Below are 131,565 nucleotides of genomic sequence, written 5' to 3'. Positions count from 1 at the left end.
GAAGCAAGGGAGTGAGCGAGGTGGAGGGACTGCGGAAAGGAGTACCGGAGGATGGGGGCAGAGTGGCTGAAGGCCCGCCTGCTAATGGTGGGTCGGGTGAGGTGGGGGACATCAAGTAGGCTAGAGACCGCTGAGTGAAGAGAGCATGCAGGTTGGTAGGGAGCTAGGAGGTCGCAGAGAGAGTGGGGAGAAAGGCCATGGAAGGCTTTGAAAGTGAGGACCAGGATCTTGAACTGTATCCTCTGTGTGATGGGAAGCCAGTGGAATCGGACGAGGATGGGAGTGATAGGGTCGCGGTACCTGGTACGATCGTGTTGACGTTCAACTAAAGAAAGTTAGCTCTCATCCAGACTTGATGTCTGATAGACATTCTGTCAGGACAGCAGTGGCTCTGGAGTCAAGGGTGGAGGCAGAGAGATAGTATTGGGTGTCATCCATATACATGGAGAAGTTGACTGCAAGTCTGCGAATGATGTCACCAAGAGGGAGCATACAGATATTGAAGAGGAGGGGACCAAGTACAGAGCCCTGAGGAACACCACACGGCACAGTGTGGGGGCTAGAGGAGAAGCCGTTTGTGGAGATAGTCATTTGTCACTTTGACCAAAGCTGTTTCTGTGTTGTTAGCGGCACGGAAACTCAGTTGGAGGGGTTCATTAAGGGAGTGGTGGGAGAGGAAGGAGTGATTCCTCATAATTGTTTTGTGTTTACTGAAGTTGACCAATATGTATTTATGATTGCAGAAGATTGAACAAGTAATTTTTTGTTAGTCAGCTGGGTATCTGATACATGCGGAATCCTTTCACTATGCCTAAGTGTGTCCAAACCCCCCAAAAATATGTATACTATCTACAAATGGAAGGATGTGCACTGCTTAATTAAATCTGGAGAGTATTAGGTGAAGATTGGCAAGAGCTAAGGTTTGGGGGACCCAAATTGTGAGTTGGGGATACTGCTGGAGTCTAACCAACTGAAGTCACGTAGCTTGCTATTGACAGCACTGCCTGGCAAGCTTCCCTCTGTGTGTTCAGCTAGGGCAAAACTTGTTTGATGTTTGGCCTGCAGGGTTTAAAGGAATTGAGTGGTAGGAATCCCTTGGAGGACTGTTCCTTCAAGTCTTGCCAACCAGCCAGGCTATCTGGTCTGGCATCATCAGTACTGTTGTGGAGAACTGAAGACCCGCCTGGCTCAGGAACCAGACTACCACATCTGTCGTGCAAAAGGATAGGAACTAATTTGAGATTCACCTGAGATATAGCATGAGGCAGTTGGAATGGTTATAGGAACTCAAAAGATCAATTAAGCATCACTTGTTGGAAATGGTTTATCCATTTTAATTGAAATGCCTAATTTATTTTGATGTCACTCTGAAGAAGCATAAACAGTGTTCCATATATTTAAATGGACACATAACCTTTCACGTGTGCTAATCTGTAAATATCTGCAAGTTACATCGTAAGCTGGTATTTGAATGTAATGAAGCATAATTATATAGACTAAAACCATTTTACGAGTATTTGACCAGCTGGAGAAGTGTTTCCTTAAATTAAATCTACATTGCTATGTTGGCTTAATTTTAAGAAAAAAATCTTAATATGCATGCACTTGTTCTATATTCATTGGACCAGAATCAGGAGTGAGTCACAGTGCCCAAGTTCATTTATATTCATTGAGTTCTCTCATTTTCCAAGTCTGTAGAAGGCTGAGAAAGAGAACAAGGGCACCTGTGTACATTTCACTGTTCCCTCCACCACTTCTCTGGTGTATAAGATAATGAATTATATTTCAGATAGCTGCTCAATATGCATTACTGTTTTACAGAGCTCTTGAACATGGTAATCAAACTGAAAAGTGAAGTTAAACTAAAATGAAATAAAGAGTAGGAAACATCCAATTTTATTTTTTATGTTGATTTCAGTATCGAACTATTCACCTCGCTTTCTTCCCTTCCCCCGCCCCAAACACACACATGGATATTTGCGATCTACCTATTGATGCCTCACCTCCTATTTCCAAACTGAAATGAGAGATAACTGTGCATATCTTTCAAATTTTAGTTCTATGAAATATTGCATCAGTAATTCCCTGCAGTAGTTCAATGGTCTTCTATGTTTCAAATCTTAAAATTCTTTCTTTGTGTTAAGTATCCCTTCCATGCTGTTCCAGAGACCTGTTGGCACAGATTGTTAGTGTGGCAGTGCTTTGTACTATACAGTGATGGGACACTAACTTATTTACCAAAGTATCTTGCAGGATAAGTTCTTAATTTCCAATGTTGGAAGAAAACCCAGTTATCCCGGATTGCTCTTATTTGCCCTGCTATAGAATTGCATTGTTAGGCAAATAACTGTGGAAGTATGATACATGGTGCAAGAAAACACATTAAAGTGAAGAGAACCACATTGTTATAATGCATTATCAGTTATCACTTCTCTGATGTTGGCCACCTATTATTGTGTAGCTTGTGCAACACTGGCACATTTTTAATAAAGAAAGCTTCTTCTAGTACGCTGGTCAAAAGTCCCCCAGATAAAATTGGTCATTCGCTTCCTAGCTGATTGTTGAACATTGCTGTGTGCAAATTGGGTGCTGCAATCACCTAAAAATATAGTAGACTTTACAAATAAATCCTGTGAGGCGCTTTGAGTCGTTGCGGCAATGTGAAAGGTGCCACTGCATGTCAAATGCAAGGATTATTATTATTTCCTGCTAATTATGGAGTTGAATAGGCAGCAACAATTAGTAAATAAGTAACTATCTCCTCGTTTTGCAACTGCAAGTTCCATTGGGCCACAAAAAGCCAAGCCTTTGTGTGGAAAAGCAAAATGCTGCATGTTATGTATTTAACTGTTTGGTAGTTTCAAGGCCACAGAATATAAAACCATGATTTATTTTGATATACAACACCAATAACAAACTACTTTATGTAACGCCTTTCATGTACGAAATCATCTCAAGGTACTTCTCAGAGTTGGAGGGTGATTAGGGTGGGTGGAGGGATTGGACAGAGGTGACTGAAAGTGTAATCAAAGAAAGAGGTTTTTAGAAGTATTTTAAAAGCAGAGGGGGGAGGGTGCAAAGTGGGAGGATTCAGAGAGAGAGAAAGATTGGGGGCAAAGTGGTTGAAAGCTCACCCACCAATGATGGGTATTATTGGTGTGTGGGCTTCTCTGACACTGGCCAGCCGTTGTTGTGTTGTGCTGTGCAGCCTGTTTCTCCAGGTGCAATGTTGGTGCATTTGAAAAAGAAAAACTTTCTTGGTGTCTATTATCCCAAATTATAGCTGAAAGAAGATGACTCAAAGATGTGAACAATGTCCCTAGGTTTAAAACTATAGGAAATTGGAACTTTATGCTCGCCTGCAGCCCAGCCCTGACCATCTGTTCTGTATAACCTTTCTCTTCTAATTCTTTTTATTCTCATCCATCAGCTTTTGCTCTCAGTGTGTGAAGACACAGATTTCTGCCTCATGTCAACTTAATGAAGGTAGACAGCAAAAGGCAGAGTGCTTCTAAATACCAAAAAGCACTTTGCATACTGGATAATGCAACTCAACAAAGATAAATGATGCTTCTCTTCATTTGCATAGCTTGTCTTTTGCTTGTTTTGCCACTCCAGATGTGATTTTCTTTTTCTTTTTTGTGGTTAGAGCTCTCACCTCGCAAGTGAGAGACCTGGATTCGACTCCCAGGCAGGGCGAAACGTTGGGCAAGTTTCCTTACTCCACATGCCTCTGTTTACCTAGCATTAAGTAGGAACCTGGTTGTTAGTCAATTGGTGGATCACTTTTCTGAGGGTAATAATTCCTTCATAATAATAATAATAATTCCCTCTCTCCCCCCTGTTTCAAGTCCCACCTGAAGACTTACAGCCACCTCCCACCACCACCCGGCTCGGAGTCAGGCTCCGCCACTGTTAAGCACTCTGAGACACTATTCTGCATGGAGGGCACTATATAAGTGCAAGTTGCTGTTTTGAAATTGGTCACTCAATCCACGACTGTTTGTGGGACACTAGGCTACCGCGTTTGCCGACAAAATATACAGTCAATTCACTTTACGGTTTATTCTGTGAAGCGCTTCGAGACGTCTCAAAGACATAAGTGTTTCAATGCACATACCAGTCTGACTTTGCTATACATTAATCATTAATAAAGTTATCCCGAATAATAATGTATCTATGAAGAAACAATTTTGTTTTCTTTAGGTTTAAGTTGCTCCATAACTATTTAAAGATTCACTTTGTGTTTTTATTTGTCGTTATAAAAATTGTCCTTCCAGAAATAACCCTTTTAGAAGGATATTCCTGGAAGAAGTTAGTATTATATTTATATTGCACTGTTGATGTACATTGAGAGTCTGGGAGTAGATAAAAGCTCATCTTGAGAAATCATAGCAGAGACTGGGTCAGTTGTAAATAAAAAAACCTACATTTTTGCTAATAGGGCAGGAATTATCATTTGGATGTCATGGCTTTTACACTGTAGGTTCAACATCAATGTTTTTATTGGTTATTCCCACAGTCTTATTGTATGTTCAGGAATCTTGCAAGAGATTGTAGCTTGCCAAAAGCAAGGGAGACCAAGGAGAATAATATTTACTTACTTGTTTCTAACTGCATCCCCAAAATTATCTCAGAGTGTAACATGATTGTATCTTATGTTCATTCTGGAAACGAGTTTATGAGAAAAGGTTGTATTAACGATCAGTTTAATCAAGAGCAAAGCTGGTACTATCAGCATTTAGTATTAGGTATTGACTGGAGGAACATTGAAGGCCAAATTTATATAACTGTGGCACAAGCAATTATAGTTAATATCGTGGAAAATATTGCAGAAATGTGACATTGTCCTGAAACGTGGAGTCCTGTAGCTCAGTGGTTAGAGTACTCGCCTCTCAAGCGAAAGACCTGAGTTCAATTCCCAGCACGGCAAAACCTTGGGCAAGTTTCCTTACTCCACACGCCTGATAATAATCCCTCAAGAAAAAAAAACAATAAATTGGTCACTTCAATCCACGACTGTTTGTGGGACACTGCTGTGTGCAATTGGCTGCATGCAGAGTTTCGCCCACAAATATACAGTCAATTCACTTTACAGTATATTCTGTGACGGGCTTTGAGACGTCTAGATGATGTGATAAGGTGCAACATCAAACGCAAAGATTATTATTGTGCCAGATTTCTATATTAATGTCCTATCATTTTGTGATAATATTGCTACAAACTATGTTAATTAATATAGTTATTTTAGTTGGCAATATCTAATCTACAGGGTGGAGCACTGGCTGAAATTCTGCATGAAAAATGTAATAATTAATTTCACTCCCTCTGCCCCTAAACACTCCACTCCTTTCAAACTCTCCCTGCCTTCATGCCCCAAGATATATCAGTTATCTTGCTCACAAAGGGTGGTCCCAACATACACGCTTGAAATATCTTGACAAGTCTAATCTTAGCAATGTCAACTTTCATCAGAGACAGAAGATATCTGATATATACAATATATTCCAAACTGTTCCTGAAATCACATGTGTGAGATACAACTACTGGTAGTTTTTTTAGTTAATGTTTCTGGAAATCGCATAGCATACATAAATTAAATATAATAACCTATTGATGGAAAAAGTATGGTCATTTGTGACTGGGTCTGGATAGACTCAAAGTTTGGAACCAGATTAAAGATCCAGCACTGATTAGAAGATCACTGGTTAATAGTTTAAGAAAACATAGAGGTTTTGCCAAAAGTAGACTTAATTCAAAGGTTAACTGTACCCAAACTGGTTTGAACAGCTGTTCTGTTATAAAAAAATTCTATAGTCTTATTTTACTTAAGGACTACTTGCCATGAGGTTAATAGGCTAGGAATTTGCCATTGTCATTTTAATTCTGGGAAACATTTTTCAAACAATTTGCACTGGAGCAGCAATTGGCTACTGATTTAAGTCAGAGAGCGATGAACCTTTAATTAATTTCTATCGCCTTATGCAAGAAATCTTGTTTGAAAGGTTAGAGAAATTATTTTTTCTTCCAGTAAATAAAGCCAATGGAAACTATTAGGCAAATATTGTGTCTTTTTGAATAGTATGAGTATCATAATTCGCTGTGAGTTCAGCCAGTCAACAGCAGGAAATCTGTATAACGGCAGAGGAAAAGTTCATCAAAAGATTCCATACAGTCTGTTTTAAGGTAACTGGCTAGAAGAGGGAGTGTGGGAGCATCTCACTGAGTGAGTGGCTGACTGTACTGATGGGGTATCCCACGGGTTCCCAAACTCATACAATTGACCGGAATAATTTGCTTTTTCCTGTGCCACCCCACCTTCCCTCTATCTGCTCTAAGCAATCAGTGTTAGTACCACGTTATCAGAATCAGACTGCCTGATAGTAATTATAACTTCAGATCAGTAAGGGGAGATCATGAACTTGCTCTTATTCCAATTTCTTCTCATTCATTGGAATATTAAAACGCAGAGAGTGTTGGCTTCGTGGGTTTCCTCGTAGCTCCCTTATGGCATGCTGGCTTTGGAGCAAATGCTTTGGTTCTGGTTCCACTGAATAACCATAACATTTGAGAAAAACTTGGATAAATATTTGAAGAGGAGGGATATAAAAACATAAGGTGAAAGAGCAGGGAACTGAGTTTGGAGGAGTTAGCTCCAGTGGAGAAGCTTTAGAATTTGTTTGAGTATGGAATTGTCCTAGTACTAAACGAGCAGTGCAGCTTGAGACATAACCCTATGTGGAATACTCATATATAAGATCGGTTTGGATGTAGAAGACCCTTCACTCATTTATTTTCATCCTTCCAGAATGTCCCCTTAGCATTTTCCCATCACAGCATCAAGCTGCTTTTTTTTAAATCAGTCCAGTGTCCTGGACTGCAACCATCTTTCCTGGCAACCTGTTCCAGTCATTAATTATCTTCTGGGTAAAGGCACACTGTCCTGAAATTGGCCTTTGCAAGTCTAAACCTATGTCCTCTTGTGCTACTGTCTCAGTGAATCCTGAAATATTATTCTTGGTTTACTTATTCAATCCCATTTAATTTTGAACCAGACTGAAATTGATAGTCATGCATCATCACTAATTGGTTGAGATAGACTAATTGGGCACAGAGTGTAGATTGAACTGTAACTTCTCTGATCTGTATAGTTGGACAAACAGAGCCATTGGGAGCTTCATTGTTATTTCTTTCATGAACTTACATGTGACCATCTGCTGGCTGTCCTTTTCAATTTGCTGAGACTAAGCTCCAAGTGACGATACTTAAGTGTTCAGCGTTCTCTCCCATCATCTCGCACCTCTTGTTGAGAGCAGTGGATTGATGAATATTGAAATCTGAGGATCTGAAAATGAGATGTCAATCAAAGGACTTCATTCACATTTAGTGCTTGGCATCTCTGAGCGTAATATGTCAGAAGAGGATTGATTTATTTGGTCATCTCCCTGAAATGCAGTAGCAACATCATTCACAATCTTGTCTAGCAAGTTTTCCCTCTGCCTGTCCACTAGGACCACTTTACCTGTTAGAGCTTTGGCTTGCAGTATTAACAGGAGCTGAGTGGGATAATTCCCTGCCCCCAGTGACCGGTCTGCTCTTCCAAGTCCCAACGACTAACCCTGGTGACAAATAGAACTGAAGTTTTTAAATATGTTACAATTTTGGCAGTGATATTTTGAAGAATTGCCGAATGCAGTGTAAGAGAAGTATTTCCACCGGCATACTTTTTGATTCCTGAATCTGGCACTCAAATTCTCACAGCTGGAGAATCCTCGGCACTTTTCATGTTTAATTGTTTGCATTTCATTCCCCTTCCTGCCATCTTTAGCTGAGCTGTTTTGTGAGGGGGGAAGGGGGTCTCAGAAGTCTCCTTGTTCATGTATCCCTGCAGTCCAATAAATTGAAAAAAGCAATGTGACAGAAGGAGTATCAGCCCCATAGAAACTCAACCTTCATAAAGTCTTGCAGGAACCAGTACGTTTATAGCAATGGTAGTAATTCTCCAAGATGGTTCAGTTAGTTTCTCAGCCGACACAATACAAGGATTACTGAAGACAAAGTAATCCCATTCCCAAATGTCTGCATCTTTTACACGTTCAGCGAATTAAGTCAATGTTTCAAATTTCACAGCAATGCATGAAGGACTGAAGCAAAGGCTTATTCAATGGGGGGAATAATCCTTAAAATTATCATGGATTTAGAATAAAACAAATGATTGAAAACTGTAAATCTGGTAGTTGTTGCAAAGTTGATAGTACTGTTTATTAAAATTGAGCCCAATCCCAATGCAATGAAGGAAGCAGAAAGCAAAAGTCTGAGTTTATAAACCTAAAATCAAACTGAAATACTATAACTACATAGAACCTGCAGCCAAGAAAAAGATAAGTAAATGTTTTAGGTGTGGCCCTTCATCAGAATTGAAGGACTGAGGTCAGAAAAGTTGCTTTAACAGTGTGAGAAAGGAAGCAGGAGAGAAACAAAGTATAACCATTAGGAAGATTATACATTGAAAATCATTAGCTAATTAACCTTTCGATTCATTCTGAAAGGCTTGGTGCATGTTAATGTGCCTGTGTAAAATGACCAAGAAAACATTAGGTAAACATTAAAAAAAATCTGAGTTTTAAGAGACGGAATGGGTTTGAAAATATTGGAATTCTCTGATCAATTTGCATTCTTCAACCATTGCATTCTTTCCCAATCTCAGCCAGTCCACTGCTATCATAACTCCATTCTCCTCACTTACTGATGATTTGCATCTTCTCAGGTTCTACTGCATGTACTTCACTGTCATTGCTAAGAACCATGTAAAATTGGTCATTTTTAATGGATGAAAGAGGGAGGAAGATTCAAGACCAAAAAGGAAAGAATAAAGAATCATAGAAAATGGAACATTATAAGCAGGACTGGTGCCAGCCCATACATTGAAGCTAACTACTCTAATCCCAATACCCTGCTTGTTAATAATAATAATAATAATAATAATAATCCCTCCAAAATAAAAAAAAATAATAAATTGGTCATTTTCAATCTACGACTGTTTGTGGGACATTGCTGTGCGCAATTGGCTGCCGCGTTCGCCCACAAATATACAGTCAATTCACTTTACAGTCTATTCTGTGAAGCGCTTTGGGACGTCCTCCCGACGTGAAAAGCGCTATATCAAATGCAAGGATTATTATTATTATTATTGTTCTCCGTGCCTCTTTGTAGCCTACCTTCTCAAGGAATTTGAAGGAAACCAAGAAAGAATGGAAAAGCAAGAGAAAAGTACTGATTTCAGGAAGACCGCAGTAAGGGAACAAGTCACAAAAAGGCATCTGATGAGATTGAGCATTTCGAATGGGAGAGAAGCACAATCCAGAGTGGGAGGAACTAGATAGAGAAAAATATGCTGGGATCCCCAGTGTGTAACCACAATTCGAAGCCAGTGGGTATTGCACCACCCTTTAGCATAGATATTTTATGTAGAGTGCTTGGAGTTTCTTGCGTTATGAAGCCACTTCCTGGCTTGCTGTCAGCTGAGCAGCTTCTTGCCAATTTTCAGATTTCACTGTTGAAAACTAAGTGCTTACACCAGGTCGTTTTCATGGGAACATAGAGGGTTGAGAGGAGAAACAAAAACAGAGAGCAGGTCAGGCAGCATCTATGGAGAAAGGAAAGTGAGTCAACATTTCAGGTCCATGACCCTTCATCAGAACTGGAGCATGTTGGGAGGGAGAGGTTTATAAGGACAAACTGAGATTGGGAGGCAGGACAAAGAAGGCAAAGAAGCCAAAAAGAAGACAAAGGAGAGAATGTGTTAGTTGATGGGTTAAAGAGGTGATAGTGGCGTAAAACAAAAGTGGGGGGTTGAAACAAAACTGGGGATAAGAGGTGTTAATAGTGCATGAGAGGAGTTGGGTGAGAGGAGTCTACCTGGGTTGAGATTGATTGGTGTTCAAAACGATGAGGGCTTTCGATAAGGCAAAATGGGAGTGTATTTCCTTTGGCTGGTGAAACAATATCCGGAGCAGAGAAAATTAAGATCATTACTGCAAAATAAATAAAGGGAGAGATGCCAAGATTTTTTTTCATGCAGGATTATCAGAAACTGTGGGTGAATCAGAATTCATACTAGCCTTTAAGAGGGCATTAGACATATCTGAACAGGGAAAACCTAAAAAGGTCTAACGAAACAAGAAGGGAATGGGACTAACTATATAGATCTTATTGAGAGAGAGAGAGAGAGAGAGAGAATAAGCACGATGGGTTGAATGATCTTCTTCTGTAATGAAAGATTTGCTGGCCTACAAAATACATATACACAGTTACTACACTTTACAATAAATTCTGTAAAGCACTTTGAAAAACCTACCTGTCATGACAGTTCCTATATTAAGTGCAAGGATTTTTCTGATGATGAACCTAAGCATAGTCCCTTTTTGTGTCAACGCTCCTGATCAATCAGGTTGTAATAATATGGCTTTGACAATCTCAATCAGAATATTAGGACATTTTGCTAGAATGATATTTGCCCTCGTGTTTGGGGACAAATTCCAGTGAGCTTTATACTCATCACTTTGGTAACATTGGCCACTCATGGGATTTCCTATTAGAAATGTGTATAGATGAAGATCTGCGTGTATTGCCTTGTATAGCATCAAACTTTTACCCTATTTAACCTACACAATTCTGCCTGAAAAATACTACAAAGCTTCAAGCTCCCAATGCAATAGAACTTATTGTTTTTAGCAATAACCCAAGATTCAAATTGTTTTTCTTTCAAATTGTGAAAATGTATTTGTTTTGCACAATTTGTTTTCCTTTCCATGTAATCCGTTATACATGCATTAGTCACCAATTAAGATTCTGAAAGTTTCCTTGGAAGCTGTCAGTGCCAATGCAGGAAATGTACTGGAGTGTTACTGGATCCTCCTTTGCACAGCTGTTTGTCGAAATCTAGTGAAATCCGCCCATTAACAGATGTCCGAGTGCAAACGTCAACTCAGCAGGAATTAAAATTAAGGCTGCAAATTGTAGCTGGATTCATCCATTTTATAAACATATTCAGAAACCAGTAACCAAGCATTAGCTGTTACCATCAAACTAAAAAACAAATTCTACTTTCGATACAAGGTAAGTTGACAACAAAGTAAGTTGAGCTATACAATGGAAAGTGAGTTTAAATTATTCGGATGGCCCCCATTATTTAGCCTTTAAAGTATCCCAACTGCGTTCATGACACCCATTTTGGGGTTTAGACTGAACCCTTTCATCTACACCTTCATCACTTCCAGATTTGACTTCTTTAATGCCTCCCTACCTACTTCTTTAGTTCTACTGTAAACAAGTTCGAGCTCATCCAAAACTCAGATGCCCTCATCTACGTGTTTCAGCCTTTCAACAGCTGTGAACACAGCTTCTAACACAGCTTTAGCTGATAGAAAACGTTTTTTTCATAAAATAATGTTGCTCCCATCTTAAGAAAAATAGATATCAGGATGTGACAGAAAGATAAATAATAATAATAATAATCCTTGCATTTGATATAGCGCTTTTCACGTCAGGAGGACGTCCCAAAGCGCTTCACAGAACATACTGTAAAGTGAATTGACTGTATATTTGTGGGCGAACGCGGCAGCCAATTGCGCACAGCAATGTCCCACAAACAGTCGTAGATTGAAAATGACCAATTTATTATTGTTTTTGGTTTTGGAGGGATTATTATTAGGCTCTGTGTGGAGTAAGGAAACTTGCCCAAGGTTTCACCCTGCCTGGAATTGAACTCAGGTCTCTCGCTTGCAAAGTGAGTGCTCTAACCACTGAGCTACAGGACTCCACAGTGAATGAAGGAATTCAAGTTAATACAAAATTTTTTTAAAAAATTATCAGCAATGAAGTAGAAGAAAATAGAAGAAAATATGAATTGTCTTCACCAAAAATTGGGTATTTTGAATTGTTTGTATTGTATTGATTTTAGTGTGTTATTAGTGGTTTCAAACTACCAGTAGCTTTAATATTAGAATATGTTTTCAATAATTTGTCATGAGCTGCAAATTTACAGAACTGATTGCCCTATGGAGCCATTAGTTGTACAGGTGAGTTAGTGACTTGGATTTGCACGTGCTGGTTGTGAAACAAATTTGCTAATAAAAACATACATTTTTGGCACGATAGCAAAAAATTCTCCCAAGGCTTGAGGCATTGCAATCAACTAACTCAGCAGTTTAATGCTCTCACTACATTGGCCATAAGCAACCCCTTTCTTGCAGCATTTCCTATTCCGAGTTCCATTCTGTCCCCTAAGGTACATGAGGCAATCCCACCCTCTCAGCATTATTGGGCGATGTCCAGCTCTACTATAGTGCAATAAAATGCTAATATTTCAACCCATTATCTGAATGTTTCTGATATGTTCTCCACAGTTATCACTAAACCGTGGCTTGCTTTGTGTTGGTTCACCAGTGAGATTCTTTCCGCACAAAAGAGTCATAAAGCAAAAAAATAAACTGACTGCCGTGTTTCACACAAAATACAGTCACTACAATTTACAGTATATTCTGTGAAGCACTTTGAGGCATCTCAACTATGTGATAAGGCGCTATATCAAATGCAAGGATTATTATTATTACTTAAAGTCCCTAAAGTGACCTTTCCAAACAATTAGCTTTCTTTTTAAAAAAATTAGCATGGGCATGTGAGTGCAAACAAAGCCTGTTGAATTTAATTTATCCAACTGCTAGCATAAAGGCTTTACAATAATGGAGATTGCAAACTGCCAGTAATTAATGCAATCTCACCCGACCAAGTGGCTCAGTTGATGGATGTGATACTCATTTGCTGTTGTGATAAACCCACTTCAAAAAGTGTGTTATTGTAAAATACCATTGGACAATACTCCTCTATTTAAAATGTTAAGCAAGTAACATTTAGAGTTGGTCTGAAAACCTTCTGGGTGGTTCCTGTCTCTTTAGCAATCAGCGACTGAATTAGTATCCCAGATGTGGCCTAACATTTCTCAACAAAACTTTAGGATGAATCTAACTATGCAATCCCCATGGTTATTGTTTCTGGGAATCAGAACAGATCTCTGTATTAGTTGATTGTTCCCTGTTGCTTTCGCAATGCACTCAAATTGTGGGAGTTGCCAAGTTTCCTAACAGTGAAATCCATTGTGTGCGGTTGAGTCTAGGTAAGTGGCAATGCATTGACACAAAACTTTGAAACACCAAGTTGTTGGGTTACAGAATGATAAGCAGCAGAAAGTCACCTATATTTTCCAACACAATTGTATCCCAGTTAGAGCCCAGTGTTAGGGCATCAATAAAAATATGCTATCACATTGCCCAAGTATTTTATTTCAGAATGAAGTGGGAAATGATTTCTGATTAACAATTAACTTTCCAGAACTGTTTTTATTGCAGCAATGTGACTATAATACCGTGTCCTATCCTAGATTGAGAATGATCCTATTATTGTCATGTCGCCTTTCGGAGTTCTTCTTGCAACCAAATATTTTAATTTCGGGGGGAGAAATTGATTCAACAAAATGTAAATAATCATGCACACCAGACATGTTTGTTCAGGTTAACTATGCATTTACTTAACAGATTGTTCAATAGGCTCATATTCATTGCTTTAGTTGATATCTTACACAGAACAACAACAACAACAAGATTTCATTTATAGAGCGCCTTTCACGTCAGGGGGACGTCCCAAGGCGCTGGACAGTTGGGTCAGGATCTGAGCAGGGGGGAAATGATCAGGGTGAGGGGAGGGAAGGGAGGGAGGGAGCGAGGAGGGGGTAGAGTAATAACTTGAAGGCCATCATAAAGTAATATCAAGTATGAGTTTCTTATTTATATGCAAGCATGTGCTACAGTAAACCACAAGGTTTGACAAGTAGGTATTTTCAGCTGGCATGTTGGTCTACAAATATATAGTCACTACACTTGACAACAATTGTCTGAGAAGCATTTTGAGACATTTCACCATTGTATCAAATACAAAAATTCTTATCAACTGGAAAATACAACCATTTAGGAATCTTCAAACAAAGTGCCATTTGAAACCATTCTCACTGAGAACAAATAAGCTACATCAAGCAGTGTTGTTTTTTGAAGGTGTGTTAATATACGTATATCTTGGCATTGCATTTTGCTCATTCTATTATGCGTGATCGTTGTAACAACAACTTGATTTATATAGTGTCTTTCACACAGGGTAACGTCCTGTAATTCATGAATTAACTCTGCTTGGTTTATCTCCGTATGAACCTGACTGAGCAATAGCTGTATTTAGAATTGGAAGTATGTGTTGAAACCTTAACCAGCCTGAATGTTTGTTAAGTTTAACATTCATTCTGGCTGTACAGTTTGTCATTCTGCTCACATTACCAATTGCAACCTAACATGTTCTATCTCTGGTACAAATACCATGACATCTGGAATATGATAGACATCACAGAAGCAGGAGCTGGTTCGAGTTTCTCAAACAATTGAACGTTCTTCTTACAGCTCCCTAAAATGCTTCCTAAATTTTCTACCATAGAATTTTCTACCAGTTGCGCAGTGGAGAATACTGTCTGTTTTGTTGCAATGCAGGCAACCTTACTTTTATTACAAAATTGTTTCTATCTGACAGACCCCATCTTGTTTATTAATTGTTTCCATCCTTCCCTTCCCCTGTTCCAACATAACCCTTTTCTCAACATTAAAGCAATAAGTTCTGTCACTTCAAATTATTTACAGTTGCCTTATTTTCATTGGCCTGCTAAAAGTTCATATTTAATGCTTAAAATTACTTGGTTTCCCACTATTTGGCAGTGTTGATGTCTTTCTACGTATCACAAGATGGGTTTGGATGAAGAAGGCCCTTCAGCCCATTTGATCTCATCTTCTAGTAACCCTGCCCTACTGTCCTCCAATCCCAGCATCAAGCTTTGTTTTAATTGAGCAATATCTTGGCATTAATCCTACTTACAAGAAGCTAGGCTCAAATTTCCACTCTATAAGTCCATTTTGTCTTGAAATCTGTGATTGCTGATGAGTTTGAAAGAATTGTGCGAAACTGGCTTCCAAAGAGAGACCGAAAATTTAGCACTTAAAAGCAAGATCTTTTGAAACTTATATTTAAAAAAAAACATTGAAAGAGTGAAGTTAAGATCCTGGCAAAGAGGGTGACATGAGATGCACTATTCTTGAAGGAGTAGCTTTGTGTTTGGCATCAATTATGATTTCACTCAATTATGTTTTTTCCCCCATGAGAGCTTTGCAGCTGTGATCTTCCAAACAAAAATGGTGAAGTTGAACCAGTTAAGTATTTTGACATTTTTGAGACTTTCTGTTTTATAGTGGTTGACTCAGACAACCTCTTCCATCTGAACATCATCAGGGAGGACAATATGGTGTTTGAACGTTCACCTCCTAAGGGTTGAGGATATCTGTCTTTATTTACGAGAACTTTTCTTCATTTAAACTATGGGATTGAGCAAGGCACATAGATTGGATTGCAGAATATGCAGACTTCGTTACCCCAAACCCTGCACCCCATCACTACTGGGAGAGGTTTCACCACTTTGCCTCTGCTCTCTCAAACTCTCTCCCTAAATCCTTTGCCTTGCTTCCTTCTTTTCTACTTTCAGAATTTATCTGAAACCCATCTCTCTCTCTGACTGCACCAATTGTCACGTACCATCTAAACCCTCTTATCTCCCACTCTGTTTCTGTAAAGTGCTTTGAGACGTTCTCCCTGAAGGCACTATATAAATGCCAGCTGCTATTGTTGTTTTCTGTCCTTTAAAAATGCTTCTTGTAATTCACAAAGAATATTTTTTGCATTGAACAAGGCAATTATTGTTAGGGGCAAAATAAAAGAGGTTCATCTCAGGAGAAAACAAATCAACGCCTTCAAAGCATTTTATGATGGTGGTATAGTTTAGGATGAACCGCGGGAAGTAGGATGTTGCTTTTACTTCATACTGTGACTGAATACACCGTCTCTTTGAAGTCATGATCTGCTGGCTCCTACTGGTCCTGGATTAGAGGTTAATACTTCTCAGAGTGTGAATACACAGCTGCCAACATTTATTATTTCAGCCACGGTCGAACAAGGTTCATTCATATAAATCGACAGTTACAGATTGTCAAATAGCCAGGCAGCGATGAATTGGATTCAGCGGTGTGCATCATGCTTATCTGTGGCAATATGACCCAAATACAATCGATCGCTGACTCCAGAGCTGCCAATTGGCCTACAAAATGCACACAATCACATCACTTTACAATATATCCTATGAAATGCTTTGAAATGTCTCGCTGATCTGATAAGTGCTATATCAAATGCTATTTCATCTTATTATTGTTGTTGTTAGAACATTTTCAGGCATAATGCATTATTTGCCAATTTGTGCTACTATATAGTGGGCAGAGCTTGTGCAAGAGTGACTGCATGTTGGCTACAAAATCTGTGGGCTATAATACAACTCAGTCACGTCCAGTTAGAACCTATGGTTCGTTCTTACTCTTTGATCTAAGACTGAAATCAACAATTTCTCAAATTTCTGACACTGTGAAATGCAAAGAAAATGGAATAAGTCTAGACGCAGGGGGTGTCATTCTTCGGAGGAGACATTAAACCAACATTTTTTTTCTGCCTGTTCAAGTGGTGGATGTTAATGCTCTCATGAATCTATTCAAATTGAGAAGGAAGTTTATTTTGGTGCCCTGATTAATTACCCAGATACAAATTAGTTATTCACTTCATGACTGTTTTTAGGATTGTCACTCAATTCATATTGCCTGCCCCATTCGACTACTAGTACACAGTCACTATATTTTACAGTAAAATATGTGAAACCCTTTTCAGACAATGATGACGAGCACTTATATACAGAGTCTTGGAGCACTTAGACGTTTTGACGATGTGATAAATGTCAAATACAATGATTATTTTCAGTAGAATTTCTCCCTCATAAAGTGCTCATTTCTAACTTTCTACGTTTATGTATAATACAATGCGTAATACATTTCAAATGTACATTTATATAGTGCCTTTCACATCAGAAGAATGGCCCAATGTCCTTGACAGTCCTGCTTGGTATATGTGCCAATCAAGTACAATTTGGAGTCCTGTAGCTCAGTGGTTAGAGCACTCGCTTTACAAGCGAGACCTGGGTTTGATTCCCAGTAGGGTGAAACCTTGGGCAAGTTTTCGTAATCCACATGCCTGAAGATAATCCCTCAAGAAAAATCCCACTTTTTTTTTTCCCCACGAACACTGCTGTGCACAATTGGCTGCCGCATTTCGCCCACAAATATACAGTCAATTTACTTTACCGTCTATTCTGTGAAGCGCTTTGAGACGTCTAGAAGATGTGTAAAGCGCTGTATCAAATGTAAGGATTATTATTATTAAATTATTAATGTATCAATGATGAGAGATGAACATGGAAAATATTTGTAATATTATGTCCCAGCAGTGTGCAGATTCTGTGTGTTTGACCCATGTAAAAAAATGTTTGGAATGAAAGTCCAACAATTATTTTAGTCTACATCTACTCAAATTAATGCCATAAATCTACAAAATGTTAATCCCTTGCCTCCAGCAATTTGGATCTGCCAAAACCACAACATTTTAACCCATCTCTGACTAACTCATATTTTGGACCATAAGTTCAGTAATGACCCTGGCTGAATTTATTTTTCACATAAAATTAGCCATTCACTTCTCGGAAGTTTATGGAACATTGCTATGTGCAAATTGGAGGCTTCGTTTTGCCTACACATACACAGTCAATAAACATAACAGTGAATCCTGTGAAATGCTTTGGAATGTCTTCCCGACATGAAAGGGTGCTATATAAAATGTTACCATTATTATTACAATCTTGTGGAAAATAATTTGCTTATAAGAGTGATGCTGCATGTGATTAACGCAAGAAACTGTAGCTGAGAAAAGAATATTATTTAGATTCATTCCATTTGCTCCGTCCATTCGCAAAAATCTCTGCTTGCTTTTAACCCTTTCTGGATTCTTAACCGTATTTGTTCTTACTCGCTACAACATTATCCTGCACCATAAATTTCTCAAGCTATTGAAGGATGATTTGAAAGCAGTATTAACAGTCTCACGCATCTTTTCCCACCTTTTGTGCATAAATTAATATCTTTCCCTCTTGCTTAGCTTTTCCTCTTCAGATTCTTGAACTCGTGACCTCCGCAGCAGACTTCATTTCAAAGATCTACTGACCTAAGAGCATGAGAAATATGGAATATAACTTTCACAGGCCTTGTAAACCTTACTAGGAACTTCATCTCCTTTTCCTCCTCAAGAGACTTCACCATAAACGCCCACAGATCGCAGAAGGGAATAACACTACCATTCTCAAACCATCTTCATCTCTACATCACTTGCACCATGGCCTTCCTTTGTTTTTTTGATCAGCATATCCGCATGCAGAAACCCATCACCATGCTTAAGAACATCCAGACCAAACTGAGAATTCTCTGCATCCCACCTAAACATGGAAACTCCAGAGATAGATTGCTGTAATGGAATGCACACTCTCTCTCTGGAGGGAAGCATCCTGCTTACGTAATTCCGGAAAGTATCCACATTGGCAAGAGTCAAGGCTTGGGGATTCCAGAGTGTGCGTTGGGGTACTGCTGCAGTCTAATCAGCTAAAACCGCATAGCTTTGACGAACATCCTGGATCCCCTCTACTCCAGCAGTTCACAGGGATAGAGGAGACCCCAGGAATATCCTTGGTGTTATTAACTCCTTGGAGATTTAGACACTGACCAGTACAAGATAGCAGTGAAGGCCGGCATCCTGAGGGGTCACTATTCCAGGAACTAATTTGACCTCTGCCCACAACAATTGTTAACAGAAACCTGAGTCAACCAGGAGAAGTCAGTGTCACTACGTGAAGCTGTCATTGCACAGTCTGTTTGTGGTGGACAAAGCTTTACGAAGTGTAGCTTTGTTAGGAAGTGACTCTTAGTTTCAGTGATTTCATGGTATCACAATTTTACTGTAAGATATACGTGTGTCAGCCTGGCTCAGCGGTTTGAGTTGATGTGCCAATGCAGTGCTGGGTGTGTTGCATTGTCGAGGATGCCGTTCTTTGGATGAGAAGTTAAACTGAAGTTCTGTCTGCCAGTTCAGGTGCATGTTAGCAATTCATAGCACTATTCAAAAAAAAAGGGAGTTTTTCCCAGTGTCGTGGCAACATAAAAGTGGTCACACTGTGCAGAGACTGGCTGCTGTGTTTCTCCCACGAAATACACAGTCAAACCATTTAACAGTACTGTATATCATTTTAAGCACTTTGAATTGTCTCAATTATATGATAAAGTACCATATCAAATTTAAGGATTATTATTATAATATAAAATTGACTGTCGTGTTCACCTATCAAGTGTCACTACGCTTCACAGTAGAAATCCTGTGATACATTTTGAAATGTGACTGTGGTTATCAAATACGTGGATTATTATTATGGCAACAAAAGCTGATTATGCCTTTCACCTGCATCAACGCACTTTACAACAAGGGCTGTGGACAGCAACGAGGAGTAGAAACCTTGAGTGATTTTATTTACCTTCCAAACTCACTGCATGACCAATTCTAGTGTCATTGCTGAGCACTGATAGATTGAGATCAGTTAACTCAGCACTCACCAGGTCCGAGCCTAGAAACATCTCGACTGTAAGGCCCAAGACTGCACCAGGACGGCAGGTCGGGATGGGTGGTAGGGGCTGGGGTGACTTTACTCTCTAGGTCATCTACGAGAGTTTAAATGAATATTCTTCCAAGTGATGTGCAACTTAACTTTTGGTCCAGGCTGAACACAGACAGAAGCTGTGCATTCCATTGCAGTCTGATCCATTCCCCAGGAGTCCAACGGCACTTAACATAAGTGATGAATGTTCATTGTCGCTATGCCAATCCAGTTGATTTTATGGAAGGCTGGACCAAGTATATCAAATTGTGTTAATGATCATGTAAACCGTTAAATTTGTTAAAGAAATGATTAGAAGGAACCCTGTTTAGTTAATTATTATGCACAGCTTATTATTGAATAAATAATAACTGAACTGCATGAAAGCATACTTTTCACAATAGGTGGCATAACAAAAGGATGAAACAGGGAAAGTGCAATGAACACAGATGTCTTGTACAACATTCAGCTGTTTCCAATGTATTTGAATTTGGCTCTGTCTGCCCTTACCCCTTTTCCAAATAGATGTTACACTAAAATTTGGAAAGAAATCAAACTATTAACTTGTTCCAGCAGAAACTGAAAATTAAATCTCAGAGGATTTCCCCTTCTCTGTTTAACTCGATGAGTAAACATTGTAATATTCTAAGGATCTCAAATTGAGGCACAATTTTCAGGGGAAAGAAACGAGGATACACATTGCCAGCTGTACTTCTATTTAAAGCATTATCACTGGACACAAGATTGCTATTTGACCTGGAGATTGTGCTGAAAGGAGAAGGAATACGTTTTGACTTGATGTTAGAACATTAAGAATCACTCGCCCTTTGATTTGCAAGGAGAGGCTTGTGTCTAATAGCAGACATGGATAGCTTTGTGCACACAGGGACTTTCCTCCTACTTGTAATAACGCAGGCGTCATTAACAAGGGCACAAAATGGTAAGTGTTATTTTAGATTATTTTGCTCTCCGGCATTGTCTTTCAATAAATAGATAGCAGTTGAGTTAAATCTGGGATAAAATCCAGGAATTTATCCTTGATCTTGCAAAGCAAACATCTTTTTAACTGCAGCGTAAGATCGATTTTCTTTAAAGTGAGAGGATTTCTACACTAGTGAAGCCTCAGCTGATAGCTCTAGATTTTTGAACAATTTCAAGAAGTACAGTGTTGCTTGACTATTTCTTGGGATGTAATACAGATTGTATAGGCAGTTAAAGTATACAAAATGCTTTATTTTTAAGAGAAAGTTAGGCAATGTCTGACTTAGAACTAATGTGATCTGTATCATATTTCTATTTGCTCGTAGACTATTGGGGTGTGATATGATACAGTCTTATCCTAGTCAGGACTTATCAACAGCCATCACCACACTTCACTGTTAAAGTTAAACTAGTGCCAAATGATATGAAGTAATGGACATTTTTATTTTGTATATATTGTTTGTAATTATTTGTTTTTCTTTATCACAAATCGATTGACTTCGCCTTCTGATTCAAAACACAGGCTAAATGTGTTCTGATGTCCAAATCCCTGAATGTCCAGCACCTTGGGACGTCCTCCTGACATGAAAGGCGCTATACAAATGTAATTTGTTGTGCCCGAGATGATCTGGGAGGAGTGAATATTCACTTCTCTCTCCTTTTCAATGATTGGAGGAGTGAACCTCTGCTGAACATTATTTTTCTGAAGGGTGATTTGAAAAAGAGAGTGTTTGTACACTGAACACTGATCACATTACTTATTGAAGGTTATTGAATACTGCTTTCTAGAGTGTAAAGTGTAAAATGCTACAATAATGACAGGTGCAAATAGCAATTTCTGCTCTTAATCGGAAGTGTCACATTAACAAATGGCTTTTCAAGTTACATTTATCACATTATTGAACACAGAGGGTTTGGGGAAAGAGCAGAGTAGTAATAGTAATAATTAATAATCTTACATTTGATATAGTGTCTTTCATATCCGGATGTGTCATTTATATGCACCTAACATATACCATTGAGAGTTCAAAATGGAAATGTATCCATTGTTTTATATCTGTGGATTTCAGTTCTCTTGTACATTTGTTTTCTAGATTTCACCTGCATATTTGATGGAGTGATAAAAAGTAACGGAGAGAGTTGGAATACAAATGATTGCCAAATCTGTGTTTGCGATAATGGATTGACTCTCTGTGATATCCTAACTTCTTGTCCAACTCCAGATCCTGAAAATCCCACTTCTGTACCTGTAAGAATCTTTTGGTTAGCTTCCACTTGAACATGTTTCAGTCGCCAAAATCAATTTCTTATCATTAACAGAATTGACTGGCTCTCTAAAGAATAACATAAGACTGTTTTTATGGTAATAAGTTTCAATTGAATAATACATTGTGGCTTGAGCATTATAAAATGTAATTGAAGAAAATGTTAGGTTATACACAAGTTTTATTAAAAAGCTCTCAAACCTATCTTCAGGTGAAGGATATTAAAAAGTCTCTTTTATTTACGAATGTTTTAGTTCCAGAGGCAATTTTTTTTAATGAATTATATCCTGTTCTTTTATGAACTCTTTACCCAAATTAACCCCAGTAAGCTGCTCTTGAAGGCTTTGTTATTCATCTGAAGGCATGAGAACCTTTTTTTCTTTAGTTAGTCAGCCCACCAGCAGCGGGCTGGCTTTCAGCCATTCTGCCCCGCTTTCTGAAATTACAGTCTTTCCCCTCATTCAAGGTTGGTCTCAAGACTTGTCTCTTTGACTCCACTTTTGGTCATCTTTTACCTTCCCACATTGGGTGGCCAGCATTTTCAGACTTCCTCCTTAAGTGAAAGGTGCTATACGAACTATATTTGTTCTAATTTCGACAAACTCCAGTCTTATCCCAGTACAACCAATGTGTCTGAGAGTTACACTCTCTGGCTGCTATGAAGTAGCCTCTGAATGATGCCTTTATTAGCTTTATTAGCTATTGATTTATTTGGTCATATTAGAGGGGTATGTGGCTCAATCTGGGTTTGACAATGTTTGAATCTCAGGCCTCTGTTCTCTGCTAAGCTCTTCCATTTACTGTGTCTAAGGATCAAACCATCCCATGTTCCCTAGCCCTACACATTGATGGTCCAAAATTCATTTAAATTTGAGGGAATTCATATTGAATTACACTAAATTCATTCACAGGAAATGTTATTGCTCCTATCAAGTTGAGTTCTAGATTATATTGAATACTTTCCCTTTCCAGGTATTCAGTGTCAGCTTCAAGTGCTTACAGGTCTTTATTGCATACTATAATGCAATAACAGTGTTGAGAACTGAGGGTTTCTCCTCATTGTATTGCCTGGCTGTTGGGAGCATCCAGGGTAAGCAGACTAAAGACATGTAAAGATAGGACAGATCTCCTTAGTTTTGACCTTGGCTGGTATAATAATCCTTGTGTTTGATATAGCGTCTTATCACATCTTCGAGATGTCTCAAAGCATTTCACAGAATATTCTATAAAGTAAATTGACTTTATATTTTGTGGGCGAACTATGGCAGCCAATTACACACAGCAGTGGCCCACAAATAGTCGTGGATTGAGTCACCAAATTATTTTTTTTAAATTGAAGGAATTATTACCCCCGGAAAAATGATCTGCCAATCAACTAACAACCGGGTTGGTTCCTACTTACTGCTAGGTATACAGGGGCGTGTGGAGTAAGGAATCTTGCCGAACATTTCGCCCTGCTGGAAATCAAACCCAAGTCTCTCGTTTGCGAGGCGAGTGCTCTAACCACTGAGCTACAGGTCTCCATATACCCACTCAATCCTCCTCGAGTACCCCCACTCCCCTAACTTTTGAGGCTGTGTTATTCCCTAGCCTGGATCCTGAGTTCCATCTTCCTGAGGATCTCTCAAATTGAGAAAACTTTGTTGAGGACCAAAGTTCACATAGTGTAGTACACCATCAGATTTGAAAAAGTGAAACAGCCAAAACGGCATATTCAGGAAATTTCAGTAAGCTGATGACAAGCTCAAGTTTAAAAACCTGTAGCAAACGTATTGTTGATAAGAGTAGTAGATGTGTTTAACAGCCCTCCATATTTAAAAATGTTTAATGGTAATGTAGTTAACATTTAACATTGATATTTACCAATGTCCATCAATAAAAGTCGTATTTTACACTGCATCTTATCCTAGTCACAATTCTGTTTCTTTACGATCTCTCGATTAGAACAATGCCTTTTAATTCATCTCTGGTTATTCTCTCTGTTCAGCTTTTACTAAAATGTGTATCTATTTTATTGCAGAACGATAATGAAAAACAAGGATCCAAAGGAGACCCAGTAAGTCTGAAACTTCTAACAATGTATTTTAATATAAATTTTGTAAAGGTAAAACGCTGGTGTTTTGTCATTGACACTGCTTGAAAAGAGAACAAACTTTATCCCGGTGTCCAAGCCAATATCCCTCCAGAAGAAAACAGAGAATAGGGATAAACAGGTCCTTCTCAGATTGGCAGGATGTAACTAGTGGAGTGCCACAAGGATCAGTGCTTGGGCCTCAATTATTTACAGTCTATATCAATGATTTAGATGAGGAAATAGAACTTAACATATCTAAATTCGCGGACGATACGAAGATAGGTGGGAGAGTAAGCTGTGAGGATGACACACGAAGAATGCAAAAGGAAATAGACAGGCTAGGTGAGTGGGCAAGAAGGTAGCAGATGGAGTATAATGTGGGGAAGTACAAAGTTATTCACCTAGGTAGTAAAAATAGAAAAACGGATTATTTTCTAGCGGGGGAAGAGACTAGGTAGTGTTAGTGTTCAAAGGGATTTGAGTGTCCTTGCACATCAATCACAAAAAGGTAGTATGCAGGTACAGCAAGTAACTAGGAAGGCTAATGCAATGTTGGCGTTCGTTGCAAAAGGATTAGAGTACAAGAGTAGGGAAGTCTTGCTGCACTTGTATAAGACCTTGGTGAGACCGCACCTAGAATATTGTGTGCAGTTTTGGACATATTTGCCTTAGAGGGGGTGCAGAGTAGATTCACTAGGTTGGTTCCTGGGATGAGGGGGCTGACCTATGAGGATAGGTTGATTAAACTGGCCTATATTCTCTATAATATAGAAGAATTAGAGGTAATCATATAGAAACCTATAAGATTCTTAAGGGTCTTGACAGGGTAGATGCCATGAGACTGCGTTCAGAGGGATTTGAGTGTAGATGCTGTCTCGAACACGTGATAAGGCGCTATATCAAGTGCAAATATTATTATTATTTATCTACTTGTAGGTGTATTCTGATTGTTTGACTAAATAAATGGTGCTTCCAATTACTGGCAATCTATCTGCACACCTTTTGAGTTACTAATAAATATTGTTCACATTTTATATACTTTTAGAAACACTTCCTCATTTTTAAAAAAAAATTTCAGAAATATTTTACAGATTTGGTATCACTCTGAATGGCTCATGTCCTGAACCTTATTTTCCACACAGCAAGTTATTCATTTTCATCCTCTCATGGTAGTATAGCGTCCTCTAGTGCATGGAACATGGCAATAAGATTAGTTAGTCCAAGAGAACAGTGCACTTTCTGTCTGTAAATTTTCTCTTGATTAAACATATAATTAAGTATGAAAAGAATTGTCTTGTATTTTTTTAATTAAAAGCCGTGAGCTTTTATTGACTGCTCCTGATGTTGTGTTTGCTGTAATGGTTAATAACAACACTGGACAGTATTCCCTGGCGAGCCCATCTAACTCCTGCCAGGGATTAGAAAATCCGCAAAATAAGTTTGTTATTTCCAATGTTTATGGTGGAAATGGAGATTTATTATGCATAGATTATTATTCTCCTGGGCAGATAATATCTGAAGAAATAAAATGTATATTGGAGACTTTAATAAGGCAATCTGAACCGAACAGGAGGGCAAAACTGCAAATGTGCAGTGACACTTTCCAAAGGAGCTGTGCACCATAAGCACAGTGGAGATCAAGCACTTTCCAGTTTAATTACTCCTTTCAGAACCCTGCCACTATCAGCCAAGGGAGGAACTCCAACTTCACCACACCTCCAGCAGACGGCACTGTTGTTAGTCTCCAAACCATAACCGCTAGAAGAGATAATGTGAGTTCTGGAATAGTGACTGGGGAAGAACTACAAACTACTCAGTTGTTGAAGTATCCGTTCTGTGTGAACTTGAATTAAAGTTCTGTTCCGTGACCCGGAGCTGCTTGTGATCTGTCATACATTGCAAATGACCATATTAGCACAAAGTGATCTCTTGGGCATTGTCCCAAGTGTACCCAGATATCTACCTGTCATTGTGAATCATGTAGAAAAATTCCATGTTAGGAAGAGTGTTAACTCTCAGCTACTAAACAATTGCTCTGGAGTCCTCTGAGACCCCAGCAAACGATGGATTGAAAGTTTGCTGGAGTTGTTGCAGCGTACTGTTTTATGTCTGAGTTCAGCAGGAGTCCTGAGGGAGATGTTAAACATTATTGATGTGGTTTGAATGTGTTTTTTATAGTCTATGAGGCTAGGTAGCTCAATTAAATGAGAAAGAGAACTGGTCCAAGAGTTTATCTGTTCCAAATGAGTATTAACACAGTTAAAGTGCACAAGAAGGTGTTTTTTTAATGGTGGTTTTACGTCTGTTAAACACAAATTGCTCTGGAGAAATGAAATCATTTACTTTAGTTTGTAGTTTACTGACTACAATAGACCAATATATCTGTTTGTCATATGGGAGTATTCAAGTTAATTGCTGTCAAGGATAGTGATTGTGTATTTATACGCAATTGAAGCAGCGAATTTGCACACAGCAGGTCTTACAGATAGGCATGAAGTGAATGACCAATTTATCTGGAGAATGTGTTGGCCAGGACATCTAGGCATAATGCTTATCGAAGATGTGACACCTATGATAATGCAGAGCTTATATAGGATATTAGATATGATATGATAACTGCACTGAACCAAGAATCTTCTGTTTCTTACAATATTGCTATGGGCAACATCTTCCAGTACGTGGAAGAAATGTGAGCGTGAAGCAGCTCAATGGGTTAATTTTGGTAGAAAACTTATTTTGGTAGAAAAAGTTCAAAATCATCGGAACTACATAGATTACTGCAACTTCCAACGATAACAACAACAACTTGCACTTATGTAGCGCCCTCCACTCAGGGTAGTGTTTCAGAGCGCTTGAAACTTACTGAATTGTGAAGAAATTTTGCAACGCTAAGCACACAACAGAGCTTGAGGACAGAGAGGGTAAGTTGTTTGATTGCTCGCGTTTTGAGTTGAGGAAGAGCGAATGAATTGCTTATGGATTCCAACATGTTGAAGAGAAGTTGGGCAGCCTCTGCGAAGAGCAGCATCAATCACAGATCGAGAATGTTGATGAATGACGAAAAGACCTTGGAGGGCTCACAGGTCTTGTAATATAACAGGAATAACCATCCCTCGATGAGATTTGAGCTGTGCATTAAGAACAATAGGGAGAAAAATGACCCTGAAGGGAAAATGGATCACAATAGACTTTAAGAAAAACATTCCATTTGACCTCAACGTTAATGTGACAATTAGAATTTTAATTCATGACGTGTTAGTAGATATGTGGTGGGTGGGAATGAGGAAGAGCACTTGACACTATACTGTGTATATAGGCTGACTCCGGATTGCCGAGTTTAGAAAGAAATCCGCTTGAGGAAACAAATTGGGTAGAAACAGGAAGAAACACACATTGTCTTAAATGTGTAGGATGACTGGCAGGCCTCCCTCCTTATGCCTTGACAATCCCCACACAGCATCAGTCTCCTTCTGAAGAAAAAATAGAGAAAGGTTCTATTTGAGTAGATTTGCTATCAATCACGGACTTCACAAAAAAAAGAGAAAGCGCAACAGTTTGCTGTTAGTTACAATTCACGTTGATGTATCATCGGCTGTTACACCCTTTAATAGTCCTTAAATTCTATCGTTTAATTCATGTTTTGTTACATAGCAGTAAATTTAGAATTTGAATTGTTTAAAGCTTTGGGCCGGCATTAATATTCTTCTGCGTTTATTAAAAAGAACAATATCGCCTAATCCTTTTGCTGCTCTTGTATTTTAGACCTCAATGAGGTCTCAGAATAACAGAGTGGTTAATGGGGATTATTATTATTCACTGCAAATTATTGCACGAGGAGCATAAACTCCTATACTGATTATTACATTCTCAAACTTCGTATATCTCTGCGATTTATGAGGATGAAGAAAATGAAGCATACATTTGATAGACCTGGTCTATTGTGGATGCAATCTTCATTGGCAGGAATCAGTACGATCCAGGTATTAACCTGAAGTGGTTCTGGTGGAATCATTATTGCGGAATACAATGTATCAAACATCATGATGTTCTGTAATCGCAGGCTGGTTATAACTGCTCATCAAATGTCATTTCATGTTATAGGGTCCGCCTGGTCCTCCCGGGAGGGATGGTTCCCCTGGTCCTCCAGGCCCACCTGGCCCACCTGCTGGTGGAAACGATTTGGTAAGTTGACCATTTCACATTGGAAATGACCACGCTCAGGTTCATGTATTTTCAACCTGACCCATGCGGTCAGAGCAGAGTTTGCTGGAAAGGCAATAGTGCAGATCTTTCACCTGAGTAGAGACCCGTAACACTGCTGCCTATTTTGTGCGATCTGTGAAACACTGCCATAAATTCAGTCTTATTGCCGTGGCTTTTCGACAACTTTTGTTACTTGGGTAGCTAACAGGTTTTAGCATTACATCTAACAATGCAGCACAAGTATTTATTACGAATAAGATTTATGAAAGAAATCTCACTAAGAGGCTATAGAAATGCACTCCTGTATTGAGTAAGATCCATGGTTGCTTTCCTTTCAATTTGAAAGAACTCTGTCAATTTATAGTTACATTTAATCTAGGGAATTGCTTTTTAAATGGAATGGTTTGCTGTTTCACTAACGCACTTAAAACCATTTACGTTTTGCTCGAATGGTTCCAGAATGCATTACAAATCCACAATCGCAGTGCACAGATTTATGCTGGGTTCAAGCAGTGCGAGAATGACTGAGACGTTGCAGATTGTACTGTCACCGAGAGGCCACAAGTGGTAATATCTCGAACTGTGCGGATAAAAAAAAACCTCCACACACACACACACAGAAGTATATTAAGGACATTATGCTAAGTAAAATATTATCGTGGCAACTATGAATCGATTACTTTCACTTTAACAGAAGAGATTATGTTGAGACAAAAATGCACAGTAAATGCTAATGAAATATCTTAACCTGTTCAAGAACCAGTGTTGCAATTTTGCTCCTTTATATCACCCGTGTGTCTGAGCAATGTCGTGAATTTCAGGTAATTCAAGCATTTAAAGGCTAAATATTCTTTCTGCAGAATGAATATCCTCATCCATCATTCAATTATGATTCCAACCCAAGATATGGCTACAAAGATTCTGGCTATGGCTATGGCTATGGCTCTATGGCCAGTCACCCCGGGCAACCGGTAAAATGTTATTTTTCCTCTTTTCGTCCCTTTTTTCAGTGTTTGTGTTCAGCTCTAAGTAATTTTTGTTATTTTTGATTTCTGAATTTCCCATTATCTTGTCAAATTATTCAACTTACTTTAGGGCCCTCGTGGACTGAGAGGTTTGTCTGGGCCACCGGGACTAGCTGTAAGTATCGGCTCATGTTTTCTGGTTGCTTTTCTCTCTCTCTCTCTCTCTCTCTCTCTCCAAGGTGGCTGTCAAAGTCAATGAGTGGATCTTGAAGTCTTCTAAAAGCTAAAGACAATAGTGAGAAATATAATGTAACTTGTGCCTATGTACGTAGCCCCTGGATTAAGGAGTCCAAACTCCTTTTATTTTAGAGTTTTTGACCATAGACATTGGAGTTGAGACTTCCATTACATTCACCTTAACTTGAGTTGCGTCCTACCAGCATCGAAATATTCTGCAATACCCAATACATGAGAAAGCTTACAAGACGTGTAGCTCTCTTCAGTATTTTAATGGGGTATTTCACTTGCTTTATGAACTCTGGGATAGCCCTGCCTCCAAGTGGTATCCAAGAGAAAGAAAAGGAGAGAGAACATTACTGAATCTAATTTGTTGGATGCACCATAAAGCAGCAAATCTACTGAGGTTTACAGATAAAAAGGAGAAAGGTGGGATGGTATCCTGGGCCATATATCAAGTAACCAGTGCACTATAACATTAGGAAGATGTGGCATAAGAACATCATGGGAACATGGGTGGAGCAGCAGCTACTTAACACAGGCCTCCACCCTTATGCGAATGGGGGAGGTGCTTGCGTCCAAACACTCTACATCTGTTCAAGAACTGTGCAAGAATGTCAGGAGGAAAGCTTCACTCACTGTTCCACTTTTCCTGCCTGTGAAAATTTCTCTCACCTCAACCACATATAGCTTTGGCCGTAGTACAGTGCAAAGTCCGAGTGAGCTATCATTTACAAGTGCTCTAGGATTCTTCCCTGCGTGAGGGGCACTATATAAATGCAAGTTGTTGTTCTTGTTACTGACCACAGTTACTGGAGCAAACAGTAGGCTTTTGGAAACTCTGAAAACTCTCTTTGATAAGGCAGTATCCAGCTCTTCACATGCCATCAGCAATTGTAAGGTCAAATTTGTGAGACATCAATCTTTTTTTTGCCAATGATTTTGGCAGCTCCCTGCTTTTTGCGCTACTTCATATTATTAAAACCTAAGCACATTTTTACAGAATTTTGCATTGATATGTTAGTTTTCCTAATTTTATGTTAAAACTACTGCTGTTATTAAGGGTATTGTTCAAGTGTTTAAAGTGGGGGGGGAAGGCAAGAACGACAAGTTCTCTTGCACAAACCCATTTTCATTCAACTGAATAAAACCTTTCATGGTTTGACTAATTCAGGGCCCTCGTGGTTACCAAGGCCCAGCTGGTGAGACCGGATCACCTGGTTCCATGGTGAGTACCTTAACGGAGATCTACAGACAATACAACCCAATATTCAAAGGTAACTCAGAGAGCTGTCAGGATGTGGAATGTCCTGCCAAGTAAGACAGTAGAGGCAGAGTCCATTGTGGGTTTCAAAGGGAAGTAGAAGGGCTTATGAAGGATAGAGATTAGAAGTATGGGGATAAAGCAGGACAGGGGAATTAAATGAACAGGTGCAGTTTTGATGAGATGAATGCTCTCCTCCTGTGCTGTAACTTTCTGTGATTCCATTTGAAGAGGCAACTGGAAAATGAGTTATGATAGGACATATATATGAGTAACAGGATTTAACAGTGCCATTGACATTACAATTCTACCTTGGCCACACAATCAAACGTATCTTGTCTTGAGTACAGATTTATTATGGCATACTGGAACAGCATTATATTTTATTTACGTGAGCTTTACTTTTGATCTCGAATTCAATGCTGTTTGCCACCAATGATGATTTTCGGCTAACATTCAAGGCCAAGTTTTTTAATGCACATTATACCCCAAATTCCATCTAATCTTATATTGTGAGACCATTTTGCCTTCAAATTTAAGAAAGAATTGTGGAAATGTTTTGAATCGGTCTTCATTTAGAAGCTAGGTTTTCACATTTCTAATAAAGGTCTGCTTCCACATTTGGACAGAATTTTAGAATATTCCACAATTCTGAGGAATCTTCCATTTTAATAGCAAAATGGTTTTACCAGGTAAGACTGGGTGGATGGATCTACATAGACTTCAGGTTCTGTTCAAGGATTTGTAACCAATCTCCGATTGGCCTGCAGTAACAGAACAAGTCTGACAAACTTATCAACTGGTCACGACCATTTCTGATCAGTAAAGTGGTTAATCTAAGGAAGAAAACGGTGATCTTTATTTGAAACATTGTTTGTTTCAGCTCTTCATTCGTTCTTTACCAGTGCTGTAGCTTGATCACCATTGAGGTACAAACATGGAGCAGATTACCAGGAAGGTCAATGTATTACTAGAAACAATGTACTGTACATGTATGTTTCAGGGTCCTTCTGGTCCCTTGGGCCCTCCTGGAACACAAGGCAAAGATGTAAGTATTGTGTTTGCTCTTAATTTTTAAGATCACTGTTATTTCAGTCTCGTCTGTAACATTAAAGCATTTTGAGTAATTTTGAAGGGTTTATGAAAGCCAATTGTGAATTTGTTATTCAGCATCGTGCTTTGGCTGTTTGATCATCAAAATTTATTTATTTGCGCTGTAAATAATGCATTATTTGTGTACCCGGAAAACTCCAGGTAGAATTAAAAAATGCATTCAGTGATTGATGGTAGGCAAAGCCGCTTAATAATGTGGTAAAACACTTCATCCTGAAAACCTTTCCATTTCTTCTTTAAGTTAATAGTCCAGCATCCGTTGTTCACTCACTTGCCAATTATGACAATAATATTTTATACCTTTTTAAATGGAACTATTTTACTTTGTTTCAAATTAGGGTGCACCCGGCAGAGAAGGGAGAATGGGTGAACGTGGATCTCCGGGACTTCCAGTGAGTGATGTTAAAATGATCAGTCAATCCGATCACTGTACGAACATACATTTCACCGTCTTCTATAAATGTGAAATATTAATGTTACCGTGTTTCATTTTTCAAGGGAAATTCTGGTCAATCAGGAATGCCTGGCAGGCCTGGCATGAAAGGTCACAGAGTAAGTGTCTGTTCAAACTTTTATTACATTATTTAAGACAACATGTTAAAATATGCCACAATTATCTGTTCGATGTTTAACTGCTTTTATATTTATATAAAGGATTATTATAATAACAATAATGAAAATAACTTGTGTTTGATATAATGCTTTATCACGTTGGGAGGATGTTTCACAGCGCCTCCCTGCAACATTCACAGCAATCTCTCATGAGCAGCCACAAAGTGAATAACCAGTATTACCTGAGGGATTGTTGACCAGGATTACTGCAATGGTTATGTGCTTTAAATGTAACTCATATTTCTGACCCAAGACTAATTCCCTGGGTTTCTGATAGGGATTCAATGGACTTGATGGGGCTAAAGGTGTGACTGGGGCTCCCGGTGAAAAGGTAAATGACGTTTTGTTTATGTTGCCAAAAATGCATACATTTCGCATGAAGTCATATTTTGGACCAATGGAGTTACATGTCTGTTATTCTTAAAAAAAGTTATTCTCATTTTAAACAGGGGGAACCTGGTATTCCTGGAAGCAATGGTCAGCCTGGTGCAATGGTAAACAGCTTGTTTTTTATCCTTAATTGCTGCTAAAAACAGAAAGGAAGATTTGTTGGCTTTTTTCTAAATCCTCCACTGCCAAACAAACCCACTGAGCCCTGCTGAATCCCAACACAACTGTAGCTTTGACTGACTCAGAGTGTTGGGACTACAGACACTGGTCAAGGTCTGTGTCTCCTCTTGCATATGATATCTGCATTATATAATGCATAAGGACTAAGAATTGTAGTTTCAAAATGAAGCTATAGAAATAAATTGAACATGTTTCCCCATTAAGTAGATCCCATTTTAAATGGTAAACCTTATTAACACAAATGGTTAATTTGAAAACAAAAAAAGATTAAATTCATTGAAAAATATTTAAAATAGTGGTATCTTTATTAAAATAAACTCTGCTCACCAAAATACAAGCAGTCTATATTAGTATAGAAAAAAATTGTTGTATTTGATATAAGATTTTCATCCCCAAAGTACTTCACAGGATTTTATTGTCAAATGGAGTGACTGTATGTTGTAGACACGTGGCAATTTGCATACAACAATATTTCTCGCACAGCCATGAACTAAATAATCAATTTTATTTAGAGGATTGATAGCCAGTACATCAGGAAAAAAAACCTTGGTTTAACATCTCATTTGAAGGACAGTATCTCTGACAATATCGTGCTCATGCAGCACTGCTTGGAACATCAGTCTAGATTGTGAGCTTAATGTCTTGAGCTCAGGGCTCTTCTCAATGGCTGTAGTTATACCAACTGAGCCAAGCTTATTTAAGGTGTTTTATAGAGAAAGCAGTGTTTTAATTAATTCTCATTCTATGGAAAAGATAAAGATAACCTTGCTCTCAATCACCTGCCCTTTAGGGATCTCGTGGTTTACGTGGTGAGAGAGGATATCCTGGATCTTCTGGCCTGTCTGTAAGTAAGATCACTTTGACATTGAATGTAGTGTGCTCCCTTTATACTAAAATATTGCTTCCAGCCACTGCCACAGACAGCATAGAACAAACCCACATCAATATGAATTAGAAAAGGTGTGATGAAATAAAAGAGGACAAATGAGTGTGATGAGACAGATTATTCCCTCGCATTGCTCTCAAGAATCTATGTTTGAAACCAATCCTAATGAGTTGCAGCCTCATCTCTCTGCTGGCTATAAGAGCAGTAGGTGAAAAAGGGTTGAGTTGTCTCAACTCAATGAATAGATGCAGCCCAGAGTACAAATGACCCACAATTTGGTACAAATCAACTGGAAAAGACAAACTTTGTATAGATTTTCTTAGCATTTCAAACCATCCAGAATTTAATACAGCAGGCTTTTTTGAAGCAGGCTTTCTGTGCATTCTTATAAGAACTACCAATGTTGTCCCAAAGGCATATTTGACAATAGCACTGGGTTTAATACTAAATTAATTAAACAGTATTCATTGTTTATCTCCAATGGTTGCATTTCATTTGGTTTGACTTGATCCTGCATTTCCCAAAGTAACTAATCTTGAAGTATTTGTCTGTTTTGTTCTTTTCAGGGTTCCCGGGGTAGTGATGGTAAACCTGGCAAAGATGGTCAGCGTGTAAGTGAATTTCAAGGCTTGTTCCTACGTGTTGTGCACATGAGCCTATACTTCTGCCTTTATGATTCTGTTATTTATCATTCCTATTTGCTGTATCAAGTTCTTTCTGTTTATTTAGGGACTTGCTGGTTCCCCAGGATCTCCTGGTTTTCCAGGCCGTCAAGGTACTAAGGTAAGGTTGGCACAAAGCAGTTCTGTAATAATGTAATACCACAATATGTTTAAATTTACTAATCTGTGGAAAATCAGTATTCGTTGTTTTTTTTAAAATATTCTTCAGATCAAGGATCATTAATTCCTTTTGTTACACATTGTTTTTATTGCTTTAAACTACAAAGATGGCTGACTTTTGTGTCATAGAGACATCATGAACATCTCTTCCTCTCAGGCAGTGCCTCCGGTTTCCTGGAATATTTGCAGCTGGATTAGGAAATAATATTATATTTCTCTATTATCTTGGAATAGCATTGACTCTTCCTCATCCACTGTATTCTAGTGTCTATCTGATTGAATCCAGAGTGGAGCATGGTTTAATGCAGCACAGTATTAGTCAGAGATATAACATAGAAACTATTTACCTCCAATAGATATAAGTTCACCTTGAAACTATTCTTTGCACATAAATGCCATTTATAACAGTCTTGAGAGAGATATAGTTCCATTAGCAATTCCCCACACGTTTGCGAAATACTTTTGTTTCATACAATGGACCTTAGAAAATTATCAACTCGATGTAGGATTTTCTTAAGAAGACAACCTCCTAATATTGAAATGGTTCATGGACTGGTGCATCTGTCAGATTTAAATGGATAAGTTGACGCTGATCTCTTATTAATTGATATCTTTCTGGTTTATTAACCTATCTGACAGGGTGAAGCTGGTGCACCAGGCACTCGTGGATCAAATGGTCTTCCAGGAACAAGAGGGAGACCAGGTCCTCAGGGGAATGCTGGAAATCCAGGCACACCTGTACGTGACTAGCTCCCTTGTTTAAATGTCGAATATCTGCTTTTCAAAGCCGTCAATGTGTGATATTCACATTTGGAACATTACACCTGAGGTTTTCCTTTTCATTGTATTTAGGGTAATCCTGGAAAAGATGGATCACCCGGATCCCAGGGTTTTGCGGTTAGTAAAAATAATAATAATCCTCGCATTTGATATAGCGCCTTATCACATCTTCGATACCTCTCAAAGCACTTCACAGAATACAACAAATGCAAAATTAACTACAGTAAGAGTGTGCTACATATACATTATGGTGAAATATCAATCGATATTAATGAGGATTCTATCCATATGTCACCGATGTCCTCTGCTTTTGTCACCGATTAAACCATTTTTTTTTGAGAAATTTTTTAGAAAATGTTATAAACTTTTAGGGCCAGCCAATTAAAATCCCCTGTGGAGTTTGATATTGTCCTTCTTCAGTCCTTTCAATGCATTTAAGAACATCCTTAAACCAATGCAAAACAAGTTATACAGAATGTTATGGTACAGAAACAATTCCAACTTGTTCATGCCAGTGTTTTAAACTTCATATTAATCTCCACCTCTTCTGTCCTCCAACCCTATATTATTCCCCGTCCCTATATCTCTCGCTTCCCTTCTCCCTCAGATATATAACAAAACAATTTTCTCTTAAATACATTTATTACAACAACTTGAATTTATATAGGGCCTTTCCGCAGGGCAGCATCCCGCAATGCTTGACAGTGGCGGAGTCTGACCCCGAGCCAGGAGGAGAGGGTGGGGGGACACTATCATTCTATGATTTTGACTGTAAACCTTACCAGTTAATTACTTCTGTTTTATTGTCTTGCTTCAGGGTTCTGCTGGTAGACCTGGTGCCAGTGGTGGGCCGGGTCCCATTGGTCCCACAGGTCCTGCAGGTCCAATGGGGACTAATGGTGCTCCTGGCGCTCAAGGGAAACCTGTAAGATTGTTTTGTTACAGTTTCTTTCACTTTCTCACTGTCGTTTTTTTCCATCAGTGCCTCATTGCTAAATGTGCCTATGGTATTGCAGTTAAGCTCCGTGCTGTTCAGAGGGACTCAAAGTATCTTCAGCTGAAATAGTTTCTCTTTTCTTAGGGCGAAGCAGGGAAGACTGGAGCTAAAGGTGATCCTGGTCCCAAGGGTGATGATGTAAGCTGTCTTGTTTTGTATCTCCATTTTATTCCAAGAAAGCAAATGCCTCAGTGTTCTCTCTCCTTTTCTTGAGAATGTTGCGCTCCTCAATTTAACATCAGCCGCAAATATTTCCAGGTCAGTACAGCAATGTGAATTAGATCTCAACTTACTGTGATTATCGATGTAGAGATATGGAGCATTTGTGTTTGGAAAGACTTGAACTGGTGTTGAACTCAGTTTGAGTTCTGGTTCTAGTTTACATAATGGGTCAACAACCTTGTGTCTCTTAATACTGGGATGAATGATGAATGTGCATTATACTTGCTCTCCGTCTAATCCACAAAGCAGCCAAGGTACACACAAGTCTCTGATTCAGAAACGTATATTTTTTCTTCTCAGGGCTCACAGGGAAGCCCAGGTGCTCCTGGCCCTGATGGAGGGGAAGGCAAAAGTGGCCCCTCAGGTGAAAGAGGGTCTCCTGGTGAACCTGGTCCTTCTGGCAAAAGGGTAAGGGGGAACAATGGAAAAGAACAAAAACTTGGAAAAGATGTATCATCAGGAATAGAAGGTTGTGCTTGAAGGCTCAGTTGAGGAAAGGCAGGAGGAGGCTCATGTGGAGCATAACCACTGGCATGGACCAGTTGGGCCAAATGTCCTGTTTCTCTGCTGTGTATTCTAATGTATTCTAATGTATTTGCGAATAGCTGGAGACTTGGATTATCCTTGTCTCTTACAGTAATTTTTCCCATTTCCCATTGCAAAATCCAGTGTAAGCAGGCTTTAAATGGGAGCTATTTCAACGGGATGGTGTGACCCTGTCTATAGGGTTGTGCTTTATTTTGCAAATATTTAAATTTCACACCACAAGAGAACAAAAGGGCTGTGTTCGGTATGGTAAATAAAGGTATTATTCGAACACCACCTCGTGACACTTATCAGCAAGCGCATCGCGTCAGCATCAGTGACCACAAGGAAGTACAGCTAGATATTCTTCAGTCTTTCTGGTAACTAAGTGTAAAAAAAAGTCTTCACAAACTTGGGGTTATGAAACTTTGATATTAAACCCTGTGATGATAATTTGTTACATCTTTTTCCTTGAATGGTTTACAAATCTGTACTACCCTAAACAATATAATACAATTTACATTTATATAGCACTTTTCATGTCACAAGGGCATCTCAATGCACTTAAAGTACCCGTGGAGTCCTGTAGCTCAGTGGTTAGAGCTCTCACCTCGCACATGAGAGACCTGGGTTTGATTCCCAGCAGGGTGAAACCTTGGGCAAGTTTCCTTACTCCAAACCCCTGATAATAATCCCTCAAAAGAAAAAAACAATAATAAATTGGTCATTTCAATCCACGACTGTTTGTGGGACATTGCTGTGTGCAATTGGCTGCCACGTTTCGCCCACAAATATACAGTCAATTCACTTTACAGTATAATCTGTGAAGCACTTTGAGACGTCTAGAAAATGCTATATCAAATGCAAGGGTTACTATTCTTATTAAGTTTACTGCAGCTTTAGATCAAGGGGGGCAAAAAAGCATTTCTATCTTAGATTCCATGTCTACTTCATCACTTCATAGCTGTTTTATTGCACGTCTGTTTTCTGTATAATTAGTAATATGAAATACCACTTTCTAATCATAAATTGTATTAAAAGTCAATGTTATCACATAATATTTCTGTCTCTATTGCTAGGGGTATGCTGGTATGCGTGGAGCCCCAGGTCCGATTGGTGGCACTGGTGAGAAGGTGGGCCAATCGGTTCTTACCTTCAGTAAACTCAGATCAATTACAAATGATAATTCATAATCAGCATTTTTCTGTATTTTGCTAACTTCAAAATACTCAACTCCATGCCCTCGATCAATAGGGTTCTGCAGGAGCCATTGGACTCCCAGGTCCTGCTGGTGCCAGAGGCAGTCCGGGGGAAGCAGGTCGCTTGGGTGTTCCTGGAAACCCTGGTCAGAGAGTAAGAGAAATATTCCTGTAATCTTTAAATGTATTATATGTGTATATAATACATGTTGGATATATTTAACAGCTTGATACACAACTAACGCTTTGTCTCTTATCTGTGCATCCTTTGGCTCTAGGGTAGCCCAGGAAGTCCTGGAGCCCTGGGTGCAGATGGGAAACCTGGTCCTCAGGTAATGTCCAACTAAGACACCAGAGACCTGCAGCCTTTCAGTAAACATCACTCTTTGTTTCATTAGTATTTGTGTTAAATTGGCCCATATGTTCCTTCTCGATCTTTAGCTTTTGGAACGTCTTGAACTATCATTCTACCTTGCGAGATTGTTTTGTTTTAAAGTTTGTGATGGCATTGAATTGTAGATTCTATCTGAATTTGGACAATTCTTAAAGCAATTCTACTTGAGTCAGAAGAAAAATATATTTCCTTAAACACGTCCTCTCTCACCAGGGTTCTTTTGGAGATCGTGGACCACCTGGATCTCCTGGCAGACAGGGTTTAAGAGGTTCCCCAGGCATTATGGGTTTCCCTGGTTCAAGGGGTAATGATGTAAGTGTAATTCACTTTAATGCTTCTGTGTTTGTGACGTTCTTAGAGATTAAGATTATATTAGCAACGGTGTTGACATTCCACCTAAGTCTCGATTTACTCTGTTTAGCAAATTCTTAAAGGCAGCATCAATTTTGAAGCTGGTTTTCTTGTCTTTTAAGATCTACAGCAGATTGGCTTCAAAGTTAAAACTGAATTGAAAAATTTGTAAAATTCTGGATGCTCTGAAACGCTACACAAATGAAACAAAATCTAGTTCCAGGTGGAATCTCTCCACAAATATATTGGATAATGTAGCATTTTGCATTGTTTCATGTGGCTTCCTTTATAATTGTGATTTTGGTCTGTTTTCAGTGCAATCGCTAATATTTATAATAATAATAATAATCCTTGCATTTGATATATACGGTCAGGTCTTCTAGATGTCTCAAAGCGCTTCACAGAATATGCTGTAAAGTGAATTGACCGTATATTTGTGGGCAAATTTGTGGGCGACCGTATATTTTGGGCACGAATGCTGAAAATGCTTGATATGTCTAAATTGAGATTATTCTTTCACACAAGGGTCAACCTGGAAAGTTTGGTGAGAGAGGTCCTCCAGGCAGTCCTGGTATACAAGTAAGCTAATAATATTTTATTAATGGGGGGTGGTGGATGGGAGGAATGCATTGGCCGAAAGAGGAATTACTACTACTCGATGCATAGCTTGAATAGCAAGACTTACATGTGAATAACATCAACAGGGTCTGCCTGGAAAGCAAGGTGAGATGGGTTCTTCTGGCCCAGCTGGCACTTCTGTAAGTATGATACTTATTTTTAAACATCTAATGTGTTTAGGTTATTAAAAAATTGGGCTAAAATTCTTCTTGCCATTTAGTCTTTGTCATTTATACTGTTGTTGGGGAAAACTTCTGGTGTGCGATATAGGCACCTTGTGAAATCAACCACAAATGGGACTCTTAAATGGGTATCACTGAAAGCAACTCTCACTGGATTTTTTACCCACACGTGGTTAGAATTAGAAAATTACAGTGTAAGCAATTATCATCAAAGTCACTATACTCAATGGCCAGACAAAATTTCGTTTTTCAATTTAAACACACTTTCACGTATTTTGTTCAACAAACAAGTCTATTGGGTTGTGTTTAAAGCATTTCAATATACATTAAAATGCTGCACCTTTTATTCAGAAACCAAGAAATGATGCTATTGTTTGCATTCTTTCACCTTAAATCCTTCCTTCTCTCCTGGTGCTTCAGAGAACCCAGCACCATTCCCAGAATTAGCTGATACAAGATTAATGAATGCTATGATGGTTCTCACTCACAGAATATTTTACTGTAAAATGCATTTTAAGCACCGTAATCTCAAGAGATGCGCATTATCGAACAATACTCAGGAATTGCTGTCTTGCCAGTATTCAAACAAACTTGTTAAACTTTGGTAGCTGAAAACTTGACAATTTAATTATATTATTGCTCTGACTTCTCCAAGGATGCAGTGATAAGGTGTTACATCTTGTTTTAGGGGTCGCCTGGTGAAAGAGGAGGGCCAGGGCTTCCAGGTGCTCCCGGCTCCCAGGTAAAAGTACAACACCTTGCATTTATATAGCACCTTTCATGTAGGGTAACATCTTGTACAATACAGTTTGCATTCATACAATTCATGCCATTCATCTTGGAAGGATGTCTCAAAGACCTTGACACTGCTGGTTGGTTGCCCAAGCTGGGGGTGGGAGCTGAAAGGGGGTGGTGAGGGGAGCAACGACCAAAAGCACAGGCATATAGCTACGCTAGGGATGAAGGAGCTCAGACATACAGTGAGGTGAGACTGTGGAGGGAGTTATATTTCATGCAACAGAACTTAAAATTAAGTCTTGATAACTTGCTTGTCATCCGACTTGCGAACAAGAATTGCTCTGAGAATCTGGATTATCAGGTCTAAAAGGGGTATAGATTTGCATTTGTCTGTTTCCGGATTTGACTTTACTGTAATTTATTTTACACAACAGGGTCTAAGTGGTGCTGTTGGTCCCCCTGGTAAAAATGGGAATCCTGGTGAACCAGTAAGTCAATATTCAATAAACTATTATTTTATTTCCATGTCCATTTCACAGCAGGCGCATTTCAGATATTTGGGTCAAAATTAAGTAATCAAAGCCGATTTTGTGAAGGATTTGTAATCACTGAATCCTGCGAGCACCAAATGTGTGTCACCATGACTTGCAGGAACTGTTCTCTGACCCGATCATATTTTCAATCCCATTGCAATGAGAAAAACAACAACAACTTGCATTTATACAGTGCACCTCACGTAGGGTAGTGTTCCAGAGTGCTTAACTGCTGGTTAAAATGTCCATTCACGAAGTGGAGAGGAAAGCCTTGTTGGTGTATTGATTGATCATTCACTGAAGCTTTCCAGACAGTGTAAAGACAGTGTGACGTGTATGGAACATTCAGTTTGATTTGAGTACTCTTGAGCATGGTGATGTGTCAAAGAAAAGACTGGCTAGCTGACAAAGAAAAGGCAGTGGGAAGCTACGCTAATAACAAATCAGTCTTACTGCTCAATTTAATTCCTCGCTTCTTTCTTCATTTCTCTTTGCATCGAGGGCAGCTTCCTACTAGGGCAAGCCAGGTCTTTGAACCATTGCATCTCTTTCAGACACTGGGTTATAACCACGTTCCTAAACCGATGGTTATAATCTTAATCAATTTATTTTTCATTGCAATGCCACTCCACCAAACTTCAGATTTCCATGGATCTTCCCATTACCTTCTCACGTTGTCTGACTTTCCCTCTTGATGTAACATTTTAACATTCTACTGTTCCATTAATACTTGCTCCTTTGGACGCAGTTGCCAACCATTAATTCTCATGTTGTCCCCAACAGTCATTTCTACTCCAATGGCAATGAGGATTTGTCTCACAGTCACTACAGTTGACAACATTTTTGGTTTTGTAGACTCAGGGATTTCATTCATAATTCAAAATGTCAACCAGTGTCAGTGATTCTTGTCTTCTCAGACTGCAGAGTTCACAGTTTCAGTGGAGAATAATGATAATAATAATAATAATCACCCCATAATAATCATCATCATATTAATAATATATTGTCAAAATGTCTCAAAAGAGTTTCACAAAGTTTAGTGACTGGGTACTTGTTGAGATGCAACACCAGTATGACGATAATGGGACGAGAGCATGGGGATAAGATTAGAGTAGATTGCTTCAGTGGGGGAATCTTACACGAGAACACTATTAGCCAAATGGCTTCCTTTGCTGTACTCTCAATAATCCTATGAATATTCCAGAGAATTTTGATTATAATTCTCGTTCTACAATCAAATAAGCAAACCTCAGATATTTCACAAATATTTTTTATTTTTGCACCAACATCAGACAAAGGATTTATGACTTGCATAAATTATTTTTGTTCATTTGCTCCTTGTGTAGGGTAATACTGGTGAAAAGGGCAGTGCTGGAACACCAGGCCTGAAAGTAAGTCCAGTTGAAAAATCCTTGCTGCTTTTCTTATCTGTTTCCAAGTTACGATTGTGTAACATTGAAAATGTTGTTACACTCAGGGTGAGGATGGTGCTATAGGTGACCGAGGACCTCCAGGTTCTCCAGGAACTATTGGAGTACCAGGGCCTCCTGGCAGTAATGGACCAGATGGTGCCAAGGTAAGAATTGAGATGTTATAGTTATGTTGACTGAAAATATAGCTATGTTATTTCATGGGCAATTTTCTCTTTAAACCCAGGGCGCGCTTGGACCTCCAGGCCCATCGGGAGCAATGGGGTCTCCAGGACTTCAAGGTATGCCAGGGGAGAGAGGTAGACTTGGGGCTGAAGGTCCAAAAGGTGAAAAAGTAGGTGTGCTTTTTTAACTCGGATTTTATTGAGTTTAGAATTTAATTTATTGCAATAGATGAGGCTAAAATGTATCTCACTAAAATGTTTTCCCTCCAACAGGGGGATATTGGTCCCAAAGGTCCCGATGGCAGTGTTGGTAAAGATGGTGACAAAGTAAGTACACAGATTGGCTTTACCTACTCTATAACACTCTATAACACTTTATCAGCTCTTTGCCATTTGATGCATTTATTGCTGTCTGTTCTGATGTAGGGTTTTCCAGGTGTCATGGGTCCACCGGGTCAACCTGGCTCTTCAGGAAACAGGGTAATATATTCATTCAGCCTATTCTACATTATTGCTCCTTTATAACATCAGACATCATATGCTGTTCAATAAGAAATAACATGCCAGTTTTCTGTAAACAAAATAGAAAAACAAAAACAAAATCCTCTTAAGGATCAATAGGACTACCTTGCCATATTGATGGAGGCATTGAAAAATTAATTTTTATATTAATTTAGCAAATAATAATAATCCTTGCGTTTAGAATAGAGCCTTATCACGGCTTCAAAACATCTCAAAGCTCTTCACAGAATATACGGTGAAGTGAATTGACTGTATATTTTGTGGGCAAAGGTGTAAACTAAAACTTCAGTAATTGACATGATATTTGTTTGTCGGACAATGTTCAGTGAGCTGTTTAATGTTACTTTTGATGATCTGCCTGTTCTGCTCTTTGATTATTTTCTTCTCCTGTCCAGGGCGAGCCTGGTCCCGCTGGACCTCCTGGTCCCGTTGGTGTCCGTGGCTCTAATGTGAGTGAAGTACGACTATGGGTTTAAGAATTGCATCCGTGGACAAACGATCATGAGTAGAAAGTCCTATAAACTCAACACACGCCTCATTAATAGTTCACTAAGGTGTTATTTAAGTACATCTTAATTCTGTCATTTCATTCAATATCTACAGGTGATGACAGATGGCATATTGCCAGAGTTTAGCTCAGTCTTGCATTAATAATAATAATAATCCTTGCATTTAATATAGTGCCTTATCACGCCTTTGAGGCATCTCAAAGCGCTTCACAGAATATACTATGAAGTGAATTGACTGTATATTTTGTGAGCAAAATTTTGTGGGCATTCTAGTTACAGATGCAAGAGGTGGTATAAAGTACCCCAATCTGCTTATAGTACTGGTGTACTGTGGATAGATGAATAATCCTGAAATATTCCATATTTTAAATCTGTCATTTACATAAATTTTTGACAGTGATCATATAAATATGCAAACAGTTCTGTTCTCTGAGCTAATGTAAGTTTATGATCAATAATGTGCATATGAATAGATGTTGCATTAATAAGTATGAGCTTCAGTAAACTACTGTCGTGTAGGGTGTCTATTAGATTATGTGATGCCATGTTTCTTTAGACAAACAATTCATTTGTTTTCTAGCCATTTGAGAAAAAACGAATATTGTTTATTTCTAGGGTGAAAGAGGTGAATCTGGTCCCAAAGGACCCAGTGGATTTCCTGGGCCTCCAGTGAGTATCAGACTCCAAAGATTCTATGCAGCACTTTCAAACATGCTCACTGTAAGCTTCGTGAACTGAGTATATATATTAATCTGTTCAAAAGTAAATCGAAACTGGATGGTAAAATCACCATTTCATAATCACCATTTCATAATAATTATTGAAAAAGTAACCAAACTCGCATATCAGTTGAGGTGAAATGAATAAAAAAAAATTTGACAGTGAAGATTGTGAGTAGATGTTCACAATTTTATTGAGATTATTTCTCTAAAATTTGTGCTGTCTAAGTGTACAATTAAATTGTAGTTTTATCACACCAGGGTCTGGATGGGCAACCTGGGTCTAAAGGTTCAGTTGGCAATCCTGGTTTAAGAGGTACCTCTGGCTTCCCGGGTCCTCAAGGTACAAAAGGTTTGCCGGGTTCACAGGTAAGCAAATTGCTCAATAAAAGTTATCCACATAATACCAGATAAACACAATCTCCTGTTACAAATCTCATGTATTGGGTTGTATCTATTACATCTTGTCCATATCCAAATATGTCAGAAGCTGACCCATTGGAATGACAATAACGATCGATGCCCATCTCCTGCCAAGCATCAGGAGTCTCCTTTGGCCACAACATGGCTTCAAGGAGGTCAGAACACTTAATGGAGTTACAGTGGGTCGCTTCCAACACAAAATAATACAATGCCATTTATATTGATACAGCGCTTTTCACAACACATCTTAGTACAAGTAGGATTCGCCATTTACAAACCAGATTAGACCCCATTGTGGGCAAAGTATAGTTGTTTATCTTCAAGATAAACGATTTAGACCATGCAATGTCCTTAAAGAAATAACTGGGAGGTTTCAAAACAAGGTTTTCTGGGATAGTGAAGTTATGTGGCTAAGTAAAATTGCTTTTACTGGTAATTGATATAGAACAAGAAAAATGTACAACACATTAGGTCCACTTGGTTCTTCTTTTCTTGTCGGTGATGTTTATTTTAAATAATTGCGCAAAGGACAAATGGCTTGCATGAACAGCTGGGTGAATTTTGGAGTTTGCGTAATTGCTTTGAATAAGATCCAAATCTTCAAGGGCTAGCTGGATCACTCAACTTGAACTAATGTGAAATAATTGGAAAATATTTAATTGGAAAGACAGTAAAGGCCAAAAGGGAAATAAAACATTAAAAAGAATGATAGTAGGAATAGGATATGAGAGGAGGCTAAGTATATATAATGGAGGAGATGACTCATTAAGACTGGGATGGATAGGATGATCAAAGGGATCAGCCTTATGACCAGGCATGAATAATTCCAAAGGTTGATTTGTACATACCATTGCTTTCTAAAAGAGAGTGAGTTCAATCTTGTATGTAATTTCTACAATAATGTGGTTAATATATTTGTAAATTATTAAACACTTTAAGGTTCTCAATTAACTGATGTGTTACATTTGAATAGGGCCTTGCTGGTTTATCCGGTCCCAAAGGTGATCGCGGTTTGCCAGGCTCTCCTGTGAGTACTAATGTTATCACTCCAACTTACTTGCTTTGTGGATGTCTCTGCACAATTTCAGCTTAAGAATCTTTCATAAAACAGTTTTATATACAACTGAAATAATCATTATTTCCTCATATTCCAGTGTGTTCTGCTGAGAATATAATCTGAATTGTAATATATATATTTATATATTTATAACTACTTTTAAAAACGCGGTGGATGGGTATTTGAGGAGCATGGGTTTGCAAGATTATGGGGAAAGGGCTGGGGAGTGGGATTGACATTAATTGCTCTATTCAGATAGCCGGCACTAACTCAATGGGCCGAATGGCCTCTTTTTGTGGGGTACAATTCTATGATTCTATGAACTGTGCAACATTGCATTTAACATAGACCTCAGTTATGCCTTGATAGGTGAGAAGGAGCGAGATAGGGAAATCGAACTGCACTGAAAGTGAGAGTATTCATCAAAGAAAATCTAGAGTACGCCAGAGCAGACAAGTAAAAAGGACAAGTGAAAGAGAAACCAGAGTGACTTGCAAAGAGAGGACAATGAAACCAATTCGAAATTAGAAGGACAGACAGGCAGCGAGCAAAACTGATGAATAACAAGCCATTAGGAGCCAGATAAAAAGGGGATAATGATTGGAGCAATTTTGCTATCGAACCAAGAGAATGAAAATAGTCCTGATGAGCTTGTAAATAAGCCACAGCTTTTCAGATTGTTATGTGGAATAAATATAATTAAAATACACCGTTTATTTCAAGGAGTAAAAGTGTTGTCCAATATAAAAGCTTACCGTCAAAATGTTGGAAGCAGTAACATAATTAGTGTGAAACGTTTTAAAAAATATATATTTTTCAGGGTATACGCGGTATACCTGGGAGTGTTGGTGCAAGTGGACTTCCTGGGGCACCGGTAAGTCAGTTTCAATCAATGAACTGTTCAATAATATATAATAATATTTTTTGCATTTGATATAGTATCTGGGACGTCCTCCCGACGTGAAAGGCGCTAAATAAATGGAATCTTGTTGTTGTTGTTGTTGTTGTTATTGCATCATCTTAAAGCACTTCAAAGGATTTCACTGTAAAGTCTACTGACTGTTTATTTGTAAACAAATAGGAAACATGTCATGCTGATGACAGTATATTGGAGTAAAACTCCCCATGTTAACAAATTTCTTATTTCTAATCCTGTTAGAAATCACCCAGTGACCTGTTTGCTGTTGATTTTAAAAAATACATCCTATTGACTTTTTGAATCAATATTAATGTGTCTAGCTGTAATGATTTACTGACACCAGGGTGGTCCAGGGTGGAACCAATTTCATCCGCTCTCCCCCCACCCCCCACCCCCCCCCCACCCCCACCCTCTTCCTCCATTTGTTTCTGGAAGGGAAACACAAACATATTGCTTATGCGGTTCGCTGACGTTTCTCAAATAGGGCATCAGTCCCTCAGCAGCCAAAAGGTTGGAACACCCTGAAAAATAACCAATGGGGAAAAAATGTCCTGTTGCACTTTGCATTACTCCTACCTTTATCTTTTTTTGAACAGGGTAACTCCGGCTCTCGAGGTCTACCAGGCCCAGCTGGTAAACCTGGTCCTCTAGGTCCAAGTGGCAGCACTGGACTACCTGGGAGCCCTGGAGAAGCTGGTCCCAAGGGTGAGGCCGGTGGTCCAGGGGAAATAGGACCCCCGGGTCTAGATGGACCTCCAGTGAGTCACTTATCTCATTTATGGAACAAAAATGTTTAAATTCATTTTTTAAATTTAATAATATTCCTTGCATTTGATATAGCGCCTTATCACTTTCATTGAGATGTCTCAAAGCGCTTCACAGAATATAATAATAATAATAATCCTTACATTTGATATAGCGCTTTTCACGTCTTCTAGACGTCCCAAAGCTCTTCACAGAATATACTGTAAGGTGAATTTGTGGGCGAACGCGGCAGCCAATTGCGCACAGCAGTGTCCCACAAACAGTCATGGAATTGAAAATTACCAATTTATTATTGTTTTTGTTTTTTGGAGGGATTATTATTAGGTGTGTCCCACAGACAGTCGTGAATTGAGTGACCAAATTATTATTAAGATACCTATATAAGTGTACCTATATCTATATTCACACACATATGTTTTAGATACCTATATAATTGATCAATATTGCTGTAAACTTGTAATAATATTGTTGTAAAGTCCTTACCCTAAAATGGTTCTTGATATTTGATATAGCGTCTTTTACATCAGGAGAATCCTCAAAATATTTCAGAAGATTTACTGTAAAGTGTAACATCTGTGTATTTAGAAGGCAAATACCGCAGAGCAATGCGAATGAGAAGAGCAATGTGCAACAGCCAGTCATGAAAATGACATGACGATAGGAATTAGTTCACAAAGCTTATCAGATGTCGGCAGAAGACTACCTGTTCAGTTAAAATCTATAGATGATGTGCGTAATGCGCAGATTTGACTGTAGAAAAACCAGACAATAAAAATACCTCTGACTGACAATTTCTGGGATCTTACTACATACACTATCTTTCCATATTTCATAGGGTCCTTCTGGTATAATAGGCATTCAAGGTATTCCTGGGGCACGTGGTATAGCAGGTTTACATGGCAGTTTGGGACGTGCAGGGCCTCCAGGTCGAAGCGGTTTACCTGTAAGTAATAATCTTCAGGCTTTTAAGTATGATTATGTATTCATGAACCACAATGAGATTATCTACTTCGATTTGTTTCACAGGGGAGGGCATCCTGAAATATAATTCCTGAAACATTTCACTTTCATTGTGTACTATTCCTTACAGCACCCATTCAGTTAGATCTGTGATATCTCAATAGCTTGCTTTTATTGCTTTTATTGAACGAAAGGTTAGCTTTGGTCATAAATTCTATGTTTCTCTTTATGATAGGATAGCTGTTCTGCACTGTAAATACACTTAAAAGCACAAGATTCAAATTATATATATAGATATGTACAATATAAAGTGCCATGAATCCATAGTCACAAATGTACTTATCATAGCTCAAAAGAGCGAATTAGTAAGGTAAATTGTTTTCATTTAGGTTGTTCATTTAGACATAGATGAATACGAATGATAAATAAACATGGATATTTAATATAAACATCCCAATTCGAAATAGAGCACCTTCCTGAACTGAGAAAATTATAGAAAAATCCTGAGAAAAATATAATGCATGCTACAATGTATTTATATATGCTTTACAATATCATAAAGGCAGAGAGAATCATAAGCAATAGTGTTATATTTCTAAATGATCCATCCTCTTACAAATGTGTTGTTTTATTTTCAGGGTGAAGCTGGCAAACAAGGTGAACCTGGTGTATCTGGAGGGCGAGGACCTGCTGGCCAAGTCGGACACCCTGGTCTAAGAGGTCCCCCTGGTGAGGCTGGAAAAACTGTAAGTGGATTTAAATGTGTTTGAATCCTGCTTGAACTATAAGAGGACTCACTGCCCCACATAGACACACTGCACGATCAACACAATTATCTTCTCAGGTTCAGGACAAAAGTGCAATTTCAGTAGAGTGGCACATCTACTTTCATTGACCTCATTCAAAGAACAAATCAGATAGTTTTCTGTTAGGAAGTACTGTAATACCTCAGGATTTGGTAATTTGGCATACAACGTGTCATGCGACTGCCAGAAGAGTGGAAGGCAAACTGGATAGACCTTGGCCTTCTTTCCCCGAGCAAATTAGTATGTTCTTAGACAACTGCAAATTTGCTGTTTAGATAAACTGTTCCTTGAGCAATCTTTGATTGCTACAGTTAATTGTGAAGGTTATTTTGGGGGTGCTTTATGCTGTATTATACTAAGTACCTTCATTGTTTCTTTAGGGTAACCCTGGTGCTGATGGCGCTCCTGGTCGAGATGGAACTCCAGGGCCTAAGGTAAGAACCGAATCGTATTTTGATCAAACTCAAATTTAGCATTTAAATTGCTTATCTCCTCTTCTGATCAATGGTAATTGTTTTCTGGGCAGGGCAATCGTGGCGAGTCTGGCACTTCAGGCAATCCTGGTCCTCCTGGTTTTCCCGGTTCCCCAGGTCAACCTGGTACAGCTGGCAAACACGGTGGCAGAGGACAACCGGTAAGTTTGGAAATCAGCACAACTTCCCACCCAACTATGACTCGTGTAACCGTGCACTATGTGAGCACATGTCAAGGCTCAGTCAATTCACTAGAAGTTGGTCTGAAACCTCAGCCTCAGCAAACATATTCAGTCTTCTCTGTGCGCAATTGGCTGCCACGTTTCATTCACAAAAAAAAAACAGTCACTACACTTTACAGAGTATCCTGTGAAGTGCTTTGAGATCTCGAAGACATGATAAGACGCTATATCAAATGCAAGGTTTATTATTATCTATTATCTTTTATATATTTTCTTTCATATCATTTTATATACTTTACTTTTTTTTCTTGCATATCATTTCGCCCACAAAAATATAGTGTCAATTCACTTTACTTCTTCTGTGAAGCGCTTTGAGACGTCTCAATGACTTGATACAGTGTTATATCAAATGCAAGGATTATTGTTATCTATTGACTTGAAATCTTCAAGGTTCTGATGACAGACCTGACCTCAGAAATCCTCATGATATTTTTTTTAAAAAAAGCGCATTTCATATGAATTATTTCAGAACTAATTGCGTTTTCTTTGTATTAATCATTCTTTGCCAAACAACAAAGCTTTGTCAAAGATACAATAGGCTAATTGGTCCCTTCTGTGCTGTACAATTGATTCCAGTACCTTACTGAAAAACACTCAAACGGTTAGTTTTACACAAATGTGAATCAATGCTTAAAATGCAACTGCTGTACAGTAAAGTGCATACTTTTCTTTCATCTCTCCTCTTAGGGTAATCCTGGCTCGCAAGGTTCCTCAGGGTCTCCTGGACGTCCTGGGCTTGTGGTAAGTTTGTTGGTTGTTCACATATATTCTGATTCATTGATGGAATCATTTGAAGGTTATAATGAGGATGATGAGGAGGGCATTGGACAAATCAAGTTGAGGCGGGAGGTGACAAAGACATACATGAGATGGAATCACTCTGGGACACTACCCTGTGTGAAGGGTACTATATAAAGGCAAGTTGTATTTTTTACATTCACAAATTTCGAGTTAGCAATTTAATCACAGTAAAAACTATTATTTGCAGCTGCGTATAATAAATATACTCTACACTTCTTCACCATGGAAGTTACCTTGGAAACAAATTTGGTTGCCACTGTTTGCTTTTTATGTGTGGATTCGGCAACTAGCCTAAATGAAGAATTTTGTGGTCATTTCTTGCAAGTTTTGTTTGGATCGCCATTGAAACCAATTCACTAGTGTACTTGGTGCCGTGTGCATGTTAGCCCTTGGAAAATGATGCAGTTGATGCATATGTTGAGTATTTCCATAGAATTATTCTGATCCAGTAGCGTGATAAATTACCATTGCATATTTTCCAGGGTCCTCACGGCCTTCGGGGTGAGAAGGGTGAAAGAGGGGAACCAGGTACTAATGGCATTAAGGGTCATCGTGGATTCCCAGGTGGGCAAGGCCTGCCAGGACCTCCTGTAAGTAATATATATTGTGTTCCGTATAATCACACTAAACTCCAGTTAACGCAATTCAGAATGAAGAATAAACTAATGGATGTTTTTTTAAAACCTTTAATAGTTTATATGATTTGTAATTGCAAATGCTGTTATTTTACAGAAGTCAAGTGAGCATTTCTTTATGTGTCTGTTTTTTTTTGGCTAGGGTTCTAATGGAGATCCGGGTCAAGCTGGGAGTCCTGGACCTCAAGGTGTTAGAGTGAGTGAAATGAACAATTTGCAGTCTAAATCGGGCTGTTATCTTTCTAGAGCACAGAGATGCACCAGGGTGGTGGACTACTGGTAGTCTTATTAACTAACTCGGATTACATCGCTTAAGATTAAACGTTTTCTCTACCCCTGAAGACGTTTCTGACGTTTAATGAAAGTACAAGATTCAACTGTGTCCATCCTTGTGCACCTATAATCTACCATTTATATCTTCAACAGTTGTACAGAAATCAAGTTCCAAACTACACTTATGCAAATAGCAGGGTTGAAATCATTGGTGTATTTAAATCTTGCCAGACCCGTGTGTAAATATTCACATGCTTGTGGAATATTGGGTAAAAATTTACGGCTAATTTATTTTTCATGTGCATTTTGAAAATTGTTATGTAGGGTCCTCCAGGTTCAGCTGGTTCTCCTGGCAAAGATGGTAGCAGTGGGTATCCTGGCTCCATAGGTCTTTCCGGATCCCGGGGTTCACGAGGAGAATCTGGCCCTCCTGTAAGTGAGCAATTCACCCGAATCCTGCCTGTGAGGTTACACATTGAATTAACAAGACACTCGACTGCGTTTGTGGACAAATGAGCATAAATCGTTTGAACTCCACAGGGTGTTCCTGGTGAACAAGGTATTCCTGGCCTCCCTGGTCCTCCTGGTTCCTGTTGTTCTGGAGGATTTGAATCTGTAGATAAAGGTGACACGTTCCAGGGGTCATACTATGGGGATCAGCCAGGTAATTTGGCACAGGAATCAGAACTGGAAGTCATGGCGACTCTGAAGTCACTGAATGGCCGGATAGATGCCATTGATATCCCTAATGGATCACAGAAGAATCCTGCCCAAAGTTGTCGGGACCTAAAATCCTGTCACCCAGAATTCGACAGCGGTAAGAAGATAGTTTTAAGAAGCATTTTATTTTTGTGTGACAAACTGCCTGATTCTGCAAATTGGTCAGGAAATGCCTTTTGTAAGTTTAATTTGCTCAGCAAACCCTGGGCTGTTTCTCACATCATGCATGACAGAACCAGTTGCATATTCAAGGTTCTAGGGTTTACAGACATTACCTGATCTTTAACACTAGATCATGGAGTAGCAATGATTAGGGTGTACGTACACTGAAGCTATGCAGCATCAAGATGTTTCTCATCCTGCTGATCTCTACATACCTACAATTCCATTATTGGATTGATACACCGATTATACTAAATGGGTTCTTTAACCTGGAAATGAATTTGTATTTCTTTCAATTATCATACATCTTGGTGCTTTGCTGTAAGACGTCACTTTGTCTTCACAGGAGAGTACTGGATTGATCCCAACCAAGGCTGTAAATTGGACGCCATCAAGGTGCACTGTAACATGGAGACTGGGGAGACCTGCATGCACCCTAACCCTGCGAGCATCCCACGTAAGAGCTGGTGGTCAAACAGAGGCAGCCGTGAGATGAAGCATGTGTGGTTTGGAGAGTCTATGGATGGCGGCTTCTACGTGAGTGTCAGACTGCTGGACCACAACACCCTGTAGAATATAATATACAGAGCATCTGCTCAGGAATGTTGTGACGTGTTATAAAACATATATCTGTGGTCTCATCAGAATAGTCAATATCAACATTAACTAAATACACACATTTAATTTTACTAATGTTAAAATTCTTAGTTTAGGCTATATTCCATAACAATTTAACAGCTCCTTAAATTAGGACTGTGATCAAATACTTATACTCTCATTATAAGAATTCAGAGGATTGTTATTCGGAGGATTAAAGCCCTTGTCTTCGTATGTTAATGTTTCCGCATTTTACATCGAAAGAAGTGTGCATTCTCTGGACAGACATCCTTACGTTCTCAATGTTAAAACTGTCTTGTAGTGCAGAATAATGCTTAAAGTAAAATACTAAAATGCATTTGCATTGCGGATAGAGTGTTTTCTGATGTCTTTGAACACTACACACATATTTCTGTGAAAGCTGACTGAAAAGTTTATTTCCACAGTTCAGCTATGGTGACCAGGGCGTAGATGAAGACGTCGCTGAAATCCAAATGGGATTCCTTCGTTTGCTTTCCGTTCGAGGTTCCCAGAATATCACGTACCACTGTAAGAACAGCATCGCATACATGGATGCTGAGACTGGAAATATCAAGAAGGCTTTAAGGCTGATGAGCTGGTCTGATTCTGAACTCAAGGCTGAAGGAAACATCAAATTAAGATACAGTGTCCTTGAAGATGGTTGCAGTGTAAGTACATGTGAATGAAAAATTGATCCACTGGCAGAAATGTTTGATAAGTGACTTTGATACAAGAAAAGTTACTTATAAATATAGAGACTTGAAGGGAATATGATGGAATTCCCACTATTTCTAAGGTATTATATATATTACGTAAATATTGTATATACATAAAGACTCTCAGCGCCTTGGGAAGTCCTCCTGACGTGAAAGGCGCTTTATAAATGGAATCTTGTTGTTGTTGTTGACTCTTAAGAGCATCCTGCACATAATAAAATGGTATAGCTAAGGAATGCAAAATGGCACATTTCCAGGATTGATCCTTTGTCTATGCTGAATTAATGGTTGGTAGCTGAGGAGAACCATACAGTTGTTTTAGGATTGAGAACAAAAAGTCAGCCAGAGTTACTATCACTGATGTTTGTCCAATCGGTTCAGTTGGAAAGCTGATTTTTTGCCAGATAAGGAGGCAATCTCAGTTTAATCTAACCTGAGCGGGCGATAAAACTGGCACCCTGATTATGATCCCTTCAAAAACATTTTTTTAAAAAAATTTGGACACTCAATCCACCACTGTTTGTGGGACACTGCTGTGTGCAATTGCCTGACGCGTTTCACCCACAAAACATCCAGTCAATTCACTTTACAGTATATTCTGTGAAGCGCTGTGAGATGTCTCGAAGACATGATACGGCACTATATCAAATGCAAGGATTATTATTGTTATATAATGATGGATAAGGGCAAGATTAGACTTGACCTTGATATTCTCCATGATTGAATAGCTTCCTGCCACTAGATAGACTCCTACATAAACAATCTCCACTTGAGTGAGATACCAAAAGCCAGCCAGCAGATGTACATGGGAAGAAATTCCATTTGGCTCTAAATTTACTTTATTTATACAATTTTTAAAGCATCCAGAATTTGACAAATTATTGAGTTTTGCCTTAACTTTGAAATTTGCAAATATTTTGTGTCTTTTAGAACAACAAGGCTATCATTTTGGTTAATTTTGTTCACAAAGCTGCCTTGGTTTTATTTATTTTCTAAGAAAACCAAAGTAATTGTAAGTATGGTGAACATAAGAACGTACATCTATTTAAAAATAATTAAAATGAGTGTACCTTTAAAAATAAGTTGATATTTAAAAAGAATTGGACTTTTAGAGAGTTGGTGCAGACTAATTTTCACTAGTTAATAAGTTTAATGCAAGACATCCATTAGTTAATGACCATTTGATCCTATGTTCTCACAGAAACACACTGGAGAGTGGAGCAAGACCGTCTTTCAGTACAGGACTCGGAAGACAATTCACCTGCCCATTGTGGATCTGGCACCAATGGATATTGGTGCAGAAGAACAGGAATTTGCTGTTGACCTTGGTCCTGTCTGCTTCTTGTAATGTCAGATTATTTAAATTGCCATTTCCAACTTTATTAAAAAAAGGTTGACACAGAACTGATTTCTCTACACCCCACCTCTCCCCATTGCTGGTATTCCAAGTTCTAACTACTTGCAGTAAGGTTTCTCTAGACTCTGAGGGAACTGTTTTGAGATATAATTTATCATCTGTTTTAATTAAAGAAAAGAAAAGGTTATAATTGAAAAAACTTGAGGTTTATGGGTCTTGTTTTTGTGAATTTCACAGTTCACAAACTGTAATAAAAGTTCATGAAATTCACTGCCCAGAGCAAATGTGAACTCTGACCCTTACAAGAGAAACATCTTGATCAAAAACTGAGTTCCTTGACAGCATTTCCCAATTAATGTTCATTAGGTATTTTTTACGATCAAGTAGTGGTTATTTCAAAAATAAAAGATAAAATCTTAAGGCTTTGGAATATCAAGGCATACAATTAATTCCATGTCAAACTCCATACAGCGATTGGGTGAAAATGATGATGGGAATTTATTAGAATAGTAGAACTAAAGAAATTTACAAAACGAATGAAGGCCAATCAGCCCATTGTGCTTTTGCTGGCTGTTTGATAGATGAACCACAGTTCTGCTGATCTGTTGGTTAAAATATGGATTATTTCTCTATCCATCAATGTCTTCTGTACCTCAGAATCCCTGAGGCAATCTATTGTTTCGTGATTGACTAAATAACTTTTGTAACTGTGGTGCGTTTTGCAGGTCTCGACATTGAACAAACCATTTGTAAGACTGTCTATTTGCTAAGTCATCTCTCTACTATGCAACACTCACCAGATATTCTATTGTACTCCATTTTCGATTATTAGACTCTTTTTGTACCTTCTCCTAAATTTTCTATATTTTTTCCTTGGTGTTATTTATACCTGAAAATGCAGAAAAATCAGTTTATGAGGTACTACGTATACTAAAAAAAGCCTATCTTTCACCTACCTCATCATGGATGCTGTACTGAATGTAGAATGATTTCTGTAAAAGGATCACTCACTACGTGAGCCCCAGATTTCTCAAGTTGGTTTATCACCAAATTTTATCTCCAAGACTTGTGTAATTGATTAAATTACTATCACTTGCATAGAAACATTCACCTTGAGGAAAGGGGGAGTAAGCTAGGGCTAAACTGGCTTCAAGTACTTGCATTTTATAGAAATAAATTGTCATAATGATTCAAAGAACTTGACGATAACTTCATTGATGATGAGAACTGTCAAGTGCAGTGACTTCTTGTAGGCAAGCATAATAATTCTCTTTCATTTGATATAACACTTTTAGCTTTTTGTGCTTTTTGCTGTAAAGTAGTAACTGTATTTTGTAGGCGAATATGGCAGTTACAAGGTCCAACAAGCAGTCATAAAACGAATGACCAATTAATCTGACAACATTGTTGGCCAGAAAAGCAAGCGCCTTCGTAGAAAGTGCCTTCTTTTTTCGAATAATATCATAAGATCTTTAAACTTCACCAAGTTTCAAGCAGGCGAGACTTAGGTGTCTCTCATCTGAATAACGACACTCCCTCTACTGGACTAGAGTGTCAGCCAAGAAGGCTAAACACAAATTCCAAAATGAGCTTGAATCATTATCGATACCATCACCCAGAACTTCCAATTGTGCTAGACTGAAATTAATCCAGCAACTAGTATTTTGAGCATATCAACATTATACATATACATGGATATGTACACACATAACTTCCTGATCCCTGTCGTCCAGTACAGTAGATAAGTGCAATGTTGCACTGTTGCAGTATTTTAAGGGTAATCTAGACCTTAGTACTTCAGATGTGTTTAGCAATGCTACTAATTGATCAATCTGAAAGAAACCTAGTGGAACAGGCTTGATGGGCTGAATGGCATTATTCTGTCTTGGTTTCCCATGTTAGATATTCCAAAATGTAAAATACATCCAGCTGGGTGTTTATTTGTGGTTTGGTCACTGGGGCTATTTTGCCTGAAGATCTTTGACGTCCACCGGATGATGTTTGCATTTTGAAAAGTAAGATATTAATCATAATATTGAGCCGTTGTATTGGACTTTAGTAGTGATTCTCCTTAAATTATACACGATGCAAAAGGGTTGTTGATTTGTTAATTCATTAAAAAAGATTGAAAATTGTCTCTTGATAAAACGTATGGATTTATCCATGCACCTTTCTGAAAATGTATAAACATATCAAAGGGATGGGGTTAAAAACTGCATTGTTTCCACTGGATCTCATTACTATGTTTGTGCAGTTGATTGTGTTCAGTCTTCTCTAAATGGTGCTATTTTTTTAAACACTAAGGTTGGTCAGACAATTACAAGGGAATAACTAATGGTGCTAATGTGTTCTCAGTTGTGCCACTTTAAAAATATTTTAGACATTCCATCTGTCTCTACAAAAACTCATGACTTCTTTGAAATGCTGTCAATTTCCAATTTTTGCGTTCTATGTGTGAATTGTTTTTTTTAGAAAGATATTGGCAATTAGAATAAATAAAATTGGAGGTTGCACAAGTCATTTGTACTAACACATCTGCAGTAGATGAGGTAACCTGTTTTCTCTGGTGCTTCTTTTCTGTTTGATCGTCTTAACAGAAACCAATAAAATTCAATGTAGATGAATAATTCCTCTCTGGTTTTACCATTTGAAGGCGGTTGTTATTTTGTATGAAAATCACCCTTTGTCGGGTGAACTTAGACTTTGGAATCAGCTAACACTACCTGTGAGTTGGCTCAGCAAATATGACTTAGCAGTGGTACTGAACTGTAATGCAGTGAAATGCTGGGCGGAAGTCCTTGATGTAACTGTCCAGTGCCTGTTCTGCCTTCTATACACTTCTGCAAATAATCACAGGTGAAAGGGTTACAAGTAGTCTATCTATGTTTACCAAAAATATTGTCATGTAAGTTTAATGTGCAAGTATTGATGATTTGCTCAAAAAATAATTCAATTCCCTTCTGAGTGCTGTAATTGAGTCGACATACACTACGCTAGATGGCAGTGTCTCACACAAGTCAACAACTCCCAAAGTATGAAGAAATTATTTCTCAACTATAAGGTCATAACTTCTTTAGGATGATGCTTTAATTTCTGGTAGCACTATCCTGGTTTTGTAAAAACTACCTTCCCTAATAATAAATTAGGTTACTCAATCCACAATGGTTTGGGGGACACTGCTGTGCACAATTGGCTGCTGCGTTTCGCCCACAAAACTCACAGTCACTACACTTTTTTTTAAGTGCTTTATGACGTCTCAACGACGTGATAAGGCGCTATATCAAATGCAAGGATTATTATTATTAATATGATACATTTTTCCCTCAATTAACTAATTTCACCCAGGGTACTATTGCTGAGTGAACACTCATCAATTGGCCATTTATAATGTCCAGGACTTTTTCTGAAGAAAGAGAATGGAATGAAATACGTTTTTAATAGTACTGTTTCTTTTTGTTCTTCATACTGTTAATTTGTTATGACATGAATTTATAAACATTAACAAAAGACCATCAGAAATAATGCTTGTGGATTTCAAAATTCCCTTCAAAAGGGCATTGAAACTGTTGGAGAGAACTTAGAGCAGGGTGGAAAAGATCATTCTCGGACTTGAAAGTGCATTGACTGAGACACAAGGGCAAAGAGTTTGTATAAATCATGTTTATAACTCCTGAGTGTTGAGGTTCTGGGCTCTGTTGTATTTATATACTCCGGTTCAATCTTCTGTCACAATTTCAAGTGGAGCTAACTACATCAACAACAACAAAATTTATAGAGCGCCTTTCACGTTGGGAGGACGTCCCAAGGCGTTGGACAGTCAGGGGTCAGGACCCAAGCATGGGGGAGGGGTGGAGTAGGGGTGAGGAAAGGCAGAGAGGTGGGAGGGCGACTGAAGGCACAATCAAAAAGGAGGTTCTTGAGACCGGCCTTGAAGAAGGCAAGGAAGGAAGCGAGGCAAAGGGAATGTGGGATGGAGTTCCAGTGTGTGGGGCAGAGAGGCTGAAAGCCCGGCCACCGATGGTAGGGCGGGTCGGGCGGGAGACATGGAGCAGGCCGGAGCCCGCTGAATGGAGGGTACGGGCAGGTTGGTAGGGAGTCAGCAGGTCAGAGAGTTAGGAGGGGGCAAAGCAAAAGTGAGGATGAGGATCTTGAATTAGATACTCTGAGGGATGGGGAGCCAGTGGAGTCGGGCGAGGGTGGGAGGAATGGGGTCACGGAGCCTGGTGCACAAGAGTACATGAGCTGCAGAGTTTTCGATGATCTGCAGCTTGTGAAGGGAAGAGTTGGAAAGGCCGATGAGGAAGGAGTCTCCATAATCAAGCCAAGCCTTGATATGACGAATACGTGGGTGACGGTTTCGGCAGCCTGAGGGGTGAGGCAGTGGCAGAGTCTGGTAATGTTGTGGAGGTGGTGGTAGCAGTGTCGGTCATGGCGTGGATGTGGGGGAGAAAGGACAGTTCAGGATCAAACAAGACACCCAAGTTCCTGACTGGCTTAGGGAGGTTGAGTGTGTAGCGTGGAGGCTGATGCTGCCAGCGCCCAAGGTGCGGAGGCGCTGGCGCGAGCCAATCAGGAGGGTCTCGGTCTTGCTGACATTCAGTTGGAGAGCATTGTCCCTCGTCCAGGACTTGATGTCGGACAGGCAGTCGGTCAGGACGCCAGAAACCTGGAGTTGACGGTGGAGGCAGAGAGATAGAGTTGGGTGTCATCCACATACATGTGGAAATTTACCCCATGTCTGCGGATGACGTCACCAAGGGGGAGCACGTAGAGGGTGAAGAGGAAGGGACCGAGGACAGAGCCCTGAAGAATGCTGCATGAGATGGTGCGGGGGCTGGAGGAGAAACTGTTTGCAGAGACAAAGTGGAGGCGGTGTGAAAGGTAGGATCTGAACTAGGCAAGGGCAGAAACTTGAAGGTTGAGGTGGGACAAGAGGCAGTGGCGGAGGATTGAATGGTCCACAGTATCAAAAGCGTAGGAGAGGTCAAGGAGGACGAGGAGGCAGAGGGAGCCCTGGTCATACATAGTCATGGTGTCATTTGTGACCTTGACCAGACCAGTTTCCACGCTGTGGGCAACACGGAAATCCGATTGGAGGGGCTCATGGAGAGAGTGGGAGGAGAGGAAAGAGCGAAGCTGGGGGGTGATGGCTCTCTCAGGATTAACCTGGACAATTTGGCTGAGGCAAGAACGGAGCGGTAGGTTTTGATGTGGTCCAACCAGATGTGCCAGTGGATCGTTAGGCCGGATTTGAGCCAAGTGCTGAGGAGAAGTCTGAGGAGGTGGAGCAAGAGGGGGTGAAGTGGAGTTTGAAGTCGCCTAGGATGATACCTAACTCCTGCAGTCAATTCAATTTTTATAGTTCATTTGCTTTCTCCGAGTAGCTAAATATCATCTGATGAAATTTATACACACCTTTTTTTAAAAAGCAGGTGCAGTTGAAATTAAGATTTTTTTGAAAACTACAATTCATTTAAAACATCTGTAGCCTGTACATATTTTTATTGATGAACTGAATTTAATAGCAAATGTATTGTAGAAAAATACAGTGCCCTCTAAATAGGAAACATTTGGCAGTTTTAACATCAGCAACAAAATCACATTTTTATAACGCCTTTCAGGTTGGGAGGATGGCCCAAGGCGCTGGGCTGAAATGCAAATGATATTTGATTGATGGATAACTTCAGGCTTTTAAACTATTATTTAATGGTAAATGTCGCAAATCTCACTACATAAATTTTTGCCTGCAAAACTTAAATTATATTACTTCGAAGCCATAGGGTGGCGCTCTTCACACATGCTCTTCACAAATGCACGATTTAAAGAGAACGGCAAAGTAAATACTGTACATGTTCACTGCATAATCAAGGAGACTGAAAAACCTTGTAACTGAATATTTTAGGTAGAGTTTAGAGAACAACGATCAATTCAATTTAGTTCCTAAACTTTGTTATGGCTGTGGAATATTAATTATCAGGTTTTAACATTTAGAGAGTGCATGTTTCATTGCATTGACCTGGGAAGTAATGTTCCCATTCATTGCTAAATGTGCCTCATCAAGATTTCAAAAACAATCCAACTGCACTGAAATAAGACATTTTTCTCACAAATATAAGGCTATTTCTCACACTAGTAAATTTTTGTTACTGCCAATTGAAGCCAAGTTTATGTTTATACAATTGTATAATTTTCATCCTGTTCATCTGTCTCCCTTGGTCTTTAGCCCAAATGACTAAAGTGTTTTAAAACATTGGCTTGAAGTCTTATTTTTACTTTAACCCACACTCTTTCCTGGAGATCAAATTCCATGTGCGCCTCAAGAAAAAAGAAAAAGTAGCCTATTGAAGAAGTCTAGACGATTGAACTCAAAAAACTCAGAGCTTGAACTTAAATCTCGTCTCCTTCTAACTGCAGTTCAAAAATAATAGTTGAAGATGGATGATTCTAAATGAAGATCACTAGTGACAGATATACATTGATATATTATAATAATAAATATTGCTTGCATTTGATATAATGCCTTATCACGTTGTTGAGACATCTCAAAGCGCTTCACAGAATATATTGTAAAGTGGATTCTGTGTATTTTGTGGACGAAATGTTTATATTGCTTATATTGCTGATAAGGAAAAGGAATCCAGAAATAATTGATTTGTGAAACACTGGAGCAAAACAGTTGACCCAGGGTTAAGGGAAAATTGTGAAGGCAGCTAATATTGCAGAAGGAGAGCTTGATGGAAGTTTAAAAAATAAATGTAACTTTGCCTTTGAAGTTACTTTATGTTTTCTTCCAAAAACACCTTTGGCATTTTTATTGCAAACTTTCATTTGGTTAGTAGTTTCTTGTCCTCACTCACAGACACTTCATTTATGTTAAGTTGTTCACAAATTATAATTTGTTACTAGTTATATTAAAAGTGTCAGGACTGCCAGGGCCAAAGTCTTTCACTTTACTTTTTGAGGTAGTGTTATCAACTAAGACAGAGCATCTAGTACCTCAGTGTTAAGTGTCAAACCCATAAAGGACAACAGTAATGATTTACATTTATACAGGGTCTTTCATGGCAGGAGAATATCTCAAAGAACTTCACACAGCTGATCTGGAGCCTAAGGTGGGGGGAGCTGGGAGAGCTGGGGGGTGTGGGGGGGTGGGGTTGGGTGGTTTGGTAGTGGGGTGCAGGCAAGAGAGTTAGGTGACCAACAGCACAATTGAATGAATTAGGGCAGCTTGAAGGTGGGGAGTCAGCGAGCAAGGCAGAGGCACTCAAGGATGGAGGGCAGAGAGAACGAGGCAGAATTACTGAAAGCTCATTCACTGATGTGGCGGATCAGACAGAGAACTTGAAGCAGACCAGTATTTGCTGAGCAGTGGTACTGGCTGCTGTCACAGGAGGTTGCAGAGATAGGATGGGGTAAGGTGGTGGAGGAATTTGAAAGTTAGGACTTGGATTGTAAATTCAATCTACTCTGGGATGGTGAGCCAGAGCAGCAAAAGGAATTCACAGAACTGGTTCAAGAGAGGAGATAAGCTGCAGATTTTTCATGCTTGTGGTGGAAGCAGCTGGGATGTCTGGCAAGCAAAGCATTGGGATAATCAACAGGAGACACATTCAGAATGAATTGCTCACTCAGACACTAAAACAAATTAAACCAAATGTTGATTCATCAACAATTTCTAAACAACATTGAATAGCAGTACAGTAAATACACAAGTGTCAACTCCTTGTAGGTCCAACAGTTTTTTTGTTAAAGATGCTCTGTGTAATATAGCAAGAATGAGTTTAATTGGTGAAGACTTAAACAAGCCATTTGTAAGGCTAGACTTTTCACTATTTAGTATTTTTCTTCTCACCCAAGACCCACTGTCTAACAAATTTCTTTTGTTTAAATAATTCCTTTGGGTCATTGAGTTCCAGAAAAAACTCTTTTTGGTATTCCTCGGTCACTTAGTTCAATCAGTTGAGTCTATTGAAAATTTCAGGGGTAGGGAGTAAAATCACACTTTTCTTTGTTTAACAGGCTCTTTATTCTTCAGGGAGCTCCTATTTGATTATAAATTGTCTGACACCTTTCCTCACTGTTGGTATCTGCTCCAAAAGACTTGTCCGTACCTTTGTCTTTGTCATGTACCTAGCCTGAGATTTCAGAAAAAACATTTCATGAACTTTCTTCATGTTATCCCAGAGTGATATTTTATGATTAATGACATTACTATATGGTTCCTAAGTATGGTTTCTGCAAGAGAAGACATTGGGGATATCGATTGAAAGATACAATCAATATCTTCATCAGTCATTAGTCCCAATTGTTGTTTCTTATCAGTACCAAGGAGTCATGGTAACACTAACGTTTGCTTGAACAATGTCCTAATGGACACGCAGAGAAGGGGTGAAGAGCAAACTGCTCATGCTTGTCTCTTTTAAAGGACAGCAAGGTCCCAAAGTAGGTCAAGCTTGCGAGAAGAACAACAAAATTGCATCTTGGGGAGAAGAGGGAGACCAAAGGCACGGTCGAAGAGGAGGGTCTTGAGATGGGTCTTGAAGGAGGCAAGGGAGGGGGCGAGGCAGAGGGACTGCAGGATGGAGTTCCAGAGGGCGGGGGCAGAGTGGCTGAAGGCCCAACCGACAATGGTGGGGCAGTCCTCCTTTATGGATCTGAACTCCTGCAGCAGAGACTTCTTCCAGCCCATTTACAAAGTACATGATCAAGCAGTGACGTGGATTTGTCTCAAACACAGGACGCGGCTGCACAGAGGGAGGCTTCTGGCCTACACTGACCTGTCGCTAAGTACCTAGAGGTAGAGGCGATGTCACAGTGGGCATGTCTATTGGTCAAGACCCCTCACGTGAGAACCTGGATTAAACTGCCGGTACTGAATAAGTCTGGTATGCAACACTGGACTTGGACCTCAAGAGCATCAAGGTGGCAAATCGCACGCTATCCTGCAAAGGTCCTTCCAACTTGCTGAAAGCAGATGTCTACCCCTGATGAGGAAAGTCTGAGGCTTGGGGCGACAGTTGCTGGAAGGCATTAACTGGAGTTAGTGAATACTCGTTTGTTCATCTGTACATCCAATGCCTGGAATCCACCTTGATTGGCTTGCAGAGAGGTAAGCAGCTGCTGCTTAAGCTCCACATCTAAAATTTGTGGAACCATCGTTTCCAATGGGGATGCGTGTCCGAGCTTCAGACAGGAAGATGGTGCCAATGCTCTGACACATTTCATGCTGAGCTGTGTTTCCCACCAGGAAGCTCGCAGGGAGTTCCTGGTACCTGCCATCCACCTAGTGAAGGATCAAACCCACTCCTTGGGGAAAGTGGGGGGGGTGGGGGTCTACTTGGAGCTGAACTGGCTCCAAGCTAACATGTTTGACAACAGAATTTACGAATCAAACCCACCCTCCATGGCAGTCTTGGTGGCCCAGTTCATGAGCTAGGCATGTCTGCAGTAATCCAGGGCACTGCCGCTGGCTCATTGGCAGGACATGGAAGGGCAGACCAGTCACTGGGGGCAGGGTCTCTTCACACCTTTTATCTTGCGAAACATAGCCCTAATGGGTAGGGTTGTCCTGGCTGGATAAGCAGTGGGAAAGCTTGCCAGCCAGTGCTCTCAAAGGCAAGCTGTGTGGTCTTTAGCTGGTTAGACTCCGGCAGTACCTCAATGAAAACTGGGATCCCCAAGCCTTGGCTCTTGCACCTCATACCTTCAGGAATTAGGTGAGCATGGTGCATTCCCTCCAGGGAGAGAGTGCGCATCCCATTCCAACAATTTATCTCTGGAATTTCCATATGTAGGTGGGATGCACAGAACTCTCAGTTTGGTTTGGATATTCTTAAGCATGGTGATAGGTTTCCTCAGTTTGATTTTGATACTTTTAAGCATAGTGATGGGTCCTGGCTGACCAACGTAAAATGGACTAACAGATTCAAGTGGGAACTCTGGAAATTGGGAGCAAGTCACATTTGCTTTGACGTGAGGGAACTCCCCTCTGAATGTAGATTGAGTTGGAATGGTGTTCCAGCAAGTCAGCATTACAGACTTCCCAATTTCTTAAGAAGTAATTCAGAAATCCATTTTAAAATACTGCAGAATTGATAAACTAAGCCACATGTAATAAGTACACAAGATTGGTTTGGATGAAGTCAAATAGTTTGGTAGTGGATCTCTTGTCCCAATTTCATTAGCTCTGACACTTGTGTTATGTACTGATAGAGTAATATGACATGGAAACAGCCCATTCGGCACAAATCACTGATGACCCCACTGATCTCATCCTTCCAGAACCCTTACCCTAATATTCCCTCATCAAGCTGTTTTTTAAATGAGTTCTACAACTTTTCTGTTACTCTTTTAACCCTCTGAATGAAGAAAAATAAATAAAGAAAAACATCCTGGTCTGACCTGAAATTGGTCTTGAAATGGGTCTTGAAGGAAGCAATTTTGACTTACATTCATATGTCTCTTGTAGTACTGTCTTGTTCCATCCTATAGTATTGAAGTGGGTTTACATTTTCAAACTCATCGAAAATTGTATACGTCTCCATCGGGCCCCTTCTGATCTTCAAGATGTGAAACAACCATAAACAAGTTGCAGACTAGTACAACACGGATTTATTTGTGCCGACTGGGCTGTTTCCATGTCATATTACTCTATCATTACATAACACAAGTGTCAGAGCTGATGAAATTGGGACAAGAGATCCACTACCAAACTATTTGACTTCATAGATTTGTTTAGGCTTGAGAAGTTTGATGAACTATTGATATGAATATAATGAAAATTGTCTGCAATAAAAGCATGATGAATATTGTGGTTGAGGAAGCACATAACTTGTAATTGTTAACATAACTAAATAACGTTTATATCATGTCAACACTTGGTATGATTAACCTGAACAATTGATAATTACTATCACGTGTAATGACTAATTTCGCAGGCAAACATGGAAGCTAACTGAACCAACAAGCTCCCACAAACAGATGAACATGCTCTCTCTCTCTCTCTCTCCTCTCTCTCTCTCTATCAATCTTTCTCTCTCTCTATTTGTCAATCAATCTGCTCACAGGAATACCCCACAAATAGCCTTCACCTATATTTTTTGTGTGCATCTCCGGAGCTTTATTTTGGTCTCAAGCTTGTTTGTGATATATACTTTGTGTGTTATGTGAATCTTTAGTACAATAATTGTTCATCCTATAGGTGCAGTTCACCAAGTACAACTGTAAGAATTGAGCTTGCAAATTTGACACAAATAGGATCCAAAGTATCATCAAAGCTTCCACTTGCTGCATGAAAAAGTCCTCAACAATTGGGAAAATGTGAACATATCTACATATAAAATAATCATTTAATCTTACAAACTCTTGTTCAGTTTCAAAGAAACTGGGATTGGAGAAAAGATGACCGTGGTCACCGTGTAAAGCCAAATTACTGACATCAAGTACACAACGCTGCCAAACATTTTCTGGAATATTGTAAAAAATGTCAACTGGAAATTAAGCATTCAGCTGTTGTTGGGAATATTCGTGGATTTTCTCTCTTCCAATAATGTGACAAACTAACAGCAGAATGGTAACACTCCTGAGATTCCACAGATGTGGATAGATAACTCACAAAGTGGAGTGATTTATTTGTTGAAAAGTGTCTTGCTTATAACCCTATGAGCAATCAGTGTAATATGTAGTGAACATTTCAAATCGAGGAAAAGATTTTGAGGCAAGAAAGTGGAAGTTGCCAACTGTACTTCTATTTAAAGCTTTATCACGAGACAGGAGATTGCAGTTTGAGCTGGGCTTAAAGGATAACTGAAAGGAGAACGAACACATTTTGACTTGATGTTAGCAAATTAAGAATCACTCACCCTTTGATTTCCACAGAGAGTTCTGTGCTGAATACTTAGATATGGAGAGCTTTGTGCATACAGGGACTTTCCTCCTACTTGTAATAACACAGGTGTCATTAACAGTGGCACAAGAGGACACAGGTAAGTGTCATTCTGGATTATTTTTCTTTCAAATATAACCTCCTCAAGTTTGTGGTCAAGTTAAATCAAAGGTACCTTTAGTCTTGAGAAACGAAGTCCAGTAAATTTGTCTCGCTGAACAAATCTTGTGGACGTTTCACCCATAAATATACAGTCAATTCACTTTACAGTATTTTCTGTGAAGCACTTTGAAATGTCTTGAAGACTTGAAAAGCGCTATATCAAATGCAAGGATTATTATATTATATAAAACTATCAACTCTAAATCTTGTTATGAAAACTCTATTTTGGTGAATGGTGCAAATTCAGTGAAACGGTCCGACATATAACTTTACAGGTTCTTGGAGTTTAACACACATATTGAAACATAAAACAATTTCAAGCCAATATTTTACAGATTGAAGCAATGCTAAAGTCAAATAATTCCTCTGACTATCATTCATTTTTGTTACAACATTTTATTAGCATTTAGTAATGGTCCTATATCAAATTGACCATGTTTCACCATGTTAGGCAAATTTCCTTATTCCACATGCCTGTCTACCAAGCAGTAAGTAGGAACCCAGTTGTTAGTCGATTGGCAGATCGCTTTTCCAGGGGTAATAATCTCCTCAAAAAAAATAATAATTAGGTCACTCAATCCATGATTGTTCGTAGGACACTGTTATGTGCAATTGGCGGCCGCATTTCGCCCACAAAACATAGTCAATTCACTTTACAGTATATTTTGTGAAGCACTTTGAGGCATCCTGAAGACATGATAAGTTGCTATATCAAATGCAAGGATGATTATTATCATAATGGTCCTCTATCAAATTATCTATGTTTCACCAAACTATACCTCAGTACAATTGGGCTGTTAAGTAACACTCCAGTGAACCTGCAGAGAACATCAAACATAATGGACTGACTTTCATGGCAAGGAGATTCCAGCTTGAAATGTTACTTTTCAAATGTTTTCAAATCTTGCACCTTACTGACTTACTCAACAGAAAGCAGGTACTTCACAAAACCAAAAAAAGTACAGTTTCTAGAGGAGAGCCATTAGTAGTTGTATCATCATAATTGCTAGTTGATATTCAAAACAAATCTCAAACAGTTCTACTCAGCAGTATTCTTATCTAAGCATGCCCTGTTTTCCTATCTGTATTGTTTATAGTTTTTCATTGTAGTTCTGCAGTGTTTTCACTATTTTAATTATGCTCATTCTGATCTTGTTTAGAAGCCTTCATTCATCGTAAATGATCTATTTTGCCTAAAATGAGATATATTGTATGAGGAATAAAATTAGGAACGAGAACACAATGTCAGAAAAATTCTCTTGAAATCTTGGATTATGTGTTGCAGATAAACAACAGATAATTTGTTTTTGTTGCCTGTATGATTTAATTTCATCCAGATAATTATCTCTTTGTTTTAACTTTAAGTTCAAAATTAGATCTCATCAAACCATAAAATGTATTCAAGAGTAACTTGTGAGAAATGTCAGCAAATTAAGATCTAAATACTTTGATGTAATTTGGAAACTCATTGAGTTGTTCTGCCACCAAGCTTTTTGTCTTGATGATGCGGTTTGAAAGCTCTAACCTCATTTAAATTGCTTTGACTCTGTTTTAGTTTTGTACCTCCCATGATATTAATCCAAATAGTGATTCAGAGTCTCCAGGGTTGTACAGTTCTGCTACAGTTGTACCTTTGATGAGGAGGTTTAAACTTCCTATAGATGTATCAGGTGCAGAGTGGCTTTGATTAGTTGTAACATGTCGTTCACCTTGGAGAAATGTGACTCCTATTACAACAACAACAACAACAAGATTCCATTTATATCAGTGCTTTAAGATTTTCAATGTGACAATGATAGCATTATAAGCTGAGATGCAGCAGCACTGAAAGGAATAGTGATTCCACACGATGCATTGAGTTAGCATATAATTTCAGATGTGAGAGCATAATAAATGTGCAAATAAAGTGTATACATGTTACAGGTTACGTGGACAGTGTGTCTGCCTGCGACCTTTCTTGGCACATGACTTCATGCAATGCCAACACACGTATTTACCAAAAAAAAATAAAGCTTGGCTGTGCTACTTTACCCATCCACTCTATACCATTTATATATCATTTGCTTTTTCAATTTCACATTTTCTTATATATCAGAAAAAGCCAAATCTACTATTAACATATCATTAGAAGTCATACTTTCAGTCAACCCAAGTATCCACATGCATTTCCAGATCCACCTACAAATACATTTCCTGCAATGATAAGTACGCTTCAATTGAATCCCTTCATAACCTGCTGAATTATTTTCCTTTCTCAGGTCCTTCCTGCATGGATAATAACATAATACATGCGAACCAAGCTGTCTGGAAACCAGAACCCTGCAACATCTGTGTTTGTGACAATGGACATATCTTGTGTGACAAAATGGATTGTGAGATGTTAGACTGCCCAGATGCTGAGATCCCACCTGGAGATTGCTGTCCTGTGTGTCCACATAGTGGGCCAGCATCAAAATTCTCTGTAGGAATCCTTTCATTATTGTGTTTTCCAGATTTTGGTTTATGCAATGTTCAACTATTATTTCATGTTGTCACTTAAGGGTGTCTTTTTTAAGCTACGGATGAAGTACAAACTGACATTGGTGTGTTTTGTATATAGGGGAAACAATAAGACTTTCCATTGGCATCTTCAATAATCTAAACTTTGGGTTACATTTGAGTATATACAAGAGCTTATTAAGAAACCTTAGTTACATTTTTCTTCATTGTTATTTGTAAACCTTTTGAAGCCTTTTATTGAGTTTCAGATTAATATTAAAGAGTTTAGTCTTTTCAAAGGAGCTCGGTAAGCTATTTGGTTTTGGTCGTTTTCCTGGGCTAGATACAACTGTGGTTTTCGTGAACTACTAGATTATCAATCCTCTTCTGTTAGGTTCGGTAAGAAAAAAATGAATAATGATTGTGTCTAATGATACATAGAGTACAGTAATCTTAATGTCCTTATTCCAAACCCTATGATTTATACCTGGGCTCTAAGATTATAGACCATAAAAGTAACTAAGTCATTCTAAAGCTACCTCTTCCTCATCTATGGGACCATAGTGTTCTCTCGTAAGACTTATATAGTCTTATTTTACTGGTGACAGCTATGGTGTACTGAATGTCTCATAGACCTCTCGTGTCCAATAAATACAACAACTTGCATTTATATAGTGTCCTTCACGAGGGATAGCTTCCCGGAGAGCTTGACAGTGGCAGGTTCTGATGCCGAGCCAGGGGGAGAGAGAGGAATTGAGGGAGAGAGTTTCAGAGTTTTGGGGCATAGTGGCTGAAGGCACAGCCACTGATGGTGGAGAGGAGGGGACAAGGGAAAAACAGGACGCCAGAGCCAGCTGAGCATAGGCAGCGGGTAGTGGAGTGGGGTGTAAGCAGGTTGGATAGATAGGGAGGTGCGAGGACATGAAGGGATTTTAAAACAAGTGAGAGGATCTTAAATACTTTGGATCCCAACTCATTCAATGATTTAACAGAAGTTTGGTGTCAAATTCTGCATTCTTGATCATTCCTCAACTACACAACATACACATTTTTCCCAAATGCCACTTCTTCCCTTGGAGATACCTGGATTTCCCAATAATACTTTAAGTGACTGATACTTGCATACGCATCACTCTAATTGCTTCTCAGTCCTTTACACTTTTAATAGATATAAACTATTAACAAACACACGGATGGAGGTGAAGTAAAAAGTGAACCTAAAAAGCAATACAGTGACAATTGAATAATAACTGTGACTTCATGGAATTAATACACCTGCTCTCTGTATCCCAGGTGCTCAGTTAACATCAACAACAACAAAATTACATTTGTATAGCGCCTTTCACATCGGGAGGACGTCCCAACATCAAAGAACTTGCTTGACTTTCCCAAACAAATGTATTTCTGAAATTAAAACAAGAACTAAATTGTACTTGTCATGAAACTGTGATCTTACCATGTGGCACTTAAGATGGGGCAAAACTGATCTATGAGATGCAGTTATAGCTAGAGATCAAACAGTAATATCTAGATGTTGCATTGCTAAAAGCATTTTTGGCATATTCAGATAGGAATGGAGGGATTTCTGGAGAACAACTAGTAGCAGTGTATCATTTTGAATTGAAAAACTTGCAGAATGTTCAGATGGTTCAGTATAGAACACATATTGTTGATATCTTCAACAATAAAAAAAATATTCTTTGCAATGGGTCCTAAATTTTTATTGGCAAGCACATTTTGCAATATATGGTTCTGACTAAAATGTATATCCATCTTGTTGCAGAATCATGTAATCAAGGGAGAGAAGGGAGATCGGGTAAGTTTGATTGAATGGTGATTTGAACCCCATTTTAAGCGTAAGAGGGCAATGTGCAATAATTCAATCCTGATAAACTCGTCTCGTATCCATAGAACATTATCGCCTGCAATTCATCTCGTATCAATATCTCTAATCGTAAAGTGTGGATTAGTTCTTGATTTTCATTGTTATCTGACAGGGTTTACCTGGTCCTCCTGGAGCTGATGGTTTACCTGGGCCACCTGGTCCAGCCGGGCCACCTGGTGAAGGTTCCGCTCTGGTAAGTTGCTCGTTCTATGCACAGAAAACCAAACATGCTTTTACAACCTATCACAACACCACTGTCGTAACTGTCCGGATGGCGTCTCAGAGCGCTTAAATTATTGACAATGGGAACAGAGTACTCCTTAGGTTGTAGACGAATCTGCCGATCTTTAATCAATTTCTTCCCGGCACAAGTGGACAAGAAATGATTCCAACTTTACCACTCTGTGATCTTGTCTTGTTCTTAACAACAACAAGTTGCATTTTTATATAGCATGTTTCACATCAGAAGAACGTTGGAAGCGGTTTATAGCAATATCTTAAGAAAGTTATTCCTATAAAGTGCTTTGAGACATCCTCCCAACATGAAAGGTGCTATATAAATGTAAATTGTAATTGCATAGAGCAATGATTGAATATTAACAGTCATTTTACATGTCATTTTAAATACCGTAGGCACATATATATAAAATCATACAATCTAACCAGAATGACTTAAACCAATCCTTTGTTGAGTATGTGGCCTGTTTCCGTGCTATATCACTCTATGTAATTCTATGCAGCTCCTTGTAACCTCTAGGGTAATCCATATGTATTCCTGCCAAAACTAAAAAAAACTTTGCTGGTTTTCCGCACTTCTGATTAATAACAAACTTCAAACTAAACATTTTGAAGCACTTTACAATATAAGTGGTTACAAATTTAATGATGGTTGTATATAGGTAACTGGAGCAGCTAATTTGTATAGCAACATTCGATAAGTCACATTGAGATAGGTAGGTAAGTCGTTTGAATTTCTTTGTGGGATACTTACTTAAGAATAAAATGAAAGCCTTAAAAAATAAATTATAATGACTGGACTGAACAACCAAAATTTTTAAATGATTCAGCTCTGAAAAGGTTGAGGGAGGAACCAACTAAAATTGGGAGTGGGGGAGGAGAGGGGCTTTGACCCTACACCTGTTAGTAAGGGAAAGATACATTTTAAACTCATTTTCTCCTAGTGATGGTTCTCACCTCACCTCAATTTTCTCCCTAGAATAGTTCCTTAAAAAAATAGCTTTTTTGTTTATGCGTGTTCAGTGTTGTAAACCGCAGATTGGTAAACAATTCACAATATCCTTTTTTATAGACTTATGCCGCTCAGATGTCAGGGAACTATGAATCAGTTGATACGAAAGGAATTGTTCCTGTGTACCCACCTATTGGACCGATTCATTGTCCTCCTGGACAAACGGTAAGAGTTTTTTCTTTGGTTTGGGTTTTACTTCTAACATAATTGAAAGTTATGCATGTAAATAAAAAGTCTAATTTCTCTATAACCATATTTTAGGGCCAGCGAGGACCCAGAGGCCCCCCTGGACTGCCTGGACCATCTGTAAGTACTTGGTCTTCATGCCTGCTTCCTCTTTGTTGTCTTTCGGGATAGTCTCACTAAGTTCTGGGTGACAAATGGTGAGCAAGACATTTTGTTTTGGCTCTAACCCTTGTCCTGCTCTCAGTTGCACTGTGTGCAATTGGCTGCTGCGTTTCGCCCACAAAATCCACAGCCACTCCACTTTACAGTGTATCCTGTGAAGCACGTTGAGATGGCTCGAAGACGTGATAAGGCGCTACATCAAATGCAAGGATTATTTATTGCAAAATAAAGTGGCATTAATGGACTTGCCACTGTTGGAGATTGAATGTGTCATTTTAAACACTGTACTTATTAATATACAAAATCATACAAACTATACAGAATTGACTTAAACCAACCTTTTGTTGAGCATTAACACCAGCTGTATCACTCTATGTAACTCTATGTGACTCCCTATAACCTCTAGGGTGCTCCAGGTTATCAAGGCTTGACTGGTGAGACTGGATCACAAGGGCCCAGAGTGAGTATCTTAACCATATCTTTAAAGGATCTTCAACAGAGAACACGGTACAATTAACACTGCAAAGATGCTGACTTCTTACCAGATTTCTTTGTGTGATATAGGAACTCAGTGTTTTTAGGAATACATTTTAGCCATGATCTGAAAGCATGTTTGTCTGCAGTATAGCTTTTTTATATAGGGATAAATATGTGGGTATTAAGATCATTGAACAGACAAAATTTATAAAACCAAAAAGCAAAATTCAAACATTTTCTAACATTAAAGCTTGAGATGAAGTAATTCCTTTTTATCAAATGGAGAAAATAAGTCCAACTTTACTGTATGGTAATCGGCAACTATTTACCAGAAAATAACTGTCCTTTTATATTTTAATAGTTTTGAGATTTATAGATAAAATCAGATTAATTATATTAATCAATTTCCCTCTGTTGATATATGTTCAAATTTAATATATTGAAACAAAGCTTTGTACTTTGCTAAGTCATATAGTTTCTTTCTGTCAATTGTGCTCTAGAACAACTAGCTGTGAGCTGTAATTTTCGACAAGTGAGAAGCAATCCACCATGTAAGAAACATTCATGGTATTTTCTTAACTATTATAGGGTCCGTCTGGTCCTGTTGGTGCTATAGGTCCTCCTGGACTAACTGGACAAAACGTAAGTAATTCAGGCGATTGTACTTACTAAACTTACTCTGCTTTAAAATCTGGTTCCCTATGAAATGTTATTATTCCTTTTTCCTGAAGCCTTCTTGGCATACAGTGATCAAAAAAAAGGTGCCACTTTAAAGCCCAATTAAACTCCATTGGCAGTGTCTGGTACTGCAATAATGCAGACTTTGCAACAGTGAACAAGCGGACGATGCCCCAAGTCATCTTGTTGGAAAAGGGATAGAAAGTGCATTGCCGACTTTGAAACTCCTACTTCAATAAGTGTAGAGCCAAGAAAATACAATAGTTTCTAGAAGACCTGCTGTGCAGTATATTAAGCAATATCCAGCAGCCATTTATTGAATTAATCATTTATTCACGTATGTCACATTGTAAGCATTGAACATACTTTTTCAAACTTTGTTTCAAACTAGGGTGACCCTGGCAGACAAGGGAATCGTGGTGTGGTTGGGCCTACTGGTCCACCGGTGAGTAATCATTAAATGGAATGAGTAAATGTGAAATGGAAAAATTAGTAAAAGAATCTGTGCTAAAAATGATTTTACATTTACCCCGATTTCCTAATTTACATAACTATCGATTATGAATATAGTGATATTACAATTTTATGCATTTCCCAGTGTATTTTCTAACTGTGTTAATATGTACATTGTTAGATCAAGTTGAAGCTTGAGAGACTGGCAAACCTGTACATTTCATAATAACATTACGTTTGCTTTTTATTTAAGGGCCTTCCAGGTCATATGGGTAAGCCTGGTTACCCTGGTATGAAAGGTCACAGAGTAAGTATGTTGCTCATCTATTTGGGTATTACATATTAAGAATAGTCTGCATTACTGTCACTATCATTTCAGAAAAGAAAGCATGAAACCGCAGTTCAGCAGTAAGAAGTATATATCTCAACGAGGGTAATTTTCTATCTCTGCAGGGTGAGAATGGACGTGATGGGCTTAAAGGTGAAACAGGTGTAGTCGGCCCAAAGGTGGGTGTGCTTTCATTTCAGGTTCATTTCTTAAGAAAATGAAGTAAAATCTCCAAACTGATATTGCACAATAACAGGAGAATGCTTCTGATATTCTAACGGATTGTTTTTTAAACTCTAAACCAGGGTGAAAATGGTGATCCTGGAACCAATGGTCTGCCTGGTCTAATGGTAAACAGTGTACATTTATTCCAGTCTCTTAAGAGAGAATGTATCCGATGCTCATCCAAAGAGCAGTGCTTAATTGGTGAGAGGGGATCACCAACACAATAGACATAACTCTGGCTGGTTGCTTTCACTCTGGTAATATGGGGAGTTTGTCCCTTCCCATCTAAAGGAAATAATCATTATTTTTGAGTACTTTATATGCAATTTCATATGCATATCCCTAAGAGCATATCGGTGACAGCAACCAGAGGAGTCCATACATATCTATGAAATTGTCAACAATGTACATATCGCGGCTTCCTAGATGAACCCTTGCAAACCATTTATATTTGATAGAATTTAATAAGATGTTTGCTAATGTACTGTAGGACAAAGCAGCATTTTAATGTATTAACATTTATGTCTGATTCATATACCTACTAGGGTCCTACTGGTCTGAAAGGTGAAAAAGGACAAATTGGAAGTACTGGCACTCCTGTAAGTATAATCACCAACTGGCTAATTTAGAAAGTGAGTCTCTATTTTTATAACATAAAGCAATGGGCGCTGGTCGACATGACTTATAACCACTACACTTAAAGCAAACCTACGTTGCTTTAAATGTCGTGGTTAAATTGGTTAAAACATGTGCCAATAACTGTTCTCGAATCATGCAAGTTTAATTTGTTTTAACTAAATCTCATCAATTTCAAATACAGTATTTTGACCTGAAATTTGTTGTTATATGAATCAACTATAAATAAATGCAAAGCCACACCATTACTGCCACATTGTACAAGACATATTTTTGCTATCAGTACTATAGTTGACACCTATTGCTGATAACAAAGAGGCTATCATAATAACTGGTGGATATATTATCATGTTACTATTGATTCCTTATAAACCCACAGAATGGCATCCTATGTACACAGCTTCTCTTTAACTGTAAGGGGGCAGAAATGTCATGCGGTTCTAGATTTACTCTATTTACTTAACATTTCAGGACATCCAGATGTTGGCAAAGAAACTGTTACGAATTACAGAATTGAAATCAACAATTTGTCAAATTCTGGACATGCTAAAAAGCTAACAAAATAGAATAAATGTCTCCCCAATAGATGGTTTTGATTCAATTATTATATCAATTATTTTAGCAATAACACATATTCACAATAGAAAATATCAACCTTTTTTATATGAAACAAATTATAATAGCCATTTGACTTAACCATGAGTATCGCTCAAGGTTACTGGACAGATGTGTGGCTTTCTTACATATCTTGAAAAGGGAAGTTTACTTTAACTCAATGATTATTATTTAATATAATGCATTATGTTTCAGTATTCACCAACATATATGCATATTTTAAAGGGGTTTAGTGTTTCTGTATTTCTTAATACAGGATCGCTTAATAGGATGTAATGTTTGAATTTCCATTGATCTGGGGGATGTTTGCTCACAAAAAAGATCCCATCAGCATGAAATTCCCATGGGTTTGTGTGGCATACTTCTGGTACTGGAAGGAGTTCTTATTGTGTGACTTGGATTCATTGTTAAGAAATTCCATTGAGAAATATAATAGTTTAGACCCAATAATATACCATTGCTGATTTAATAAGTAGTCATATTATGAAATACAATATAAATTTTAATTTGAATTTACTCTTTCAGGTTTTTGTACAGAAGCACTTTTGACTTTGTCATGTTTTATTTGACAGGGTACCAATGGTGCTGATGGTCAGCCCGGAAATGATGGTCAGCCTGTAAGTGAAAAGTGTCTGAAGTTTATTTTACTTCATTTCCTCAACTTTGGTTGGTAAGAAAGGGAAAGCGCAAAATAACAAATGCAGCAAATGATTGTGATATGGAAAGGAGTAAAGTAACACAGAGAGAAAATGGAAGTCAGCCTAAAGTAAGAAGTGCACAAAGCAAGGCAAAAAATGCGTTTTTTCCCCTTTTCTACCAAATGTTCTTTTTCAATTTTCTCCCCTTTCCTTTCCTCCTGAAAGTGTCTGTAACTTATGTAAGATATGTTATTATAGAATAACAAGGAATGGTTTAAGTCAAAAAGCCATTGAATCTGTGAGTTTTATTCCTGTACTTTATTTTTAATATCTTATTTTTGTTTTTAAAAAGGGTTCCCCTGGTTCCCCTGGTAGTTCAGGCAATCCAGGTAACCCAGGTACTAAGGTAAGTTGGCGTGTTGCTTTATATTTTATGATGTCAGTGTCAAGAAGACTTGTATAGAATGTAGTGCTTGCATACACTGAACCTGCATGTACTTAAATATTATAAATGGAGAAAAGTGAGTGCTTGATGCTGACAGTGAGTTTGGAACAGATTAAATTCCTAGCACTTCCAGCCCTTGATGATAAAAAAAGAAAGAAATCGTAACTTAAATGTCACTTCACTAGTAAGCAGCGAAAGAGATGATTTTTTACAGAGAACCCTGATAAAATCCTCCGCCAATTGACTAAGGCCAAATTCTGATGGGTGATGTACAGATGAACCTTCTAACCAATGCACTGTCAGGTGTATATGATTGTTCCTCCCTGTTGCAGTACGTTCCTGGAAGAATGCTTTTGCTTGTATTCAAATTCGAGGTGAATGAGTCATATTATCAATATAAAGACTACAAAAGAAAATAAGAAAAGCTGGAGATTTTTCTTAAAGTAAAACAGTGGTGAGCGCAGGGAGCAAGTTACCCACACAGGCGGTGGGTAAAATTACAAAAGAAATTTAAAAGTTGTGATTAATGAAGAATGTACAAGGTTATTAGACTTAGAGCAAGATACATTGACCGACTCTTGTTGGAAATTGGGCTAAACGGTTCTACGTTTGACAAAAATGATTACTAGGTTACTATGATCTATAACATATAAGCTGCTACATATTCAGGCTCTAGCTGAGCTTGTTTGAAGAATGAAATGAACTCAACTCAAATGTCCTCTTTTCCAGATTCTTTGCTTGGCACTATTTTAGCTTCAGATGTGTAAAATTGTCCTGATGCTCATCGGAAACTTTTCTCCCTCTGGTAATGTCTCTCACAGGGTGAACCTGGCTCACCAGGAGCACGTGGTTTTGACGGTGTTCCAGGAATAAAGGGCGAACCCGGTCCTCAGGGCTCCACTGGCTCAACAGGCTTGCCCGTATGTAACTAGTTGTAGTGTTGATCCAGTTTACATCTTTTTTTTGATGAACGGATAGATATAACTCAACACAATTAAGAACTGGCATGTACAGCTGCCTTCTATTTCCTTCGTAGGGTAACAATGGGAAAGACGGGCAGCCTGGACTCAGAGGTTTCACGGTGAGTTACAAGAGAAAATACCACGTGTGATGATTTGATTCTAATGATAGTGCACACGATAAAATGGGATGAGGTGTTAATTGAAGATAAACAGGGCAAGAGATCAAATGTGAATGTCCCCCATTGAACACTTGTATTTTGATCTGATCTGTGTCCATCACAAGATCTGAGAATCAAAGTCACATTCTTCTACCCACAATAATTGGAATTACTTTCAAATGGCATCAGTCGTCTAATGTTTATAACACTTCTTTACACATATATAAAAAATAATGTTAATGCTGGCAGTGGAGATTCTTGATGAAACCCAAAACAATAATAAATTGGTCATTTTCAATCTACGACTGTTTGTGGGACATTGCTGTGCGCAATTGGCTGCCGCGTTCGCCCACAAATATACAGTCAATTCACTTTACAGTGTGTTCTGTGAAGCGCTTTGGGATGTCCTCCCGACGTGAAAAGCGCTATATCAAATGCAAGGATTGTTGTTGTTGTTGTTGTTGTGGTTCCAGTTTCCATTCCATGTGAGGATATGTGAGCTGGTCACTTTAATCACTGCAGAATTTGATAGCAAAAATAATCTATTAATATGTTAGTTTTTGATTGACAACCTTGTATTTTAACAGCATTTGAAGTCATTCCACTCTGCTTCACACTCTAGGGACCTCCTGGTTTACCTGGCAATCCTGGTGGGCAGGGTTCCGTTGGCCCAAGGGGTCCACCTGGCACTAATGGTATTCCTGGTAATCAAGGTCCTAGGGTAGGACAGTTAATATTACTCTTCCTCTTTTATTCTCATAACCATCACCCATCATCATCAATTAATCATTTTCTAACAAGAAGTCTCTCCCTCTCACTTAGGGTGAACCTGGCAAAAATGGAGACAAAGGTGAACGTGGTACTAAAGGGGACAATGTAAGTATTATTACTTTTGTATCCTTAATTTTAAACTAGGAACATAAATGCACTGATACTTAACGAGATTCTAATGTTCTACATAATATTTTAATAAGCGAGAGATGTGCTTCCTAAAATATTCTGTAGAACATTACAATCTAGTTTGCAGGTGCAGAAAACAGTCACAAAGGGAAACAGGAAGATGGACTGAATGGCCTAATCTGTTATTCTTTTCTGATATTCTTATGTCCTATATTATTATGTCATATCCTGTCTTGTCAATAAGCACGTTTGTCTTTGATGCCTGAAAAATAATGCAAATAAATCTGTATGAAGATATTTTGACAAATATATATTCACTATGTTGCTTGGTAAACCCTAGCTCAGCTCTGTCCTTTGCCCAACTATTGTAATACACGTCAATGCAAAAACTCCATTTATCTGTTTCTAAGGGGAGAGATGGAGCTCCTGGTCCTCCTGGTTTGAATGGAGAAGAAGGCAAAATAGGCCCTAAGGGTGAAACTGGAGGACCTGGTCAAAATGGTGCACCAGGCTTAAGGGTAAGACAATTAATAATAATAACTAGTAACTTTTCACATCATTGAAACATCTCAAAGCGCTTCACAGAATTTACTGTAGAGAATAATGACTGCATTTTTTGCAAGTGAACCTTTTACATAAAGATTTATTTTACTATTGTATCAAGTATTAAATATGTCACAAACTTCATCCCCTAAGTATGTACGAATTCTACCCGACTGTCTTACTCAACTTGAGCACCTTTGTGCACAATATTAACACTGCAGTATTGAGTACCTTCTCATAGAGAAGTCACAGTTCCAGTCTAATTCCAAGGCTATTGTAATTATGAAGAATGAATCATTCGGTGATTTTCCACTGAGTTTTAATTAACAGAGTCCACATGTATTCACAGATAACAAAACAAACGACGTGAACAAAAGTAGATCGAGACTGAGAGCTCAAAATTTTAGGATTGCCAACAGGATTTAAAAAGATATTGCCCACATTTATTGTTGTACTATGTCCACTGAGCAGTGCAAAGTACATCTATAAAGGTCCGTTCTGCATGGCGTGATAAATTAGTATCATCAAGGCAATCTACTTCCATATTGCAAGAGCATCATATGGCTTGTACGATAGTGACAGAGATGCATGAATACCTGGATTTCTGATTTGCAAAACATTGCATTTTCAATCCCAACCTTTGACGTATGTGTGCGCGTGAGAGAGTGCAACTCTAGGTTAGGAATAGGAAATGCCAGATAAAAGATGATTAAACTCCACAAAAGGCCAGAATGATTTGTGTTTAAACCTCTCAATGTTATTTCTTCTCTGTTTGCTAGGGCTCTCCCGGATTACCTGGAGTCCCAGGTATGGCGGGTTTACCTGGCCCGAAGGTGAGAAGAACTACTTAATGTGCAGTAATGTATTTCCCAGCATTGATTTGCTCAGAAACATTTTATTTTTAGCTGATATTATCAAATTGTTTGTTTAGATTATTATTTATATAATACCAGGGCGGTGTAGGAGACATTGGGCCACCAGGTCCCACTGGTCCACGAGGAACTTCTGGTGAACAAGGCCAATCTGGAAATCCTGGTTCCCCTGGGAAAGTTGTAAGATCATTTTTTGTACCTCACACATGAAAACTACACAACTTTACTTTTGATTTAAAGCATAGGTGTCATTCAATTCTAATAATAAGATAGTATATTTTAACATTTCTTTCCTGTGTTTAGGGAGACCCTGGAAGTCCAGGCAGCCCTGGAGCAGAGGGAAAAACAGGTTCTCAGGTATGTTTCTAAACATCATTGGTTAGAAACTGCTCTTTTAAGAACTACAAGCAACCCAGCTTCAAAGTTTAAACCAAATGTTGCAACACTCATATGCTACTGGATTCAATAAAGTAAATCTAGACCCAGGTGGAATTGCTACCCAGACATTGGTAGATATGCTGAATATTTCAACACATTGTCATTATGATCTTGTTGTCGACCTTGTTTAATAGTTATTATTTAGGACTTCCTTCCTATGAGTTAATCCAATGTGAAGTTCTTTCTGTCCTACTTCATCAGATCTTGGTAGCTCTCTGATTTCTTCACCTACCTTCTAGTCAAGCTTAAATGCTCCAGTCTTTGCCGTAAATGAAGCGTCATCCAGATTTGGTGTTACTCTAACAACAATTACTGACAGTTCATTATTATTGTCTACTTATTTGTGTGTTTGTGCGTTATGACTGTCCAGAGCCTTGGAACGTCCTCCCGAAGTGAAAGGCGCTCTACAAATATAATTTTGTTGTTGCTGTTGTTGTTGTTAATCTCGCTGAAGAGAAGAATGATGAGAAGAAATTGGTCATTGTCATATTTCCCTCCTTTTTGTCACCAGGGTCCTTCTGGTCCACGAGGTTTATCAGGTCCTCCTGGCCCAACTGGCCCAAAAGGACCACAAGGTCCGAGGGGTTTCCCTGGTCCAAAGGGTAATGACGTGAGTGCAAAGTTTATTTCAATCTTCTCCATCTTTGTTAGATGCACGTTAAGTGTTACGTTTGTCCCACTGTTGCTACTTGAAAGCAATTCTAGAGTGTAAACAAATTATTTGAACAAAAATGATAGATATTCTCATTCTAAATTACAATTTCTGTTTAATAGAATTTCACACGGCATTGTTTAAAATATTTTCAAGCATTTAACCCAAACTATTTTTCTCACAAGGGTACACCTGGTGAAAGTGGTCGGAAAGGGACCCCTGGAAATCCTGGTGGGCAAGTAAGTAAATGTATTAGCAGCGAACGAATAAATCTATCTTAAAAGAACTTATTAATAATAAGCAATGTATTTCTAATCCTTGCACCTGAACAATATCAACAGGGTCCACCTGGCAAGGAGGGTGAGAAAGGAGCTTCAGGAACACCGGGATCTCCTGTAAGTATGATTACATCATTTTGACATCTCACTCAAGTAAGTTATTCTTCATGAAGGCAGCCACCCAGTGAGAATTGGGGGGCTTTAGAGAAGTCTAGCCCTATCCTGTCCTCATCAAAGTCTGCAATATGCACACTTTGTACCTGGATCCTTTAGAATAGCAGTCAAGAACAGAAACCCTTGTCTATATGATTAGTACAGTACAGGGTTATGCCTTTACCTACCAAGCTATCACAAAGAGCATAATATACTATAAAATAATTGTTGAATAAATATCTGTAACTAAAGGCTATTATGCTCAGGTTTTTTTTAAGTCTTCACAATATTCCTAGATATTTTAGTTATGTAGCCACACCCTACCCTACTCTAAAGTTCCAAGCACTTCCTATTCTGATCAGTAACTGTACATCGGGCCAACTTTCTGACCAATTTGTTGACTTGTGGTGACCCAATTGATCTTTTCAGTTAGCTGATTTTGAGCAACAAAAGTTTTATGTGTCTCATGTTCAACCGCAAATAAATTGAAACAGAAATGGACCAGAAAACGTCTTAATGTAATCACCGTTACTCCTTGAAATATCCAAATATGAATTGATTATTTATATTTGTATCTATAAAAAACAATTGTTTTATTTGGACTATTTCATTGACTGACAGACATTCTTCAAATAAAGAGCAGTTATAAGGCATTACTTCTTCTCTTAGGGTACGGCTGGTGAAAAAGGAGAACAAGGACTTCCAGGTCCTCCTGGTTTCCAGGTACAACCAGTTTTGGTCTGTTTGGTCTAAAACTCTGGTATAATGAATTCAGCAATCAATGTGATTTAATTTGAACATTATTTACTTAACAACATACCTGTATGTAATTTTTTTTCTCAGTGTAATGCAATCTCTTAGAATCGCTTCACACTGTGTTCAATGGAATTTATCTTGTTTGGAGCGAAAATGAGTGAATAGACTTATCTGTGAACTATTAATAAAGCCTGTGAAATCTTTATTTGCCCTTAAAGAGCAGTGATGAAGAAGTAATCCAATGATTCATTTTATTTAGAAATATAATATTATTTTACAAGCTTTGTCAGAATATGACTAGATTCTCATGTAGCAGTATGTTGATACTTATTGCTTGGTAATAATGGATATATGCCTCTGAGTGTAATTCATTTCTTATTACCTAATAGGGTTCACCCGGTGTCATGGGTTCCCGTGGTGATAATGGTAAACCTGGTGATCCAGTAAGTCAGTGATCCATTGAAGCAGAATACATCTGTATATATTAACTATAGAATTTAATGCTTTTAATGGCCATTTGCAGGACATTGTCATATTCTGCTTCACAATAAATTCTGTAGAGCATTTTGAGACATCCTCCTGACTTGAAAGGCGCTATACTAAATGCTATGATTATTACTATATGTTCGTGGATATACATCCATGCTACGGGATTTTTTATTTTCGATATACCAACAAAGGAGTAGAGACCTTTCCCCCTGAATTTGAGCACTGAAAGTCCTACAATTCAAGTAGAAGTGGAACCCAAAGTGTAAGTGATCTAAATTGCCCCCAAATTAGTTTATTAACAAATCAGTTTACAAACTTGACTTTTCAATCCCTAATATCATCATATTGAGGTTAGAGTAAAATAAACCTTTCCATGGTAGTGCCTACCCAGGGACTATGAGTTATGCATCTAATAAATGATTACACTGTTCCAAACACATATTATCAGCAAAGTACAACCTGGCGCATCACCCTCTAGTCTAGGAATTAATGTTGTAATTATTAACATCCTCTGTGAATATGATACTTGTAGAGCTGTACGTTTATCTTTTGATATGTGCATGGAACATAGATTTTATACTAATGCGATTCTGAATCGATAGAAAATGCCTGCGTGTTTAAGCTCTAAGGGAACTCACCTGAATGCTTTATCAATATTAATAATGGAAAAAAAAACATTCAGAGTGCCAGTAGATAATGTTTTATGTGGTCATTTTTCTCACACCAGGGCATCCAGGGTCAAAATGGTAGTCCAGGACAGCCAGGAGCAAAGGTACATTTTGTAAAAAAAAATTCTACCAAATGACTTGCCTTTGCCTCATGGTGTTGCGTAATATTGAAGCTCTTTGTTTTCTCCAGGGTGAGACTGGTACGCCTGGTGAAGGTGGCAGCTCAGGTCCTCCAGGTCCTGACGGGCCACAGGGTCCAATTGGTATAACAGGAGCAGATGGACCCAAGGTACTTTAGGTTATGTCTGTTTGATGATTTTTGAAACGTTGGTTAATTGCTTCACAATTGCCGTTAATTGCTTCACAATTGCTTTTTCTTTAACATTAGGGTCTTCCTGGACTTCCAGGAAATCGAGGACCAGTTGGACCTCCAGGACTACAAGGTAGGATGGGAGAGAGAGGCAATCCCGGTGGCTCAGGTCCCAAAGGTGAAAAAGTACGTATGTGTTTAATATACACTAAATATAATATACATCCAGTATTTTTTTGAATAAGTGGTAAACTTTGGATTGTACTTTACTCTGACAGGGAGATGTGGGCCCCCCTGGTTTGCAAGGCAATCCTGGTAAAGATGGTGCTAGGGTAAGCCTTCAAAATCCTGTCAAGAACAATTTGTTTTATTTTGCTTTAGAAATCTTCCTGACAATATTGATTGCATTGCATTTCAACCAGTTGCTGCTTCTTTGTTCTTATATAGGGTCATCAAGGTCCTATGGGACCACCGGGTCAACATGGTATTACAGGAGAGAGGGTAACTTTGTGTTTTAATGTTTTATAAGTGTTGACAATAAAGTCTTGATCGCCAGCTGTCACACCAATATCTAGATGGAATTTAAGTCTCACCAAGCTGTGCCGTGACTTGGCTGTAAATTTGGAGAATGTACAATAACAGTGGATCCTCTGTCATAGATACATTTATTGGTTGATATTAACAGTAATCTCCACTAGTGGAATATGCCCATTGTTGCATGCCATCCACATGGTAGTTGGTAATTTTATTAGTTAGTAGTTTTAGTAACCACAGCTTGGAAATAGGCCTCGTGCTCTATATGTTAATGGTTTTTTCTCTCTCTCTCTCTCTCTCTCTTCATCCAGGGGGAGAATGGTCCTAATGGACCTCCTGGTCCTCCTGGTCCACCTGGCTCTTCTGTGAGTGAAGTATAACATTGTGATTAAACAGATAGAATACTCATGGGAACCAATAGAATATAATCTGTATCTTTAAACTGTGTCTAATTCAAGTGGAGGTTCTTACCTAATATAGTAAAATGTTCCAATTCTGTAACATTTGAAGTTGTTTCAGCGATAGAGAATACAAGATCTAAGGGGGAACCGTGTATTGCACAAAATGCGGTTTTGTAAATGTAGTAGAGAATTACTATTTACACAGTTGAGATTCAGAATGTATTTCAGTGATTGAATAAATGTGAAGAGTTGTAAGAATGTACTTTCATAATCTAGGTGCAGAGAGGAAAAAAAAAGCTCAAGAGAGTTAAGGCGTTTTTTGTCAGCTACTACAGTAGCACAAAACAAAAAAGTCATTTAAATAATGAATTTTATTGTCCTAGGGTGCACGAGGGGAATCTGGCCTGAAAGGACCGCCAGGGTTTCCAGGGCCACCTGTGAGTATGCATTTAGCAACTCATTTTGAGAAATAGTTTAACCATAATTGATTGATCGCACAAGCAGTTATATAATGTTAGGTATTGATCTATCAATGGTCAATCTTTTAGGTGATACAGACTTGTCAGTATAAATTTGGCTTTCTGATCACTTTATTATGCTACGAAGCAAAATGGTGTTTCTCCGACTATTTGATCCAAATTGCCTTAATAGCAAGAGTGAATTGGCTGTCTGACATTTAAATACAGGAATTTTTTGTTGCGTTGATGAACTAACTTGATGTTTTATAAAATTAGGGCCTTGATGGATCACTTGGTCCTAAAGGGTCAGATGGCGATGCGGGTGACAAAGGTGATCCTGGGCCCAAGGGTCCTACTGGCCCTCCTGGACCTCCTGGTCAAGTGGTAAGCAAACAGAGCATTCTCCATCAGTTTAATATCATGCACTGGGATCATTTAATACTCCTTATTTCTGAAGATATCTGTTCAAATCATAGCTAGATGGTGCAGTGGAAAGGGCTGATATGAGAAGGACGAGATCAAATGAACTGGAGAGTCTTACCTTTGTTTTTATCCTTTGAAATGGATCAAAAATGCACAGAATAACAATTTGTATTATGTAATAACTTGCCTACTATTCTCAAATGTGTAACAAATGTTTAACATTTTTACAGGGTGCTTCAGGGTTAACAGGCCCGAAAGGTGAGCGTGGCCCATCTGGTCTTCCTGTGAGTATCATGGTTATTACTCATCTTTTTTAAGTTGCTGAATTATACTTTGCTCATGAAGGTATAAAATCATCCATTATGTCATCTGGTGTGCTGAAGTGTAGATGTACATGCCTCATGTTTTGGGCAAATACATTTGAAAACTTTGAATCTTTTTTTCAGGGTGGAAATGGTCAGCCTGGTTTTCCTGGGAGAATGGGTCCACCTGGTCCAGGGGTAAGTTAAAATAATACCGTTTGTTCCTAATAGATGACCTACCTGTATCATCATTCCTAACAATCAACCCTGCTCAGTTTTATTTTTTTGCACATTGTCTTACAATTACAAAGCCTAATGACAAAAAGAGGGCAACAAGTGAAATATTATACAAGTATATATTCTAGAAACTCAATTTAGTGACAAATGATGTTTTACTGTGTAAGTATTTTCCCCATTACTATTGAAGAATTACATCACCGTATTACCATTTCTGTACTATTTTTACCTCCACTGGATCTTATGTTTGTAGCAAAAGAAAACAAGACATTTTTCAGGATGTAAGCAATCTGTCTCATCCCATTCTTCACCCCCAATATACTTTCCTGCACAATTACCCCAATAGTTCCCTGATTTACCTGGCGAGCCTGTGAATATTACTTGTTGGTTACTATATGTTATTCATTATCCTGGTGACACAATGAATTCTGTTCATTCAAACTTGCTTTACTATTTGCTTTGTCTGCATGAACTTTTGGGCGCATCCCTCTCAAACGTTATTTTGCAATGACTATCTGAATTATGCCAAAGGAAAACTCGTTCAAAGTCTGTTTTATTCATCGTTTAACAGGGTAATACTGGCCCTTCAGGCCCTTCTGGGTTGACTGGCAAAGATGGTCCCCCTGGCCCATTTGGTAGCACTGGCCCAACTGGCACCCGTGGGCCACCTGGTCCAAAAGGGCCACCTGGTAACGCTGGTGAAATTGGTTTACCTGGTGAAACTGGTCTGCCGGTATGTACGATATTTAAACGTCATTTCTTACTGGTTTATTCAATGCTATCTAGCTCTAATGCTGCTCACATTATTCTTGGAAGTATCTTATTCTTGAAATGCGGTGAATCGAATGATTTTGCAATAATGAAAAAATTGCAAAGCGTCGGAAAAAAAAGTCTTTAAATCAAGGTACTTTGTGATAAATAGTGACTTGGCTTAACATTACTAACCATGGGTCAATCTTTAACTAATCAAAGGATAGTGATGAAAACACAGATAGTTCTGAAAATATTTAAGTAGCAAAATCCTTGTGAATGGGCAATTTTGTATTTAAGAGATTAAGTATCAATAGAAAACTAGATCCATATTACATGTGAATTACTTGATTAATTGTAAATTATTGGTTATCGCACATGTGCTTGCAACATGTTTTGACAGTTTTGTTTAGAATTGCACAATTTTAGATATTAAAGCAGGAAGTTAGACTCATTGGTTTAAAACTAAAATAAATGCCAATTAATACAGTAGCTGATATAATCAATTAGGTTCTACTTAAATGTGTTTGTAGATACGAAGCTAGCATTCACAAGGAAGCTGAGTTTTAGGTTATTGTAATCTCTTTCTTAGATTTAGCAAAAGCATTGTGTTAATATTTTGCATGCATTTCTCCTTTTTTTACTTATTTTCTCATTCTGAAGGAAAATGCTTATCTATTGTATTAAATAGGGCCCAGTTGGTGAAAGTGGTCCTCGTGGTTTAAATGGAGGAACTGGTTTTAGAGGTTTACCAGGTTCACGAGGAATAATGGGAGCTATTGGTTTAAAAGGCGAGGCTGTGAGTAGTGTTTGCTTCATTAACTATAATGCTTAATTATAATATTATATTACAGTTCACAAGTTGTTCATCAATCACAAACAGTTAATGTGAATGAAAACTCTTCGGAAGAGTATCTTAACATTGGTTTCTTTCAGTTTAGCATTTTTTGCATTAACAAATCTATTGCGTAAGTCCTTCAATTTTTAGTCTTCTTTAAAAAAGCTTTTTTTTAACATATACAGGTATTTGATTTCCTTATGAAAACAAAATCAATGATATGTCATTGTTAAGAAACTTTTAAGTCATCATTAGCATTAAGTATCAAATTTAGTGGGTTGAACATACAAGAGAACATTGTAATTACAATAGGGAACTCAGTTCACGTGACTTCTTTTCCAAAAAAACAAGAAACAAAGGATGAATAATCTTTCAATAAAAGGACATTTTAGCATTTGATATTATAGGAAGATCAGAAAATAATTGAATTACAAAAGGTTCTTCCTAAATTGGAATATTGATGAGTTGGCAAGTTTTGTTCTTATTCAGTTGTTCTCAAGATGCAAATTATTGCAATCCTAATCCAGTTTCAGATATGTATAGGCAGTGCATTTATCTGGTTATAATAAATTAAATATATTTATTAAGTATTCAATGATAATAATGCCTTGTGTCTATCTGGATACACACGGTCATAACAGAATCATGTATCAATACTAAAATAATATGCAATGTAAACTATTTGATAAAGATTATTATCTTCAATGACTGGTCCTTGGCTGGTCCAGATCATATTGCTTTCACTGTACCATTTATTTGGTTTCCTATTCAATAATTCAACCACCTTGTTTGACCCAAATGCCTATGGACCTGAATATTTCAATTGATTTCAGCAGAAATTTACAATATAGAAAGTAAGTGTTACTTAACAGTAATTTACAACATGTTCATGACAGGAGATTGCAAATTAATCGCTCCCTTCCCACAAACCAAACTCTGTGAATGGTAGCACCCTGAAGTGTAAGACTCGAATCCAAGACATAGTCCGCAGGTTAAACAATAGCATCGCAGAAATTGTTTTCCAGTAATGTTACCAACTACATTTTGCAGCAATATTAAATGAAGTGGCCTTGTTTCAAAGAAATGTATATACTAACCACATTTTATATGTTTAATCCACCATATCAATTATTATATCAGTATATTGATGTTTTTCACAGGGTGAGCCTGGCAAACAGGGACAACCTGGTAGGCAAGGTGATCGAGGCTCTGATGGCCCTGTAGGGCCAATAGGCCTAATAGGTCCACCTGGTGAATCTGGCAAAGATGTAAGTGTATTGATTAACATCACTAAGTGTTTCAACTGTGAAACTAAATGCTTTGCAGGATATTTTGTGAGATTAAGTCTCTTGTTGACCGAATACTCCCGTTCCCATTGTAACTAATACATCATTTTTTTACAGGGTAACCCGGGCACCGCTGGTCATATGGGGCCTTCGGGTGGTCCAGGGCCTAAGGTAACAATCAAATAGTTGAATGAAAATTAATTGGAAATCATTGTACAATTCAAATGGTTTACCAAGGTTTAGTTTCTTTTACTTCTAATGAACTCTGTGTATTTCTGGCAGGGCGAACGTGGTGAGCCTGGATCCCAAGGCCGTCAAGGACCTTCTGGTATTCCAGGCTCCCCAGGACAGACCGGTCCAGCTGGGAAACAAGGTGAAAGGGGAGAATCGGTAAGTTTAGGAAAATGATCTACTCACTGCACCATGGGGGCCAAAATTGATGAATGTTTACCAAAAGAATTATTAGGCCTATACAATTTACATTTATATAACGTCTTTCACTTTTGGAGGACATCCAAAGATGCTTAACAGTTCTGGCTTGGCACTCAGAGCTGGTGATGGAGGCTGAGGGACTTGGGGAGTGAAAAAACATCCAAAGCAAAATAGTGTGATATAGTTTGATATTAATTGTAAAAAGGAACAGGATTCTACCGAATTTGCATATAATAATGAGCACAACTGGTTGGGGAAACTTGCCAAACATAGTGATATGATCTTAAAGAGAATTTGTTTTATAGCCTGAGCCCTGAACAATTTAAATAGATTGACTATCCCAAGTGATGTTCTAATTTATAAATAAGCTTTCAACATAGTTGGGTAAAAATTCTACTAACATTCAACGCAAACCATTTATGGGATTGTCCATTTATGGGATTGTCCATTCCAGGCAGAGGGCGAATCCTTGGGCAAGTTTCCTTACTCCACACAGAGCCTAATAATAATCCCTCCAAAAAAAAACAGTAATAAATTGGTCATTTTCAATCCATGACTGTTTGTGGGACATTGCTGTGCGCAATTGGCTGCCACGTTCGCCCACAAATATACAGTCAATTCACTTTACAGTGTGTTCTGTGAAGCGCTTTGGGACATCCTCCCGATGTGAAAAGCGCTATATCAAATGCAAGGATTATTATTATTATTATTATTATAGTCATGCATCACCAAAGGGTCATTGTGTAACACTGATCTAAATGTTTACCCTGCAAACCTCAAAGTATTTATGAATGTATTTTTGCTCTCATTAGGGTACTCCTGGCCCACAGGGGGCCCCAGGTCAACAAGGGTCTCTTGGACCTAAGGTATGTTGATAACAGTCCATTGTATAAATACAAGTTTAGGTAATATAGATCCTCACATTTGATGTGATTAAATGCTTTACCCACTTATTGAGATTTATAATCAGGTCATATGTTACAAACATTGTGACATGACATGTTTATACTTTCATTTCAGGGTCCTCAAGGTCCTCGAGGAACCAAGGGTGAAACAGGGAAGAATGGAGAGAATGGTATCAAAGGCCATCAAGGTCGTCCTGGTCAACCTGGTCTCCAAGGGTCTCCTGTGAGTACTTTCACTTAACAATAATCTCTAGATACTAATCAGATGTAAAATAAAAATGGGGAGGCATGTTGTGGATGAGTTGCATTAATTTTTGATATACTAGAAGTATATTGAAATAAGTGAAGCATATATTTTATTGTACTTTTAATTAAACCTACCTGGGCCAGTCAAAGATCCCCATTTGTATCCCCTGTGAGATGCTCAATAAGGAATTATTGACTTATTATGAAAGGTGGTCAATGAAACCTAAAGCCCAAACTATTCTGCTTTATTGGCTAAAGAAGGGCCATGTAGCAGCAGTGAGACTAGGAGGGGAGATACAACTAAGGTAGTTATAGAATAAAATCCTTTTGTATCTTTGCCCATCTGTGCAATAGTTCTTTTTGCTACGTTCCTTCTGCAATGTTTTACTGAAAGGCGTGATAGCTGTTCTTTTCCTCTAGGGTTCCATTGGAGAACCAGGTGAGCCTGGAATCCCTGGAAATCAAGGTGCAGTGGTGAGTAAACTTGAAAAAACCTGAAAGAATGTCTGTACTTTGCTGGTTAGATTTTAACCTATAATCGAGTTCCATTTCTGTCTTTAAAAGTCATGTGGAACCTACAAGTAGTTGTCCATGGTGCTGAATGCTTTAATATCCTCTTTACCAATCTTTAGCTGCAATATCAATATATACACATACATATAACTAAAAAAAAATTCCTGTGAAACAATGTGATCCAATTTAATCTCCTTTGTTTACCAATTATACATTTTATATTTAATAACACTGATAATGGTGATATAAAACCTAAACACGTATATCATACAAAATCTGTGGAGATTGTATCCCTTTGACTTCTAACATACAGCATTTTGTTTAGCTAATGGTTGGCTGATAATCACTGTCATTTGGAGTTTCCAATTGGGTTTCCAAATGGGACTGAGAAATTGGGAAAAACATGGGCAACACCTAGTTTCACCAATATTTTGGAAGTTTAGCTCTCATTCCAAGTTTAATGGACTTTAGATCTTTCAAAATAAACCAGTAAGACAACACAAGCTAATTCATTCATTCATTCATTCATTCATTCATTCATTCATTCATTCATTCATTCATTCATTCATTTGTGAACTGACTTTCCATTTAAATCCCACACTAAGTGCAATGCAATATATTTCAGAGTATGTGCAAAGTATACAGTAGATAATATTGAAAAGGGTTGCAGACAGCTCTTCTTTTCCTTTAGTGTTTAGATTGTTCTATGCTTTTTTGTTATCATATAGAAATACATGTGCGTAAGTGTTGAATGCATCTTTCAGATGTTTCTGATTATAATAATTTAGAGTAATTTACTAGTCATAATTAAAATTAAAATGATAACTATAGAATCACCAGTGTATCTATGCTTGTTGTTGTGTATTTTTAGGGTCCTCTAGGCCCCATTGGTCCTGCTGGCAAAGATGGTGTCAGAGGTTATACAGGTCTTAATGGCCCTCCTGGCCCACGTGGCGCAAATGGGCCAAATGGTTCACCTGTAAGTAAACTATTTGCAAACATCCTGAGACATGCATTGAAATTATAATTGAATTGACTTTGATGAGAACTCATCTCGCAGGTAATAGAGCTTTGAACTTCACAGGGTTCACGTGGTGAAACAGGTCCTCCTGGAACGCCTGGTGCTGTGGGTCCTCCTGGTACATGCTGTTCTACAGAACCAGATAATGGGGGACCAGAACCATACAAAAGCTATCCATATATTAAGGATCAGCCCAGAGAATCTATTGTGCAACAGGATGCAAACATAATGGCTACTGTGAAATCACTTAGCAGCCAGCTAGAAGACATCCTGAGGCCTGATGGATCGCAAAAGAATCCAGCCCGCAGCTGCCGTAACCTACAATTCTGTCATCCAGATTTCAAGAGTGGTAAGAAAGTTGCATGTTTTGTTACAAATGCCTACCTTTTTTTTGCACAGATTATTTCATGGACTATAACGTACTAGAGAATAGATCATAGAAATCATAAATTGTATTACATTTTCCAAGTTACAATTTGAAATTACCTTTCATCATTTAGTATGTGGAAATGTCATCTTAAATGGATAGATTATGCTGCTGAAAGTTGTTAAATTGAGCAACTTGATTATTTGACTTATCTGTGAAATGTTCAATATCTTATCTTCCTTCAGTTATAATTTAGAATCTGTTGTGTAGATTGTTCTAATTGTACTTTATCTTCACAGGAGACTATTGGATTGATCCGAACCAAGGCTCTAAGGTGGACGCTATCAAGGTGCACTGCAACATGGAGACTGGGGAGACCTGCATGTACCCTAACCCTGTGAACGTCCCACGTAAGAGCTGGTGGACAAACAAAGGCAGCCGTGAGATGAAACATGTGTGGTTTGGAGAGTCTATGGATGGCGGCTTCCACGTGAGTGTCAGACTGCCGGACCACAACACCTGTAGGATATAATATACAGAGCACCTGCTCAGGAATGTTGTGCCTCAAATAGAATTTTGACATGAACTATCTTATTGTTATTATCTAATTCACTAGATGACGGAATATTATTATTAGTTAAAATACATATCATTTTATCAATGATCTAGATATGTGGCAAGTACGATAAATACACATGTGCCTTTTATACCCGTTGGAAACAATCAAAGCACCGTGTCACAGACTTTTGATAGTTTGAAAAATATTATTATTAGTAGTAGCATTATTGTAAGCGAATGATACTAAGAGGAGATGCTGTTTTGCATTTACAGTTTGGCTATGGTGACTACAATCTTGGGCAAGATTTAGCTGAAGTCCAATTAGGATTCCTTCGAATGCTTTCCACTAAAGCCTCCCAGAATATTACCTACCACTGTAAGAACAGCATCGCTTACCTGGATGATGAGACTGGGAATGTAAAGAAAGCTGTAAGACTCATGAGTTGGGCTGATGTGGAACTCAAAGCTGAAGGAAGCAGAAAATATATATACAGTGTTCTTGAAGATGGCTGCACAGTAAGTTGGCAACAAAAATGAGCGCTTAACTGAAAGACCAGTAACAATATCAGGTTTTAAAATCCTCATTTGTATAACTTTAATATGTGTATATTGTTCAATCATATGATGTTTTCGGAAAACCTGATGCGTTACACCCAGTTTCCATTGGCCTGCTTTTTCTGGGTCTTGAAAGCTATCAATAAGAATGTCGATTTGTGATCTCTACTGCTCATCCAATATAAAAATCATATCAACAATTGACAGTAATACTAATGCTATGATCCTTGAGTTTGCAACAGTTGTAAAAGTAGCCCAAGAGGCTGGTTAGGAGCTAAAGTAAGTAATGTCAGGATGACAACAGTAATCTTTTATTTTAAATTGTATTTTTGTATTCAAATTAGAGGTTTGACCTTAATATAGCAATAATGCTCTCCTGATTTTTCAGTGGCTGACACTCTGTAACTTCATTGCTTATTTAATATTCCCCCATTCAATAAAATCCTCAAACCAACTAGGGTAGGTTCCATTTAACTAACCAAGAAAAGCACTATGAAGTTTAATATAACTGAATAAATATTGCTTTGGTTTTGTTACAGAAACACACTGGAGAGTGGGGCAAGACCGTCTTTGAGTACAAGACACGGAAGACAATTCGTTTGCCTATTGTGGATATTGCTCCCATGGATATTGGCGCTGAAGATCAGGAATTTGGAATTGACATTGGTCCTGTCTGCTTCTCATAACATCAAACCATTGTGCATCAATAAAGGAAATTATGACATCCAAGTCCGTTAAAGGGAAAAATGACCTCATCAACCTTCACAATGCACTTATCCACATGCTTTTATTTTGACTTTATCTCTAGGTTGTGACAACTTATTATTAAATCTGCATAAATTGGTGGAAAATTTGGAATGTTGACACATAATCTATCTATCTATCTATCTATCTATCTATCTATCTATTGTTTACTTTTTTTTTAAAAATCACTTTTAGAAAAAATCATGAATGACCCACTGAAACCTTCAATATAAAGTTTTATCCATCTTTTTAAAATTAAAGTGGAGGTGAGAAAGAGTAGACCCAGTTTCATTATGAACAGATACTGAGAGATAAGATTGATGCTTGGAAGGAGCAACAGTACTGGTGATTTAGAAAAAATCAAGGTAGAATGGGTACATTGTTATGTCTAATTAGGAAGAATGTGATAACCCTCCCTCCAGATCACTAGTTATTTACTTGGTACCTCATCGTTCCTTTTCCATTTTGTTTGGTGCTATATTCACAATTGGCAGGTTAACAAGTCTTGAAGATCTTCTAGTACTAATACATCAACTGCTGTATGGAGATTCTATCATTGATCTCTTCAAACACCATGTTTAGTCAGTTTATTGTTTTAAACTTATGAGCCGTTCCTAACAATTTTCAAAATTAGTAATGTCTTTTGTTTCAATTAACAAACCCTAATTTTGCAGTGTGAAACATCAAATCTCTCATACATTGTTATTTCTATGTTTACCTGTCCTAATTCAAATAAATAAAAAAATGCAAAGTGCATTGATTTCTCTTCTCATTGATTTTCTGTTTAGTGATTTTAGCATCTTACATTCAGCACCATTAAGTTCAATTGTAATTACATTCCATTTGCTTCAGAAACCAAAAATAAATGTATAATAAACAAATTTGTGTTTATTAGGTCAAACCATATAATAAATACACTGACTGACAGAGAAGACTCATTCATCCATTGGACTATGTCTGGTTTTAGTCTAGGGATACCTACATAACTGCTCATCCCAAACCTCTCGGAGGATATATTTTAGATGTGCTCTCATTTTAGTAACCTTTTAAATGATATAAACCCAGGACTATCTGGTTTGGTCCCACAGAGCTACCTGGGATATTAGGTCAAGCATGTTGCCATCAGCGGTAAAATAAACATTCCTCTTTGTGAATCTGCCATGACTCAAAGATCAGAAAAACACTAACAAAGCAATCTTTTAATTTGATACAGCACCTGTCCTGAAGTTGTACTTTTACTTGGCTTTAACTTTATTGAATGTCCTCTGTCTTCCACTTTCTTCCCAAGTAGCTACAAATCTTAGCTGCATTTAGTGTCACGTCTCTGGAGCCTCTTGTGGCATACATTGCTTTCTCACCGTGAGGATAAGGGCTAGCAGACCTTTGAAAGAACATTTTTTCACTAGCTCCATGAAGTTCCATTCACACCAAAGAATAATAATAATAATAATAATAATCCTTGCATTTGATACAGTGCCTTATCACGTCTTTGAGACGTCTCAAAGCACTTCACAAAATATATTGTTAAGTGAAATGACTGTATATTTTTGGGGCGAAATGTGGCAGCCAATTGAGTACAGCAGTGTTCTCATTTTTTGAGGATGGGGGTGGTGATGGCTGTTTTTAAGGGGGTGGGAACGGTGCCAGTGGACAAGGGGAAAATCAGTTTAGCTACAAATGATTTATGGTTCAAAGAACTAAGTGTTGGTTATAAGCCAAATGAATAAGTAAATGTTTCCCACTGATCCAAGCAGATTATATTAGATCCAACAGAATATGGCACTTAAAAATGGAAGGGATATGATTACAGTTCAATGTTATTCAAACATAAACAATACACAATACATAGAGATCATGAATCGGATCCAAGGAAGGGGATGGTGTCTGATGTATTATAAAGCTGTGAGACAATATAGCTGTGTAGTTCATAATAATATAATAATAACACCATTAATAATTTTTGTTCTACAAGACTCGTGTTTCAAAGCTTTGTCCTGAAAAAGATGTAGATTGTTCCAAATTTAAAAATTCAATAGCACAAACAAATGCAACAAGAAAAGGCTGTTTACTCAAGCTTACGTCTTTCATTACGGAGAGGCTTCCTTCGAACCATCTGCAGAGTCTAGGATCAAGCAGTGAGGTAGATTTGTGGCAATCACGGGAAACGGCTACAGGGAGAGAGGGATCTAGCCTACACTGACCTGTCATTAAGCACAGTCATGTCTATTTTCCAAGACTCCTCATGTAAGGACCTGGATTGGCAAGTCAGGCGACTGACTATAAGTAGCCGAATAAGAGAAGTGGAAAGCAGTCCGGAATGGCGCCAACAGATGGTGATAGAAGATTGAAAGCCTAAATAACTGAAGCAACTAAGAAAGAACGCTGTTCCGGACTCGCAGCACTCGGTCTAGCGGTGTTGACAGTTGACTGCTGAAATAAGTGCGCTTCAATGGTATTTTTGTTTGAATAAACTTGGCTTAACAGATTTTACCTAAATGGAATGCTGGGTGACCTTTTCGATATCAAACAATGCTGAAGGCAGATGCCCGCCAGATAACTAATGAGGAAACTCTGAAGCTTGGTGCAATAGGTGCTAGAACGTGTTACCTGAAGTTCGAGTATTTGAACATACGTTCATGGGTCCAGTGACTGGAATCCACCTTGATTGGCCTGCAGAGAAGCAAGCAGCTGCTGCTTAAACTGCGCAACTCCAATTGGTGAAACCATCGCTCAATTGGAAGGGATATGTGCCCAAGCTGCGGACAGGAAGACGGTGGCAATTTGCAGAGAGGTAAGCATATCCCTTCCCATCATTCAATGGGAAGGGATATGTGTCCGAGTTGTGGGCAGCAGATCGTGCAATGCTCTCACACATTTCATGCTGAGCTGTTTTGCCCACCTGGAAGCTCACAGAGAGTTCATGGTACCTGCCATCTACCTAGTGAGGTTTCAAGCCCATGTTTATCTGATGTCAAGTGCCAATCATCTTTGGAGGTAGGTAAGTGAGGTCATTGGAATGTCACAATTGGTCCATCTCTGTAGTGGTCTTGATAGTCCAGAACCTGAGCCTGGCTCAACAGCAAACGCGAGGGCTGGGACTCTTCCCACCCAAGTCCCATTAACCCTGCAAGCCAAAGCCCTAATAGGTGGAGTGGCAGTTGCTGGATGAGCAGCGGGAAAGCTTTTGCCAGGGAATTCTTTCAATGGTAAGTTATGCAAGTTTATCGGGTTAGACTCAGTAGTATCCCAATGCAAACTCTGGGGTCCCCAAACTTTGGTTCTTGCCACCCCGCGTAATACCTTCCAGAATTAGGTAAGCAGGATGTGCCCCTCAAGGGAGAGAGTGCGCGTTCCAATCCAATAAATATTTCTGGAATTTCTATATATAGGTGGGATGTATGGAATTCTCAGTTTGGTTTGGATACTCGTACGTTTGGTGATGGGTTTCTACATGTGTGAGACACCCAGCTGACCCTCAAAAATTCCATTGTTGAATTTACTGCATGGAATCCTGGTAGGTAGACATGAACTTCAGGTCCATGGAGCATGAAGTGGACATTCCTGGGTCTGTTCAATGCTCCCCATGATGTTTAATCAGACTTGCTAAACTTTATGTACACTGGGACCGATATCTTGCTGTGGCCATTCCACTGAGGTTGTGGTTAAATAGCTTGTTGCACCTACCTACATAGTATGTTTGTGGGGCAAAAGTAAACTAACTGGCTTTTACTCTTGAAACGTACAGCTATATCAGAATTTTGAAATTGTGGGATTTCCTCCATAGATTTATTTATTTAGGAAACATCCAGCTGAAAGCTTTTATTATACAGTATGCATGATTGCACATGTACAAAATCTCATTCCAATGCAAGCTGTGCACAATTATTAACAAAAAAGATTCAACGATTTTGCAGCAATAATGCATCAAGGAAAGTGACAGCAAAACCACTGAAATCTATAACGTGAAGTGAAGCAACTGAGATATTTCAAATAACACATGATATTCAAAACATTAGACAAGGCGAGACATTCTCCCAGAAATGTTTTTCTAACCATGAAAAAAACCTTTAAAAATATGCAGATATAGTTTTGGTGATGGAAACAAGAAGTTTTGAAATGTTGACTTTTAGTTATGATTTTTATCTTGGTTCCCAGAAATTGCAGCTGCTGTTATTCACTAAGATTTATATTAGGGATTTAGAAAGCCATTTAGGTTAATTCCAAATGAGAACCAACAGACGTATCATTTAAAATTTTTTGCAGAATAAATGAATATTATGCTGTCCTTATTCCTTGTGTTGGGTAATGGCAACATGGTTGTGAATATCATTTGTATTGACGTTTTGCACACAAAATACACAGTCAATTCACTTTACAGTATATTATGAAGTGCTTTGAGATGTCTCGAAGACGTGATAAGGCTCTATATCAAATGCAAGGATTATTATTTATTATTACTTTATTTGGAATCATCTCTCACAAATTATTTGGGCGACTTTTTTTATTGCAACACATTTAACCCTCTAGAAGAGTTTCCGAGGGATGACTTTACGGATAATTTTAAGTCTACATGGAGAGGTTATCCATGTTTTTGGTGGGAGGGATTGGAGTGTCAGGTTAGACCAAATGAGTTCCATGTCCCGATGTGGGGCTTGAGCCAACAACGTCTGACTCAAAGGCAAGAGCACTACCAACTGAGCCAGGCTGACAAAGCGCAGTGACTGCTTATTTTGCGGGTGAGCACATGCCCATTGAATGAAGAGAGGGCAGAACTTAGCTGTGATGCCCAATGGTTAAATAGCCTGCTGGGAAACACTGACTCAGGTTGATGCATAGGGAATCATTACTTGGTCAAGGTGTAGAACTGGAATGCCAGTGGCTTAGTCTGTGTCACCACCTCCAGGAGAGAAATGGGAGAATTTATTTTGGAGAACAGCAGTCTCACTTGCCAAAAACGGATAGATCACATCTGGATAAATGAGCTGATTAACATATAATTTTGACTTGCAATTTACTGGATTTGTTTACTTCAGCTGCTGAATCACATTTTCGGTAAAAGTTATCCAACCATTTAGCTGTTGTTGATACATTTGGCATTTTTTATGGCTTTTCTCTGTTCCATTAATTTAACAAGCTAACAGCAAGATGTTAATATTCCTGAGTTTTCACAGATGTGGAAAGATAAATGATGAAGTGATGGATTTCAGAGAGGTGTTTGGCTTATGACTCGATGAGTAATCCGTGTGATATGTAGAGAACATTTTGAATTGAGAAGGAGATTTCGCAGCAGGAGAATGAAAGTTGCCAACTGTACTTCTATTTAAAGCTATTTCACAAGACAAGATATTTGCAGTATAAACTGGGCTTGGTGCTGAAAGGAGAACGAACACATTTTCACTTGATGTTAGCCAATTAAGAATCACTCACCCTTTGATTTGCACAGAGAGTCTTGTGTCTAATATCAGACATGGAGAGCTTTGTGCACACAGGGACTTTCCTCCTACTTGTAATAGCACAAGTGCCATTAACAGGGGCACAAGGTAAGTGTCATTCTGGATTATTTTTCTAATGTAATTCGAATCTAGAATACAAACCAGCCTTACTCTTAAAAAAAATCCCTGATATTCAACTGCATTATATATATAATCTTTCTAGTAATTTTACTGTTTTAATTAATAGTCCAGTATACTCCTATTAGTGAAACGCCATGAAGTAATTTGAAATGCTGCTCTTGAGTTTCCAGGATTTCTATATCCCACTGAAACCCTTTGTAAAACCATTTCAAACAAAACATGACGTTTTCAATAGTCACTTAACGTTAAAGTCATAGATCGATCGATAGAATCGTAAATTGATTCTAATTATTTTGCATTACTTTCTTTACCATTACTGTGGTGTGATGCAGTCATGTATTAACTAGACCTGGCTTTGGTCATTCGTGCAACTCTTTTGCTTGAATAATACTTAACTGAATAAGAGTCAAACAAAAGTTGAATAAAAGAGGCATGGATTGCACTTTGCAACTATCATTTTCAAATATGTTCACTGCCTGTACACAAGTATTTTTGGAACAAAAAGGTATTTCTCCCATCCCAGCCCGTTGGGACGTCCTCCCGACGAGAAAGGCGCTATACAAATGTAATCTTGTTATTGTTGTGCTAAAGAAATGCTTAAAAAACTACTTGCCTCATTTAAAACACAACAGCTTGATGCTATGATAGAAAGAGACTAGCATGGGTATTTCAGAAGAATCCCTGTCCGGTTCTCCTGCAAATAAAAAGTTGCTACGCTTTACAGTAAATTCTGTGAAGCGCCACAGACAACTTGGTGACGCAATAAGGCACTATATCAAATGCAAGGAATATAACTGAAGGGCTTTTTTTCATCCAAACCATTATTGTGAGCAGGCCAATTGAAAGATGGATTAGAATTTCAATCAAATACCAACCAATGTTTATACCGAATACATTAATTTAAAATTTTATAGTTTAATTTTGAGTATTAGAGATAAGTAAAATTAAATCTAACCCTAATCTAATAAAATTAATTTTCTTTTCAATCAATATAAAAATAGCTCCAAGCACACATTATATGGCATGCTGCACCCTGTCATAAGCAGGCTATGAATTAATAATAATAATAATAATCCTTGCATTTGATATAGCGCTTTTCATGTCAGGAGGACATCCCAAAGCGCTTCACAGAACACACTGTAAAGTGAATTGACTGTATATTTGTGGGCGAACGCGGCAACCAATTGCGCACAGCAATGTCCCACAAACAGTCGTAGATTGAAAATGACCAATTTATTATTGTTTTTGGTTTTGGAGGGATTATCATTAGGCGTGAGGAGTAAGGAAACTTTCCCAAGGTTTCGCCCTCCGCCTGGAATTCAACTCAGGTCTCTCACTTGCAAAGCGAGTGCTCTAACCACTGAGCTACAGGACTCCACAATTCATGGGATACCTCATATACACTGAGTGTTTGCCACACAACACAAACTATTCTTTTGTATACTCACGTGTAATGTCATCCAGTTACAGTCTCAAGTGGATGTATTCGTTAACTATGAGGCAATTGAATTTGCTTGCAAGTAAGTCATATAATTATATAAATATAAAATATATTACATGTCTCGGGCACATACAGTCAAATATATCCATGTATGCAATTTTGTTCTGTAAATTATGTCGTGATGCAAACTTTAATAACATATATTTTTCAGTTCAATCCTGCACACAGAATGGAGTGACCCATAATGATAAAGATGTTTGGAAATCGGACTCCTGCGTCCTCTGTGTTTGTGACAACGGACTTGTCGTGTGTGATGAGATAATCTGCCGGACAGTACACTGCTTCAATGCTGAGATCCCACTTGGAGAATGCTGTCCTATATGTCCAGATAGTTTGCCACCATCACAGTTCCCTGTAGGAATTTTCTCATTACTATATTTCTCACTGCTTATTGCGAACGTTTAATGACCAAGTGATTCCTTCGCTGAGTATAAAATGGGGATTGAATTTTCTATATTTTGACCACATCGGAGAAAGGAATTCATATTGACACTTACAGGGCATTATACTGATGACTGTGACTTAAGTCAGATATTTCATGAGTCTGAAAGACCCAAAGATGACAAACGTCATAGGCATGAAGATCACATGATAAATTTTTATAAGTAAAATAATGTTTTGAAACCAATGAATTTTTTCAGGCATTCCAAGCAGAGTCAGATAATGAAAGTTATCAAGTGATAGTTCACTGTAGTAAGAACATTTTAAGTTTATTGCATTTATTTCTTGAGTTACACATATATCACTAGCTTAGTAATTCCCTACTTTAGCAGGGTTGTTCATCAAAATGTCTGTACTTTTAATTAAATATTAATAAGGAATAGCAATCGCCTGCCTACATGAGGAAGAATGGAATAGAGAAATATTGGAGAGGAGATAAGGAGGGTTAAAGGTCATAGGCGATCAGAAATGAGGACATCCTGACAAGCAGCCCACTGGACCAGAAGTGGTCAGGCACTGTCAACGAGTTGGGAGAAGGGCAAGAGGGTACTGCGACTTATTTTATTAGTTAGGGTGAGTTAGGGCAAGAGGGAACTCCGAATGGCCTGTTTCCGTGCTGTATAGTCTATGCAATTCTATATAGCCTTAGTTTTAGGTACAGGAAGTGAACACATCCAGGCTAGAAACAGTCAAGCAAAGATTTTTTTCCGGCTTCCAACATGGCCAAACTGCTGAACAAATGCATAGAAGCATCCATCCAAATGTGAACCCAAAAGGCCAGGTTTGGATTGTTAGTATTTTCCTGAAAGGCGAGAATCTGTCTTTATTTCTGTTTAATGATATGATCATACACATGAAAAATATGCTCATTATTCATCAAAAGTCATGTATTAAGTCCTTGGCGTGATGGTGCATATTAATGCTAATAATGGGACTAATATATTAATGTGAGAAAAATTAATCGAATCATTCAGTTCAGTTCATGTGGTTCATTTGTAAAAATGATTTATGTACAAACGGTGAATAACATTTCTTAACGAGAACAATAAATCATATAGTAGGATATAACAAACATATTATGTACCAAGGAATGGATGATGAATTGGCATATTACAGCAGTTAAAAAGCAACATAGAGCATTGCTTTAAGTAAACAAAAAGGATCCATTGGCAACAGCCAACATTTCATTAAAGACTGACTTGGCCTTATTTCTAATATGTAGTAAAGATAGCAGTTCCCTTGAATTAACTGAATTATATCTCTATGTAAAGATATCTAGGAAGGAGAGAAGCTCACCTATTTGACATCTTTCTACACTTTGAAATTATTAAGAGATATGAGAAGTGCTGAAACATTGGCAGAAACCAAATTACCCATCAGGAATGATGGAGATATTGAGTCCTAATATGGAGTTATTTCAAATGATTGAATATGTCTTCATTATATTTAAATCAGGATTACCATGGATGTTACAAGTTTCACTTATATGGAAAACCCATTTGTTCACTAAGTTCCCCCTTAAATGAGAGTAACTCTTCAGTGTCAATGTTGTTAAAATGTGTTTTGTTTTATCATGAAATAGCTTTGGTTTAAATATAAAGTTATCCAGCATTTGTTATGAATAGCTGATAGCAGGAAGTGGGTAGTCATAAGTGAAAATGTATTCATATTTTCAAAGTCAAATTTAATCTCAAGATCAGGCTGAATTGGTCAACTTGTTCAACATCGCTCTCAGTTTGTTGTGTTATCAGGTTCTCCTCTACTATGACTTCTAAGCCCTGTAACTGACTCCCTGCTTTCAATTATGCTACATAAAGTTACATGCATTTACAATACATGAGTTTCTGTTCAAATGTCTATTTATTTCATTACAGAACAGTAATGTAGTACAAGCACCTAAGGGAGATCCAGTAAGTGTGACATTTCTTGAAGTAAAATTTAAAGTGTAAATGGGAATAACATTAATTTATTCTCTCTCTGACAACGTGCAGCTGAGCCAATCAAGAATCAGGAACATATTATGTATTAATTATAATGGAAATTATAAAGAAGTAATGAATTGTGGGGGTGAAATTCCACATGGGTCTAGATTTACTCTCTTAACATAGCATTGAGCATCCAGAATTTGGCAAATCATTGAATTCAATTGTATGTGTACAGTCAAAGATGGAAAATGAGATTTGGTTTGGATATTCTTAAGCATGATGATGACTTTCCAGCTGACCAAAAAAAGAGAAGAATTTGTCTTGAAATATTGTTGCTGACCACTAACTCAGGTGTTAATTGCTAACAAATTATCAATATTTATTGAATGTTATCTTTCAGGGTGACATTGGTCCTCCAGGATCTGATGGTCTTCCTGGTCTCCCAGGTCCACCGGGGCCCCCTGGTCTGGTAAGTTACAATTGTATCAATGTAGCCACACTCCCAATTGTTTTATAGACTGATAACTAACATGAGTGAGTTATTTTCTCTGAACATATAGAAATGGTATGAAGATGATCAAGTACCACTCTGTTTTCACGCTATCTAAGTATCAGTGCATCGATTCATTAAACTCCCTCCACTTATTTTTCTTCGTAGAAATATCATTTTCAGCAGTCTGGTGGTTACGATAGTAGAACAGGATGGGATTTCAAAAACCCCGATTATACATCTTATAATACTCATTCCCCTTTACCTGGGCCACCTGGAGCACAAGTAAGAGCAACACACATTTTAATGTGTATAATCAATTTTGAAACTTGAGAAATAAATTTGGATCCTTTCATTTCCAAAAAAATTCTCCTTTTTTATCTTTCCACTCAGGGTCCTCCAGGATTTAGAGGTCTCCGCGGGCCATATGGATCAAGAGGAGAAATGGTGAGTACCTCTCTGTATTTACTGGAATCAAATTGATCACTCATTTCATGGCTGTTTGTGGGACATTGATGTGCACATATTGGCTATCACGTTTGCCTACAAATATGCAGTCAAATTCTGTGAAGCACTTTGAGACATCTCAACGGCTATACCAAATGCAAGGATTATTATTGTTATTGTTGTTTCTTTTTAGTATAACTTTTCAAAGAGCTAAACACTGATATTCAAATAGCGGCTTAATTTTCGATTTGCAAAGGCATGCTACTGTGTCAGGTCCCAGCATACACAGAACCGTAGAAATTTAGCGTGCAGAAGGAAACCATTCAGCCTATTGAGTCTGCATCGGAACAGGATGGGACGAAACAAAACTTGAAGAAAACCAATCCAGGCGAAGCTGTAGCAGGCCAATGTAAATTTTGGAAGAAATTTATCCTAGTAACAGAAAACTTTACCAATTATTGTAGCCTTTACAAGGAAGTGAAAACCACAAACTACACAGGCATGCAAAACAACAACAGTTTGGGTTTATATAGTAGCCTCACACAAGTAGCATCTCAAGCCGTTCAATGGCAGTGTGATTTGACACCAAGCTGGAAATACGGGGACATGGCGAAGACTCAGTCAAGGAGGAAAGATAAAATAGAGCAGAATTAAATGTTAAAGCAATACTTCATACCTACTCCAGCAGCTCTGGATCCCAAGAACATAGAAACAGGAGCGGGCTATTCAGCCTCTCAAGCCTGTTCTGCCATTCTATAAGATCATGGCTGATCTGTACCTCAAGCCCAATTACCCACTTTTGCCCCAAATGCCTTAATACCCTCACCTAACAAATATCTATCCACCTCAGTCTTGAAAATATGAATGGATCCAGGATCCACAGCCTTTTGGGGGAATCAATGTCTGGATACTGTTCTCTTCCAATCTGAACACTTGAAATGCTACTGAACTTCCTGAATGTTTCTGTTCCAAATTGAAATTGGCATACCCCAAACTACAAATTGTGTAAATCCATACTTATTCAGTAGAATTATCAAATTTTTATTGTCTTGTAAAACTGACTTATCTTTTTATTAAATCCAGGGTCCTACTGGCCTACAGGGTTCATCTGGTCCATCTGGGGAATCTGGCCCCAGAGTAAGTATCTTAACTAAAAAAGATCATTAATTCTGTAAGAATTACATGTGTTTGTGAACTTGCATTGTACATTTGAATTTACAGCAACTTCACAGAAATGACATAGCACACTGTGCTTGATGATATCTTTCATATTTGGATTTTCCACTAAAAATTGTGATTAAAGTGTTTTTAAACCTGTTCCATTGCTTTGTACTTTGCTTAATGGAACTGATCAGCTTGTAATACTATAAAGCACAATTCAGAGATTTAACTAATGATTTTTCTTGCAGAACATTAGTTCAGCAAAATGACTAATGTTACGTTATTTTGCTCAGGGGTCAAACAGGAAGGTTGATAAATAATTGTGTTGGTGTTTGCAGTGATGAGGATCAGAATTATCTGCTTTCTGTGCACAACAATCAAACGTAATGGTGCATTAATGCAGCAAACCTGCCGGAAACAAGAAACATATTTTTTTTAATTGTTACAGGGTCTACAAGGCCCTCCTGGTCCCATGGGTTTACGTGGTAAAAATGTAAGTATTTACCCATTCTTATTTTGTAAGTGCACCGTTCACTCTCCTAATTTCTAAAGAGATTATATGCTCTTATCAAAGGTTTTATGATACAACAATGAATCGACAATTCTCTGCACCTTTTCATCTTTCTCATTTCAAATGAACCACTTAATAAATGGACAATTGCATTGTTCACTCATTTTCTTTTAGAAAAATCTATGCCTGACACCTTTCTAGGAACCTAGAAGTGGTTGGTTTGAAAATTATAAAATACTGTTTGGAAATATTTCCATTACTTGACTAATATCATCTAGAATATTCAGGTATGAACCATTACTGAACTGATTTGCCAGATTTGCCAATTAAAATAGTGTAGCACATATTATCTTAGAATTCCTCCGTAAAGTGTAGGAAAAGTTTCCAATGTGCTCGTTAAAATTTACCATCTTTGCATTGTTTCAATTTAGGGTGCAGCTGGCAAAACAGGAATAGCTGGACCGATTGGAATACAAGGCCCTCGGGTAAAGTGAAGATAAAATGGTGAAATACATTGTGATATTGTTGGCTATTGTTCCATTCTTAAATAAATAGAGTGCAGAGCAGGAAACTGAGTGAAACATTGAGGCAAATCAGCATTGTACTGGTGAAGAAGAAGGTTATGTGGATAAATAGGGATGGATGTTCTACCTAACTCTATTTATAAATACTCGTATAATATCAGATCAATGCAGTCAGTCAGCAAAAAACCACAGGGGTTGCAGTGATAGATCCATAATGAAAAAATTAATTCAGTGAAGAATATGTTCAGGCAATTGCTTACAAGTGTACAATATTATTATCTGTTTTTTTGAAGGGTGTGAAAGGACCAACCTCTACTCCTGGTATACCTGGAATAAAAGGTCACAGAGTAAGTGTCTTCACCTTTCGCTATTTGCAATATTATGGGCAGGAAAACCTGTTAATAATGGTTGGCGATACAAATAACCTTTTATTTGATTCAACATTGATTTTTTTTGGAAAGAGGAAAGCCCCATTCATTACTCTGTGCCAATGTTAACTATGTTACTAGAGGAATCTAATTATTGTGCCTCTGACAGGGCTTTGATGGACACAATGGAGCTCAAGGTGATGCTGGTACTTCTGGAGAAAAGGTGATTCTTGTTTGTTATTAAATAGATGTAAAGGTTATCAATGTTCCATTATACGTTACACTTATTTTCTGATCATGTATTGTAGTACAATACAATACAATAAAAAATTACATTTGTATAGCGCCTTTCATGTCAGGAGGACCTCCCAAGGCAATGACGACGTGGGATCTAAATACTCCAACCCAGTGAGCTACATTGTCGGAAGTGCTGTCTTTAGGATAAGCCATGAAAGCGAGGTCCCTTCTGCCTGATCAGGTGGATGTTAAAGATCCTGTGGCTCTATTCAAAAAGAGGAGGGAGTTACTACCGGTGTGCTGGCCAACAATCCTCCAGATAAAAATTGATCATTAACTTCTTGTCTGTTTGTGGGCTATTACTGTGAGCAAATTGACTGTCAGGTTCGCTTAAGAATAAACAGTCGCTTAACAATAATTGCTGTGAAGCGATTTGAGATGTCTCGAAGACATGATAAGGCACTGTATCAAATGCAAGTATTATTTATTACGTTATGGTTTGCCAGAAACCTGATTGTGCCTGTGGCATTCTAATATATTTTCTATTGAACTTAATCCAGGGGGACCCTGGTATTCCTGGAGATAATGGTATACCTGGCCAAAGGGTAAATATTTTACTTCTTTTTTCTTGTCAATGTTCTGAATCGGTAACTGACTGATATGAGGGTTCTTTCCCAAATTGAATATGATGGTCAGATCCTTTTCTCAAGGAAATACTCCATCTGTGTGAAATGGCAACTCAGCTAAAAAAAATGGCAGATCCATCAGACTTGTAATTGGTGGTTTTGTGCGATGGGATGTGCTGAGATTTGAACCCTGATCTTCTGGTTGCACTGCTTGGCAACAAGGCCGTTTAATACACATTTCATAAATGATGAGAAAGATACAGAACTGATGCTGCTGGAAGGAGAAATCATAGAGATTGGTACATATCGACCCCATGAAATGATCCTAGTTAAATCTTCAAAGATTGATTTTACAAAGCAAATATTTTAATATGTGTATATTTACTCTGAAATAATTTAATTAGACAAAATGAAGATTTCCTGATGCTTTGATCATGTCTTTCATTTTCATCATCAGGATTTCTTCAGTTATTGAAAAGATCTAAGATAATGTAACGATTTCTCACAGTCTATCTGAATGGGAAACAAAACTTTTGATATTTCCTTTAGGGTTATCCTGGTTCATTTGGTGAGAGAGGAGATTCTGGACATCGTGGTGTACCTGTAAGTACTTCATTAAGTAGACCTTGTTATTGTTACTTGGGAACACATCACACAGAATAGATACATACGGAAAGTAGGTGCTAAAACACGTCTGAGCAATGTTAGCCTCTCGTCAAGTACATTTAAATAAACACTAGTATTTTGTAACATATGCTGTACTAGACTGTGTGGCAGATTAAGGTGAGTGGCAAAATAGTGACAACAATGTCCAACACAGCAATTAATATTAATGAAAGCAGCATTGGGCTGTTTCCATAATAACTGATCTTTGCAATACAGCGAGAAAAATCTGAATCAAGAACGCCCTCTAGTGTACAGTCTCTCTTTAGATTTGCCAAAATGAGTATTATGATAGGGACGGCAGATGGTGGGAGGTCATTGCTCTTCACTACATTCTCATATCATGATCATCACATCATACACTACACAACATATCATATACTGTTCCCCCCCATTAATACCTGATGGATACCTGGTACTTATTGAGAGTGATTTAAGGTTATTTATTATCTGGGCCAATAGAAAAGTAAAGAAATGTAGGGTGGCAGTAAAATTTACCTTTCAATTACACCAATCATCTCTGCAATTTTCAGCAAAAGTTGTCAAATTTCCCCACAGTTTTTGGCAAATATTTCCGCAATTTTCTATTGGTTTTTGGTTATTATCTACTCACATTTCGAGCAGCAATATGGTACATTTTGTGATACTAACTTGAATTAAGTTTCCTCGATGGTTATATTCTTTTGTTGCATTTATGTGCATTTGATTTAAAATCTTTGTGGCTTGAAATGAACTGCTGTTATTTTGTTTGCAGGGTTCCCGTGGTAAAAATGGTCGACCTGGCAAAGATGGGAATCTTGTAAGTGCTGATCTGGTGTTTTCTGTACATTTGATTCTTCTTCAGTTGCAGACCCAGTTCTTATTTTAATTTGTTCTAACTTTCCTACAGGGTTACCCTGGTAGATCTGGTTCTCATGGATTTCCAGGTTTTCCAGGTGCAAAGGTATGTTCACATAAAGAAGTCCTGCTTGTTACTTGCATATTCGTTTTGTAATATGTAGTACAAGCCATTGCAAGTACGTTACACTGTAGAGTTATTCAGACACAATTATGTGATCACACATTTAAGAACATAACATTAAGAAATGCTAGACAAAAAAAGGCCAAGCTCCATCTCGTTTGCCTTCCACCTTCCTGGCAATTGCATGCACATACATCCCAAACTACCTATGTACTATATCCCATAAAAAACACAAAAAGTTATTCTTTTCAGCCTGCCATTTGTAACTCTAAATCAGTCCAAGGAGATAAATCCATTACTGGTGTTATCAAGCCCAACAAAACTGCTTTTCTGAGTAAGATTTTGCTCTAACTGGAATGTTTCTGCGCACATCTCATTCATACATCATGTCTAGATTTTATAATTAAAATCCAAGCTTTTTATTGGCTTCCACAATGGTTGTTGATGGAACTGTATCAGACGGTTTCGGAGGAGAAAATCATTAAAATTCCTCATCAGCTCTCCTTTGACAATATCCCTTCCAGGGTGAACCCGGTCCAGGGGGCAGTGATGGTTTTAATGGTTTCAAAGGGGCAATGGGTGATGCAGGACTTGTGGGATCCTCTGGAGCTTCAGGAATACCTGTAAGTAATAAATAAGTAACTAAATCCTTATATTGCTCATTTTAGTGACTAGTTTATGTCCAACTGCACATATAAAAAATGGCTAATCTTCAATATTGTGAATTTCTTTTCTAGGGCACTAGTGGAAAAGACGGGTCAACTGGTTCCACAGGTTTCATGGTTAGTTTGTACAAAATAAGATGCATTTGTTCTTCGGTTAACTAAATTGTAGAGACATTGCTTCAGATGTATTAGATAACATTTTAAAGTTTTAAATAAAAACAAGGTTAAAGTGAAATGTTGGTATCCTCGGAGAAGGGGAGGAATCTATATCCTTAGCATTATCTGAAAACTACGTAAGTTTGTAAATATACCCATTCATATTAGACTGGCACAAACTTTGTGGTGAAGGAAGTACCAAACTCTACCTAACATTAAACATTAGCTGGGATCTGGAAACCTGGATAATAGAAAAATAGATCTGGATAATAGAAAATTGTGGGCTGAAACAAAAGAGTGAAGTAATCAGAGTCACCAGTGATAGCAATCACATCAATAGACCACATTTTTTAACCCGTACGATGCTTGAATACTGAAGTAATCATTTCTGTACTAATTGTTTGATTCTGCAGGGATTTCCTGGTGGATCCGGTATGCATGGAAGTCTAGGACTTATGGGTCCTTCAGGTGAACCAGCCACTGATGGCATTCCAGGCTCCAATGGTGAAGAGGTAAGACTATAAACAGCATTGTTACTTTACTGTATGAGTGACTATCTATAGGTTAGATGAATGTATAATGAGTTCCAATATTGCTAAACAAAATTGGAAGCACTATTGTTCTGTTTGTGTCAAAAATTATAGAAATTGGCCATATATTTGTTGTTGCCTATTAACATTTGCTATTCAGAAAACTCATAATAATTCTACTTTTTCTGACTCTTTCTTAGGGGGCACCAGGTGAAAAAGGACCAAGTGGTGATGTTGGCCCTTTGGGTGATAGTGTAAGTCTTTATTCATTGATTTATAAATTTTGCTTAAAACCAAGAATTTAGTTTTATTATTGAGAAACTCATCGGTTAACAGATTTTAAAAAAATAGCCCTTCCAAAGTAAGTTTTTCTGCTTCCTAGGGTAAACCTGGTGTTGTGGGTAATCCCGGGAATTCTGGATCTGAAGGCAAAAGAGGACCAACTGGTAACATGGGGGTTCCTGGCAATCGTGGTCTGCCTGGGCAAAGGGTAAGAGTTCTCTATTGGAAGAAAAACAGTTACTCATTGAGAATATGCTACCATGCAACATGAATAACTTTAGAGAGCAATATAGTCCAATTTGTGATGTTACCAAACAGGTTCTTTGCTAAAGTTCACTTTGTGACAAGTGTAGCAATTTCAGTTTGTGAATAGACACCCCTCGGTGTCAAAGTTAATATGGATAACATTGCAAAGGGTATTTCGACCATAGAGTTACTCTCAAGGTATAAGATTACAGAACAGCTAGTCCTGTGGGATGTTAAAGCAATATTGCTCCAATAGTTCTCATCTCTTGTAGGAAAAGTACATTTAATAAAGCATACTTTGGAAAAGAACTCTGGGGAATGATTTAATTCTTTCTATATTGTAAACCCTAATGCTGATTTGAATAAAAGGTCCCCAGGAAGGGCAGAGTACTGGTGAAAAAGAGGTTTCAAAATTCTATTCAAAAACACAATACATTTAGTCGTTTCAGTTTGCTGTTTCACTTCATAATGTTTCATTGCTAGTCACCACCGGTTTGATGTTTGCGGAACAGATGTAAAATGGCATCAAATGTCCCATTTTTATACAATGATATCATTGTAATGGTCTGATATTCCCTTCCTGTTCTTAGGGACAGCCTGGTTTCCAGGGAGCACGAGGTCATTGGAGCCCTGCTGGTGAAAAGGTTGGATATCTGTTTGAATCCTTAGTACATTTAGCTTAATCAAATATTATTTATCATCTTTTGTTAAACTAGGTGAATTCCAAATAATCAACTTCATATCATTTCCTTTCCAATAGGGTCCTAAAGGAGAAGCTGGTCCAGTTGGTCTTCAAGGTCCTAAAGGTTTTAATGGCAATTTGGGTCGGCCTGGCAACCCTGGACCATCAGGTCAAAGAGTAGGAAATACATTCTTGACTACCTCAAAGCTTCGGCGTGCTTGATTTTTTGTTACAATGGCTCTATTTTTCTTGTTAATTCTCAAATACATTTATTTTGTGCTAGGGAAGCAGGGGAAGTCAAGGAAGCCCAGGCAGAGATGGTAAACCTGGACGTGAGGTAATGTTCCAACAGAACATTTGTTAAACAAGTGAAGCACTTTAGTATAGATGGGTCATTTGCTTATTCCAAATACACCACCAAATACACTCAAGTGTAAATCCTGCAAAGCACCTTGAGACATTTTGACAACTGTTAAGGCATTTTATTGAATGCAAAGAACATTATTATTTAATGAAACGATTAATCTAGTTCACTTTACTCTTTAGTCCATATGCCTATTAATTCATATTGACATGGGCTGCTTGTTGGGGCAACACATCATTTCATTATACACCTCCTCCACAAAGTTAAGTTGCTTTTTATGCTTTTTATAAATTGTTGGATAGTAGTAAAGATTCCTTATTTTGTGTCTTCACTTGTATCATCAGGGACGTGGTGGACCGGAGGGTCCTGGGGGGGAACCTGGTCAATTTGGTCAAAGAGGCTCACCAGGTTTTATGGGTTTCTATGGTGAAAGCGGCAATGGCGTAAGTATACCCTGCTTACTCAATGATATGAAGATTATTATATTTAGGAGAGTTTATACAGAATATTATGCGTAATTTTCCAACTCAAATTGTAGGTGTCCGCCTAGCTGTAAATTTCTATGGTTGGTTCTAAGATTTTTTTTTCTACCAGGGTCGATCCGGTAAGCCTGGTAACCAAGGTGATCAAGGTGTTACTGGTGATATTGTAAGTATATCGTCTTTTATTAATACTGTAAAAATACATGTAGAGCGCCGGTGAATATGAAAAGAATTTTGAATAGTCCATGATTGTATATTGATACTTCTATGTGAATAATATTGGCAGGGTAGTCCTGGAAAGGGTGGTGAGAAGGGTCTCCCAGGTCCAGACGGTGATCCTGTAAGTACGAGATTTAGCTGAAACGGCAGCAATAATCCGCATTCAAAACATAGTACACCACTCCCGACAATCCAGATTGTAAAGCATTTTATTTTCTAAAGATTATCAGGATTCGTAGTGTGAATCTATTTAAATTACTCCTTATATATAACATCTGCTTGCAAGATACAGTTCTTGGATACTAATTATGAACAAGACTATAATATGGAGTCAGTACATTTTCCCTTTATAAGGAGTCACTACAGTTAATTATAGCACCTGACCCACTGAAATTAGTTAATGTAACATAAACCAGGGGTTGAAGCTTGAAGCTCTCTCACCAGCATGCCTCAGTACCACACCACGTGTATCCACTGAACCACCTGGGATCTCTTCAAAACTCTTTTACTTGTTAATATCGGTAATTATATGCTTTTTGACACAATAATATTATTTCTTTGGTCCTCTTCTCTCAAACCTCAGGCATAACTCCTGATTTTATTTCCTAGGGTCCAACTGGTGAAAGAGGACAAAGCGGGATTCCAGGAAATACTGGTCCCCAGGTATTACTAATTTTGGTGCATTTACCTTAAAAGTCTTGAATAGTCTGTTCAGTGATATGTTAGGGTGTATTTTAGATATTGTTTTCCATACAGTATTTTGTAAGGGGAGTCAAAACAACAACAACAAAATTACATTTATAGAGCGCCTTTCACGTCGGGAGAATGTCCCAAAGCCCTGGGACCTTTCATAATCTATCATGTTTTTCTTGTTTCAAGCTAAAGCAAACCAACAGGATCCGTTGATGATGACAACACCTTTACGAGTTCTTAAAGTTGCATTAAAAATCATTCCATAAATTCATTTTTTTTTAGAGGTGTTGGAATCATGGTGTATGATCAGGATACATTTTAAAAGATGCTTAAAGCAGCTGTGTGACACAGCAATAACCGGGCCTTGGTAAAGACTTGTTGATATTAGAGATGAAAAGAAGTGTTGAATCCTGAAGATCTGCAATAATATTAGGAAATAATGTAAGTGCAGATATATCAACATTTGAAAGATGTGACCGTTCGTCAGAACATCATGCTCTCTTATTTGGACTTTGCCAGCTTAGTAATCATCATTCACCATTCAGTGAATCTTACAACCTGACATTCACAATTGACACAACAAAACCAGTTTGCACTACATGGATACGACTGTAATTTCGCTTTTTATACCCTAGGGTATACCTGGTCCACCAGGTCTTTCTGGTGAGAATGGAAAACTTGGTGATATGGTAAGGCAACATTCGATATCTGTCAATGGGCACATCATTTCTTTCCTTATATGCCTATAGTTTATAAAGGTTTATAAAATTGCTGTAAACTGTTTTCAAAAAAAGTAAAGTTTACTCGTGATTTAAAAGCAATTCTTCTGTGTATTTACGTTATTATTTATTTTAAAGTGATTACCTGATGTTAAGCCGAATGTACTCTAAATTCAGGATATTTGGTTCGATATTAATAGAAATTAAAATACTGATCGACTGAAATAAAACAGAAGATAACAGAGTTTGAGTAAATTCTGCATGTAACAATAAATGCTATATATTTTATTCCATGTACTGAGATAAGTAAAAACCTGTCTTGCTTATAGTTGTTATTTTACCCCAATAAAAAGGAATAAAAAGTCATTGATATTAATTTAGTTATCTTTTATGGCAGGGTCCCCCTGGTGAAAAAGGTAAACAAGGTACTCCAGGTTCAAAGGTAAGTCTATTAACCTATGAATAAATACAGTCACTATGCTTTGCAGTATATTCTGAGAAGCACTTTGAGACATCTCAAAGACGTGATAAGCAGCTATATCAAATGCAAGTTTTTTTTAATATAACTTTCACCGTTGTATAATTTTCAACATTTCTCTTCACTCAGGGAGATACTGGTAACCAAGGTGAACAGGGACTCCAAGGTCTTCAAGGTGCCATAGGACGACGAGGGCTTGCTGGTAGTGGTGGACGAGATGGAGCCATGGTAGATGTGCAGAAGGGTTTTCTTTATCCAATAAATGGAGTATTAAAAATGGAGGAATGAACTTTTATGATGCAATTCTGTTTTAAATGTAGGGTCCTGCTGGACCTCCAGGTCTTCCAGGTTCAATGGGACATCTAGGCTTACCAGGTATGCCAGGCGGAGTAGGATATCCAGGACAACAGGGTCAAAAAGGCGAACAAGTAAGTGTGCCTTTTATTTTTTAATCTGTCAGGATGTAAATCCTACTTTACATTTGGCATTTTGATGAACTGTTCAATGTACATCTGAGCAACCATGGGCCGAGTGGGTAAAGGCAATGAACGGTGTACACCATGGGCCATACAGATCAGAAAGCTGCAGAGTTCAAGTCTGAGTCTATGCTGAGTTAGCTGACCTCAGATGGAAGGTGTGAACATGTGCGGGTTGGGAAATGACTGACTGGTTTAAATTTTCTTCACTTCTTCACATGGTTGAATAGCCCAACAACACTCCTGGTCAAGGATCAATCTAGAAAAATATCATTTTTCTAAATTTTTAGTCGATTGGCGGATCGCTTTGTCATGGGTAATAATTAATTTTTAAAAAATTGGTCATTCAATCGCCGACTGTTTGTGGGACATTTGACTGTAAATGGCGAGTAACAAATTGTCATCAATTTGTTGACAATTTTGCCCACAAAATATACAATCAATTCACTTTACAGCATACTCTGTGAAAGGCTTTGAGACGTCTTGAAGAGGTGATAAGGTGCTATATCAAATATCAAAGAATTATTATTATTATGATTTTGGTGAGGAACTCGAGGGCACTTGCTATCCATGCAACTGTACACAGTAGAAGGAAAAAGGTAGAGGATGGGGGAAAATTAGAAGAGAAAAATTGCAGGGGAAAGAAACACACCGAATTTACTTTAATTAACAGGGTGATACATCTACAAAAGGTCCCGATGGTGAAGATGGTAAAGATGGTGAGATGGTAAGCCCACAGTATTGTGTCAGAGACTTTTGAAACTGAATATTACAGTTCCAATTTAAAGTTGATGTACTTACTGCTTCTGTTCTCACCCAGGGTCGCACGGGTCCAGCAGGTCTAATAGGTTCACAAGGATCTAGAGGAGAAAGGGTAATTTCCTGCTTTATCTTGTGATAGATTTGTGTTGTATTTGTTTCTCAGTTAACATATCCAGCATGTGTTGTGGAGTAGAACCAATGTAATAATTACACTACATTGGTATTGTATGTTAACCAGAGAACCACCTCACAGCTAATTAAGTATCTGCCAGCACGACATATTGTTTACCTTCACTGGTTACTCCACCGAGATTGTGTGCAATATGCTGTTCTTCAAATCACAACCTTAGTATTGCACAGAACATTATTCATTTATTTTTTTATTAGTTTGATTACAGCAACAAGCATCGTTTGGAAATAGATACTTTACTGCGATGCTGAGATGGTTGATTGCTTTCTCATGCCTTCCAGGGTGAGGTTGGTCCTGATGGGCTTCCTGGGACTCTCGGATATCCTGGAAGCCATGTAAGTAAAGTGTGTTAGCAACACTCAACAGATTCACATTTTATACCACTAGTATTTCTAAAGAAGAACATTTTTTATAAGAAAAAAAGAAAGAGTAAAGTCATTTCAATAATAAAATAAATTGTTTTATTTCAGGGTGAACGGGGTGAAATAGGCGAAATAGGACTGAATGGATTTTCTGGGATTCCTGTAAGTAGATAGTCTCAACTGATCTATATTAGATTTATACATCAACAATGATTTTAGATGTATCTTTCTTTTTATGCACTGCTTTTTCCCTTGACTATCTCATATACATCTGGACCCAACTGAGACAATAGGCTGGAGGCCTGTTCCTAGACCTCAAGCAATAATGTTTTATGGGAAACTTGCTATGCACCAATATCTTCACCTTCCAACTTCTCACAGAAGCGTATTGAAGATCTTAACCCTTATGTAAATCACAAGAGCCATTCTGGATCCTACTATTCCATTAATGAGCTCCAGTACTGTGATGCTCCCAATTATTAGATTCACTTAATACTGTACTGTTTTCCGTCCATCCACACATCACATAACAAGTGGTGAGCAAAGCAGAGTTCCAGGTATCTTCCATGACACTTTGTAACTTGTTGGAAGCACATGAAAATGGAACAGTTTCATGGGTCTTGCACTTCCTTATTTTCTGACACTGGTATTTCACTAGTTTTCTTAGTTGGGTTTCTTTTTCATCAACTGTTGTGCGCAATTGGCTGCTGCGTCTCGCCCACAAAATATAGTCATTTCACTTTACAATTTATTATGTGAAGCGCTTTGAGACGTCTCAGTAACATGATAAAGCACTACATCAAATGCAAGGATTATTATTATTATCCAATATTCAATTAACCCAATTTCACTATATAATATAACACTGGTATGTGAACACAACTGCATAAGGTTGTGCAGCACTTAATTAAGGAGTTCAATCAATTTAACTACAATTAAATATCAATCTCCAAAGTAATTTATAATATTGAGTCATAAAAGAGATTTGCTTTTCTTTAAAGAAATAAATCAGTTCAAGTAAAGTGTAGATACAGTAAATGTCCTTTTGCTAACAATGTAGTCATTTCACGTATAACCAACCTGTTGTGATATTGTACCAGGGTTTGGATGGACTACATGGTCCTAAAGGCTCAGTTGGTGGTCAAGGTCCATTAGGAAATACTGGTCCTCAAGGCTCTCAAGGTCCCAGTGGTTCTTCTGGTTCAGGGGTAAGCAAGCAGCTCTGGCATAGAGCAATACAAGACTAATATTCTAACTTGTTATGGGATTAGTTATTGTTATTTATAGAGCAAGACTATTATTCGAATGAAATCATTAAGTGGAGTCCTGTGGAGTCCTGTAGCTCAGTGGTTAGAGCACTCGCTTTGTAAGTGAGAGACCTGAGTTCAATTCCAGGCAGGGCGAAACCTTGGGCAAGTTTCCTTACTCCACAAGCCTAATAATAATCCCTCCAAAAAACCAAAAACAATAATTAAATTGGTCATTTTCAATCTACGACTGTTTGTGGGACACTGCTGTGCGAAATTGGCTGCCGCGTTCGCCCACAAATATAGTCAATTCACTTTACAGTGTGTTCTGTGAAGCGCTTTGGGACGTCCTCCTGACGTGAAAAGCGCTATATCAAATGCAAGGATTATTATTATTATTATTATTATTATTATTAAGTCTGGAGATGGCTTCCTACCTCTTTTGAAATGTTCCGAAACTGATTCTGTACAAGTCTACATTTGAACTAATATTGTTTCTCTCACTTTTTCTCAACTGATGACATTCCAAATGTAAAAGCACATTTCTGCAGCTAAGAAAAAATGAACAGCAAGCGATAGGATAACAAACGACAATATGCTGTCATAAAAGCAGCTGGTTCCTCCCAATGTATCATTGTGGGTTGTTTGGCCTCACCATTGGTCAACTCTTTCTCCTACCCCCCAGTCAGGGTCATTATGCTTAGAAGCATTTGATCTATTTCTTCCCCTTTACTAAGGCCGGTAGACCAAGACTTCAGATCAGCTGTTTCCCTGATTGTTCTCAGTTCCCTTCAGAAACCTGTATCTGAGGGCAAACCTGGGACGAATACATATGCATGAGCAATCCCTTTCATTGAAACACTTCTATTCATCGATTAGAATCATTTACTCTATTTAAAGGGGTTTATCATAAGTGTATTCTGCAATGTTTCAAATTTGATAGGTCTGACTTTGACCTCCTGGACTGATTTGTATGTGTATGCCCAAATCTAATAGTCTTGGAAATGCTCTGGTATCTTTCCTATTACAGCATTCAGCTCCAGGAAGGTCACTGTCCAGCAAGTTAGGTTTGTTTCTCAAAAAGAAAATTTAAACATGTTCAGTAATCTCAGTTTTTATGAATATTCTTATAGGGGCTTCCAGGAGTGAAGGGTCCAAATGGTGATCGTGGATATTCAGGTCCCTCTGTGAGTATTAATGTTATCAGTAAATATCTCACTGAGATGTTGTACTGTTCTTGTTTGTTACAATCTGCTCACGCATGAAGAATGGCCACTTGAGGAGTGTAATTTCTTTTACAATTCATTGTAAATCTGAATTGAAATGAGACAGTCTTCATTCAAGCAGAAATTCCATCTGGTTCTAGATCTTTTCTACTTTGTTAGCATTTCAGAGCAACCAGACTTCAGCAAATTCTTAAACACAGCCTTAGTTTTGAAGCCTATTTCTGTAAGTTACGTTTAACAACTGCAGAAATCCAGGTTAAGAGTGAAGACTGAATTCAACAAATCGCCAAATTCTGAATGCTCTAAAATGCCACATAAACAGAGTAAATCGAGATTTGGTGGAATTTCTCCCATTACTGCCTCATCTGTGGTCAGGATCCATACGTCAAGATTACTCAACTATCTTCTCTTTGCTTTCATAGGGAGCAATTGGTTTGCCTGGTAGCATTGGGGCAATTGGAAGGATTGGGCCAGATGTGAGTAGCATTTTTTTATATAATGTACAGTTGTTCAAAGAAGAGTGTGTGAAGAACTTGAAAAAACTTGGACTTTTGTAACACTTTATCCTGTCAAATACCTTTGTTACCATACCCTAGCACCTTCCTCGCTCTCCAATCTGCTCACATCCCACTCCACCACTTTCACTCAACTGCCTCCGGTCTTCTCTCCGTCCCTAGTCCCCTCCAGATCGCATCTGAAGACCTTTCTCTTTGACCATGCCTACGAGCACCTCCCCTCTTTCTTCAGTTCGGCATCCACCTCTGCCACTCCGAGATGCTGCCTGCATGAATGACATTATATAAATCAAGTTGATTTTGTTGTTGTTGTCTTAATGACTGCTTTATGTGGGATTTCTATAAATATTGAGCTTTGCAATTAGCATTTCTGCTGCGTGTCAAACCTTCACCAATACTGACTCATGCAATATAACAGCTTGTGGATCTCAAATTCTCTTAGCAAATTGTGATGGCAAATGTGCTTTAAATGCTTCCTTAGTGTATCATTGCAATGTGAGTGCCTAGAAGGCACCATTGGTATAACAGTGAAGCACTGGTGAGATTCACTGAAACCGCTAGTGCAGTCCTATAAGTGGGTTATCATGGTTTTGTGGACCAGAAACTAACTGTTGAGGGTTGATCTATAAAGCCATTCTGTGTCTTTTATACAGGGGACTGCTGGCCCAGCTGGTACCCAAGGATTGCCTGGCAAAGGAGGTCCTCCTGGCCCAGATGGTAAAAGAGGTCCAGTCGGTAGCGAAGGACCAACTGGTCCCAAAGGTGATGTTGGTGGTCCTGGCAAAAAGGGCCCCGTTGGTCAAACTGGTCTTCTCGTAAGTACAATACAATACAAAATTACATTTGTAGAGCGCCTTTCACATTGGGAGGACATCCCAAGTAAAACATATGTTTGCTCCTAAGAGTGTTGTAAATAGGACAGGAATTTTTTCAAGTGCAACAAATCAAATGACTCAAGAATTCATTCACACTAAATATCCATAAATACTTCACAAGGGAGTTAAATTTCTCTTGCTGTTAAATGTGGTAGCTTTGACAGTGTGCACTTATTACCATGTGAAAATCAACATCAAACATGAATGAGCAGCAGACATTTCATTAATAATTTTAAATATTCAATGAGTGTCTTGCATCATAAAGGAGTATATATGAATATATCGTAGTACACGGCATAAATAGTGGGTTGAAGGGTGGAAAGCAAATATTGGTACAACTCTCAGCAGTCTTGAAAGAGCTTACAAAAAAAACTTAAAAATGAACACTATTTAAGAATGTGCCAAATTCTGAATGCTCTAAAATTTAATCTTAGGGACACTCTAAAATGTGAATGTTAGGCGGAGAGGGGAAAGATGGGAGAAAGTGGTAGAAGAGTCAAAGAGGTCAAATAGGTACGTTTTGAGATGGAACTTGAACAAATGGAGGGAGGGAACAAGTCGGAGGGAGTTCAGGATGGAATTAATAGACTAATCTACACCCAGGTGGAACTTCATCCTACATATTGGTATAATTTAGATTTCCTACCATTTTCAGCTTCCACCTAATGTACAAAAAAAATTTCCTGCAAGAATTCACAGCTTTTAGAAGTAAAATCTGAACTAGATTTACTTTGCCACAATATCGCAGGTGCATTTTGATACACAAGTATCTATTGCTGATATTTCCTGACAGGCCAATGGAAAAACCAATCAATGGATATTTTTTAAATAATAATAATGTAATAATAATAATCCTTGCATTTGATATAGCGCTTTTCACTAAAATACCACTGTTTGTAGGGCCCTCAGGGAGGGACTGGTCCTTCGGGGATTGTAGGATCACAGGGACCTGTAGGCTTGCCGGGCAGGTCGGGAATGTTCGGGAGACAAGGTCCAAGAGGTGAATCTGTAAGTATTACTTTTCTTAATAAGATTGTATTTGTTAACATCTTTAACTTCGCACATTCCTATACCATCTGCATTCGCTTCGAATACAATACATTTATAAAACTTGGGAGGACGTCTCAGAGCACTTGACAATGCTGGCTGGGCACCCTGAGCTGGTGGTGGAAGGCAAAGGGGATGGGGAGAGGAAAGATGAGGGAAAGTGTGATCAAAGAGGTACTATTGAGACAGTCCTTGAATGAATGGAGGGGGAGAACAAGTCAGAGAGACTGTGGGATGAAGCTCAAGAGAGCTGGGGCAGAGTAGCTGAAAGCCCGCCTGTTGATGGTGAAGTAGATAGGGTGGACATGAAGCGGGACCGTATTCGCTGAGCGAAGGGAGCGGCCAGCTTGGTGTGGCTGAAGGACATTACAGAGGTAGGGTGGGGCCAGAACATGGAGAGAATATCCACTTTGTAGTATTGATTTTATATTCAGACGAGCTGATTTGCAGAACTTGAGGCAACAGAACTTAGCACAGCTTTGTCAGTTGATTGAGAGGTCGAGTGGCACAATTGCTGTTGTAATACAATTATTCATCAGGCAAAAAGCAAGACACACCACATAAGTGATTAGCAATAATCAATACAAGTCTGGTTTGCTTAGGGCGTGGCTGGTAAACCTGGGGTAGATGGTCCACTTGGCGATCGAGGGCGTCCTGGTTTAATAGGCCACAGAGGTATGAGGGGTCCTCCAGGTCCACCCGGCAAACATGTAAGTAGATTGACGCATGTCTACCAAAAATGTATCAATAATAATAATGTTTACCAAAAATGTATTAACTATGGAATTATTATTATTATAAAGATGATTTATATGTTATTGTGCTACAGAAATATCAATTTGACATGGAATCTGCAATTAGAAATGAATATCTTTGGATTAACATTGTATTTCATCCTTAATATTGATTGTTAAATCAGATGACTGCATTCCCGAATTGGAAAATGTTCTTTCTCGAGTCTTTTGAGCTGTATTAAAATTCAAAAATGTTTTTATTCTAGGGTTTGCCCGGTCCCGATGGCCTCCGTGGCAGATCAGGAAGACGAGGCCTGAATGTAAGGCAAGATAAAAGTATTCCCGTTAAAAATATATTTTTAAATTATATTTTAACATTTACTTAAAAAAAAGTGAGTCACCTGAGTATTATCTTTGACCAGGGTGATCGTGGTGAAGATGGTCCTCTAGGTCATCAGGGTTCTCCTGGCCTCCTGGGTCCCCCAGGTCACCCAGGCACCGCTGGCAAAAATGGTGACAGAGGTGAACCGGTAAGTCTACCACCTGCATTGTAACTAATGGGTAACAACAAAGGAGCAATGTTCTATGCAATACAATTTATATTTATATAAGTGCCTTTCACATCTGGACGATGTCCCGAGTTCTGTTTTAAACGCCTTGAAAGCACAAGGCATTTAAAACAGAGCCCACTCTACGTCCACAATGGGGTCTAAAACAAAGTGATTTCAAATAGGCTTCTTGAATTAAGGAATCCCATTCAAAATTGCTGTGTCTTAAATCCAAATATCAAAGTCACTACACTTCTCATTCTTTATATTCAGATTTTATATTTTATATTCAGTATGAGAATAAAGACGCTGGTCATATGCATCCGAACTTTCGTTGTTTCATATTACTTTGTCACCAGATACATGTGTATACATTTGTAGGCACTGTGCTAACAAATCAAAACTTTTCAAGTGGTTGAAGCCCCATTCTGGGGTGAAACAATATGGCCTTTCATAACATGTTCATCAAAACTGATAAGAAATCTTACATCGTCACCCTCTTGATTTTGGTAAACTATTAGCGTGGAGTTAAAGCTCTAAATGAAATGTTTTGTCTTTTCTTGCTTCTTTTTAGGGTGGACAAGGACCACAAGGCACAACGGGTTCAAACGGGGTGACTGGACCTATGGTAAATTAATCGCTGCCTATTTTGAAATCTCACGTATATGATTAGAAACCAATTCACTCAAAGTGAAACTTTTTTATATGTACTTGAATATATTCTGCTTCAGAATTTGTGGTGCGTTAGCTTGATTGGTTTCTAGCTCTATGGACCGAACATTGTTCGCATTGTTTCTCAGGGTGATCGAGGTGCTCAAGGTGAGAAGGGGAGCACTGGAAAACCTGGAGCACATGGCTGGAAAGGTCATCCTGGATTTCCTGGTCATATAGGCCCAGTAGGCATTCAGGTAAAATGGGGGGAAAAAAGAATCTAAATACCCACAACATAATTTTGAAAGCTGTAAATCTTGATCAGAACCAAACACCAGTTGATCTTTTGTTGAAAAGGATAACTTTTTGTCATTTCTCTCCAGGGTTCTATTGGAGAAATAGGACAACAAGGAAGTTCTGGAGCTCAAGGTATCAGAGTGAGTAAAGGGTAAAACCTACTGTGGTAGAATTTGCAGCAGTCCTCGAATATAGCCCTATCCATCTTAACTGGTCTCATTCACATTATGTCAGACATTGCTGGACTTTTAGGGCATCTACATATTAAACATTCTCATTTAAGACACATAATTGTGTTGGATTTTATAAAGCAAAGGTTTGAGTTTTGTGAACAACACAATTATAATTACTGTTTATGTGTCATCAGCATTTATTAACATAGAATCTATAAACATATCTAAAACAAGATATGATTTTTTATATTTACATTAATTTGCAAGCGCCCTTCTGTAGGTAATCATTAAATCATATGATGTTTTCTAAGGAGTACAGTTGAGTAAGACTACAATGGAGCTTGGTTTTTCTTATGAACTACATTTTTTTTACAAGGACCAAAACATGGACAGAATAGGATGGAAAACATCTGCATATTTCCTGTTATCTTATCGACCTCCATAGAATCCATAGCAGTACAGCATAGCCTCTAAGTTCAATAGACTTAAGTCAATTTGCATGAAACATGGGGGGATTCAGATCTGGTTAATTCACTTCCAGCTTTCTATCTTTCAGACTGTCCTTTGTCAAATTGAATCATGCTATTTTATGTTCAATTATAGAATGTAAATCTGTGATTTGCCTCGGTGCAAACCTTGTTCCCATCTTTCCTTTTTGACCAGCTATAACACATTTGCCTAGTCTTCAGTCAATGAAACGATGGGCATTTTTTTTTCCTCATTTAAATTTTTTTAAAAAACAGGTATTTACTTATCATTTTTTTAGGGTCCTCAAGGTCCAAGTGGTCCCCGGGGCAAAAGAGGTGTGGATGGGTACCCTGGCCCCATGGGTCCTCCTGGTCCCAGCGGTTTACGAGGATCAAATGGCCATACTGTAAGTGAACTCACTAAACTTTTGTCCCGAGAGATTAAATATCAATATTACAAACTAAATGTATATCATTTAAACTTCACAGGGTGAAACTGGTGCTCAGGGTCTCCCTGGCTACCCTGGACTTCCTGGTCCCTGTTGTCAAGATGGTTCAGATGGCAAAGGCATGTCATATCCAAACCCACATTCACAAAATTGGTTTGACTACTATGGTGATCAATCAAATGATTTTATGAATGAACAGAGGGAAGAAATACTGGCCACTCTGAAATTAATTGGGAGTCAGTTAGCAAACTTTCTGAGTCCAGATGGATCCAAGAAGAGTCCAGCCCAGAGTTGTCATGACCTGCAATTGAACCATCCAGAGCTTGAGAGTGGTAAGAAACCTGCATGTTCTGCTTCTGGACACACAAGACATATATACTTTGGAGTTAATCAAATTGAAAGCCTGGCAGTCAGTGAGTCCTCCAAGTCAATCTGGTCTTAGTGGCAGCAGAGATCCCTTTGTCCTCATTTGATGAGGTTTGCCCCGTCTCTCCCCATTTTCAAGTCCCAGAAGAAAACCTTCCTTTTCAATCATGCTTAAGGTCACCCCACCCCACCACGCTCCACCACCCCCCACCCACCCAACACCTCTCCCCCCCCCACCCCCAGCTCAGAGTCAGGCTCCTTCACTGGTAAATGCTCTGAGACTCTACCTTCGTGGAGGGTGCCATATAAGTGCAAGCTGTTGTTGTTCATCAAGGAAGAAGTGTTGCTCCATGAATTTTACACTGACATGTTTTTATTGATTTTAATATTCCTTCAATTCATCGTAGTAAGAATGGTTGTTATCTTCATAGGAGTGTACTGGATTGATCCTAATCAGGACTGCAAGATGGATGCTTTCAAGGTATACTGCAACATGGAAACTGGCGAGACCTGCGTACATCCACACAACAACAGCACGTCACGGAAGAACTGGTGGACAAGCAACAACAACCAGAACAAGAAGCACGTGTGGTTTGGAGAGTCCATGGATGGGGGCTTCCATGTGAGTCACAAAAAGTATAAAACACAATAGGTCATTCATGAACCAATCAAAAATATTAAAAAGTCAAATAAAAGATCCCCAGTTTATGGATGGTAGACTGAAATGAAATACATCACGAATAACAAGGGCTTTTGTGATGTGCCTTCAATTTAGATTAATACTTTTTTGTCATTATTTATGTTAACTGCATATCCCTATTATAATTTATAATTCTTTGTTCAATTCGATAACACTGAAAGAATAATCAGTATTCATCTGATCTGGTAATAGAACTACAGATATCTCCTTTACAATACTGGGTAATTCTACCAGTTTAGATTTTATGTACTTTGAAGTTCTTTGAAGAGCATACGTTCCCTTTCACAAACAGTTGCAAAGCAGCACAGTGCTTAACCGTTAGCTCTTGAAGATGACTTATGAATGAGATGTGAATTTCACTTTATTTGTGAAGCACTATTTTCCTGCATTAGATACAATGAAAGCAAATTATATTTCTACAGTTTAGCTATGGTGATCCAAGTCTGTCAGAAGATATGGAAATCCAAATGGGTTTCCTTCATGTACTTTCCACCCGAGCCTTCCAGAATATCACCTACCACTGCAAGAACAGCATCGCTTACTTGGACGATGAGACTGGAAGTGCAAATAAAGCTTTGAAGCTGCTGGGCTGGTCTGACCTTGAGCTTAAAGCTGAAGGAAACAGCAAACATATATACAATGTTCTTGAAGACGGGTGCTCTGTAAGTAGCACAAACATTAACATCAAACTAAAATACCATCAGAAATTTGTGTTATAATACTTACAAATTTACCTTTTATTTTAATTTTCTGACATCATTTACGCGTGCACCCGTAGATATAGGAATAACATTTTCCATAATTCCAGATATCGACCTGTACACTCCCTCCGCTCATCAGGCTGTGGCCTGCTCCACATACCCCGCCCGGTCCACCCCACCATCAGCGGTCAGGCCTTAAGCCTTTCTGCCCCATCCTTTGGAACTCCATCCAACATTCCCTTCGCCTCTCTCCCTCCCTTGCCTCCTTCAAGGCATGTCTCAAAACCCTTCTCTTTGATCGCACCTTCGGCCATCCTCCTTTCCTCCCTGCCCTCCACCCTCCCCGATCCCAACCCCCAGCTCGGGTCCAAATACTTAACTGTCCAGCGCCTTGGAACATCCTCCCGATGTGAAAAGCACCATACAAATATCATTTTGTATTGCATATACAATTGCCCATTCAGATTCCGTGCTTGCTTTCTCATCAGTCTTACATTCCCAAACAATTTTGGTTCCCTTAATAGTAGTATATGTTATTTGTACTATTATTTCACTGGTTTGCATTTTACAACTAATTATTCGCCTATTAAAAAGTTATGCAGTGCAATGGCGTGGTACAACAGTGTGCTAGCATGCAGTACAAAGGATTGGTGAGGATGCAGGTTATTTGCATTTATATGGTGTCCTTCAAGTAGAATATTGTCTTGGAGTGCATAAGCAGTACGATTTTTTATTCTAACCAAGAAAATAGAAATGGCTGTATGTGAGGATTTGACTGTCTACAATATCTATTAAGGAAAGATATTTTGCAGTATGGCTAATTATAAAAAGTGTAGGGATTGCTTACTTGGCATGAACATTGTAAATGTCTCTGAGATACGGACTATGATAAGTTCAATTACAACAAAGCTGTATTCTAATCTTTTTTGCCTGTTTTGTCATAGAAACACACTGGAGAGTGGGGCAAGACTGTAATTGAATACAGCACAGAGAAGACCATTCGTCTGCCTATTGTCGATATTGCTCCTGTAGATATTGGTGCTAAAGAGCAAGAATTTGGTGTTGACATTGGCCCTGTCTGTTTCTCATAATATCAGAAATAACTTGAATACAACCATTTCTGTGACTTTTAAATGGACATTCACCTGATCCATCTATCTCTTCCCCTATCCAAACATTATTCTAGACCTCCCATGCTGATAAGGCCAACTTCTAATCATATTTATAATGCTGACAGAAATTGTCCAAACCATTGACAGAGATCTGAAATTGTAACACACAAAGTCATGCATAGCGGTGCTTCTGCAAAATTATGATTTAGGACCGAAAAGAGAAAACTCATTGCACAGAGCAATGGCAAAAAAATCAAACATGATTCAAAGATGCATTTTGTCCAGTTTTGATTCCTTCATTGTGGTCAAAGTTGGGATAGGCTTGAAAGGTGGTCTCTCAAGAAAATAACACTGCTCTTCAAATTAACTTGGATTTCCATATATACTGAAATGCAGAGTAATTATAAGGATTAGACAGACATGCTGACTCAACTACGCACAATCAGTGAACTACAGTGGATTAAAGTGAAATATGTCATAAATCTTGAAATGTATGTGAATTACACTTAGCTACCCAGTGAGGACTTCATTGAGTCATTTTATTAAAAAAGAGTATTTGAAAGATCATTGTCGCTCACAATTTCAGGTTGCAAAAAATGTAAACAGATAAAGTCTATGATAAATCTCAAATGCTTTTATGTTAGGAAAGCTTTACCTCATCACTTCTGGGCGTCAGTACATATATTGATTATGGACAATGTGTTAACTTCCTTTCCACAACACAATAACGATTATTCCTCAGGTGACCTTGTAGATCTACCCTCTGAAGTTAAAGAGATACTCAAGGTGTCACTGTGTGCTTAGTATTGCTACTGTAATGGTATTCCATCAGTCTCCAATCAATCAATCCTTATCTTTTCTTCATTTGCTGACCAAATCAGCATTGTGGTACTTTCAGTATTTTGTCAGACTTCCAAGTAATTTGTAAAGGGATTTTCAAGATTAGGCCCATGGTTTTTTTTAATAAAGTAAAATGTTTGCGTACTCCACCACCAAATTGCAGTGTGATGGATCAAATATTTGTTTTCTGTAATGCTGTTTATCTGTCTTAACAAAAACAAGTAAAGTTTTCCGGAATTCATTTGTGGTTCTACATTCTACAAGCACTTAGATAAGCCAGCAATCATATTGTGTCCATCTTTACCCGAGTAATAGGAATCTTTGCATTTTATATTAGACCTTTAATGTCAAAGCATTTCAAAGTGCATCACAGGTATTGCTATCAACTGTAGTGGATCTATATTTGTAGGCAAACGTTGCAGTCATATTGCACACACCAAGGTCCCACAAACAGGCATGAAGCAAATGTCCAATGTATCTGGAAGATCATTGTCCCACATTCAACTCCAAAACATTATCCTATATGAAAGGTTCTATATAAATTTAGGTTGTTATTGCTTGTTCAGGACACTGGGAGAAACTCCCTTCTTTTTTCAATGTCTTTTAATGTTTACTCAAATTGCTGTAATTGTGTATTCGGTACTAATATTTTTCTGCCTAAGGTTTTATATATTCCAAACGTCTTTAGTCTTCAGTGGATATACATTACCATGGTTGAAAAAAATAGAAGTGAAAATGGGATAAATCAGAAGGTCTTAGGTGATGGCAAGCTTTGCTTTTAAAAGCCTGGTGTTTGGATAAGGAAGGAAATTCAGGTGATATGGAGCTTCACACTCTTGAGGTCTGGGAAAAATGGGTTTGAGTTCCAGTAGAGGACAGTGCAATGTTTGACGACATTTTCAGTGCAGGCAAAAGGATAAGCATTTTAGACAATGTTCCAAAGATTGCTCCAAATGGAGCTTGGGAAGAACAGCAGAGTAAAGTTCAGATGATGAATGAGCGCAGTGGTATTGCTAGAATAAAGGCAGGAAAAGCTGAGGAAGAGAAAATATGGAACTGCATTCAAGTCTTGGACAAACTTGGGCTTGGTCGAGAATTGGGGTGAA

General features: G+C 38.3%; 1 protein-coding gene, 1 long non-coding RNA gene and 1 other non-coding gene across 3 annotated transcripts; all 3 read left to right on the top strand.

Moving 5' to 3' along the window:
- The first annotated feature begins 17,107 nt into the window (after positions 1-17,107).
- On the top strand, positions 17,108-17,177 carry trnav-uac. Its single transcript has one exon. It is a non-coding gene; the product is annotated as a tRNA-Val (tRNA).
- Positions 17,178-21,857: 4,680 nt separating this feature from the next.
- On the top strand, positions 21,858-130,177 carry LOC103176589 (the record flags this gene model as incomplete). Its single annotated transcript, XM_042336242.1, has 143 exons — positions 21,858-21,935; positions 23,972-24,007; positions 28,127-28,189; positions 32,869-32,913; positions 33,780-33,833; positions 34,442-34,486; positions 34,605-34,658; positions 35,357-35,455; positions 35,570-35,614; positions 36,315-36,422; positions 36,579-36,632; positions 37,017-37,124; positions 37,443-37,621; positions 38,321-38,366; positions 38,496-38,594; positions 38,719-38,772; positions 39,048-39,146; positions 39,711-39,764; positions 40,674-40,727; positions 41,158-41,211; positions 42,603-42,647; positions 42,734-42,832; positions 42,913-43,020; positions 43,124-43,177; positions 43,277-43,330; positions 43,768-43,821; positions 44,497-44,550; positions 44,862-44,969; positions 45,997-46,050; positions 46,901-46,954; positions 47,596-47,757; positions 48,600-48,707; positions 49,363-49,470; positions 49,911-49,964; positions 50,057-50,164; positions 50,933-50,986; positions 51,529-51,636; positions 51,824-51,877; positions 52,279-52,386; positions 52,495-52,771; positions 53,183-53,373; positions 53,880-54,122; positions 55,372-55,514; positions 67,405-67,511; positions 70,446-70,450; positions 71,835-71,867; positions 72,049-72,129; positions 73,246-73,350; positions 73,447-73,491; positions 73,940-73,993; positions 74,599-74,652; positions 75,080-75,133; positions 75,395-75,448; positions 75,595-75,648; positions 75,775-75,819; positions 76,240-76,293; positions 77,518-77,562; positions 77,936-77,989; positions 78,850-78,948; positions 79,065-79,109; positions 79,771-79,869; positions 79,971-80,024; positions 80,459-80,566; positions 81,371-81,424; positions 81,545-81,643; positions 81,767-81,820; positions 82,413-82,511; positions 82,739-82,792; positions 82,895-82,948; positions 83,654-83,707; positions 84,130-84,183; positions 84,957-85,001; positions 85,088-85,186; positions 85,286-85,393; positions 85,486-85,539; positions 85,655-85,708; positions 86,053-86,106; positions 86,526-86,579; positions 86,877-86,984; positions 87,254-87,307; positions 87,470-87,523; positions 88,134-88,295; positions 89,004-89,111; positions 90,311-90,418; positions 90,554-90,607; positions 90,719-90,826; positions 91,681-91,734; positions 91,889-91,996; positions 92,440-92,493; positions 93,404-93,511; positions 93,617-93,902; positions 94,220-94,410; positions 94,752-94,994; positions 95,573-95,710; positions 105,167-105,202; positions 105,618-105,686; positions 105,876-105,992; positions 106,101-106,154; positions 107,238-107,291; positions 107,764-107,808; positions 108,258-108,311; positions 108,644-108,697; positions 108,888-108,941; positions 109,516-109,560; positions 110,131-110,184; positions 110,999-111,043; positions 111,134-111,187; positions 111,730-111,828; positions 111,943-111,987; positions 112,440-112,538; positions 112,757-112,810; positions 112,939-113,046; positions 113,675-113,728; positions 113,845-113,943; positions 114,050-114,103; positions 114,475-114,573; positions 114,725-114,778; positions 114,899-114,952; positions 115,441-115,494; positions 116,160-116,213; positions 116,641-116,685; positions 116,851-116,949; positions 117,042-117,149; positions 117,871-117,924; positions 118,018-118,071; positions 118,431-118,484; positions 118,620-118,673; positions 119,612-119,719; positions 120,892-120,945; positions 121,407-121,460; positions 122,153-122,314; positions 123,275-123,382; positions 124,024-124,131; positions 124,422-124,475; positions 124,578-124,685; positions 125,278-125,331; positions 125,504-125,611; positions 125,738-125,791; positions 126,591-126,698; positions 126,781-127,072; positions 127,538-127,728; positions 128,229-128,468; positions 129,452-130,177. Coding segments are annotated over 143 exons (12,087 nt in total), but the record flags the coding sequence as incomplete, so codon positions are not given.
- Positions 30,620-32,169, top strand: LOC121849383. The gene is made up of 3 exons (XR_006085205.1): positions 30,620-30,658; positions 31,698-31,742; positions 32,146-32,169. It is a non-coding gene; the product is annotated as an uncharacterized LOC121849383 (long non-coding RNA).
- Positions 130,178-131,565: the final 1,388 nt, after the last annotated feature.

This window comes from Callorhinchus milii, unplaced genomic scaffold, assembly GCF_018977255.1.
Source record: "Callorhinchus milii isolate IMCB2004 unplaced genomic scaffold, IMCB_Cmil_1.0 Scaffold6, whole genome shotgun sequence".
In the NCBI taxonomy this organism is placed as follows: Eukaryota; Metazoa; Chordata; class Chondrichthyes; order Chimaeriformes; family Callorhinchidae; genus Callorhinchus; species Callorhinchus milii.
Note: the sequence above shows the minus strand (reverse complement) of the source record. Positions and strands in the feature narration are given on the sequence as shown.